The sequence below is a fragment of the Glycine soja genome, chromosome 13 (assembly GCF_004193775.1).
Source record: "Glycine soja cultivar W05 chromosome 13, ASM419377v2, whole genome shotgun sequence".
Lineage (NCBI taxonomy): Eukaryota > Viridiplantae > Streptophyta > Magnoliopsida > Fabales > Fabaceae > Glycine > Glycine soja.
Genome location: NC_041014.1, coordinates 24651931 through 24783170, shown reverse-complemented (window position 1 = coordinate 24783170; position 131240 = coordinate 24651931). Strand labels below are relative to the sequence as shown.

Below are 131240 nucleotides of genomic sequence, written 5' to 3'. Positions count from 1 at the left end.
TAAATTTTTTGAATTAGTTTAATTAATAAAAATATGTATACTTTTTTTCATGCATACAAGCATATCATATAAATATCATCCAAAAGAAAGGTTCTGAAGTCGTAAAGCATATAAATGTGTATGCTCCAAGGCACTACATCATTAAAATATCATGAATAAATTTCCACAAAACTCAAGGGTCTCATCAAGGAAATAAATACAACAAAGATACATGAAGATATATAAACCTTAAACGGGTCCCCACTAAGACAAAACATAAATAAATGACAAAGGGTCGGATCTCGTCTCTAAGCCTACCACTAAGTCCACAATAACCACGAGGAACATGCTCCTCAGAGACTATATCAAAAAAGTATGAATACACCAAAATAAGAAAATTACCAAACAAATTGAACATTTAACCAAAAACATTTAGTTTAAATAGTATTAATTTGAGCAATTTAATCAAGTATTAAATGAAAATTTTCTGTTAAATGTAATGACTCCAAATATCATTACATGAAATACTAAGGTTTTAACATGCAAATATTCTTTTTTAATCCTTTAAAAAAATTTAATTAGTTTAATTAATGAAAATATGTATACTTTTTTTCATGCATACAAGCATATCATATAAACATCATCCAAAAGAAAGGTCCTGACGTCGTAAAGCATATAAGTGCGTATGCTCCAAGACACTACATCATCAAAATATCATGAATAAATCTCTAAACAAAATTCAAAGGTCTCATCAAGGGAATAAATACAACAAAGATCCATGAAGATATATAAACCCTAAACGGGTCCCTACTAAGACAAAACATAAATAAATGACAAAGGGTCGGATCTCGCCTCTAAACCTACCACCAAGTCCACAATAACCACGAGGGACATGCTCCTCAGAGACTACATCATAATCTGTTTTTGTATCAAATGACACGATCATCACAATTCAACAGAAAATGCAAGGGTAAACTCATTTTAAAAGAAAACAACATATAAAAGAACTATAAGATCAAGATGTTAAAAAGAGATATACAAATCCTCCATTTTTTTCAATAGTCATGTACTACAACTTCTCAAGTAACACATCATTCTGAAGTTATAATTATCAATGCACATGTTTAATTATGATGTTATGGCATGCTAATTCTTTACTTTCAGAAGATTTCACCTTTTGAGCGATTAACCCAAATACATCCCTTAACATTATCGTACTCTATGATCTGACCATTTAGGGAGACTTGAATTAATCATGTGGAATAAGTGTGATTTTATCAAAAATGGATGAAGGTGGGTAGTGACATATCTTGGTAAGGCTTGCAAAGACCTTAACCTATCTCCATTTGGCGTTAACCACCACCACAACCTCTAGCATTAGATTAAGGGCCTTCTTAGCACCCCTAACTTACATGCTTACTCACATTTCATGTCATTCATCAATGCATGTTTGTTAAGATCATTCAAATTAATATCATATGTCATCACAAATTCATCCACCAATCACAACATCTCAAGAGGTTGTAACACCATAGATTCACCATTTTCATGTTCATCATACTCATGAATCCACCTATAATTCAATAAGCATAACAAAATATTTCAACAGCTTAAATTCTTGCAAACAACTCACAAAAAACTCATATGAATGTGAATCTCATGATCTCAACATAAAGTCAACTCTAGTAATAAAATAATATTATCTCAACCACATCTCATATTATCATAAATTCATTAAGATCTCAAAAGAGTTAATTTATGCAAGAAAAATAATCATTAATCACATCCACATCAAAACTAGTTGTTGGACTCAAAATAGCTCACCAGACTCAAAATGGTAGTTGAACTCAAAATTGATCATCAAACGCAAATGGTCATTGGACTCAAAACTGATCATCATACATAAAATGGTCATTGGATTTAAAACTGATCATCAGACTTAAAATGGTTATTGGACTAAAAAATGGTCATTGGACTCAAAATTGATCACTAGACTCAAAATGGTCACTGAACTCAAAACTTATCATCAGACTCAAAATGGTCACTGAACTCAAAATTGGTCACTGAATTCAAAATGGTCATTGAACTTAAAACTAATCATTGGACTCAAAATGGTCACTAGACGTTAGACGTGAAAATGGTCACTGGACACTGGACATGAAAAGGGTCACTAGACACGACACTGGACGTTGGGCACGAAAATGATCACTGGACGCGAATTCTGTAGAATTTCAAAATTTCTATAGAATTGCTTCTCATGGCTTCCAAATCATTTGAAAACAAACTCAAACTCTTTCTCATCAATTCCAAATACATAAACAACATCAAAACACTTCACAAATATGAACTTTTAATCAATATTCATCAAATAAATAACAACCCAAATTTCAAAACGCAAAATCTCAAATACTAAACTTCTATTTTTAACAACCTGATTCATTTTCCAACAACCTTGAAACCAATCCACAACAACTTAAGTATAAAAAAGGATAAAGCTTCTCTTGCCTACATAAATTCAAGATGATGGCTCTTTTAAGAAGAAAGCAAAAAGAAGTGAGTTTTTGGTCCAAGTGAAGAATTTTCCTTCAATCCCATAGCAACCACACTATACCAGCATCAACTTGACCCCAAAGCCAACCAAAGATAGAATCAAAACCCCTTAAAATCAAGTTTTTCCATGAGAGTTCATGATTGCTCTAGGGAAAACAAACATGATCTCAAAGAGAGGAAAAAATGGAGATTGTCTCACCTAGGATCAGTTAACAACCACTAAAGGGCGGAGTAAAAAGATTTCTTTCAGCACAATACCAAAGTTCAAAGTTCTCTAATGGTGGTTTCTTGGAGAAGAGAGAATTGTGAAGAAAAGTGTGTAGAGAGAGAGAGAGAGAAACATAAAGTTTTAGCAAAAACGAGAGGCTTAGAGAGATATAAGACTGAAAAGATTTTTCCTTCCTACACCTAATATATGCTAAACTCATACTTTTTTCACTAATCATAAAATCTCATCTTTCTTCAAGCCCAAACTCACCAAAAACTAACTAAACACATACAAATATAAGCAAAGTATCATCACATCCATCATTAATTAATTAATTATAAGCACTCAAATATAAATTTAATTAGTCTTACAATTTAATTAAATCACTTAAGCAGCAATAAATTTCGAAAACACGTTACATTAAATGTGTACTTTTTTCAAACACGTTAGATATGTACATGAGTACCATTTTTAAAATATCTTATATTTGTACGTAAAATGTATGATAAGTAGCATTAATGTCTCCATTAAATACGATTAAATTTAATTCCACATTATATATAATCTAGGGTTTATATGACTGTGCTCCACCAAGTCAGCATGGCATCACTTATATGCCATTCAATTCTACATCATATATGATTCAGTTACTTTGTTTAGTTTTTTTTTTTTACAAAATTTGTTTAGGTATATCACTTTAATGGTTTGCATAAATAGAATATATCACGATTTATTATTTAATCTCTGTTATTATGCTCATCACAATACAAACTAATTTTGCTTCCCGTTAACACAATGTATTTTGCCTCCAATATTTTTTCTCTTTCTCAATTCTACTCTCCAAATGATATTTTTTTTGCATGTTTGATTTCTTACATCAATGCATCATCCAATGAATTTAGTGAGAAATAGGAAATAAAGATTGACAACCAACACATTACTTTAACACACATCTAACAATTGATTATGAGATCACCGCTTTTTAACATAATTTCTTCATTTTGATAAATAATTTATTGACTTTGTAAAGCTTAATGTACTGTTTTTAAGTCTAATCAATTTTATATTCTGTTACAAATTGAATCATCATCATGCCAATGTTTTTTTTCTTACATGCATATTTTCCCACTTATGTTTTTATTTTCTCACTAATTTTTTTCTTGCCTTAGCATTTTTTTTCTCTTTCTACTCTTGTAGTATGAGAAAAATGGAATCACACTTCTGTCTTAATTATTTACAACTAGCTGTGACACTTTTTTTTTTTTGCAGGCAAGAGAATAAATTTTTTATAATAATACATCATTCAATAAATTTTACAATGAATGAAAAATAAAGATTGAGAACCAACACACTACTTTAATATTACACAACCACTTACTATTTATATTATATTTATTAATAATAAAATTTATTTAAAATTAATATCTTTTAAAACAATAAAAAATATATTAAAAATATTAACAACTACATCTATGATTCTATTAAATAAAAATCATACTATTTCATCAATTTTATTATTAAATATAAATACATTTAAAATTATTAATTACAGACAAGAAAAAATCAAGCACATGTTAACATAATATCTACGATAACAAAAAATATCACTGAATTTTAAATATTTTTACATTCATTTTGAATTTATACATTTTTATACAGGTATTACATAACTATTATTATTTGGACAAAATATAAAACATAACAAAATTTCAGTAGACTTAATATTTTATAACTAATCATATTTCTTAGTTTTAATATAATTTTATTTTACCAACAAGTTGTTGATCTAAGTGATCTTGGATTTGATTCTCTTAAGTAAAGTCTCAGGTTCAAGCTTTATAAGAAAAAAAGAGATATCACTAAAAATAATCAATCAGGTCTATAACTTAAGTAAACTCGTGCAAACACACAAATTTAAAATGTAGTTTATAATAATATTTGGGGTGCAACAGATGATTGGATCTTTAGTGTTAATTTTGTTGGAATTATGACTCTATTGTGATGCCTTAGCATATCCATCCTTTACTATTAAAAATAATTTCTTTTGAACAGTCAAATACACTATATTTGGGTCTTTAATTTATAAAAATAAATATTTATTATTAATTAGGAAGGCAAATATACATATGTTATGTGTCATGCTTCAAAAGAATATTGCAATTTGACATAGAGTTAATCACTTGCTAGCTTGAAGTATAGAGTCAGAGTATGTTTAGCCAACATTTTTTTTTTTGTTAAAAGTTACCATAAGTGAAGCTAAAAAACAAACAAACAAGAAGACCTTTAAAATTTAAGTTAAAGTTGTTTGATAATTTTTGTTATTTTTACTTTAAAATCTACTAAAAGTTGTTTGGTAAAATATCTACAATTTTTTTAATTTTATTAGAAATTAGCATATTTTATAATAATATAGGAGCCAATAAAATATTATTATTATTATTATTATTATTTTACTAACCTCCCTTATAGGGAAGCACAATGTAATCTTTTTTGACCAATTAAGAGAGATTAATGTAATGTATAATAAGAAGATGTTAATGTATATTTTTCAAAATTAAGGAGGTGAATAGATAAAAGTAAGAAAAATTGGTGTAATTTCAGAAAATTTTAAGAGTAATTAGTTCAATTTACTCTTATTATTATTATTGTTTGAAATATGTAGTAGACTTGGATACTCTTACGGGGTGTTCAGTATAACGAAGATTTTTAGTTTCCCAAGATATGAATTTAGGAAATTTTATTTTCCATGTTTAATTTTACTATTTAAAAATAACATCCCAGAAAATATTATTTACCAGAATGTTTTTAATAACTATGTTTTCTGGAAAAAAAATTCTTACAAGGAAATTGAGAATCTAACTTGTTATAATAAAAATGTCACGTAATTCTTCTATTAAATCATTTAATATTGTAAATAATTAAAAAAAATTATATATATTTATGGCCAACTAAATTTTAGTCTTTAAAAAAATAATAATTCTCAATATTGATGACTCCGATGAATCTAATTCTTATGCATGCATAGAATATTTTTTTTCTTGTACTAAATTTCTCCTTAGAGAAACTAACACGAGTTGTAAATTCTATTTCGTATCTCGAAAGTGGGAAAGTAAAATACCACATGTAGTGGCACTTTATTATACATGCAACATTTCATAACTGTTTTATGTGGATCGTACTGCATTTTTATGGTTTTTGTGGAGTAAAGTTTCACGACTAAAGATGCTTTAAGTTCAAGAAATTTAAGATTAGAAGTTGGCAATTGAAAAAGGATTTGAATTTGAGAATTGAGACAGAGAATTTTTTAATTCATTTTTAATTTTTTGGATGTATAAAAAAATTGGATGTTGGCATAACATGTTTTTTTTTTATCAGGATAAATACTCTTTTTTTTTAATTTGTTAGGTATTGATAATTTGATATATGAAAAAATAAAAAATTAAAATGTTATTTTTAAATTTATAAAAAATACGATAAATTAGTTATATCGTTGATTTTTATCCTTTAACTCGAATGGTTGTGTCTACTTGACACGTCCGGTGATACATACCAGCTAACGATTGTCACATGTTATCTAAGTATCAAAAAATTAATTTTTATATGTGGCTCTAAACTTAATAACTTTCTATCGTTTAGTCTATGAACTTAACTTAAACTTAACCAGATACTAACATTTTGATCTCTTAAAGCACTTTTAAATTTTCATTGAAGGGTTAGTTTATTTAATCTTATTTGTTGAAATAAACAACTTTCTTTTTCAATATGTTTGTCTAAATTTTTTATGTTTAAAAAATAATAATTTTCTACTTATTTTAAAAAGAAAAATCTATTTACTTCTTAAAAAAATGTTTTATATAAAAAGTGCTTATTTTAAAGTTGTTTTTGTTTAAGTTTTAACAAACTCACCTAAGTCTCATGGTGCATGAAATTATTAATATAGATATTATCATATTCTCTCACTTCTATTCTTTCTACAATTTTATCATTTAAATTATACTATAAATATAAAACTAATTTATGAGTGATTACATCAAAATAACAAGTGTTAAACATAAGACTTACTAACTAGACTCTACAAGATTCCAAATTAGATATTCTAGTCAAATTAAGTTATTATCATATATGTTATTAATATGTAATATGTGTAAAATGTTAGATTAATTAATTAATCTATTTTATGAAATAATATTAACGATGAAAAGACACTTAAAAAATAAACTTGACTCATTAGAATGATTAAGTATAAGAGGACATGGAAAAGAAAAATGTTAAAACCATTTTCTTACACACATTTTTGCAGTTTTCACATTATTGTTTAATGATTGAGTATTAAAGGACATGACTCATTATAAGTAAAAAATATATGACCTAAAAAATTAAGTATAAAATATAATTCATCTATTATATTTTCGTATGTTTATTTATTTTCAATTTGGTTATATTGTTGTTTGTCCTTGTTATAATATTATTTATTAAAATTTTAACTTAATAAAATATAATAAATAAATTAATAGTGATTTCAAATATAAAATATAATATTTTTTTATTTCTATATTTGACAATTATTTTTCATTGAATTTTTATCATCATAAATAATTGTTATCACTATAAATAAATATCATTTTATTATCCTTATTCTAACAGTTTATATGTAGTGTGACATTTAATTAAAAATTCAAAAGTATTTTTAGGGACAAAAATAATAATGTATAATGAAGCTTATTGATTAAAATGTCACTAAATAATTAAGTTCAAGGACTAAAATAATAATAAATTATTAAGTTCAAAGGCAAAATAAAAAAGTTAATTTTTTGACACATGACATTTATGTAACAATCGGTAGTGGTCACATCATCACTAAAAATATCACGTAAGTATAATGGTTTAAATCAACAATAAAATTAATTTATCACACTTTTTACCAATTCGAAGATAAAATTTTAATTTTTTATTTTTCAAAAAAATAACTATTCAACGATTAATAAATTTAAGAACGAAAACAAATATTTATCTTTTTTATGATTGCCTAAAGTTTATATGAATTCTCTTGAATTGATAGTGAAACTTATTAAATAGAAAATGAGACATATACTATTATTCCCTAAGATACGCATACATTTATTAACCCAAATAATAAATAATGTGTTAAAAAAGATGTATCGAAAGAATGTGTTGTTAATGTTTGTAACAAATGGATATAAGAACTAAATTGTTTTGCGTTTGATAGCTGAGGGATCAAATAAATAAAATCTCTTTAATAAACTGAAAAGTAAATTGTAACAAATATTTTATCATATAAAGTGATGATTTAAAAAGTATTTTTGGGAAAAAGTAATAGGTACATCAAACTGGAAAAGGGTCAGCAATATTTTTTTCCTAACAAAAGTGATTAGTTGTATAAGATACCTATCAATCGTACAGTTTGGAGGAATCTACCTACAGTTTTTTTTATTTTTTTTTTGTTGAACTTCTATGACACGCGGTTTTAATTTCTCCCTGATCATTGAATGGAGCGTTTACATAGCTATATCTTTCTATGGTTTCTTAAAAAAATTCTCTGATTTTACTATTCTTTTTCTTGGGTCACGGTAACAAATAATGAGGAAAAAAATCTATACATCCACAATATAAAATAATTTTACAGCCGGAATATAACTATTAAATTCGTACTGACATAATACAAGAATGAATTATTGTTAAGGAAATGATGGATATATCATGGACGAAAAGAAACAGGCATTTCCAAATATCTGGCATTATCTTTTTGTCAAAGAAAAAGTCATTTCCAAGCTTCTAAAGAAACATCCCAGTGGGACAAAGTAGACGCAGATATATCAAACTATTAATTAATATTATGCAGAGTGCTATTAGGCACTTGCGTAGCCTTGCTGACTTTGAAACCACCATGGATTCGTTGTCTTGAGAAACATGAGCAGAGATTACAATTAATATATAAATATACGTTCATGTTAACCAGATTATAAACTGGAAAGAACAAGAGGGGAGAGATCATCATGATACATCTAAATTATAGTGGTAATTATTGCTTCATATTAATCTACACATACATATAATATATAAATATATGTAAATTGTTGTTACTTTTGTATCATCAGGTAGAAATCTAGGAATTGGTAGACCCACCTCCCTTGATTGAAAGAGGAGAACCACAGAGAGAAGTATTCTCAGTGAGTTTGGGATTGAGAAACACCACAATCACTGTTATGTCATCATGGATGTGTCTCCTCATCCCTTGCTCAATCTTTTGGAGGTCAGAAAGTCTCATTTCACACTTCTTAGCTGCTTCTCTAAGTGCAGCTTTCACAAGTCTTCTAGCAATTCCCTGTTACATGATGAAACAAATACATGAGACACATCATCACTCATACCAACGAGAACTAAACAACAATAACCTTGAATGGATAGAAAGAATTAATTAATGGAAACTTACGTTAGGTGGGTTGTTGCTGACTATGTTAACAGCCTCTTGGTTGGTAAGATGCTCCCATAAGCCATCAGAAGCAAATATGAGAAATTGATCATCAGGGTGGAGTGTGTGGGATGATGTTGATGGCTCACAACTAAGAATTGGCCTGAAGAATGTTTCTGCTAGTCTATACTTGGCTGGTAGAGGATCCCTGTTGAATTCTGCTTTCTTCAGATATGCATCCCCTATGGATCGTGAAACCTGCCAAACCAAGTTGTGTTAACATCATATTCTAGTAATAAATTAAATGGTCCTAAGTTATTAGCACTTAGATATGTTTGTTCTTGCCTATGGACTATGGTCTTGTGTAGTGGCAGCAATAACTCTTCACAAATAATATAAAGTTCTTTTTGTTTTATTTGTTTAGAAACATTTGAACTTACAATTTTGAAATCTTCCTCAGTCACAAAAGGAAATATATTAGATCTACCAAATTTGTACCTGTATGAGGCCTTTCACACGCCAAACGTTTTGTCTCAAAACCACGATTTGTGAATCAAAGGGGTGCTTTGACCGAAGTTCATCTCTCACTGATTCTTGGTTAACATTGTGTTCTGTAGATAATTGTATAGCTTCTGTTTCCCTTGTTGCTCTCTCTAATCTTCCTAGCACCACCCGGGAGTCTCCAGAATTTGCAACATATATCATGCCATTGCAAATTACCCCCACCAAACAACAAGTGCCAGTGGATGCAATCTGTGGCTTACTCAGCCACTGTTTCTTCACAAGAGACAGAAAACTCTCCTCTGTTGCTGAGTAAGCCCTTTTGATAACATGTTCTGACACACCTTGATGTTCAGCTGCGAGCCCTGGATCACACATGAAATTGATTCAGTGAAGTAACAAACTGAAAACAAAGGGGTTGGTGGCCTAGTGCATGAGGCTCAGATATACATGGCAAGTTTTATTTTTGGCTGAAGGGTCACTTGGACTTTTTGTTACAAAGAATGCTTTTAATTGGAGAGTTTGAAATACATGATCCATTAATTTATCATAATAGACAAAGTGGCTTGGCTTCCTTAGTCTTGAATCCATTTGAAAATCTGCATAGAAGAACATCTAGAGAAACAATAATATTCTGAATGAAATTGAATCTAAATGTTCATAATGAAGATGAGAAGCATACTTTTGAGATTGCAGAAGAGATTGTCACTAACAAACTGTGAGGCCTCACTTCCACCATGGCCATCATAAACACCTATAAAGGTCCCTTGAGGACCCAAGTGATTAGAACCCAATGGTCCAGACTCTAGTTCACCTCGATCCTCTAATGAACTATTGGCCTGAACCACAGCCATTGAGAATTCCCCATAAAGATGGTTCCCCAAATCCTTGTACCATAGAAGTCCATCAACTCTCCCACTCCCATCTCCTTCATCACCATCAGCAATAGGCTTCCAACACGATCTAACCATCATTTGGCAATCCCTTATATTTTACAAAAAGCTTATGCTTCACAATCACATCAACAGCCCAAATGATCCACCAGTTGAACAAAGATCAAGTTGTTCTTGACTTTGCTTCTAGCACACGACCACAGTTGCTGAATTTATGTATATACAGCCTGCAGAAGCAGATACAATTGGATAAGAACAAAATTGAGATAAAGGCCAAAAAGGGTATGGGAAGAACTAAGTGAGAAATGTACCTTGGAAGGTGAAAACAAATAGTTTTTCATGCAAGTACAAAAAATATGGAGGCGTGTAGGTACTTTGTACCTTGATTCCTAGTTGAATGCGTTTGGACTTCAAAAGTGTGGCATGATTCAGAAACAGATATAGCTGTAAAAGCACATAAAGATTGTATATGGCAGAGTTGGTCTATGATCTCAGTGGCCAAAGAGAGCAATGGATAAGAGAAGGGTTTGGAGGTTTATGGCAGAAGATCTTAAGAGTAGTGTCAGACGACGAGATCTAAGATCAGGAGGGGAAGAGAGATTTAATAAACAGCATAGTATGACATTGCTGTTCTTGTCCTTTTATTTGTCCCTTATAATTAATGTTTATGTGGCCTAGTGGGTTTCTAAACGTCTTTATTTCATGGCTGAGATTTTCAGTTCTATCATCTTTTTCAGCAATAATCCTAAGTTTTTAGACAACTATCTTCCTATAACACTGCCACTTTCCAATCTTTTGGGTTAACGTTAACGTCATCCTTTTCCCCTGGTTTAATTTTCGTGATAATGAAAACTTTATTAGATTAGAGTTTATGACCGACAAGGTTTTGTGATCCTCTTAGCTCTTATCATGCACCTGAACTTCGAATTGTAAAATTTTTTAATCTAGTTTGTTAGGACCTTAAGTATTTTAAAGGAAGCCCTCTTAGTTTTTTTTTTTTTTATAAAAAAAGTGGTGATATTTAGACTTTGGATACTCCAAACTTAGAAACACTCCATCAATATATATTTCATTTTTATTATATATATTTTTCTTCTTATCATATCATATTATCAATCTTATATATCATTTATCTTTTCTCTTTTTATCTATCTTAAGATGTTTACATTCTTTGAAGTGTTCAAGAATCATTTTTCTTTTATTAAATGTTTGAAAAAGGCTTATTTAATGTTTGAATTTTAATTTTATTTTAAGGAAAACATAAAACTATTAATGTAAATATGTGCTTTATAAAAGCAGAAAGTGAAAAGTAATGGTTCTTTAACTCTATTCTATGATTTAAATTGTAGGCGCAAATGTCTGTTGTGTTATGGTCAAACAGATTTTTAAGTCAACAAAACATTATTCACGTTTGTTTGTTACATGACAAATTTAACTAGAAAAGGAAAAAAGAAACATATTTTAAGATCCATGCATCATAATGAGTTAAATTTTTATGTGCTTTCAATGTAAAAGATTTTCATATTATTAATCAATGAGAAATCATTTTATATATAACTTTCAAAAGATTTATTATAAAATTAACTTATAATATATAATAATATGTAATTAAATAACAACGAAGAAAAGTTTTGGATTGGATATACATTCTAATTAAATTCTATCATAATACCACAATCATTCCCCCAACTTCTTCTACTGAATAGCTCATTTTTATACGGATTTTCCTTACCCTTGTCTCATTGAACATTTATTGAGTCATAATCAAACATCAAGAATATTTTATAATTTAAAATATTACAAGTGGCTTCTTTAACGGGCATAAACCTACTTTGTTGTCAAGCATCGTTAGTTTTGTTATATGATTATACAATTGGCTTAAAAATGATATAAACTAACTTCAAGGGACAATCAAATTAATTAAACATATTTATTAATCTCCATTAGTTTTTATGTTTTATTCTCTTATGATAAATGTCAATGTTATTGGGGTTTTAACAGTAGATTCTATACTAAGGAAAAAAGAATAATGCATAAAGTTCTTGTCACTACTCACTACACCTTGTACATATTTCACTGCGTAAACATCAAAATAAATATTCAATTAAGTTATACCAAATACACATGTCAAATCGAATATGCATTTTATGCTTCAAAAACATTCGAATTCCGTTTTGAATAGTTTTTTTTAGTTTTGGTCCCTAATTTTTTTTATTCCATTTATGTCCTTAGGTTGGCTTTGTTAAGTGATCTTTGAAATATTTTAAGAATTTTCTTTTGATCCTTGAATTTTTTTATCACAACCGTTGTTACTATCAGATAATGGTATATCAAGTTATCAGGTACGGTGTAACAAAATAAACAACAGAGACAATAAAAAAAAATCAAGACCAAAAGTTAAGAATTTTTTTTATCAGAAATCAAACATAAAATTTGATTTTTTTTAAAAATGAAAACATATTTAAGCATTTTACAAAATAATATTTGCTAGTTTGCATCAATCTTGACACCAACATAATGTAGCATCAACCATGGCTACTTAAAGACTTTTGTTTTTGATTTTTTTTTATCTATTTCAACTTACAAAGACTTGACCGATGCTACATCTTATAAAAATTCCAACTCTCCCAATTGTTTCACCCTTTCACATCCAAAAATTAAAAATTCTAAAAAAAAAATTCATAAGGGAGGAGGGCAAGGAGTTTCGTTTTTCTCGAATCGACCAAAAAAGGTTGTCAACCTTGTTGTTGATGTTGTTGAAAGTAGGATTATAGCCCCGAGGGCTGATGAGGGTGAGGAGTATTGTTGGTGCAAAAGAGATAAGGCATAGACAATGAAAAGCTCCTCGTAGGCTTCTAGCAAGAAAACCACATGAACAAATAGAAGAATCTAGAGGTTACACAAGTATGAAAATGTATTGTTGATAATGATTTAAATGAACTAATTAGTACTAACTATATCTTTCATAATTAAATGAAATTTGACTAGTTGTAGATGAGGAAAAGAGAACTTCCACAATTCAATGTCATCTACATTGTTTCTTCTTTTTACCTATGTTCTTGGTTGATTGATGCTTAAGATTTTGGTGAATGCTCTCATCAAAGGGGAGCAACTGTGACAAAGAATGGATTTGCAATGATCAACTGTATTTGATGGTGCATATTGGTGGCATAGGAACTTAATAATAGGGACTATTACGTGATTATGTCATCACTTGATAGTAGAGACTAAAACTCTTAAGAGAAAAAAATATACAAACAAAAGATCATGTAAAAGTATTTAGAGTATAAACAAAAATTATAAAAAAAAGGAAAGAAATATTAAACTCAAATAAATTTTAAGGTCAGGTGCTTATGAATACATGCTTGATTATGAATTATCCTGAATAATAATTAGAGTTGAATCGGTTAAAAAAACTTAATATCTTAAATATTAAGGTTTTTTTAACATTAATCACTTGATAATAGAGACTAAAATTCTTTAAAACATAAAATATAAGAAAAAAAAACACTATAAAAATATTTAGACTATAAACAAAAATTATAAAAAAGGGGAAAAAATATTAAAACTAAATAAATTTTACGGTCAATGCTTATAAAGACATGATTGATTATGAATATTCGTGAATAATTGTTAGAGTTGAATCAGTTAAAAAAACCTTAATATCTCAAATAAAAATTAATTTCACATTTAAAATATGAAATAGAATTAACCTAGGAACCATTGCGCCAATGCCTGTTCTCAGTGTTCTGGTTTTGGTTTAATACTGTATAGTAGAGAATAAAGCTTGAAAAGTCTGACAGGTAAAGATCACGAGGTGGCTTCAATCCTTTCAGTCTTTTCAGACACAAAAACATATGCTACACGCACGCTCCAAAAATACCTTCTTGGAACTTGGAAGCATGCATGCGTTTTCTAGTAGTAGTATTTTATATTAGTGCATGAATGCTTGGTTTAAATACGGCAAGAATATCCTTAATAATAATTACAATAATCTCCTTAATTATAATTACAATAATCTTTTAATTAATTTATCTTTTTAAAAAAATATTTAACTGAGTTAATCATATTAAATCTATTGATTAATTATATTATTATTCCAAAATTATTTTATTATTATTTATTTATTTATTTATTAATATAATATTTAAAGAAAGAATAATTAAATAAGGGTATATAAAAAAATATCTAGAAATTACAAAAATTATTATAAAAAGGATAAAAAAAATATAAAAAGAATCTTATAATTAGGGATAAAAGAAATAAGGTGTATTTTTTGAACTTGCGAGTTGTGTGATTGTGTTTTTGGAAAGAAAAAAACTTAGTAGTATAGTATTATTTTTATATAAATTTCATTATCAAATAAAATTTACGCATCTAACAAAATGATGTATTACGCATTTAATTTAATATTTTTATTCTTAATTTATTCAATGGTATCCATATAAACTTATATAATATTGAATAATGTATTAAAATATAATATTAATAATATTTAAATTTTAAATCAAGCATTGAAATGATTGAATGACGTGATTTATTGATTTGATTGTGACTAAATAAATGGTAGTAGTTGATTGTGTTGAACTATTTATGTTGTGATTAAATAAAAGCTTCTAATTTCATTTTAAATATTTTAAATTTTATAAAATTAAAATTAAAATATAGTATTTTAAAATATTTTGATAGATAAAATTTAAGGAGACAGAATTTTTTTTACTTTTGTCTAGTGTGAGTATGAAAAATTTTCAAAGCTCAAAAATTACTCAAAAAAAAACTTATATTTAACTTACTTCTAAAAAATAAGTGAAGGCTCCGGCCTATGACTCAAATCTTATAAATATTATTGTTTATGATTGAAAAAGAGTGTAAAAACACTTCTATACTAGTCTATTATTATTATTATTATTATTAAAGTGATTTTATTTTACTATTCTAACAAAATCAATTCTTCTAATCTCATTTTTTAAAATATGATTCTTAAACATAAATATTTCGTTAATATTAATTCTTTCAAAATTCACATTTCCACCAAAATTTTAACTAAGGAAGTTGTTCATTAATTCTCTCAATATTAAGAATAATTTTTCGAACAGGTGAATAATGAGGAAAAATGGTACACACACAAACAGAAAATAAACTGACGGTGATAGGACGAAAAAAGAATGAAGATTATCTAGATGTTGAAAATTAACCAGTTATGTAAAACTATTGTATGTTTTTTGATGGAAATGAGTGGTGAGTTGAGTTTCACTTAACTTATTAATATTTAGTTTAATTTAAATTTGACATTATTTTTTTTATATTTTAACTCGACTTGATTTAAGTTTATGAATAATTTGGTTCACTTAATTAACTCAAATTACATGAATTAAATATCAAGAAAATTTAAATATATTTTAAGTTTTTAATTTATTAATAGATTTTAGATAAAATAATTATTTAATTTAAAAAAACAAAATTAAACTTATAATATTAACTTTGTAGAGCTATATGACAAAAAAAACATAATTACAATAAAAGTCTGTATAAATAAAAATTATATCATCTTAAAAATTATGAATCAAACGAGTTTGGTCAGTTCATATTGCCACCCTATGTGTAATTAACAAAATTGTCTGGGTTCGTTGACTTGAAAAGAAACGCGCGTTCATATGACTATTTGCCAAACACATTCTACGTATACATTAATTTCTTATTCAATTGTTAAAATTAAAGGAATTATGAGATGAATTGAAAAATAAAAAAATAAAAATTTAATTATGCTTAAATTATTTGTTTTAATAATTTTTGTATTTTTTTATAATAATTTTTAAAAGATAATATTTCCTCTCTTGTTTACATTGGGCACTCCTTGTGCTTGATTCAGGCACTTATTCAATGAAATATTTAGCTTTTTTTAAAAAAAAAATGTTTCCTAAAGATTTCAGTCATAGATCTTAACTGATTAATGCTATCGCCTATCTATCGCCATTAAAAGATACTTAAAAAAATCTCCATTAAAAGCTTATTAATATTTAAAGTTAGTGAATAAGTTAAAGAACATTTAATTAGTGAAAAATAAAATATTTAGTCTAAATACTCTTATTTAATATAAACTATAAATATGATTTATTGTTTATTGAAGTGTTTCTTAATTACATTGTAAGTACGATATTCTTCATTAATATCAAATCTAGTTATTTTAAATAGAGAAATATATGAAAAAAATTAATTAATAAGACTTCAGATTTATAAAATATTAATAATTTTAGAATAAGAAATACTAAAACATCAATAATGTTTTTTTTAAAAGCTAATATATAAGATGACTATTGTACATAAACTTTACGCATGCCTCCTTTTCTTATTGGGCTGTCATCATATGATATGTGGAGTAACTTATATGTATGCTTTTTTTTTCCCTCTGGGAGATATGCTTTGATTAGGAGCTAAGAACTCATTTATCAAAATATTTGAGATTTATTTAAAAAATTAATCTTTATCGATAAATATTTTTTTTATCACAAAGAGTTTGTGATCAAATTCCTAATTACATATTTAAAAAATAAAGATTTACCTGTCCATCATACCATAAATTAATATTCTAGTTCATTATTCTAATTTGCAACAATCCAATTACACTAGACACAATACAAGGTCAAAATCTTCAAAACAAAGTAAATTATGATACTAATCTTTGTTGGAGTTAGAAACCAAAATTTTCATTATTCGAAGCTCAAGCTCAAAAATAAAAATGAAAATTTATAAAGCTTGATAATGAGCTCTGAAAATAATTGGTAGGCCAACCCCCCTTCACAAGTCACAATATAAGAGACGCCGCCCCTAATGATAATCAGAACACGCGTCCCTGACTCACAGGTCATTTCCTATGTCTTCACGTATTACTGTAAAGTTATCATGTTTCTTTCATTTTCTCGATGTATTTGATGATTTATAGTTAAATATATTCTGGTGTCCTAATATTTACGCAAGTTGAATATTACATGTCCCACATGCACTAGCCACTAGTATATGACATTTATTGATTAAACATTTAATAAAATCTGAGGAAATTAGTAATGATTTTTTTAATAATAAAAAATCAAATTCATTTTTTAGACAACAAATATTTTATATTCCTTGTTTATTGAGGTAGTTGTACTCAAATTTAAAAATGTTAATTAAATTAAAATAATTTCACGTTAATTTATTCATATTTTCTATAATAATAAGTATTGATTAATTTATATTAAAGATATATATATATATATATTATGAAAAATAATAACAAAATATTATTTTATTTAAAATGAATTCTTACTAAACATACTACAAAACTTAACAATTTTATAACTCATTATATATATATATATATATATATATATATATATATATATATATATATATATATATGTGTGTGTATGTTTTCTCATAATTTTGATAATTAATTTTCTAAAATAAAGCATCCCACTTAACCCTCAATATTTCATCCTGAATATTTTTTTTATATACAATAGCAATAATAAAGATTGAGTCAAAGTTTTGATACATTCACCACTATAATATCCTCTCACTAGATCGATCCTAATGAATATTTTATCCCAAAATAAATACACTCAAAAGTGTTGGGAGGAAATTTTGTGGGTGCTCTATCATAATTACTAATTATTAATATGAAGTCTTGTTGTTATTTGCGGAATTTTCTTTGAACCATGGAAATGGAATGATACTTTTTCTTTTCTAAATTTTGTTAAAAAAAAAATAAACAGTGAAATTGGCCTGGTTAAAGAATTATAAAAAATATTAAATATATAAAATTATTTGTTAATTTTTATTCCATTCTCTTAGTATATGTTTAGACTAAAATTTATACTCACCCTATCTTAGTTTGAAAAATATAATTGAGTTTCATCTACAAAATACTAACATGTTTGAAAAAATTCATTACTAGGTTGTGTTTGAACATGATTTAAGTCTCAAAGACTCAAACCATTATTTGAGCAAAATTGAAAGAAATTACTTTTTCAATGGTATAAACCATGATTTATAAATTATTATATAGATGCACAATTATATAGATCCACTCGCCTTGTATTTTCTGCGAATTGCACTAATACTCATTCACTAATTTTTATTATTATTTTAGTTTCTGTTGTCAATTAATATTTTTTTGTTAACTGTGCTTTTAATTGCTTGTTAACTGGTCTAATGACACCAATTGTTTTACACAAATGAAAAATTAAAAAAAATAATTTACTCAAAAAAAAAAAATAACACAAGAATGCATTGCCAATATCCTTGATGTGTGATAACTTACTAATTACTTTATCGACTAATGTTGTTACTTGGCATTAAAGACAAATAAAAAAAAAGTTAAAGAAAAATATTAGGTGTAATTTGCATAAAACACAGTGGGAGTGAAGAGGATGGGGTGTGCATGGTTATAAGAGACAATAAATTATATTTTTTTTTAGGGTTACTAAATGGATAGATATCAAGTGTAATAAATAAAAATGAGGAGAGTTTCGTGTAATTTATTCTATAGGTAAGAAATGAATTAGGTGATGGAATTTTTGAAGCATATATCATTTTAATTCTTGAAATTATAAGTATGATTGAGTCGCTCTGATTTTGAATTTTACAAAACCTGCATTTTAATTCCTAACATTAGAAAATGCTATTTAACTTTGCTCCTTAGCAACAATGAAATACATTGTGATTAAAAAAAAGAATAAAGTGTAAATTTTGTAAAATTAAAGAGATGCAGAGTTTACTTGAAATTTTTTATCATGCTAATCAACCAGTGTTGGGATTCAAGTCACCTACTTTTGCTATTCTTTATTCTGGTTCTCTGATTAAAAAATGTCATCTTAATTAGAAAAAATAGCAATAAAGGGAAAAACTTTCTTCCTCACATGTTACTTTCTTAACTGGATTCCAATGCCTTAACGAAGAAAGCTCATATATGGTATTGATATGTCCCTTTGCTTCTCTCAACCGTGAAATGGCCATCTCAAAAGAGAATGACGAAGCCTCACCGCACCTTCTTTCTCTTTTTCACTTTCTGCGACAAATGGAACACGCTCCTTTTGACGCGTTACATTTTGACGGTGATGATCGAGATATATATAATAGAAGCAAACAACATCCATAGAGTTACAACATCAACACAACACATAATCAGTGTTGCTTATACATTTGACAATGACAACGGCATTTTTGTGAAATCCAAGAGGGAAACACACGGGACCAAAAGGATTTCCTATGCTTTCCAAATCACTTTAAGATGTAACATTCAAATTTTGATAGCTACACAAACGAAATAATTGTAGAAGCTCAACATTAGAAAATTAAAAGCATTGATATACAATTTTAATTTTACTTCTTTTCTACCATTTATTTTAATCTTTTTTCATTCGGTTTTATGAATTGGAAATGTATGTTATTGTTCATCAGCATCACTTAATTAACTGATTTTTTATTTTTTGCAATACTAGTTACCAATAAATTAATTCCTTAACCATGTTCTTTGATTGTACAAGACATTTAAAATCATGATGTTTCATTGTTTGATATCTGAAATTAGCTGATGTATATCAGAAAAGAGCAACAGATAACAAAATTGTCTAGTTACAGTGGTACTCTTGGTTGAGGATAAGCCTTGTCCTTCTCATAAACCACAAGCCCAAGTATAATAATGTTGATGCAAGTCACAGGAATCAAGGGGTGACCACATTAAAAGCCACCAAAAGTATATATGAAGAAAAAGCACAAGAAAAAGAATATGGACAGAAGAGTTGGACCCCAAAGGAGATGACAGCACATCCCCACGTCACATGCTTTCTGTGCTGAGTGAAACCACAATTCACAAGATTTTTACCACTCTGCTACCAATCTTATTAATTTGAGGACCTCTAGGTTTATGGTTTATGATGTTCCCGCCTATTTTCATGCTAAATCATAATCTCACAGCCTATAATACATAAATATAGCAATAATATAGCATTATTAGTATCTCGATGTTGGAGCTTAAATTGGGCCAACATGAATCATTTGCCTTGTTCTCATCGAACTTTGAAGCCTTTCTCTGGCATGCCTCAGTGCATCTAGAGCTTCAAGGACACTCATAATTGGTTTGGGATTATTGGTGGCTTGTGATTTAGCTGTCACGGTCACGGGAACTAATGCCAGAGAATTATCATAGAAATCAGCATGATCACTCTCATTCTCTGTCACTGATGATCTTGAGCTTAAGGTGGAAAGCCTGATAAAAACAGTCCCAAAATTCCAAATTAGGTGGCTTGCTCGAACAAATTCAATTGGAAGGACAAAAAGTACTCAACTAATAGGATTTTGCTCCAATATACCTTAAGTAGAAGATCAATTAAACTTATGACAGTTTACAGTTTCATAATTTGTTACCTACAGAATTTAATCACAAATCGTGATGAATGATAAGTTTAATGATTTTTATAATAATTATCCTAATAATCATATTAATTATTGTTTTTAATTGATTTATAATGTAAAAATCTTTAAACTAATCTTGCACAACAATGAAACTCCTATTTTGTCTAAATTGATTCCTCTAAAATGAATAGAATGCACTTTAGAAGATAATAAAGTGTAATAATCGCTAATTAGAAAATAAAGTGTACTAACAGCTAAGATTGTAATTAATATAGATATGTATTTTGTTATATATGTATTCGATTTTATTAAAATTCTCAACCGTTGATTAGAAAATCAACGGTTATGAAGGCACATTGTTTTTTTCAAGTGTATACCCCATACTAAAGAGAGCCAAACCCCTATTTTATCACTACTGTTAATTTTCTAATCGACCATTATAATTGTCCTAAGCAAAATCCCGTCTTAATGTCAGCATCAGCATGTTCAAATTTAGTACCTGATTTCATCATTCTTCAAATTCCCAGAGCTCGGATTCGGATTCTCTCTCAGAATTTGTGGGGAAGAATAATCTGGGTCTGAATTAGTACTGAAATTATCAGTATTCTGAGAATCACAATCTTTTGTACTGAATGGACTATTGTGGCTGTGGGTCTGAATGAGTGTAGAGGCTTCTGAAACATTGTCACAGTGATCTACATTTTCTGGCAAAGCTGGAATTTTTGCATCATGCGTTATTTCGTTTAATTCAGAATGTTTGAAAAGTGAACTAATTGAGGATGATCCACAAGAATTTTCACATTTCTCCGACGAATCAGAATGCTCCAATTGCCCTGTCTTGGAGGGCATGCAATTGAAAGATCCAACCTTCTTCTTTAAAAGTTTAAGCCTTCTTTCAGCTTTATCTCTTAATTTGATCTCTTCTCTAAGCAATTTTTCCAACTCAACAAACTGAACAATTTTTCAATTTTTTTTCCAGAAGTAGAAACACAAGATAAAGTTTGTCAGAGAAAAAGCCATACAAAAATGAACTGCAATGTCATTTTCTTTCCTTTACAGTTATGATCCAAACAGTGCAACATAAAAGTGAATGAAACAATTATTCAAGGTTGACACTGTTGTTAATTAGATCAAAGATGTTATGTTATGTTACCTTGTTCCCCATTGATTCTGCTTCCATCTTGGCCACCCTTGAAGCTTGTCTCTCAGCCAGTAATCTCCCTCTGAGGCACCCCACAGTGTTCAGATTCAGACCCTCATCTGCTTCCACTTTCTTGCTGCTAGAATTGACACATTGAACAATGTCATTCCATTTTTGTTGCCACTAAGTGCCCCATTTCACAATGCAATATGAATGAGATAGATAGAAAAAGAAAGGGGGGGGGGGGGGGGGGGGGGGGGGTGAGAGAGAACAAAAACACACCTCCATATGTGGTCCTTATCCGCACCTATCACTTGCATGTTATCTGCACTTTCACCACAGCAAGACCCCATCTCTATCAGACCCCAATAGAGTGTTGAGGTTACTGTCGAATGAACAGGGAAAAAGGCGAAGTGTGGTGGCTTTTTGCAAGATGAATCCTTGTTGTGCAATGTGCAGTGCAGGTTCAAAAACAAATGTACTTGTGCATTTTCAAAAAACAAACTAAAGGGGGAATGGAGTCTTGCTCACAACTCACACAAGGTGATTTTGATTTTGATTTTGAAGTCATTGTCTAAAGAGTTGTAAATGAATTAATAATTAAATTTCCACCTACAAGTACACTTCTCTGTGCTGTGGCACTTTATTGACGGTAAGTAATAGTTAAAGAAACAAACTGTAATTTTATTTTATTTTTCCAAGTAAAAGAGATTTTGTTCCGTATGCTTTTTTACAGTAAAAAAACAAATCTACTGCCTCTTACTTGAATCAACTAATATGAGTTGCTTCAGGTTGACGATGATTTTAAATTTAAGTTTTAAGTATATAATTGTATTAAATATTTAAAAGAATGAAGAATTTTATCGTATATGATATTTTTGTTGAAAAAAAAATTGTACCCGATATTTTTTTCTCTCAATATAAAACAAATTGAGTAAATTACATTCGCATTTTTTATATTGTATTAATATTTTTTTATTTTTTTACATTACTTTTACTCATTATCTGTATCATAACATCTTTGTTATACTTGTATCTCATGTGTTTTTCTCAAACTATACCTGATATTCTTTCCTTTTTTTTACATTACTTTTACCTTTTTTCTTTTAACATCAACTAATATCAATTGAAATATGTGAGTAGACAAAATTATCCTAATATCTTTATTAAATACTCAATAGTAAACTAACAATTGACCCTGAGAATGAACCTTTCTTAAGTCAATAAGTGTTTTTTCTTTAATATTTGACTTTTACTTCATTATTACCAATACTTGAAGAAGTGTAACTCTTGATTGAAACATTATATCAAACACCTAGTCATAAAAAATAAATACTTTTAAAAAAAAGAGTTAAAAACAAGTCCAACAAAAAATCAAAACACTAAAGTTGAACTTAAAGAAGAAGAAGAAAGGGTGTTAATACATGTCTACTAACAAGGTAGAGTTCATGTCCAACAAAAAGTTGGGTTCGTCCAATTAGAGAAAAAAGAAAAAGAATGAAAGTGTTAAATATATTTTCATATTGAAAATGATGTCATGTTTTTTATGGAGTTAAGAGAAAAAAGATAAGGATATTTTAGACATAAATTTTCATTAAAAATCATGTGATCCGCATGTGTTTATTTTTTGTTAAATTATTAAAATGTGTATAAGAAGAAAAAGATTTGGATGTAACTGAGTTAAACAATTAAGATATTTTTTTAAGGTGTAAAAAAGAAAGAATGTTGGGTGCAATTTAAAAAAAATATAAAAAGTATAAATTTGAGAAAAAAATATAAAAATATTTTAGATATAAATTTTCATGTATGTTTTCTGATAAATGATTAAATATGATTTAGAAAGAGAAAATCTGAGTTTAGTTTAAACTAAACAATTAAATAATTTTTTATAGGACAAAAAGAAAAGTGTCACATGCAAATTGAAAAACACGCGGGATGCGAGATGCATATATGTACAAATGTGTAAAATTTAACGGCAAAAATAGAATACATAAAAAATAAGCATTTGTAATTTTCAAGTTATGTCCTTTTAACATTTTTTTTTGTTAAATCTATTAAAAAATATATCAGGTAGCATAATTTCGTTTATCCTTTTCTTTTTTTAATAAAATTCAATTGCCCACTTTTTTGACTATTTGATTGGGACTATCCACCGATCGAAAATAAATTAATAGAGAAACATGCCTAAATCAGAGGCTTGCGTGAAGAAATTAACGTATTAATGTTTTAAATAGATGTTGCAATTGCCAAAAGGCCAAGTCCTTAAGTCATAAAATATTAAATATTAACAACGTGACTGATTAACTGTATTTTTATTAATTAAAATGTTTGAATCTGGTGTTCGGTCCGTTAAACCGTTTGACAACTTGTTTTCTTGATTTTAAAAGGAAACAAAATTCAAAAAAAAAATCCATAATGATAAAAGAAAATAATTCAAAACGCGTATTAAAAAGAAAGAAAAAAAAAACTATTGCCTTGGGCGGTTTGGTCTATGCTTGCTGCAGTAGGCACACAAGGAGAGTGTTTTCTGTGATACAGACACATATTGTTCTGCAGCATTTATTGGTTATTGTATGCTATCTGAAACAACCTTGTTAAATTTAAATTTTGAATTTGCATGAAAGGGGTGACTTTGCTTGTCCTTCTTTGATTCTTTCACAGGTTCACCATACCTGTTATTCCAGTAGTATCACGTGATGTTATTTAATTGTCTCTTCCTTCTCAACCATTCTAAGTGTAGTTCATATTTCATAATATCTCCTAGTACTATCTGGCCACCACTTCCCTCAAAATTTTAACAATATATAGTATTATTCAAATGATTTTTAAAATGAAAGGATAATTGGTATATAAAATTCTTAAATTAGCTAAACTGATGTAATATTATATATTTCTTGTTCATATAGTAACAAGCTTAAAAAAATCATAAGCAATGTCTGGTAGAGGTAGCCTGGTAGGTGGGAAAAAATAGATTTTGGTAAATTTTTAGAAACAATGCATTTCTCAATGTTAGTTTACATATATACATCCATTCATAATGGAGGAAGCCAGAGGTAGGACTAGAAAATTTTAAGTGGGTGCTAGATATATGCCTACTCATATATATGATAAAATTTAAAAGGAAATTTATTAATATATATTTCTTTCTTTTTTTCCTATTTGAGAGGCATGTTTTGTAGGGGAATTGACGGTGCTCTTGCACCCATTATATACGAAGCTACAATTTCAAAACAGTTCTACTCATAGAAGAGCTTTTTTGGGGTATTTTGTTATACTCTATTATATAAAAATGTGACACATGAACTGTGTAATTATTCAAGTAGATATATTAACTTTAAAACAGTATTGAATGTTTTAAAGCAAATATAATATTTTATAATATTATATAGTATTTTAAAATATCATATAATATAAAATAGATTAGTTTTAAAATATCACCAGTCAGTTAATGGTGAAGAATTGGAATAAATACATAAGATCTTACAGATTCAGTATTTATCATTATCATTGTACACTAAAAAAATAATATATCCTATAATATGTCCACTTTTGTATGGGGTTTTAAAAAATTCTACCACCTACTTTTATATCAATACTAAACTGATTTAAAATTATCAAAATGTTTAATTTTTTTTATCTTTGTATATATAGTACTTTTATTTTTGTAAAAAACAAAAAATTCTTTGTAATGTCTAAAGTCTAAACATTCCATTTTGAATCTTTATTGTCAAAACTTGGGAACGAAGGAAAGCCAGAGGAAAAAATTGACCTGCTTTATATATAGAACTCAAACTACATTAGGTGACTGAGATGTTCCATTGCCATTTTCATCATTAACCAAGTTTCATGTAACCTTCTTCTAAATTGTTGGAGCATAGCAAGGGTTAGTGAACAAAACATTGTACCAACAAATGTTAGTTTTTGGGATTTAATGGTGTATTTAGTTTACTTGTCTGGTTATTCTTAATTTTTTTTTTTATAAATGTTAATTTTATTAGAAATATCAGTTGAAGAAATTTAAATCCGACTTCTCCTCCCTCTCTTCCCCTTTCACCCTTCCTCAACCATTGATCAATCTTATATCTCTTACTCTTAATTCATTGACGGAAATCTTTGGGTTGAACAAATTTTTAATGTCTCTAAATATAATAGTGTACACTTTTAGTCTCATTTTAAAAAGTTGATTTTTACCCTCCATTTTCTAAAATGTGTCAATATAGACCTCAAACACTAATTTTGTTTGTATGACTTAACAATGATACAATTTGTAGTTGTTTATAACCCCAAATTCCGATTCATAATATAGTTAGAAAGTTAAAATTTATTGGCAGACCAAATATGGATGAGGTTGATTTTATGTTAAAACTTACTGAGGTTTAATTTGATATCAAATTTTAAGAATTTCATCTTAAAAAGAAACTAATTTTGTTATGTAATACTCTTTTTGTTCTTAAAATTCTAATTTTTGATGTATTAATTATTTTTTTCCTACATATCCTTAATTAATTATTCTTTCTCTAAACATTAATGATAAATAATTAAGTGAATAAAAAGATAAAACAATGATAATTTTGGAATACTAGTATAATTAATTGACATATTTAATTTAATTAATTAATTAACTATCTTTTTTAAGGACATAAATGAGTTGAAATATTCTTATAATTAAAGACAAAGGAAATATTCAATAACATATCAGGAAGAAATTTGAAGGACATAACTGACTAAATGTGTTGAAATTTAAATTGAATCATTCGAGTAATATTTAAATCTAATTGTTGACAGAAATATTGTTAAGGAGACTTTATTTATTTTTTAATTGAAATTCATATTTATTAGAATGTTTTTTCCCTAATGAATCCAAAGTTAAGAAAAAAAACACTAAACAGGCACGTAGGCCCAATAGTAATTATGATATCAACTTATGTATGCAGCCGGGAAAATGGTTATTATAAATAGTTCAATTCCATGCTTCCATGCTAATGTACAACAGAAGCATAATGACCAACTATTATGAGGTTTCGTATTTGGCTTGCTCTGCACTCAAAGAAATGTACAAGCTGCTGCAGCTCTTTACTTTACTTGATTTTGCACTATAGATAACATACTTCCACCTAACTACATTATAGTTATCCATTCCAAAGCATTAATGCAAAAAACTTTTAAGCATTCACCTTTATTTCACTGTAGGACCACTGCACCTTTATTCTAAGGGGTGCATCCTTTTGAATAGGCCACAGACTAAGGTGCGCCCCGTTGCTAATAATGTTGATGCCTTATCAACCCACATTTAAAGATCTAATTACTGTGAAAACAATTTAAAAAGTTTCTGGAGTAGCTAATTTAAACATAATAAAAAGGAACCACTCTTTTTCAACTAAAATTCATCAAAATCTAATTCCCTTATTAGCTTCTTGCTGATTTTTTTCAATAATTTGAATGAAGCAAAAAACAAATACATTTAACTGTTACTTAACAATACAATATTATTTTTTATAAAATAATATTAGTACGTACACATTATCTTAGGGAAAAAAATCCAAAATTTAGCTTTTAATTACTTCCTTTGTCCCAAAATAATAATCATCCTAGATTGTTATGGATAAATCAAGAAAAAATAATAAATAGATGAAAGAGAGTAATAATTTTACAAAAATTAATTTTATATCATCATTAATTCATTTATAAATTTTATTATCCACCATTAATATTATAAAAAAATAAATGAAAAAAAATTAATGTTATATTGATAATTATTATGGGACAATTGTTTTCTCTTGTACAACAACTATAATAAAATAAAAGGAAAAAAGTATTAAAAACATTAATTCTTCATAAAAAGAAATCCTTTTAGTGATTCTTGAAAACTACATTTCCCAATCACATTAATCATTCTATAAAGATGCTTTTATTTGAATTAGCTACATGACTAATACATGAATTTTTAACATATATATAAATATTGGTCTATTTAAGTACATATATATTTTTGGGCTTCTACCATGGCTATATCCAGGAAAAAAATATAAAATATATTATTATTACTGTTATTATTATTGTGTTGGATTACCACTATATTATACCAATATATTATTGGTAGGAGAAAAATTAGACTCAATTTTCTTAAATAAGGTTTTGTAGGTGTAAAAAAAAATTATTACTAATGTATACTTCATTAAGGTGATCAATTATATCTTTTTTAACAGAGATTAATTATCAATAAAATAAATAAATATATTGCACCAGTATCTTAGAAATTGTTGGCTTAGATAAGTTTAAGCTCACATCATTATAGTCTATTTAAAAATAACAAATTTTGGTTATAATTGTTGTTGAGGTTGTTCAAAAAATTGACAGGTTATTAATTTAAGACTTAAATGTAATTTTGATTACTCTAATTTGCTCAATCCATAATTTTGGTCCTTTCATTTTAAAATAAAAATATCCGAGGCTATGTATTTTTTTAAAAGTCCATGATTTTAGTTTCTTATTTTAAAATAGAGACATTCATCCTCCTATTTTATAAAATTTTCAATTTTAGTCAAATTTTCAATTTTATATACCTTTATTTTTTTTATTTTGATCTAGTTGAATTTTATTCCTAACATATTCATTTAAGGTATCATAAAAAATAATTTAATTAATTATTATGTAAAAAATAAAATAAATAAAACATAGATAAAATTGAAGATTGAACCAAAATTGTTAATTTTTTTAAAATATGTGATGAAAATTATGAATTTTCAAAGATAGAAGGATGAAATATCTCTATTTTAAAATATAGAGATTAAAATTATGATTTTTTTAAAATAAAAGAACTAAATATCTTTATTTTAAAATAAAGGGACCAAAATAACATTTAAGCTTTAATTCAATATATGATAGAATTAAAATAAACAAAAATCATTTATTTAATATACAAATTAATTGATAAGGTTATTAAAATATGAATATTAAAATCAAAATAAATCAAAACTTGTTTGCATTAATACGTACATTAAAAATTATATACGTATAGTTTCAACTAATTATGTTTTTAATTCTCGAAACAAAGACAGATTAAATGCAAGAATAAACATCTTCAAGTACATCAATATCGCCATTTATTTATTAGGTCCTGTCAAATTCATTAAAGAATATTAAATATATTTTATTAAATATTTTAACTATTTAAAAATTAAAACTTGATCATTTTAAAAAAAAAATTAATATAATAAAACTTTATTTTTCTTTTGCCACAACATTTTAATAAATACTTATCTTATTTGATTTTTAGTAAAATATATTTTTATTCTCATAAATATGATAGTGTTCGAAATTTATTTATGTAAAATTTTTAATATTTTTTTTCATCCTCATCAAATTGAAGTATTATTTTTTTGTCTAAATGTAAGTTCAAATTTTTCAAATGCAATGATAAATTTTTATATTAATTATACATATATAATTGATGTAAATGTAAAATTTTTATATAACAATTGATATAAAATATGTCAGCTGTACATATATACTTGTGTAAAAAAACATACACGTAGTTTAAAAAAATAACATATTTCAATTTACATACTAAAAATTTTACAAAAATAAATTTTGAATATTTTCACAGTTGAAATCGTGGCTAGAGTCTTCTCTCAGCAATAAATAGTGATGATGTTGCTGGAGTCGAACACGAACACGTGGTTGGTCATGAAACATAATTAAGTCATCACCAATCTATTGATAATTTGGCAAATGTCGTATACTTACTGGCAGAAGTTTACTATATTTTGCTTAAGACATCCACGCATAAAGAAATGAATTCCACGTCAAATAATTTCAGAAAGAAAGATAACTTAGGGGGTTTTCTTTTTGTTATTTTATTTTTTAAAAAATAATTTATATTTTATAATTATTGGTAAAAACGTATTAATTAAAATGAAAAGAAAAGAAAAACTAACGCAGTATACCCTAACATTCATTAACATCTGTCAAAAAAAATTCATAAACATTTCTTACTATTGGCGTTAGTGACACTTCTTTTATTATAATCAATGGTTATTAACACTGTTTAATTTATATTTGAGGTGTCCATTTAACTTATTTGAATAAAAAAAATAGTATTAGTAAGTTTTTGGTTTTTTAGTAGGAGATATTTTAATGTACACTAAAAACAACATTCTCTCCGTCTAATTATAATTGTCATGAAAAAATTATTCTAAAATAATTATTATTTTATAATTTTAATATAGCATTAATTATTTTTTTTACTTATATCTCATAATATTAATGGTGGATAATAAAATTTATAAATAAATTAATAATAATATAAGATTAATTCTGTAAAAAATTTATTCTTTTTAATTTATTTATTGTTTTTTTTAATTTGTATAAAATAATTTAGAATGAGATGAAAGAAATTGTAATTTCACAAAACCTGCTGCCGTAAACTTATTGGAAACATGAAGTTAAAGAAAGATGCTTTAAAAAGTTTGAAAGGAAACTAAAAGGAGACATATATACTTTTTTTGTTTTTTTGTTTTTTGTGAAAAATGGAGATAAGAGTTCTTAAAGAGAAAAAAAAATAATAAATATTACTTTTGATCTTTCATGTTGTAGTATTTTTTGTTTTATTATATTAAATTTTAAAAGTTTTATTTTTACTCATTATGTTTTTGAAAGTTTTATTTTATTCATTTTTTATTATATTAAATTTTGAAATAATTAATTTAAAATAATGAGACTAAAAAATGTCAATGTGTTTTTAAAACAAACTACATAATTTGTTTTTAAAATACATGTAATGATATTTTTTAGGCACCACTATTTCAAATTAATTATTTTAAAATTTAAAAGTTAATAAAACACTAATATTTTTAAAAAAAAATAAAAGAAATGATCAGAATAAAAATTTTAAAAATATAAAAGATTAAAATAAAATTTTTAAGACTTAGCATATTAAAATAAAAAAATATTCAAACATAAATAATCAAACGTGATATTTAGAAATAAAAATTATAAAGGAAAGTTGAACAATGAGATTGGTACTTTTGCATAGGAGCAAATTCAATTTAGTTTGGGGCTCTCTTGTTTGGTCTCATGGTGTAGTCGGGTAAAGATTGGGTATGAAGATATTTGGGTTGTTGCTTTGTGTACCAGTCATATTGCTTATGCATCGAACAATAAATTGGTATTTCGAAAATATCCATGTCTATTTTCTTCTTCCTTTTAGCTTTTTCTTTAACATTTTTATCGCATTCATTCGTTCATTGTGTTGGTTTCTTCTTATTTTTTTCATTTTCGTGAGAGAAGAGGTGCATTATGGTCGTTTCGATCGAGGTGAAAGTATTATGGAGGTACGTCGACAAGTGGTGGCACTAATATGACAAAGTCAATGGTGAAATCAAGAAATATTTTGCTAATGTTGAAAAAGCACAATGTCAATAGTTATATAACAATCAAACAAATATACGGTGCAAGAAGTGCATATCATTCTTCCATAAGAGGTAGTGATACTAAAATACAACACCTAATGATGTTTCTTCAACAAGATCAATATATTCACTGGCATAGATTAAAGGATGAAAATGTTGTACGTAATATCTTCTGGTGTCATCATGATGCAATGCATGTAATTTGGTATTTTTTATAGATAGTATCTACAAAACAAGCAGGTACAAACTCCCGTGATTTGACTTTGTTGGTGTGACACCAATGGGGAAAACATTTATTTTTCCTATTTGGAGGAAAAACATCTAAATAATGTGGTATGGACTCTAAAACGGTTTCGAGGTTTTTTTCTCATATATGATGCCCTCCCTAGAGTTATCGTTAAAGACAAAGACCTACTATTGATGAATGTAGTGAAAACTATATTTTATGAGTGTACTAACTTGTTGTGTAGGTTTTACATTGACAAGAATGTCAAGACAAAGTGTAAATCCTTGGTTGGTCAAAAAATGCATGGGATTATGTGATGGATGACTCGGGAACTTTGGTTGATTGTCCTTTTAAGAATTGGTTCGATGATTGTCTTAAGAAGTTTGAAATTGTTTGTTCACCTTGGACAATATTTGTTAACTGTGTCAACCAAACATGAATAATTCTCTACAAAGAAAAATTTAATAATTCAAACAATATTTCAATCAATTAATATTTAATAATTCATAAACAAAAAAGAATTTTTTTATACATATTTTAAAAAAATATTTTTATTACTTTTATATAATCAAATTAACTTCTTTATTAAAAAGCAACTTTAAAAAAAATATAACTATTTAAATAAAATAACAAAAAAATATGACTCCTTGCCTATTTTTGTTACAAAAAAACTAATATATAAGAAATATATTAATATATTTATAATTTAAAAAAACAATAACTATTTAAAAACAAAAATAAAAATAATATATTTATAAATAAATAAATAAAATTAAATATTTTAAAAAATAAAAATAATATATTTATAATTAAAAAATAAAAACATTAAATATTTAAAAACAAAAATCAAAATAATATATTTATAATTACAAAAAGCAATAACTATTTTAAAACAAAAATAAAAATAATATATTTATAAATAAAAAAACATTAACTATTTAAAAACAAAAATCAAAATTATATATTTATAATTAAAAAAACATTAATTATTTAAAAACAAAAATCAAAATAATATGTTTATAATTAAATAAAAAAAAGCATACGGATTGGATAATCTATATGCGTTATATGAATTCCAAATGCATACCAAACACCAATGACGCTGTCAAACGCTTACCTCAACGGCGGAAATAGCACGACAGTGGTGGACACGGCCTAAACGGTGCCCATGGAAGCAGTGGACTACGACGGCGTGGCGGAGAACATACCAAGAATGAAGACGAAGAAGCTAGCAACTTAAGGCATCATACGGACTGAATGAGGGAGCCTAGTTTTTAAAATTTAAGTGAAGGACATTTTTGCCATTTCACTTAAATTGCTGACTACACAAATAATGGGGCTGGGTGTACCTAGCAATACCCAGATGTTTGGGCCCAATTCCCATGGGCTTGGATGGGCTATTACAGGATCCTCAGCGTGATGCTTGTCGGCTGCAAATATGTCTTTCTTGGTATGGGATAGAGATTGGTGTGTGAACTTGATGAACCATGTGGTTTTCGTAAGTGGGCTCGATGCTATTGAAAATTTTGAGTAGAGGTATGTGTAGGGAACTGATAAAGTTTCTACTTTGTTGGAATCTGAATTTGTCACTACTGTTAAAGATAAATTTTTTTTATATAATATATAATTTCTAAAACAAAGGTAGCTTGATATATTGTAATAATATAAATTATGTTGGTTAAGACATTTTAGTTAGCTTTTAATTTTTTTACTATCAGAAAAGCTTGTTTGATTGTTTGATAAACAAGCTTGTAACTTCTAATTTTTTATTTTTTTATTTTATTTTCAATATATTTGTCATTGTTTTAATCAAACATTAAATTAATTATTTTTCATTGTTTTAATTAAACAGTAAATTAATTATTTGCATTTCCAATTATCCTTTTTCAAAATGTATAGGGGTGTTATCGTGAGTTTGTTGGAGTGCAAAAAGAAATGCCCGAAAAGGCAAATAAAGTTGCGAATAAAACCATGCTAAAGGCGAAAGAAGATACGCCATTGAGCCCGAGATTGCACAAGCCATCTATCTATTTATGGGCTAAATGGTAATTGTCCTATTCGCTCAACATTAAACCATTTCTTTTATTATATGGATTAGTGTATTGGACTTCTTCGGCAACTCTATTTCCCTCAGTCCATACCATTAAAAAAAAAAAAAAGCTTTTTCCATTCTTAATTTATTTTCCTTACCTTTTGTCAGTTATTTCCTATCCCACCTTTTCCATAAGGAGTAGAAGTGATGTTCAACAAAATACGAAAAAGTGTAATGTCCAAGAGAAGTGATGTGCATAACTTTTTCCTTTATCCCAGTTTGGCAAAGTAGCAAATGAAGAATTGGGAATAAATTTAACTGACGATTCTAAATCTAATACAGTCAAGAAAGGTTTTACCAGATAGCAAGATGGGTTTCTATACTTGGCTTGCCCAATTGATTAGAAAGAAAATAAAAATTGAACGATTCTCCCCTTCACTGTCTACCGTACATAGCCAAATAGTTACAGATAGAATGTTTGCCAAGCAAAAGGAGAAAGCCGAGCAAGATTGGTTTGTCAGTTTTAGCGACATCAAAATAATTGCACGAATTATGAGCCTATGAGGCTTGTAGCAACTTAGCAATTAATGCAGAGAAAACTGTTAGCAACATATTCCTCCTAAGATATATTTTATATCATTGGTTATAATTTATAAGAAATTACACAATCAAAAAAGAGAGAACTATTAAGTAACAAGTGAAATCTAAAAAAAAAAAATTATGATTTTCAATAAATTTAATTATAAAGATTATGTTAAAATAAATGTGTTAAAAAGAATATAACCAAGATTTCTATTGATGCAAATCAACTGGCAACAATGAGGAACACATTGTGAAAATGAAATCTATTGCAATTTTATTGGTTCTATTGACATATCACATATCTATCCGAGTCTTACACTGTCTATACATTGAGAACCTCACTTGTTGTACATTTTATCTATCCATCCACTCATTTGGCCACACAATCATACCCTTCGCCCTCTACCACAGGAGTCCCTCTCTTAATTCAAAAACATCAAATAATCAAAACAAAACCAACCAAGCACCACGTCATCTACTCATCACAAAAAAAAAAATTAAAAAAATCACAAGGCCAAGACTGTGGACCTCACTACCCTTCTTCAAATCGTTTGAGAAGTAACTACAGTAAGAAACAAAATAAATAACAGTACAACATTAACTGACATTTAAAGTAACGTTGTTTCTCTCCCGCTAAGGTACGAGATTAATCAATTAGAAAGATACTCTAACCATTTATAACCGCTAGATGTAAATCCAACGGTGGATATCATTGTTGGATGCAATGGTGGTTAAAGAAACATCATAACATATGTTTAAGACAAAAATAATTTTATCTACTAATCACAATCATTATTTTTGTATTCATTTTTATCCACTGCAACATTTTCAACTGACCTATGAATCTTTTGCAGTCATTTTAACCAAGACTTCCCACAGCCGTTGGATCTCTCCGAAGACATCATCGGACGGCAACCGAAACCTGCAGCAAGGACACGTGTTCCTTTTCCCCAGCCACGGCAAAATACACATCCAATGAAACAAGTGTTGACATGGCAACTCGCACACGTCCCTTCCTATTCCCATCTCCTCCTTGCATATCACGCACTCCCTCCCACTGTGCCTCACCTCCACCGACGGCAGCGCCACCATTATCGCCGCCGAAGCCGCCTCCTTCCCTCCGCCGCAATTCAGCGCACCCACAAGCCTCCAGCACCGCGACACCGTCTCAACGAAGGGAATCATAACCGTCCCAAGGGGTGCAAGAGAAACAGTTAACAACGAATCAGAGAACACTTTGCTCAAGTTTTTTCTCCATTCGGAGAACGGTGCCTCGAGGGCATGTGGGTTGTGGTTGTGCGTTTCGCAGAGGAGAAGGAGGAGCAGCGCGGCGTCGAGGTCGCGCTGCCGTGTGGTGGTGGACAGAGGCGGCGACGTGGCGGTGAGGAGGTGGAGGGAGGAGAGGAGGTGGCGGGCGATGAGGAGGGTCTTCTGGGGGAGTGTGAGAGTGTGGAGATGGTGAAGGGTTAAAGAGAAGAGCGTTGGGGAGGAGAGGAGGGAGGAGAGGCGGCGATGGTGGTGGTTGGTGGCGGAGATAATGGAGCGAGTGAGATCTGAGAATTGGGAAGGTGTGAGGGTGGAGAGTGCAGCCATGATGATGGTTGATGTTGTTTCTTCCATTGTGGGATCATGTGCCTTGGACTTTTGCTTTTTCTGAATATGAATGAAGAAGAATGTGGCTTTTTATGTACGTGTGTGTGTTACCGATTATTACTATAATAAATAGACAACTAGGTCTTGCACTCTTTACTTGTATTGACCAATGTGTCCTTTGTTTCTGTTCCTTTTTCTAACTTCTACCGTCATAAGACTACAATATGTCTTTTAGGTCGGTTGTCCGTTACATATTTCGAAAGATGGGATTGGATACGCTAGTCTTTGACCTTTAACTTCATCTTTCTGTATGTCGAAGACTGACTCACTAGCAATGATTTCGCAGACACTTGAGGAGGTAATGATTCTAATTTTAATTAGTATAACTGTATAATTGTCGTGTTATTATCAAATTAAAGTAAGTAATAAATAGATGTATCCGGCGAAGAAAATATATAGAGGGGATATTTTTTGGTAATAAATAAATAAAATCTATCTACCACTCATTCTCAGTCATTAATGCTTCAAAATATTCTGTTGTACATTACAATCATAGTCAAACATGTAATAAAATGGAAAGAAAATGAATAACAGTCTTTGACTTGTTCAGATTAAGGACTTGTCTTTTATAGTAGTACTAGATATTTTTCACAGCGGGTACATGTTCTAATGTAAAATTTGTAGTTAAAAATAATTTAAACATATTTTCATTGTGTTCAATAGTTCAAAATTTAATTTTAATTAACCACAAATTAATCAGCAAAGAGTGGAGGTAGGATAGATTGTAGATTACCTGATTTAGTTACTGAAGGCGGTAGAAAATCTGGAAGGTTTTATGTGGGATAAATAACAATGGTGTGACACTTGTGGACATGGTATACCAAATGAAGTGGCAGCGTTTGTCCACACGTTAGTGTCCAGAGCAAGCACGTTTTCTTACTCTAGTGCTTTTCATTATCTCTTCCAGATGTTTTCTCTCGACCGATTTTGCTAATGTCAACAATACAAGCAGAAGAGTAACTTCCTCCCTTGGCCCATGCCCGTGGCTCGTTCCTCTTGTCACTAAATCGAATACATCAAACAAAACAATAATGCATTTCCGCTGTAGAGGAATTAGGCATCTTCATTTTCTCATTCTTCGTATACATGCACAAATCCTAATTAGTGGAAACCTGGCAAACTGCTTTCGTGATGTGAATGTGAAAGGGATAATGTATTTCTAGGATCATGGGCATTTTGGACAAAATATTATAAGGCCTCGTAGCCATTGGCCCATTACCTATTGTTGAGAAAGATGGCATTATGGTGGCAAACCAAGCCATGATTAAAGGAAAGGATATTGAACAGATCTCGTATGCTTTATTAGCAAGAAAACTATTTTCGAGACAAGAATGTGGTAAAGATGTGAAAAGGAAAAGGTGCATGCAAGACAAGCCCCACTAAAAACGACTACAAATAAAACAATTATGCTTCCTGTGTTAAATTCCAACTGGCATCGCCAAAATCAATGTTCAATGCATTCCTAAGTCTCATCTCACCAATTTGGTGTTCTCCCAAAAAATCTTCTGGCTATTTTCAACAGAAAGTGTCCCTTTTTCTAGCTTTTCACAAAATATTAGGTCCCCATCTCATCGATCCAAGCCGTATCTACCTTAATGCCATAAATCTGAAAGAGAAAAAAGTATTCATCCTGATAATCGGGGATCCTATGCTCGCATAACATGATCACAATGTAGTTTTCCTTTTACAATAAATCAAACTACTTATAGAAGGGAAACTCGCAAGTTCCCATACGATATCTGGTTTCCAGCAAGCACCAAGCAGCAGATGTTAAAACCCCACAATACACGTTGCCCTTATTACATTCCCTTTTGCATCTCAACTTCACCGTGGGGCCGCCTGTGAGTTTTCCCCAAGACCCACTTCAGTAGTGTGTGTTTCCTTTGGCCTAAAAAACGTAGTTAACCACAAGGAAGCCCCTTTGCTATTAAAGTTATAACTGCCAGCCAGAATGCAACTTTTTCTGCTCAAATTCAGAGTTTACTCACAAGTCACAACCAACCTGGATGGAAATCAGAGTTGATTTATCAAACAATGCAATCTTAACTGAACTGACAAAGCAAGGGTAAGATGGCAGTCCTTCATTACCCAAAAGAAAAATAATCAAGTACTCCTTGGAGCCATGTGTTTCTTAGCCTAGACTAACTTGGGTGAAAAACAGTAACCAGCAGGCAATGCATAAATTTCTTCTATAGACACTCGAAAAAAAGGAGAGCCTGATTCTTGACCTTGTGCACCCAGTAAAGCTTCATATTTTTGCTGAGTATTGAGATACAGGTGATATCTAGTTTCTGCATCTCAGAAGTTGAGTGGTCTCTTTTTGCTCTGGCCATACCAGAGGCGAATGATCATTTCAGTGCAAGTTATCACATGTCAGTTATTAACTAAAAACATTCTCATAATCTAACTCTTCCTGTAATACACATCCTTCTTCCCTCATCAAACCAAGCAACCCTTCCAGCAATGCATAAATCTCATCAGATCTTCCATTTGACACATCCTTGGCAATGAAACTCAGTAGCCCTCCACTCGTTTCAATCCAGCTACTTCCACGGATCTTTTGTAACCCAATTACTTTCATTCTTTCCCTAACCTCACCAGCTTGTTCCCATTTCCCTGCATGTGCATATAAATTGGCCATAATGATGTAATTCCCAGTATTTTCAGGCTCAATCTCAAACAAATGATCACAAGCAAACTTGCCGATTTCAACATCACCAAAAACAGAAGCCCCGTGTAGTAGAGGACCCCAAACTTTAGCACTTGGTTCAATTGGCATTTCAGAAATGAATTGCACTGCTTCTGAGAGCTTACCAGCTCGACTAAGAACACCCACCATGCAAGCATAGTGCTCCACCAAAGGTTGAATGCCATATTTTGAGGGCATCGAATTGAAGATATTCCAAGCTTCATCAACCAATCCAGAGTGAGCACAAGCTGTCAATACAGAAGTTAATGTCACCGGGTCAGGTCGAATTCCCTTATCTAGCATCTGAGCATAGAGACCAAGTGCCAAACCAGCATCACCATGAGCAGCATAAGCAGATATAATTGATGTCCAAATTATCAAGCTCCTACTCTGTGATAGATCAAAAACCCACCGTGCCCCACAAATACACCCCAACTTTCCATAAGCATCAATAATAGAAGTTGACACATATACATTTTGCTCATAACCTCTCCTGATAGCATAACCATGCACCTCTTTCCCTCCTCGCAGGTTTGAGAAGTACGAAAACGAAGGAAGAATGCTAGCAAGTGTGACAGCATTGGGACTCAAACCAGAACCCTGCATTTGCCGTACCAAATCAAAAACCCCTTCAAACTGCTTATTCTGAACCATACCAGAAATCACAGCATTCCACATATTCAATCCAGGGTTCTTCACCCCTCGAAAAACACCCATGGCATCATCAACAAGCCCATAATCCATGTACCCCGAAATAATTGCCCCATAAGTAACCTCGTCCTTCTCACGCATTCCCTCAAACATCTCCCGCGCATAATCCAACCTACCACACTTAGCATACATAGCAACCACAGCATTGGAGAGCGAAACATCAATCTCAATTCCACTCTCCTTCACGAAACGGTGAAGCTCCATTCCAAACGCAAGGTCCATGGACTGTCCACACGCCTGCATCACGCTCACCGCCGTAACCACATTGGGTGCAACCGCGGAAACATTCAACATCTCCAAGTACAACCTCTTACACTCATCATATAACCTCCTCTGAGAATACCCACCAATCATCGCGTTCCACGTTACGATATCTCTCTCGGACATTCCGTCGAACACGTGCCGCGCAAGCCAAACCTCGTCGCACCTGCAGTAGCACGTGATCAACGCGTTGAGAACGAAAATATCAGAGTACAACCCGCGTCGAAGGATTAAACAGTGAACCTCTTTCGCCAATTCGGGGCTACAAAAAGACGAAGCTAAGGCTTTCAAGACGCAGGATATGGTGAAGTTATCGGGGGAGGCGTTGGGGGTTGTGGAGAAAGTGAACGACCCGAAGAGGTTGAGCGCGTGGCGGAACATGCTGTTGAAGGAGTAGCCGAGGAGCATGGCGTTCCACGTGAAGGTGTTTCTGTGGGGGGTCGTGTCGAACACCTTACGCGCGAAGTGCGCGTGGTTGGATTTGGAGTAGAAGAGGATGAGTTTCGAGGCGAGGAAGTTATCGGGTGTAACGGAGAGTAGGATGAGGCGAGCGTGGAGCTGCTTGCCCTGGCGGAGGAGGCGGTGGTCGGAGCAGTGCTGGAGGGCCGAGCCATAGGCGGCGAAGTCGACGCCGGGGGGGGAGAGCCTTCGTCGGAGGTTACCGGTTACTGTCGATTGTGTTTGAAATTGAAGGGTGGGTGCCACCAGGTTACGGATCCTCATTCATTTGTTTCGCGAGGCACTTTCGAAATTCGAATTTCTCCTAGTTTTTCTGTTCTATATTCAACAATTATAAAAATATTTTGGGCTGGGCTGAGGCCCAATTAAGTGTTTTCGTGGCCATACGATTTTGTACTGAGAAGCTCGTGATTCGGTTTTGCTTGATTCTTAAAGCTAATCAAGATCTAGTGAATAGCCGATAGCACCATTCACTCGACAACAATAAAAGTACACATTTTGTTATAAATATAAGAATGTTAATTATTGAAGGAGAACTTAACTAAGATTGTGTTAAATATTCAGATATAGAGAATTTTAATGTCTATAATAATTATATTTAATTTGAGAAGAATTATTTTTAGTAAAAGATACCTGTAATATGTTCCCCAAAAAAAATTATATTTAACTAAATAGGTGCATTTAGTTTTAATCCACATTTTAGGTTAAATAAGTTGACCAGTCGAAACAGACAAACTTGCTTAAGCCACTCTATCTAGGCATCTAGCCATCAAAATGCAACCCAAAATGTATTTGTGGTCAGATTACTCAAAAAGTTAATTAAAATAAAATAAAAATGATAAATTTATAACACTTTTTTATTTTTAATATATATATATATATATATATATATATATATTCTCAAGCTCGTTCTAAAAGGTGTGTTTGTTTTGAAGAAGAGAAATTTTATACTTTATTCTGGGAGATTTATATCTTTTACATTCTATTTTAATTCAAAAATTTATTTTTTATTTTTCTCGTCTAAACTAAATACACTCAAAGTGACGGGTTCTAAACAGAAGAATAAAATTAAAACCACTTAAACAAATTTATGCACGTACAAAATATCTAAACAACTAAAATAAAAATCAGGAATAAAGGACACTTAGCTGACTATTCAAATCATCCACCAAATGAATAATTAAATTTCTTTTTTAGTAAGGTATCTTCGTTACGAAATTAATTAGAAGATTATAGTTATGAGATTGGATGAAACCTTTCATGAATAATTGTAGAAAAAGAGCTAAAAAGAAATGAACTTTTTTCATAAGTTAACTTAACACAACATATCTATTTAACTTATAAAAAAAATTCTCAAATTTATTTTATCTTCTGGTTATATTTTTTTATAAGTGCCAACTGAAAATTTTATTCAAATTCAGTCTAATTCTTTAAATTTAGGTAATGTTTAAGCAAAGTTAACTAAAGCATCATATTGCGTCCTGGTCAATCATTTTGGAAGCATCCCAACATAATATACCACTAACTAATCAACCATATCATTTATGCTTGATTGCATAGAAGATGCCAAATCCTGCGGAGCATGTTGATTTGGCACGGGTAGTAACTCCACGAGATGACTCACATTCAGGGGAAGGTCGCTTCTGCATTTCACCAATATAACATTTGCATTTAGACCACCCTTTCCCTGGACACTTACTTTACTATGGAATCATTCCTCTCCAAAACAACGCCATTTCAGAACCACATATTCCACCCACATGTTCCTTTCACGGGAACGAATTTCTCATAGATGGTGGAGTTTCTGAAGGGCATGTTGTGTTTCTGGCCGTGGTCTTGCCCTTTATGGGGAAGCTGGGACTCGAGCGTGAGATGGTGTATGCCATGTTCAGAGCATTTCTTCAGCTTTCTATTATTGGGTTTGTGTTACAGTTCATATTCAACCAAGGCAATGTTGGCTGAATCATTTTAGCCTATCTTTTTATGGTCAGTCTTCTTTCTTATCTATATTTACTAAAATCTGGAGTTGACCGATATGAGAGTGGATATGGCTAAAATGAGCTCCACGATCTTGCACATTAGACTGAAAGTACCCTTTGTTAAGAGGACAAGAAGAGGAACCTGCAAAATAAAAGATTCTGACGCTTAAGTAAGTACGCGAGTTAGGTGAGAATGAGAAATGAAAAAAGTGAGATAGAACCCGGTACTTATAGAGTAGAGGGGGAGCTGCGAGTCCTTATTTGTAAGGGATATTATAGTGGTGTAATAACCCTTGCAGATAATTGCTAGCTTGTAGATAATAGCTAGTAGATAAAATTCGCTTTTAGATAATGTGTATATTATAGATTATTGGGTACCTGCCACTTGATAAAGAGGTTACAACATTATCATTAATATTCGAATAATGAAGTGTTTAGAGATAATCTGTCGGTTTGGGAGCCTGACTATTAAAGGCGAAATGTCTGTGCTCTTGTGTCAAGGCTGACGTGTGTATTGGAGTGCCACGTAGCATGTGATGAGTATTTTGTGCACCCTAGACAGTACATAAGCCCCCCAAGCTTTGGGCTAGCTTGCGAGAAAAAGAGATTGTCCGATGTCAAGGGTAGTAGCCTTGACAAGTGGGAGGGATGCGAGTTCATCGAGCCCCCAAGCATAAATAAGTGTTATTCGATGTCAAGAGTGGTTACCTTGACAAGTGCGAGAGTTATAGGTCTGTCAAGCCCCCCATCCTGGACAAGTGTTGTCCAAGCCGCTTCTATCAAGTTGTCCAGGGTGGACATGTTTTTTTATTGCAGGCAAAGTCAGACGTGTCAGGTAAGGGGGGTCCCTATTTTTGATAACTATACCCTTTTATGATTATTGGAGAATGCATTGAAGGCAAGCTTTTCTTTTCATCTTTTGCTGCAGGCGAGTGCAGTGCACATGCGTTACTCTTGGGTATGTGTCACTTGTGAATGAACACGTACTAGAGACACGGTATGTGGGTGAGTGGAGCTAAATTGTGGTGCGAAATTTTTGGGCATCATTTCAGCTCTCGCCAGTTACCAAAGAGTTGCGCCTCCACTTTAAATGGAGTGTACGTTCGGTTTTGGATCACCATCTCTTTTGAATTTTGCTTCCTCTTCTACAATCTCCTAGCATTTTGCTTGCGACCTTCACAATCTTTCTTTCTTCGATTGCCTCTCTTGTTTTAAGGTACATTCTCTTCTAGAATGTCTTTCATCTCTGACTCCACCATAGGTATGGGCGATGGCAACTCTAAGGGTTCAATTCAACAACCCATGGTGGACCGAAAGGTCATCCAAATTGGCGGCTCCTCGGAGGAGGAGACACGCCATGAAGCCTCTGATAGCGAGTCCTCTTCCTCAAAGACGTTGACAGTCTCGAGTCGTGTTGGTGGAGGAACTTCTCGCCTCCGTAGGAGGACACAACTTTCTACTGCTTTTCTGGACGGAGAACCGGTTCCAATTACCATGATTTTCCCCCTTTCTATTTCTGGGGAAGAGTTGTGTGTCATAGCCATAGAAGTTGCGTCCAAAAGTTGCGTCATAGCCACAGTGTTGGGTCGCCATTGACCTCTTCTGTTGTCACTGGCTATGAGTGGATGAGGGATGATATTTTAAAATATCGATCCTCTATTACCTCTGCGGCGAGTGTCGCTACTCTCGAGCGACAAGTGAAATTGGCCAATCTGGAGGATTCCTACAAGATAGTCATCCAGGCATGTGAGATTGACGATATCCCCTTTTTGAGGGTGATGTCGGGTAGTTCTCCCTTCTTTTTCATGTATAGATGTCTCTTTGAGGTTTTGGGTTTGATTCCACCCTTGAGCTCTTTTCAATGTGCTCTTCTTGAGTACTTAAATGTAGCCCCCTCTCAGCTTCACCCCAATAGTTGGGCTATGGTGAGGGCCTTCGAGGTCTTGTGCCCTTTCTTCAACATCCGGTCTAGTGTGTCGATATTTTTGTATTTTTTCAAATGAAATTGATGGGCAAGATAGGTTGTGTCTCCTTGAACAACGTGTCCAAGAAGTTGTTCGAGTTCAACTCGAATGTGTTTCGTCGCTTAAAGGACCATTTCTTCAAGGTCCTGGCTACTGATGTCGTGGTTGATGGGTTTGCACAACTGTTCAACCGGGACAGGGAACCCCATTTCCCGCTCTACTGGCACTTAGACCCTACCAAGTTTAAGTCCTTTGCTGAGGATTTGTTGACCCTAGTATAAAGGGTTGACAAGGCCATCTTGGAGTAACTGCCTGTCTCGCTGGATGCGTAGGCCATCCTGCCTCTTCCTTTAACAGACGATCTTCTCGCTACCTTGGACTATAAATTTTTTTTCCTTGCCTTCCTTTGTGCCTGAGGTAGGTTTTGGCATGACTTAACTTTGCTGCATTTTGTAGGTCGAACCTACGGGTGGGACTATGCCACCTTCTGTCGATCCTCCTTTTGGAGAAGGGGATCAACCTACTGTTAGGGTTGACCCTAATGATGATGAAGTTGTTGAGGTCTCCCCTAATGTACCTTTCTCTATTTTGGCTAAGAGGAAGCGTGATGACAACACTGGGGTGTCAGGCCGCAAGAAGTCGAGGTCCCTTTTTAGCCTCTAAGCTATGAGGCAGACTGCTGGGTTGATGCCTGGTTCAGGTCACCCCTCTAGTTCGCAAGGTCCACCTTTAGCTCCGCCAACCGTCTAGGCTCCTGCTCCTCCAACACATATTTCCCTGCCTGTTTAGGAGGTTTCTGCTTCTCCTACTGTTGTGGTTACTGCGCTGATCTCTTTGGTCGGTCTTGTTGTGGCTCCTCTGTCCACCATTGTTACGTCCTTGTTGAGTGTTGGTGTGACGATCACGAGTGCTCCAAAAATGCTGCATCTTTCTTCTTCAGCTCCATCGATTCTCCCCTCAATTGTGTTAACATCAGCATTGCCTTCCTCTTTTTCTCACCCTAACGTCTCCTTATGTCACATGTACACTTCTTGTAACAGTAATTCACTATGGGGTATGGTTTATAAACTGGAGCAGAAAACCCTGATTGGCTTTGTGTTTCCTTTTGATAAAAATCTTATTTAGTCAGTTGTGGTTCAAAATGCATCTGATTCAACGAAGGTCTTCCTCCAAAGAAGTTTAGTGATTCTGGAGGAAAATGGATAGCGGCACTAGGAAGCTTTGAGCAAGGTGACATTTTTAGAGGTCGAGGTTGCCAAGTGGAGGGTCGCTGCTCGAACTTTTTGGAGAGTGAAGCGTCTTAAGGTGGCTAACGCTACTATTGCCTTTACTGAGGTCGTGAAGTCGAACCATCAGCTATCATCCAAGGTTGACAATGTTCTTGCCAAGCTGTTGTGCATCAGATTGGATGGTGATGAGTTGTTTAAGTGCTGCAAGGGCTTGTAGAGGGAGAAAAATGACTTGATTGGCAAGGTGGAAAGCATTGCTGTTGAGAAGGACGAGTTCACCAAGGTGGTTGCTGAACTCGAGGCCCACTTGAAAGATTCTGAGTCTAGGTTGGAGGAGTTTGAGCTCAAGGCGTCCAAGGAGATGGAGGCCAACAAAGAGCTTGAAGAGGAGTTGTTGGTGTACAAGAAAGAGGATGTTGAGTAGCATGAAAATGGCTTTTATAAGGCCATCTGATAGGCCAAGTTCTTTGCCAAGGATCTTGACTTGGGTCTTTTTGACCCATTCAAGGAATTTTTGAAAAAAAAATCTCTCAAATTTTGGTTTAAGTCTCACTTAGAATGGAACTAACCTTACTAAATTCTTATAACAAGTTAATTGTAGCTCGATCAAGATCTATCCCAAAACTTCACTTTACATACGCCTAGCTAACATATTCCTAACTTTTACCAACACATAAAAGATGGTGAGATTTAACAGAGTTGTCAAAACAATCAAAAACTCGTAAGTCAACCTAATTCATCATATATTTTTAGTTCAATCTAAGCAAAAACCCAAATGGAATGAGTTTACTCATCTTGACATTTAACAACACAAATTTATGGCACAACACATCATGAGGGATTTAATATTATTAGGACTTAATTAAAAGCTTTTTTTAATGTAAAGAACTTAATTAACTATAAAAACCTAATAAAATTAAATAAAATGACATAGACATACAAATTAATTAATTAATTTTATTTCAATAAACTCTTAAAATTCTTACTTCACAATTAAATAGTGGAGTATATCCAAATTAAAAAAAGGACAAAATGTGTTTTTAATCCCTCAATTATTCATGATTTTTGTTTTTAATCCCTCAACTAAATGTTGATCGATCTTGATCTTCTTCAAATAATGACATCATAGTTAATTTGTGATTAATTTTTTTCTAACGATTTTTAACTATAAAAAATGACTTGATAAAAACATTAAAAATGTTATTAATTATTTTCATATGGAATGTCATCATTCAACAAAAAAATTGACAACAAAGATAAAAAAAATAAACAAACGAAAAAAATAATTTGATCAAGACCCATTTACATTTAATCAAACAAAAACCTTAAATAATTGAAATTAAAAATATATTTTACCTATTAAAAAAAAATACACATACACCTCATTATTTGAAATATCTTATTAACACCTCTTACTTTCTTCTATATTTTGATTCCTGTCATATAAAAAATCTTATCAAACTTATATATATTTGAAGTGTTCAATGGATAATAAAGATGTGTATGTAACAATTTTCTTAAAAGAAAACCCGGGTGAAAAGTTGAGTGGCGTCCCGATAAAAAAAAGACCCAGCTATGAACTGATTGGGGTAAAGGTAAACGGTTACGACTGGATTAGGGGACGCGAAGAGGAGGAGGTGTTGAGCTTTGAATAAGGTGAAGTCAACGGCAGCCATTACCTCATTTTCTTCCGATTGCGTTGGCAGGTGCGTAATGCGCACATTGCGTACACCAGACGGGATGTCAACCAATCACACGCGACTCTGTCAGTCTCGCACACTCAAAACCTTCCTTCCCCGAACAACAACCACCGTTTTCTTGCATTCCACTTCTCACCATGTCCTTGATGCCCAATTCTAGGGTTCCTCTTCTCCTCTTCATCTCTTCCATATTCTTCACCTCTTTTCCAGGTTAAATTTCTCTCCCGAACTAACCGCTTCTCTTTTTCTTCATCAATTCCTGATTTCTCAATTTGCGTGATTCTGTGGAATCTCTGTCTATTTGTGTGAACGGGTTGTGTAAGTAAGTAACTAACTGTGGTTGTTTGCATTTGCGCAGGGTTGACGTTTGGTGCAATTGTGTCGCTGAGATCAATTGAGATTTTTAAAACGCACGAGTGGCTGAAAGCCACTACAACGGTGTATTTCCTATGCAAAGGGGAGAACGAGACGGTGCTTCCAGATGTCAAGAAACCCCACGCCATTTATGCTTTCAATGGTCAAGAATCTTGGCAGGTTTCTTACACACTCTTTTGCTCTCCTTTTTGGCTTTCCATTAACTGCTTTTATTTTCATGTCTTAATTCTCCTTTTTATTATTTTTATTTGTTTTATATCCATCATGAATTTATTAGAAGTAAATCAAGTGATGCATATCTCTACACTCTTAAATTTGGCTAACTCTTACTATCTGTGTTTGAGTGAGTTGTTGCAAAATTGATTTTGGTGAATATTGATTTAGAAGTGAAAATGATTTAATGTTTTCATTTTAGAAACAAGTTAGTAGTAAAACTCACTATAATTTTTTTTTATCTAACACAAAAGTTAATTAAACTCAAAATTAATTTTAGACCTACAATCAATTCCTTTGGAACAAAAATATGAACATTTATTTGAAATTACGTCAGTTGATATTTTAATGTGTTTTTGAATGATCCAATGTGAATCTAGGCACATTATGAGATTGGGATGTGATGTGATACACTGGAAGTTTGGATCCCATGCCTCTTTGACCAAGGAATTATTAATTTTCAACACTTGACTACAGAATAAGTCTCTAATTACATACTAATTGTTTGGTTCTGGTTGAAGGGGACTGTGTTTGTGATCTTGAGTCCTGGAAATGGAAATTTTGGATGCAGCAATGCAAATGTAGGGTCATTTTGATTTTGACTACCATTCTTGGAATAATTTTTGAACTTTGAGTGATTGCTTTGCTTGGCAACCTGAATATGTTAATGCTTGAGGCTAATATTGAGATTTTGTATTGTGCTTGTTCCAGCCTTTAAGCAGCTTTTCAAGTAAAAAATGCAAGCGGTGTGGATTCTATGAGGAGGACAGCATTACTTCGGATGATGCATTTGACGAATGGGAGTTTTGTCCTTCTGACTTTGCTGCACCCAACGGTGAATATATTCGGTTCAAGGAAAAGGAATTCAATGCTACTTTCCTGTGCCCTGAGTGCTTATCTCTTGCTGGTGGTGAGTACCTGCAACCTTTTTCTTTGAAGATTCTTTATTACCATAATCATGCCATTTGACAACATATGTCAACTAGTTATTTGAAAAAACGTAGTTGTGACCAAGGATATGGCATTGCAAAAGTTGTATATTTATCTAAAATATTTAATTTCAATTTGTATGAATGATTCTTTTGATATTTATTTATAGTGCTCATTGTTTACCAATGAATCATTTATGTCAACAAAAGAGCAAGTAACCTCAATTTGCTGTTGTATTGGATTTGTTCACCATGGATAACTTGGGTATTTAAATTAAAATAAAAGATCTTAAATTTAGTAAACTTTTAATTCAGATTATGAAGAAACAAACAATAAACTAAATTATTCTGTCCCTCTTTTGTGTTCTGCATTTATTATGCAAACATCTCCTCTATTGTTAAAAGCTGTCCAAAATGCTAAAAATAATTCCAGAAAATGTGAGCATATTTTTTTAGTCAAATTTCATTTCTATCCTTATTCGGCATTATATGTTGAGAGAAAACCAGAAAACTGCATGCATTTGATGTATAGCTGAACTGAAGGTACGTCTTGGTACCCAACCATTTGAATTGAAGATTTTGTTACACTAAATGCATTTTCCCCCCTTTTGTTCCACATGTAAAGCTAGATAAACAAGAGTTGGAATAGCACTTGACGAAACACTTCTATGAGCTAACTAGTAACTACTGATAACAAATCTAGTCGGCCTAACACCTTTTAGATTTAACTATAGCAATTTTTATTGTAAAAAAATGTTTTTTTGTCAATTTTTTAATAAACACAAAATATAACAGAATAGAGAATAGTTTACTCGGTCACTTTATTATTATTATTATTATTATTTTGTCATAACCAACTAGATGGAGGAATGTTGCATCACATAGGGTTCTGAATCTTGGTTTGCAATCTTGTATGCTTAACTATTTTCCTCTTAATATCGAATCTTTATTTACCTGTCAACCTGTGGAATTACTGGGAATGCCAGTATTTAGTTTGTTCCACTTTGTAAAGCGAGGATAGAAGTATGAAATATCCTCAACCTCCCCCCTCCCAACCTTTTATTTATGTAGAGAGCACTTGAATTTTATTTTCTGGGTATGCTTGCATTGATACTCATTTACTTGCTTATCTTTCTGGTATTCTATATATTAACAAAATTAATTGTATTCATGTTCTGTAGTTGATGAGCATGATGACGGAAAAGGAATGCATATAGCTGTTGTCGTTTTGCTGAGTATTTTGGTTTCAGTTACACTGATTCTTGGAGTGGTGGGTGCATATAAGTTCTGGCGAAAGAAGTTAAGGGAACAGGACCAGGCTCGGCTTTTGAAGTTATTTGAAGATGATGATGACATTGGGGATGAGCTGGGCCTTGGTAGTGCAATTTGATATAACGATAGTGAAGAAAATACCTCCTTCACAGTATAGGTCAACCTCAAAATTTTGTTTATGAAAAAGAATGAGAAATTATTTTCTTCTGGTTTAACATGCGACTATGCCGATTATAGGAAATATTCATCAAAGCGGGAAGAAAGGTGTGCCAATGTTCATATACACCTGTACATGAAATAGAGCTACGTTGTACTTCATATTTTAGGTTTGCTCGGCAATTTAGTAGAAACAGAACAGAAAAAGAAATAAATGGTGTACTTCATCTTTAAGTTATGCTCAGCAATTTTGTAAAAACAAAAAAGTAAAATAAATAAATGTCATGAATGATCATTATTTTTAGAGCATCTACAATGGAGTCCCATCCTATGTGTTACAGCTCTAACACTATAATGAAATTTTAGATATGTTTTATGGTATATTTGCTACTCTTGCGGCCAATATTTTTTATTTGGCAAAAATCTTACAGAGCGCAAAGGCAAAATGAATAGCCAAAAAGAAGGGTAAGAATAAGGTTTATAACCGACATCTATTTGACCTTCCATTCTTATCTCTGAACTCCTAATGTAATGGACCAGAAATTCTCCTGCCAGAATCAGTATTAGATTCCACCGTTCAAATCCCCTTCTTTGAAAAGTTATTATACTTTTTCAGTCTCCTAATGTGGGACTCTTAACACCTTTTTCTCCATATTATCAGCTAAAAAAAATTCATTCTTTGCTGCATTACATAGTGAACATATATTGCAATCCTTGAGACTTCTTCCATTGCTGCAAACGTAAATGAAAATCAAGATGCATGCGATAACAAAGTCCAACGTAGATTTGTATTTGAATGCAAGACAAAAGTAAATAATTTTTCTCGCTTTTGAGTCTTTGAAAGTAGAGAACGATGCTATAATTTTTTTAACCAAAAATAAATAAATACTATGCGTAATGCTCTTTCTTTAGGTTGGCAAATTACTGAATCTGAGACACAAGATATTCCATGCAAAAAGGTGGGTGATCATTGAATAGGTACTATGCATGTAAGTATAGATAATACAGACGTTTTATAAACATGTACCAAAAAAAGAAAAATCAAAAAATTGTCATGGTAAAGAAATATAGCATCCATGATGTATCGATCCTAGGGTAGGGCCTATTCTATAAGCAATAGAATGATCAAATTAGCCCATTCAAATAAGTTGAAACGTCTATTTTATTAACCATCCATCTAAGCTCATATTTCCAAGTGCACAGAATTTAGCAATCACAACCGCAGATGATGCTTTGAATTGTGAACCAGCTGCTACTGCTTCTGTGTGACCAGAGGAGAAGCAAAAAACCTGGCATGGGAGAGCTTGACCATGATAATCAAAGCAAGCATTTCATGAACATAGTTATCTAGGAGGAACATGTGAAAGTAATATTCAATTTTGAATGGAAGTTTCTGTTTGTGCCAGTCTAAAAACACTAACATAGTAGCTGTGCTTCGATAAGAGTAGAGATCCATAGCACAGTGCTTGAAAAGCATAAGCACATGCATTGTGTGGAGAATTCCTCCCATCCCAGACAATATGTAAGGCAGTGAAAAACCAGCTGTTACAAATATTCCATTTAGTATATAATCCACTTTCAGTCAAAATTTCGGCATCTTAAAATTACAGGGAACAACTTCTGTTTGTACTCAGTAAGTTTTATACAAAGAAGTTGCTTCCATGGATCAAGATTCTCAACTTCTTATTAAATGAACTCTAGTCGTTACATCTTTTTAATATGGAAGCCACTAAATATGGAGGATTCAAGCAGGATGAAAGAAATAGAGAAGTGCTTCGAGTGTTTATTGTAATAAAAAGTTATCACTCAAGCTTAAAGGAAAGTTTTCAACATAACCATAACACCAGTGATGTCCTATGGAACTAGATGTTGGTCAGCAAAAAACCAAGAGAACAAATTCAATGTAGTAGAGATGAGAGTGCTGGCATTACATGAGTGGACATACTGGAAAAGATAGGATTACAAATGAATGCATTGAGTAAAAAGTTAGGGTAGCATCTGTTGTAAAAAAGATGGTAGATTCTTGCCTTAGAGGGTTGAGCATGTGTGAGGATGATCTTATAAGCCTTAGTAAGGAGAGTAGATCAGATGGAGGATAGCCTAGTCACTAGAGGCAGAGGGAGACTAAGAAAAACCATAAGCAAAAGAATTAAAAAAGATTTAGAGATACAATGGAACATTATGGCATTGTCTGATTCATGTAGTCAACTCCACCTAGTGGGAAAAGGCTTGGTTGTTGTTGTTTTATCAGTCACTGAATAGAGTTGGTTTTACTAATTAGGGTCCTTCAGTTATCCCAAAATAAGATATATGGCAATAAATAATCAATAATTTCCAAAAAAGAGCGTACAATAATAACCCGCAAATCCATAGCTATTTTTTCCCAGTGTTGCTAGGTTCTAGTTCTACTTTGAGCACTTGCATTAGATCAAGAAATCATATTTCAGAAGTTATAAGCAAGAAAACTCCCACCAGCATAATAATTAATCAAGGTAAAGACAAGAAAACAACCTTGAGCAATTAAGAATCCAAATCCCACAAAATCTAACTAGAAGAGTTCCTTATTGAGCTGTTGAAATTATGAAGCTCCTTTGAATTGGGACCATAAATAGACTTAATTGTGTCCCTGCAGAAACTGCAAGAAAGAAAGAAGATTGGATAAGAAATAAGCCCACTTCTGAGGGTGCCTTTGATTCAAGAAAAAATAGTTTCAAGGAAAATGTTATGCTTATTAGTTTTTGCTTGTTTTTGTACAATAATCAGTGGATAACTTGCATAAAAGTCAACACAAAAATATGGGGCAAGGCAACAAAATTTGAAATGTGACTTCTGTTTTAGCAAAATTCAGCATGTACATATGCTAGCCTGACAGTTTTATGAACTCTTCTCCATTGTGAGGAGTGATGATTAATTGATACATCATAAGTTCAAACATCGACCAAAGTCACTCCAATGGAAGATGTGGTCTTCTTTAACCCAAAACCTTAAGGCTCAGGTTTATGGGTCTTCTCCTCACTTATATGGTGTTCAACCTTTCCACTTCTACCCGATGTGGGACTTCACCTCATACTTGTAACCCAACAACACATACTACAATTTTCATGAACCCACTATGCCACTAGCTTCATTTCGAAAGCCTCTTACCCATATTTAGTGCCCAACCAAATAAAGGCAAAGTCGCAAAGGTTAACAAATGTTAACTTTATTGTATATATGGGGTTATAAGGTTGGCTAGGTGGTGAATGGAGAGAGAGGGGGGAAGAGGTCATGGGTTTGAATCCCCCACACTAACAAAAACTAACAACTAATTTGGCCGATAAAAAAAAACCTTTATTGTATATATGGAATTAGCTTTTCTTTCTTACCATAATTTTCATTTCATTAACTCTGCATTAAAAAAACCAGAGATACGACGGAACCACCTCATAAACGTAACCAACCCCAACAGAACTTCATTAGCAAACCTTGACACAAAGTTGCACCTATTGCCATCTTGAAGTAAAAACCTCAGAATTATTCCAATCTCACAAAATTCAGGAGATTGTTACCCCACTATAATGCTTTAGGCCACTAGCATATCAATATTCGGAAATGGGAATATGCAGAAAAAATATCTAGAGAGCTCATGAGACGAGTTAATCCTCATCTTCCCGAATGGCCAAGATTATTTTACTTAAATTTAGTTTTAACTAGTCATTTATGCTTGGTTATGGTCAAGATTAAATTATCTGACAAGATTATGTTCTCACTCAATACGTTCTTTTTATATAAATAACACCAAGCAAAACAATTTTTTAGGAGAACATTTTCATCTGAATAAAATTTCCCTATTCCTGAAAAACATAATTAAAAAGTAAGTGAGAAAGGTGAACCTGCAGGCCTCCTTGTGAAAATTCTTCTCTTTAACTCCAAACAAAGATTTAAATACCTCTGGCTCTACACGGCAAAAATATGGACGCTCTGAAAAAGAACAAAGAAATGAAAAGTTAAACTTTTAAAACCAAACATTTCCACTGACGAAATTCAAACATCATTATATCAAAATTGAGAGAGTATAATAGTCAAACCAGGGTAAATGGAGCATTTCCGAGTACTCTTCTCATAATGAATACACCATCCATCAGGACCTATCAAGCTTTTGTACAACTGAAATTCCCAACCAACAAAAGCAACACAAATAAACAATTTCATACTATAAACGACATGTCCATAGTTCAATTTCACAAAGTATATCACGTGTAGCAAAAAAAAACGTTTTTTTTTGGAATGCAAAAGGTGGAAGTGGAAAATGGACCTGAACGTCAGAAGGGTCGTCGAAAATTTCTTCGGGAGAGGGAAAAGATGGACCCTTTTGAAGCTTACAGCAGGAACCACAACCCTCCACGCAGTGCCACTTTGTTTCCTTCTTATCGCTGCCGAAGCCGAGGCTTTGCTTTTTCTCAGTCTTCACCATCGCTGTCAGCCGTGGACGACGCGCCGCCGAAGTAACGGAAAGAGATAACGGCGGTGACAGAGTGGTGAGGGCGGGAGACATGATAAGGCGCTTATTGGGGACGCGTGTGAGTTGGAACATGTTTATTTTTATCTTATTAATTCAAAATTTTGATTCTCTAATTTATTTAAATATATAAATTCAATTTAATTGAAACTCAGTAATATATGAGATAAAATAAAATAAATTTATTGACGTAATATATTAATTATTAACAATATATAAAATGAAATATATATATATATATATATATATATATATATATATATATATATATATATATATATAACTTAAAGTGAAACATATTTTACAATATCATAAAATAGGTCATTTAAGTACCGTATAAGTAATTCTATATTGTAATTTAACTGATCAAATATCTTAAAGTTAAGGTTGAGATTAAACTTTACTTATTTTTCTATCAAATTTTAACTTTTCTTTTTAATGAATCTTACTATCAAATTTTAACTTTTCTTTTTAATGAATCTTAATGTGTTTATACGTAAGAATAATTTATTTAATAAAAAAATTATATTCAATTTTTTGTGTGTAAAATTCTTTGAATTAATAGTCCCATACTTAAGGCGAAATTAATCTTTAAAGTAATAGCTTAAAAGATACTTGTTCTAACACCTTATCTTTTTGAGGTTTCAATTTTAATTTGGGCTTAAATTCTTTTAGCTCACTCTCTTTAAATAACATTTTGAATCTGGGATTAGGAATCTTAACCTTGATTAGCATATGGGAGAGAGCAAAAGCGGAGGATATGCTTCTTCTTTGATTCTTTTACCCAATTTGGTTTTTTTCCTTATCCTGGGCTTAATCCTTGACGACCATTGATGCTTAATTGAATTAGTTTTATGTTCTTTTAGTTTTTTCTCTCTTGATTTATCTTTTATTGATTTTGTCTATACAAAGTGTTTGACCACCATTTTTCATAAGCTTACATATTTAAGGAAGAACTGAGAAGTGAGCCCATTCGTCAGAACCTAAGAAAGGACTTAACAATTAAATCACAAAAGTGAGTTTAATCATTTAAGGATTCAATCAATTAACACAAACTTGATAGATTTAATGGAATATAATTGTCCCTAAAGTATATATCAATTCAATTAGATAAATACTCCTTCTATTTCAGAATATATGATGTTTTAGAGAAAAAAAATATTCCAAAATATATGTCATTTTACAAAATTAATATTATATTAAATATTAATTTAAGGATATCCTTAATAAATGCTTAGGAAGAATAGTGTATAGGAAAAAATAAATAAATCATTAATTAGAGAGATAAATGATATATTAAGAAGTTATGTAATAAATTAATTACATTTTTTAATCCTTTATACTTATGTAAAAACTTAAATGTCATATATTCTAAAACCGAAAGAGTACAACTTTGTATATTGAAAAGAAACAAAGGTTAATTCACAAAGACAATAAGAACATTAAAATAAAGAGATTAAGTCAATTTAAAATTATTTGCTTGCATTAGTTTCAATTTGCTTTTGAATTTCTTTCCTCAAAATCAAGTTTATTCCCTTTATTTAATTTACAGTGAAGTATATACAAATTTGATTTTGGATAAAAATTAGTTTTAAGTGAAGTAATTCATGTTTGGTTTTTTAAAATAATTGTTTAATAAAATTTAATGTGAATTTCTTAATCCAGCATTAAAGTTATATTTTTGTATTTTAAATTTAACATATTTTTGAGAGAAAAAATCAATTAAAACCATTTAAAATAATAATAATAATAAGTAAATCATATTTTAAATTTTTGAAGTCTGCATTTCATACTCCCAATTGTAGATACGAATCGTACAATACAGGCAACAAATTGCGAGACGATGACTTTGAAATGGTCCAAAGTTAAGACTTTCTTGCTGGGCGATATCATATCTCTTCCACCTAATTCCATTATAATGCCTTTAGAGAGGATACTTTAACATCTTTCTCAGCCTTTTAACTAAGATTAGGACAAAGAGAGGTTAGTTTAATGATATATCTTCTTTTACTATTTCATTACGTGTTTATCATATCTTTTTTTGACGACCACGTCACATCTACTACTTATAATCTAAAACAAAAAAAAAATTGCAATATTATAATTTAGTTGCATAATTGCATTAATCGTTTACAATGTCATTTAATTGGGAAACAATAACTAAAAATCTAATACCAAAAAACAAGCTAGCGCACAAAAAAGATTAATGACTTTGTTGATTATCTTAATAGGACGCTTAAGGAATCCTGTTGGTTAGTTGAAACCATTGTAAACGTTTATACTAGTATTCAGTAATTTATTGAGTTTAAAATGTGTGCAATGTAAATATTTTTTCTCTCTTAATCAATATTTATAAATCACATTAGAAATTATTTTCAAAATATATAACAACGTGATTACATGACAATGTAATTTTTTTTTTTTACAAGTACCTGCAATGCTTTAAAGACATTGATTAAGTTTTCAACATTTTTTTTATTATTGAAGTCTCTAACAAGTGTCTTAAAATATTATTTTTTCCATCCAATCTAAAAATTATTTTTCAATTTTTAGATGTATTAATTTTTTTTATTATATATATTCTTATTTAATTATTCTTTCAATAAACATTAATGAAACACAATTAAATAAATAAAAAAGATGAAAAAATTATAATTTTAGAATAATAATACAATTGAAAAATTTAATATGATTAATTAAATTAATTACTTAAAAATGTGTATTAATTAAAAGATTCTTATAACGATGGACAGAAGTAATTAATTAGAAAGATTTTCTTTTTTCTTATTTTTTGTTTTGAATATCACTTTCGCTATGTTTACCATATATATGTCATCCAATATAAATGTTGGCAATAACGCTTTTTGGTTTAAATATCATCACTTTTACTATTTTTTATTAATTATAATTATCAATTTTATTAAAAAAATTAATCAATCATCCTTAATAAATTATTTGCTTTATATTTTTTTATCCATATTATTCAAACAGACACTTTATTTAAGAAGATGAAATTGGTAGCTATTCTTCTGTTTAGCATATGTCATCCACATCCAGTATAAAATGCTGCCATTAACGCTCTCTTAAATTCACATAAACGCTCACGCAATACAGTGATACCTGTAGCCTTCTGAGAGAAAACTAATCCCACGTGGAGTTCTTTGTTCTTGTGCTTCTCCACTTTATTTCTTTCTGATATACTTCCATAAATAAGTCCAGACCACTAAAAATAAATGTTTTCTTCTTTTCGAGAGCCCTAGTCCAGACAACAAATAAATGTTGTCTTCTTAGTGAATAAAGCTCATTCAGTTTTTTTTTTTAAATAAGAAAATGTTAATAATCTAATATCAGTCTATTAAGGATAAACAATAGAATAATTATTAAAAAAATCTTATATTTTTAGTATAACAAATACTATATTTTAACGAAGTTTATATTTTTTCATCATTAACATCAATTTTTAAGCATTGGTGTGCACTTGAGAGTGAGAAGTTTAAAAAAAAGTGCATTTTTTTCATTTTTAAATCAAAGGAGTAATTAATGATTATATATATATATATATAGACACACACACAATGAAAATTTAATACATTTCATTTTTAAAAATCATTAATACAAAATAATTATTAATAATGAAAAAATTATTTTATCTTTCTTTTTCTTTCTAAATCTCAGTTTCAAATATATTCATAAAAGATGAAGGGGCTTTATTCTCTATCAAATTACATTTTCTATCCTAAATCGAAAGAAAGAACCATGCATACTCAATCAATTAAATAATAACACAAGTAGACCAATGATGTCACATCATGAAATGCTGACAGTGAAGCAACAAAGCAAGGTTAAAAAATGGGAAAGAAAACCATGATTATTCCATGCAGCCCCCTGTAATTTTGGCACATTATTACACCACCGAACACGATCCATCTTATACATCTCGAAAAACCCAATTTTTAATATGCTGGAAGATAATTAATTTTCTTTAGGCCATCTAACCTTTGCCTAACAGCACAAACTCTCACACATATTCAATTAATACCCTTCACAAAAACATAGTCATTGCAAATCATCACACATGATAACGTGCCAAAATTAACCCACTATAAATCAACCCCTCTTCCCCACACCCTTCACCCTTGTCTTGCAATCCAATTCAAGCCTTTTACTCTTTCCTTTTCCTTTTCATTTCTACAATAACAATTTATAATATAGTTGCATGCATACCCCTAGAGAGGAATTGAATTGAAGAAGAAGATGAGCTCTGTGTGCATATCGAAGTGTGTAAACGACGCACGTGTGCCGGTACGTGCGACGTACGTGAACCTCTACAAGTGGCCGGAATCGGACGCGGAGTTTGTGAGGAGAAGGGGTGGAGGTTCGCACGTGTGTGGCGGGCACCCGAGGGTGGTGGATAGCATCTCGTGCAGGCAGATGTACCTAAGAAGCTACAAGTTTTCGAGGAAAGAGAGTGTGCCGGAGAAAACCCAGAAATGTTTCGGGAGGGTTAAGGAGAGAGTGAAGAAGCAGGGAAGCTCTCAACATAATCATGGCGTTAGGAGAAGGAAGTGTTTGGTTTGGAGGAAAATGAGGGAAATTTCATGCGCTGCTTTGTTTAGGATTTTTCATAGGTTCTTGTCTTGCGGCGCTAGTGTAGATGTTGTACATGCAAAATCTTGATCACTTTGATGATTCTCTTTTTTGTTAATTTAAGGTTTCTAAATGAATTGAACTACCAGATTCGTTTTGTTTATGATTGAGAGAGAAGAGGCTCTTCTTTTTGTGTTATTATATATTTTCGGTTTTTTTTTTTTTTTGAGTTGGTTCTATGTGGATGTAAGGAACTTCAGACTAGGTTAATGTTTATGGTTATTTATTATGTCTCTTTCTATCTTTCTGTAAATTAATTTTTTTTTTCGTTTGCATGATGTACAAGATTTTGTTAATTTTACTCCCTTTTATTCTTTTCATTCAATCGTGTATTACAGACCCTATAATTTTTAGCATATATGCCCTGCCATGGCCCATACTAGGGTGAAGCTACCATGTTAATTACAGCTTTTGAAAGTCATGATGAAGTTGAACTAATGAACTTGGTCTTTTTAATTAGTTCCTTGGTTTCTCTTGCATCCGTTTTTCTTTTCTGCAAAGTAATAAATAACACACTACGAAGATAAGGCCTAGGAAGTGCTTCGGCTTTCCCCACGTTACAAAAAGGAAACATGGGTCCGTCATTTTCATTTTTCTACGTGCTCTTCCATTTTGGTAGCCAGCAATGCATGATTGTACAAGATTCCAAGTCAATTACCCAACCTCTTTTTTACTATTTTTATTATAGATAGAAATTTACGGATAATTTTAAAATAGTGAGTAAAATTCATGGAGTAGAGAGTAAGAACTATGTTATTTCATAAATTTTAATGAATTTCAATTAATGATAAATAATGCAATTTATTTTTTTATAAAAAATGTATTGCTATTGTGTTTTAGTTTTTTTTTGGAGTCACTGTGACCTTAATGTGATTGTCGATTGGTTTATTGATAATTAATTCTTGTAAAAAAATCTGAATGATTACTTTTAATAAGATATTTTCATCTTAATCACATGTTTTTTTATCTTTAAGTTTCAAATATAATAATTTACTTAAAAAATTCGAATAAGGGTCGTTTGAACCAATGACACATGTCCGTATATATTGCATTTGTAACAGGTCATGTTTCATTTACCTAGCTATCGCTGATATTTACATGTGTTTTAATTTTAAAACAATGCATGATTTGGAAGGGAAACATGTCTAACGAGAAAGTGAACTAATTAATTGTGGATCATGAATGAATGCATATATATAATCCATCGATGAGAAATGCAACTAATAAGGGTATCTTTGGCCGGAAAAATGGTAAGCTTGTGTTTTTGAAAGTTTTTGAGTTTTAACTAATGTATGAGATATAATCATATCTTCCACCTAACCCCACCCATTGGCTTTCCTGAAAACTTGAAATTTACTCCTGGTTCTGGCCGGTGGGGGTCTAATCAGTGTGCTTCCTTAAGCTCACTGTTCACTTATGGCCTTATGGGGCTAACTAATGTATATCACTAAAGTGCTTAACAACATCATGATTCATGACCATTCATCGTCATCACGATCACTTTCCACCAAGTTCACTTCACATTGACACGCAACATGTACATATTTTAAAAAATGTTGCCAAATTATTTATAATGTTTATTAATTTTTAAAACATTTTGAAATTTTCATTTGATTTACATTTGCAGTATAAGGAAAAAATTTATAGCAAGCCTAATTTTAAAATTCATAATCAGTTTAGTAATTTTCATTGCAGACCTAACATTTAGCTAATAATTAACCACAAAACATTTTTTTTATCGACACATATTAATGATTAGTTTCTTAATTCTTATTGGTGAAAGAAATTCAAATCCAAGATGTCTTTTTTCTTCTTTTTTTAACTATCAAGTTAATCTTATAATTTTACTGAACAACAATATGTAATATAATATGCTATGTTAAGTAATGTTATGTTATTCCTTAGTCATATGCTCAATTTATTTTTCCTCCCCTTTTATCGTTGTTTGCATAGCATAAAAGGTTAGAAATTATAGTCGAGTTTGGCTTGGTTGATATAAATTTCTATGTCAACTTCTTCCCATCAGAAATTATATTAATTGTTCCAAATGACTGTCGGCACTATGGTAGAGTGTGGCCATGAGGACTATTGAAGAAGAGTTTTCCAATCTCTTGGGTGCTACAAGTTTCGATTGAAAGTCCTCCTCGATCAACTCAAGAATAGACAATCTCGTGTTCCTTGCTAGAACCACCCTGGTCTTAGAGTGACCAGCAATGGATGAAGACGCAGCAAAGGTGTGGAAAATCTGTGGGACTGAGGCTAGTTATGGGTGTAGTTATATGTACGATGAATATGCATGCAATATCAAAACAAGTAAATAGTTAAAATGATCCTCAAAATTTGAAATTAGATATATTAGCTTCTGAAGATTAAAAAATTCCTTTGAAGTTCTTGATAGTACAATGTATCAAATTAATTCTCACACTAATTAGTTTTTGTGTTTTGGACCAACACCATCTTAGACCAACATCAATTTGTCACTTAAGAGTGTGTTTGAATTAGAGAATTTAAAATTTTAAAAAATTTTAAATTTTAAGAATTTTAAATACTTCAATTGAAATTTTTTTATTTTCAAAATTTTGTGTTTGAATAAAGAAAATTAAACGTGTGAGGGTGAAAGAAAATGAATGCAAAGAGAAGAGAATATATGATTGGTGTGCTTCCAAAGAGAAGAATATTGATGCAGCATGGGGAGTCGTAGGAGAACCGAGACACGACGACGTATACCACCACACCCAACCATAACATTCAATCAACGACATAAGATATGACTCAGACCCTCTGCGTCGACGAGCACCTCCGCTGCGTGATAGGCAGCGACAACTCCCCAGAATGGCGGGTATTGAGTTTTGTTTTTACAGCAAGCTATTAGCTAGCATAGTTGTTTTTTGTTGTTCTATAACTGACTTAGTAGTTTGTTAGTTTTCTGTTACTTGTACAACTGGTTTAGTAGTTTGTTAGCTTAGCCAGTTAGCTTTACATATCTAGTACCTTTGTATTTTTGTTAGAGTTGAATAATGAGAATTTATGAGCACAATGTTCTCTCTCTTCCAAACTTATTCTTTTCAAAGTAGGTACAATTTTACGTGTTCCCCTACAGCCGCACCTGATCGACGCTCCATGAGTTCAAACAGTATTTTTTGAAGAAGAAGATCATGACGCAAGTTCGAGAACGAGATTTCGAAAACTTTTAGGTAGAAGAGAGGATGATTATAAAGGAAATACGCGAATATTTTGAAAGGTTCTTTTATCAAAAAGAAAATTTCAATTTCTCATTTTTTAGAAGGAAATTAAAATTTCACATTTTTAGTTGTTTAAAATTCTATTTTAAAATTTTAAAAATTGAAATTCTTCATAAAAAAACATACAAGCAATGAATTTTAGATTAAAGAAATTCAAATTCTCTGATAAATTACTTTTCTCAATTAAAATTCTCTATCCAAACATGAAATGAAAGAAAAGAAGTACAAAGTGAGATGTTTTTTAGGTTATTTGATAGGAAAGAAAGTTAAAAAAAGAGAAATAAATTATATATTAAATGACATAGACATTCCAAATAAAAAATATACCAAAAATGTATTTTTTTTTTTATTTTGATATGTTGAGTGTGCATAATAACTGATGTAAATATCTAAATCTTATTTAAACAAGTAGTTAGTAAAATGGATCAATGTGAACTCCGTTTAAGTGGAGACAGCACTGGTTTAGTTGGAAGTTGGCTTTGGTGGATTTTTTGGGCGACATGAATGGGATGGGTTTGTAGTGTCATCAACAAGACTTGTTGCTTTGGAAAAATGGGTCAACAAGATTATACTCAACCAAAGAAGCTTAGAACATCTTTAATGAGACATCTTGAGCTAAATTCTTCATCTCAAGATTTCCTCTTCACCAGATCTCACATTAGAGAGACCTTAAGATCTCTACACTAGAGGTTGGATTCTTGTAGAAGAATCCTGAAATTTTTTTTAAAAAAAAAAACAATTTTTTATTATATCTCTCCCTAAGCGATTGAGGAGGGAACCAACAAATGGAAAGAAAATGGATGAACAAAACAAAAGGAACAACAATGAATTATATGCAAAATAATTCGTCCCTTTGCACAAATTTTTTTTAAAGTTCTCAAACTTTTCCTCTAATGTCACTAACCAATTCTACTAGGTTTCGTATGCCTCCCAATAGTTCTAGTGATTCACAAACTCCTTCCAATAATGAAGTTGAAACACAATTTTCTACTCAAGTTGAGCTAGAAAATATCACACTAAAGGAAAGAGGAGAAAATTCTACAAAAAAAAATGACGAGTTTACATTTCAATTGAAGATGATACACTTCTCATTGATTCATGACTTAATATCTCAATGGATCCAATAATCAATGATGATCAAGCAAGAGACTATTTTTTGTTAAGAGTAACAAAAAATTACAAGAACTTTCATGATAATATACGAAAGAAAACATTGAATCAAGTAAAATCTTGATGGCAAAAAATTAATGTTGGTGTTCAAAAGTTTAATGATCATTACAAGCAAACTATTGATTTGAAGAGATTGAGTTACACGAAAAATGATGTCATGATTCATGCATATGTCATTTGGAAGAAAAATAAGGAAAGCAATTTTACTTTAGCATGTGTGACAGCTGCTAAAAGATAAGCTTAAAAGATAAGCTTAAATGGTTACAACAATGCACAAAAATTTGTTCAAAAAAGAACAAAGCTTTCTGCTTCCAAGAATTACTCGTCATCAGTCCAGAGACACCGATACACCATCACGAATTCCCAGTCAATGGAACAAAAGGTAGCCAAGAAGAAGCCAGAAATCCACCATAAACTGCTCCAAGATCCCAAAATAAGATGCATTATTAAAGATGCTCTTATAATGCCTTGGCTCCGGTCAATGAACCTGTTGACTCCTCTTTTTTTTTTGTAAACAATTATGGAAATTGAAACAGCGCGTTAAATGTTTACACTTTACAGGTTAACTTTTTTTGTTTAATGAATTTAAATGTGAGAATGCATATACACAACATAGATACTAAATTTTAAATGTGAAATATAAAGATAAATACTTTAATACTTAAACCTATAAATATTCGGTACTAATGTCTTGATGACCTAAAAAAACCCAACCTATTATCACAGCTCATCAAGATGCCGATTGCAAGGACTTGCAAATTGCAATGCTCCACATATAAAATGTTCAACAATCTTTAATTTAAAAATCAATATATTAAGATATGGAAGGTTTTCGTAATGCACATGTCAAAAATTAAGTCACGACTACAAGGCATACTTATATATTATGTTATAATATTTTTTTTCATAATAACTCAATTTATAGTATATTTTAATTGAATAAATAACATTTAAAGTAATAGTTTTATAGTTATATCTAGCTCACACTTGAGATAAATTATAAAGTAATGAAAAGAATCAGGTAAATAAGATAAACTTATTCTATCTTAACTCATCAAATGATGGATGAAAATAAAATATAATAACAGATTATCCTATTGTATCTTATTCCTTGACACCAAATGACCCTAAAACAACTTCTCATTTAATTGATTTCTCTTCTAATTTAGAAGTGACACCAAAATTTATGGTTTATAATAAATTCCAGCATGTTAGAGTGTTGCTAACACTCTTGTTCAAGGATACAACCAAACTATTTATTCTGAACCCACTAATCAGTCCAAAACTCTAGAGTCAGATCCATGCATTGCAAAATCTGTAAACCCATAATTTTCCACTTATTGAACTGCAAACCAGCTTTGGTCCATATAGTATTCATATAGTATTCAGGCTAGCACCAACTAAATATGAATAAAACCCATTTAAACAATTTTTGCAAGGCTGATATGTTTTATAACTTGTGCAGCAAGTGTGCTAGAACTATTCCCCACCTGGTACAACATATAGCAACTTAAACCTCAGATTGGTTAAGATCCTCTCCAGTGACATATTCACTGGATGAGATCTTAACCATTAAAATTATTAAATTTACTTTATTAAAAATACTACAAACTAATATTCAAAAATAATAGATCGATGAGATGCATTCAATTGACACTTGTGTTAAAATTCAACAGGTGAACCCTTCCCAGTTCCTAACCACGGATATATTACCAGCAGTTAGACAACTTATTTTAGCTCAAATATGAAATACTCCTAGTGCATATAGAAAGTCCCATTATCAAGCCTACATTTGCAAAAACTTTAAAAAAATCGAATATACAAAACATCAGCATCATGTCAATCAAATGATGGCAATAACTGAATTGATTACCAAAAGCATATGGATGCATACAGTACAATGGATCTCAACGCCTTAAAAATTCATACACTTTTGGGTTTGCATCAACAAATTTCTAGAACTATACTCAGTTTCTGCTGAGCATTCATTCACCAAAGACTATACAATTCATACTGTTGAAGAAATACTATGAATACCAGAACAAGTATAAAAAAAGCCAACCTGGCCAACTTTTACAATGTCCTGTCCAGATTTTTTCCCAAACAAGGATAAGTTCACGCATGAGATATGAACAAACATAAAAGTGATTAGTTTGAAATTGAGGTTTCAAGCGGGAACTCTTCATAAACTATCCATTTTATATGACTCTGCACAATTTATTTTTTAAACGCTTAAATCAACAACATTTCTAGCAGATCTTTCACAAAAAATGAACAAGTATAAACCAGGAGCAAATAAAACATACATACATTAAACAAGTGAATAGTTAGAAGATATAGTTAGCCACAAAACCCCCCACTTGCCCATCATGAATCAATCCTTGCTATGCTTCAAGGTACTCTATTAGTATAAGAAAAATGGATCCAGGCAGCACTCTTGTTCAATTGCATGCTCACTTGCTCTAAACATCAATTCTCCAAGTCATCAATGAATGAAACCATATTGCACTGATAAGAAAACATCAAAGACCTTGTAAATTAAAACTAAAAATCAATCAACAATATGAATTATGACAGGAAGGCTTTTTGCCAGAGAACACAGAAAGCAAAACTGCAAGACATACATCCTATTTAACATAAACTAATATGTAATTGCTCACAGCAAGCAAGATTGCGATCGTGATTTGCAAAAAGAAGTTGATGAACTAAGAATTGCATTCATTAAGACCATACAATACAATCAAAAATCATGTAAAATTCAGTTAAAAGAAGAATGATCAGAGTAACAAAATAACCCAGTAACAACTGAGTGTGTACGGTACAGTACAGCTCCTCTAGTGAAAGTGACATTTTGAGTGAGAACAAGATCAAATTTTTTCTATCCCGCACAATACATTTATCAGAATTGCAAAACAAAAACACAAAAACTAAACATACACACAGTATTCCAGTATTGACACATCTCTAACAGTAGATGCAGTAGCTAGCAAGGTGATTGAAGAACCTGATATTTAGTTATATAGCCAGATTGCTTCAAAGCTCAAATTCTTCATCCCTAAGCGCAATCTCGGCAGCCTCTTCTTCCTCTTCGTCGAGCACAAAATACTCATTCTTCTCCACAGGCCTAAACATATAGAACATGACAACATAAAACGCGAGACTAGCAGCCTCCTCGGCGAGATTACTAACCCACTGGTATTTGTAAGCGGCAATGGTCTTCAACGCAAAGACCACAATGCGGGTGAAATACAAGTACCCAATGACAACAATGTAGAACTGCCTGAAGAGGGTCAACTTGGCCAGGTTCCTAGCTGCCTTCCCGTCGGTCTTGGAGGTCTCCCTGAGCGACCTGATGGACCACACAATAGGGAAAATGATGGCGCAGCAGCAGATAATGTCGACAAGCAGGAAGACCTGGTTCCAAGTAACCCAATCCTTGATGAAGGGCCCGGTTTCGCCGATGACGACGGAGGCAACGTTGGCGAGGACCTGGAGAGGGATTACGATCATGAGGACCTTCTTCTCGCGCTCCTGGAGGAAGGGTTTGAGGAAGGACCAGCCAGTGCCGACCAGGACGATGACGGTGAAGAGGAGGACGACGCGGATGAACTGGAAGATGTAGAAGAGGACGTCCCAGCCGTGCGGGGTGCCGGTGACCTTTACGTAGTGCTTGTCCTCGGCGGCGCAGAGGAGGTTGAGGGCCTTCATGAGGAGGAGCGCCGCCATGAGGAGGTGGATCCGGTGGAGTGAGAGCTTGTTGGAGTAGCAGATGTAAATCCACAGGGCAAGGAAGGCGAAGTAGGCGACGGAGAAGAGAGAGAAGAGAGTGGGGAGATGGGTTTTGCCGGCGGAGAGGTAGTCGCGGGAGTGTTCGGAATCGGCGTCGAGGTTGTAGAGCTCGGTGTGGACGAGCATGGAGACGGAGGTTTCGGGGGCGCAGTTGGCGAAGAAGATGGAGTATTCGTTGGGGATTGTGACGGGGTAGGTGTGGTTGGCGGTGGCCGCGGGAGGGGGAGAGAGTTCGCGGAAGGTGAAGAGGTGCATGGTGTAGCGGGAGTCGAGGACGCAGAAGCTAGGGTTTTGCTGGATCTCGGTCAGGACTTGGAGGAGGGACTCTTCGCTCAGAAGAAAAAACCCTAATCGTGAAGGATCAGGCTGGGACCCACCTGAGGCTACCACGGAGACGGAGGAGACCGCGATCGACACGTGGCCGGAGTGGGTGAAGCCGAATTTCTCCAGCAGGATCATGGGGCGGGTGTCGGAGGTTATGCTGAGGGTTTTGATCTCTGCGGTTGATGGGGAAATGAAGAAGAGGAGGAGGACGAGGGCGGCGGCGGCGGTGGTGGAGGCGGATTTGCCCATTTTGGAGCGGTGAATTGTTGGGAAAGGAGAGGATCGGTGAGCTGAGGGTTCAACCGTTGAAGAAAACGAGTGTTGTTGGAGTGTGGTGGAAGGCAAATACGGTCGCAGTGGCGATGATTGCGATGTGGAAGATTTGCCGTTTCTTAAACGACGTCGTGCTTACTAAGTCCTCCTTTCCTCGCACTGCCTTGGCGGAGTTACCGAATTTTGTTACGCGGAAAGGAATGTTGGAGGGGCCAATATTTTGCATTGGGCCTTGGCCCAGTATAGCCCAAATTCTTGCTCCGGCTGTACAGTACGGTCAATAGTATACTCGAAATTTTGCAATTATTTTTTTTCTGTAATATTTTATGAGAAAAAATGTTATGTATTGAAATCATACAAAATTTTATAAAATCATTTAATCACGATCTACTCATTGACTTTTAAAATAATTTAAATGATTGAATAACAGCATAAAATTATTTTTTATTTTAAATGATAATAACTTTGATTATTACCGTAATGATATCAAACACATAATTAATTTTACACATTATAATCTTAACCATTAGAATAGTAACTATTTTATAATTTTACAATAACTAATATTAATCATTATTATTATAACAATCAATTTTAGAAAGAATCAACTTTAAAATATACATGTATATACGTAAGAAATTTCAAGAGAGAAAATCAGGACTTGGTTAGTCCCATCTAGATCTATCTGAATTTATGAGGTAAAATTAAACATATTTACACATATAGTTAACCATATATATGATGGTCGAGAATGGCATGAGACTATTAATCAAGACAAAATTAATTATTATAGTAAGATATTTCAGTAACCTCTTAAACCTATTTTATTAATCACATATCAATAATATTAGGGTCGGTTAAGGTATATTTTTATAATATGAATGTGTTAGTAAATTATAATTAAATATTATTTTAAAATATATTAATGATATAACTTGTTAATACAATCCTATTAAAAAATTAAATGTGTATACACTAACAAATTCCATCAATAATTATATATAATTACACTCATAATTCGATGGATCAAACATTTCCTATACTCCACATAATACAGTAGATTACTAGATTTGCGAACAAAAGGTTAAGCATGATTGCATGAAGGAACAGTAGAATGTGAAGGGCAAACAATTAATAAAGTAAGTGTAGTAAGAGATTAAGAAAAGAAAAAACATAACAAAAACAGAAACAACTAGCGCGACAGATACTTGAAGCACAGATGAAGTTCTATGGGAGGGGGAAGAACGTGCTCTTGGTAATTATCCCGCTTCAAGTTCTGGTCAATGTCATTTTGGTTGTTCTTCACAAGATCACAAGACACTATGTAAAGGATTTGGTTAATTGAAGCCTAGTTAAGAAATATAAGTTTAGTGTAACGGTGAAGGGAAAAAAAATCATGATTCGAATTCTCCCATTAGTAAAAACTAATAATACTAATAATTAATTAAAAAAAATATTGAAGCCAGCAAATATGTTATTTTTTAAAAATCTATGTAACTTTTTTTCATTGTTTGTCGTTATATTTTTATTTTTAGTTTTAGTTTTTATAAAATTATTGTTTCTATTTTTTATCCCTGTAATTTTTCTCTCATTTGTAGTTCCCATCATGATTTTCTTTCTTCGTTTATGTATTTAATTTTTCATTTTTTATATAGTCCTTACAAATTTATCTGTTTTCATTTTTATTCATTCTATTGCAACACTAACATGACATTGATGACCTGATACATTTTACTAACGTTACATTATTGACTAAAAGTAAAAGATTTAAAATTTAAAGTGATGATTTAAAAATAAAATAAAATTAAAGAGATATTGTAACATTCTGTTTTTTCATAAAATAAATAAAAATAATTTCATTTAAAAATTAAAAGAATTTTTAAAAATTAAATAAATGAGAGAAAATGATTTATGTTAATTAAAATAAAAAATTTATAATATTAAAAATAAATAGAATAAAATGATGTTTTAGAAATTAAATAGATATTTTAATTAGTTATTTATTTAATGAAAGAATAAAATAGAGTTCTTTTTTATAAAATTATAAAATAAACAAAAATAGAGTAAATGATAACATCAGGGTACCCTAGCTATAACTAAAGTATATTTTTTTTCTCAAATTCGTTTTCTTTTATTCATTTTTCAAAATTTTCTTTTTTTTTCTTGCATACACCCAAACTCGTCCCAGTAAAATTATAATTATGGATTCGCTAACCGTTGGATCATCATGCAATTTAGATACCACCTTTGGAACTCATTTTTCACATTTACAACATTAGGATTTGTGAAATAATGTTTACAGAGAGAGAGAGAGAGAAATGTTCATCGCATGGAGACAATGAAATTGGGGCTTCATCCCTTCCCATTTTCTCTAACACTTGAAAATCCTAACATAATAATTCGAGGAAAAGCTTGAGGAATTTTAGGGAACCACTAGAGACATTTAGGGGTGGGTAAACGGGCTCAGGTCCATGGACTGGCCGCGGGGCCCGCAGTCCGCGCGGGTTACGGACCAATTTTTTTAAACGGTCCATAGTTATGTCATATTTTTGGGCCCGCCCCGCTTAATCCGCGGACTATGCGGTTTTGGCCCACGAGGTCCGCGAGTTGCCCGCAGCCCGTATTAAATTTGATTTATGTGACTTTGACCCAATTATATTAGGTTTGATTTTCTCTTTTTCACTTTAAACTTTAAATATATTAGATAAGATAAAGATTTAAAGATAAAAATAAAAGATTTAAATTAAAAGATGATAAAGATAAAAAGAATAAGATAAGATAAATAAAAGATTAAGATAAAAAAGATAAGTGATAACATGCTAAAAATCTTCCTTTTGATATTTTCTCAACCTTTTTCTCTTTTAATTTATCTTTTTCATATCTGCAAGTCATAAATAATAAAAATATCAATTCTTATCATTTAAACCAAAAATAATTGTTAAATAAATATTTTTAAAGATATTTCAATATATTTTTATTATAAAAAATAGCTCACATCACATATGGACAAAGCTCAAGCTACTTCAAATATGAAATCATTTATTGCTAGAGATATTTAAATTTCATATTTTAGATTTATTGCTTGGATTTTCTTTTGTTAAGATATTATTTATTTTATTAATGTAATTGACTAATTATTGAGATTTTATTTTAATTTGTATTGAACTTAATTTCATTGTATTGTATTTTTATTAAAATTGAAATTCTTTTAAAATTAGGCCCGCAGACCGGCCCATTTGACCCGCGGGGTCCACGGGGTGGGGGCGGATCAATTTATTTGGTCCGTGTAAGAAACGGGGCGGACTGGCCCGATCCGCTGCCAATGCGGGCTTATGCAGGCGGACCTTACACGGGGTGGACTGGCCCGCTTACCCACCCCTAGAGACATTGTTATCACTGTCGCACTACACATGTGAGCCCGCTTAGAGATAAGGAATGAATTTATTGTAATTGGGATTAGAATGAACATGTGTAGGAATCCTTAGAGGATCAAATTGATATTTATTTTAGAATGTTTATTATATTGTAATTATGTCTTTACAATTATAATCACGAGATTATTATGTTTGACTGACCAATTGATGTCCTGATGCAAATTGATTGATAAAATTCAGTAATTTTGGTATTTTCGTGTTTTTGAACCTATGATTTTGATTCTTTTGATTTTGATATAATGATTATGTGAAATTATTTGAGAGGTTTCACTTCTCATGTTGTGAGAAGCATTTCTATATAATTTATTTGTATTTTGGACAATATTTACTAGATTAGCGTGAGAATTAAATTGTTGGAAATATTATTTTTGTCATGTTTTGGTCTCATAAACTTATTAAGTGTTGATGATTATAACACATATATATGTATATAAATTGTTAAAATAAATTAGGAATTAATAGTTCAAATAATAAAATTAAACTGAAGGAAATTAATATATTTAGATTCAATGATAAATACTTTTAATGTGTCTTTAGTTTAATTATTTATTAACTTTTTTAGTTCAAACTAATATAGTTCGATTTAATATATACATGTTTTGTGCCATGTAAATATTAATATTTATGGGATGTGTATATGATTTATGAGGTGTGATAACATGTTGCGTTGGGATTATAACATTGTGACTGAGATTGAGTGTATGTAATAAATTAAGTATGTGTTGAATTGTAAGATACATGTATATTGAAATTTTGTATGTATTGAGTTATGAGTTATGAACTGCACAATCACATAACTATAAGATCCTTTAAGGGCAACGAGTTAAAACGCGATGAATTTTATGATGGGCTCCACTATGGGAACCTGATGGCTCCACTATAGGAACCTGACAAGTTGAATCATTTTGAGGCGCAACAAGTTAAAATGATTTTGAAAACAATTGAGTAATTGTGTGTATTGCATAGTTCAAACTCCAGTGACACATATATGATTTTAAATGACTATTTTAAATGAGATGATCAGTCATATGAACATACCATATTAATGTTATTACTGTGTGATATGTATATGATGCATGAGGCATGATAACGTGATGTCTTAGGATTATGAAAGTGTGATAAACTGTGTAAGTGACAAGTTGTGTGTGTTAAATTATGAGATCACATGTGTATTGAGATATTGTGTGCACTGAGTTATGAATTAGGTATCGTATAATCACATGATCGTAAGACCCTTTAAGAGCGACGAGTTTGTTAAAATGTTTTATGAGTTGAACTTGAATCAAAAGGGAGTAGCCCTGGCAGACTTTTTCAAAGTCTAGGCCTTGAGGGTAAATACACCCGGTTTGAGTGCTCCTTTGAGCTTGTGCCGATCCCACATGGTTAGAGCATTCTTGCAAAACAAAACGTGATCCTTACTGGTCTTCATATGATTTTACCAAGTGAGAGTGACCTGACTTACCAATGTATAGTTTATCTTATCATGTACTCCTAGAAGTCCAACAAAGTTTTTCACTGACATGGTACCACATTGCATATAGGATCAAGTCCTAGTGTATCTGTTGCATAACGTCTGTGTAATGATCATTGTGATTTGTTACATGATAGTGGGTAATGAATTGTGTGAGTGTGAGATGTTGTGTTGTTCTGAACACATGTTTAATGTGAAGGTGTGAAATGTGATTTTGTGATTAAATCACTAGGACAAGTAATGTTACGCAATGAGTGGTAAAATGATGTGAATTGTGCTAAGTTGAATTTGTTATATTTATATGTGTGTGTATGTTTCCATTTATCTTTACCTGTTTATGAATTTGATAACTCACTTCCTGTGAGTTGTTTGTGTTTAAATCATATGATCTCAAACCTTGTGTTAGTGGAAACAAATGGTTAGGTGGATGACTTTAAAGAATCTCTTGTTAAAGGACATTGAGACACAATGCTTTGATAGGATGTGATATTGGAGCATGAGTTTCTGCATTAATTGCATGAAGTTCTAGACATGCAGTTTTTATTATTTTTGTTTCACATGCTGAGTCTTTAGTTCAAAGTTTTGGACGACCTTGTTTTGAGTAAAAAATGTTTTCATACCCTTAATTGATAAATTTTTTATTTGGTGATTAACGCAAATGTGAACTTTCTACCCACGTGAATTCCTTTATGTTTATTGAATAAAATTATTTTATGTAATTCTACATTTTCATGTATTTTATTATATAAATATGTATATCAAAGTAACACGTGTTACAATTTATTTTTAAAAAAAATACTAAATTACAATGATGGAAAACTTAATTAAGTTTTTTTCGTTGATAAAATCAAACAGAAAAAAAAGGAATACATTTCCTTTCTTTCTATGCCTTGAATAAATACTTTTTATATTATTATTTATGAATATTTAAAAATAAATTTGTTGATTTTTAAGAATTATTTAAAAAAATATCAAGAATAGTGTAAATTGTTTTACACTAATAACACATGTCTATTAAACATATGGAAATTAATATTCTTTTCATTTTTTTATATTAAATGAAACTGGAGATAGATTAAAAATAAAGAAACTAAAATTTACAATGAAAGATTAAATAGAAAGAATTTTTAATTAACATGTATTATTCTTGTAAATTTTTTTATATCATCCACTACTAAAAATAAACCTTTATACAATTTTTAAAATAGTTGTTATATGAATTAATAAACAAAATTATTATATATAATGAATTAATGATGAATGATGTTGTAAAAAATAGTATTTATTATTTGTTATACATAAAAATATCATGTCATACTTCTAGATTGGTCGTATTAATAGTTCGGCCAACGGAGAGACCATACAATGTGGAAAACTTAATATAGAAGAAAACAAGAAATCTTCCTAATTATCATCATAATTTCTTGTGGATGGCAAAATTGGCATATGCATATGGAGACAGAGAACATGGCACACGTTAAATAATTTATAATTCCAAGCTGTTTTCTCATCTGTTTTTTTCTTCTTCTTCCCTGAACCGTCACCTAACGCATCACGTGGTCAACGCGTGCGTATTTAAAAATTGTCAAAAGTCCCAAACAAGCCATAAAAAATAGTAATATTCCGAAAGAGAAATGAGAATAAACAACCTTCCCAGCGGATTCATGAATGGATTAGTGATGGGTGTTTATGAACCGTCTTGTTGCATTAGTTTGTCTCAACATGAAGATACTATGGATTCGCTGTATTTTGTAAACAAGTTGACAATATGTTTTAATTGAATTTTATATTTTATATTTAAATTTCTGTTTTTAATTATATATTATTAATAAAAATTTACTTGATATAGAGGATATTATATTTATATTGATTATTTATTCTAAAATATATATGGTGATATATATTTTAATTTTAGTTTTTAACCGTAACAGATATCAACTGAATCTGAAGAAAATTATGAGAAGCTTTATAGAATTATTATAAGGCCATGTCATTAGAAATTGATTCTTATGATCGAAGTTATATACTTTATATATTGGTGAAGAAGGGTATATATTATAGTTACAAATTGAACTAACCTAAACTCATTTAAGAAGACTTGAGTTGAGTTTGAGTTTAAATAATTGATATTATCAAAATTTTGAGTAGAATAAAAGTTAGGATAAAATTATTAAAGTTTGCCATCTAATTACTCCCAAAATTAATAAAAAAATAAGCTAATGTAATTTAAGAGTTTATGATTATATATTTTTTTTCTTCCCATTAGTATGGAATATTTAGTAATTATTAATGAATAATTTTTACTGAAAAATTAAATTGATCATTTTTAATGAAATTTTCTTTAAATCACATTTTATTATTTACAAGACTTGAATTTTAGATCTATTTATTAGATTCAAGACTAGTTTCACTTGAACTAGTAATATGTTGGTAGATTGTTTTTGTTTTATTAATACACCTTGATTTAAAATGAATTTTAATAAGTTTAAATCTAAACAAAGAAAAAAGTTTAGCATTATATTTAAATTTGATGTCTTAATGAACAAGTTCTTAGTCGACCTAAAAAATAATGAAGAAAATATCAAAATTTCATATAATATTAGAAAGATAATCTCACATTAAATCATTTTTAATCACGTTAAAAACATCCAAAACTCTCTATCATTCATTCTTAATCATCTATTGACAGAATAGTTATAACAAAGATTATAATTTCTGGCCCATTAATATCCTAAGACATCATAGAAATTCCTACAAGGTAGATGGTAAAATTTGTAATTAGGTTAGAGTTGCTTGGAAGGCTTGTAAGAACACTTATATACGTATATATTTTTTAAAAATTTATATCTTTAATAATCTTATATTAATAATAACCCTTGCTAAATTAATTAATAACATTTTACATAACATGAAAATATTTTTACATTAATATTATTTATTTTAAAATGTACATTATAAAATAAATGTTAATTCTAATTTTGTATTTCTTCAATATATAATTCAATTATGTAGTACAAAAATATTAAAGAATTCTTTAATTTTAATTAATGGAATTATATTAAAGTTTAAATAATCATATAATATTTTTTAATCAATGCTGTGTTAACAAGTCAAACAAACCATGGAACAAAACACTGGGTGGTCGGTGTTGTGGTTCGTCCATGCTGAAGCACGAAAACCAACGAAAATGACCAAAAAGCCCCGCGCACGATTCGTTATTATACATTATCCGCCAAGTTAATTCCCGTAATATGACTGCAAAAATGGAGTAATTGAGGATTTATCGTCGTGGGAAGTAACTATTTAATGCGTGGAGTGAAAAGGGTTGGTTCTGAAGCCGGGATTTTTCTGGTATCCAAATCCTTCAGAAGTTCAAACCTCGAAGCCTCCACTAAAAAAATTGACAACGACCTTGGAGAAGGGAGGTGGAGGATTCAGAACATCAAATGGTTAAAGCAACAATTTAAGAACAACATTACATAAAAGAAAGGGAAGAAAAACCGGAATCGCCATCAAGTTTTTGAGTCCCCAAATTGCTTTTTATAATTTTTTTTTATGAATCTGTAAGTACCCTCTTTCTATATTGATTTTCTGTTTTCAACTTTGGATTTTCAGTCCTCCCCTTTTATTTTTCTCCATATGGGTTGGAAAAGTCTTTTTTTTTTGTTTTTGTTTTTTGTACATTAAATTGGTCATTGTGTATTTATGTTTTTGTTAAATTTGTTTTTTTTTTAAATAAATTATATTTGTGTTTGCCATGCAGTGGTATTTTTGATCAGGAACCATAATCCGTGGAAAGAGACAAAAGTTGGAGGAATTATTTATACATGGCGTTTGGGTTGTTATGTTTGGAAGCAAGGCTTAAATTTTGAGGTCTGTTTTTTTTTTTTTTTTTGGGCTCTCTTTCTGTAGAAGAAAAAAAAAATGAATGTTGTAGGCAAAGTTGGAAGCTTGATAACTCAAGGTGTGTACTCAGTTGCTACCCCTTTTCACCCATTTGGTGGGGCTGTTGATGTGATTGTTGTTCAGCAACAAGATGGGACATTTCGAAGCACGCCTTGGTATGTTCGGTTTGGTAAATTTCAGGGTGTTCTCAAAGGTGCGGAGAAGTTTGTTAGGATAAATGTTAATGGTGTTGAGGCCAATTTTCATATGTATCTTGACAATTCGGGGGAGGCTTATTTTTTGAAGGAGGTGGATGATGATAAAGGAGTTGATTCGATTGAGGCTGTTCAAGATTCTATTGACAAAAAGAATGGCTATTTGATTAATGTTCATAGACTTGATCATAGCATCTCGGATTCTGGGGTGCTTCGGTTGAAAGATGAGAGTGATTCCTTGGTTGTGTCTCAACTTCAAAGGGCAGAATCCGACATTGATAGGAGATTTTATGAATTCCCGGATGATCGATCTTCTTTAGAAGATTCAGTTGAGTTGTCAGAATATGAGTCTAATTCATATGAGAGCCTAGAGGGAGACAATTTTGGGGAGTCACAGGGTTCACATCCAGAGATGGTCTTGGTGAGTGTTGACGGTCATATATTGACTGCCCCTATCTCAGAATCAGAGCAGGCTGAGGAGAATGTGCAGTTAAAAACTCCTCAATTTCATCTGGGACCGGGTGAAGAGACTGACTTACGTGAAGGCAACGGAGAGTTTAGTACTGGTGAAAATGCTTGGGCTGCTGGTTATATTAATCAGTTGGGTGCTCAAACAACTAATGTCCAACCCAGACGTTGCGACACTAATGGTGATGATAATACTTCTAAGCTTTTGCTTAAACTTTGTCAAGGAGAGGAAGCACATATCTGTGAAGCACAGGATACCTTGGAGATTAAAAATCAAGATCATATAAAAACTGATTCAAAAGGGGCTGCATCAGGTATCAAGAGGGAGAATGTTTTCAAAAGCTATTTGGAGCTACAAGATTTTGGTCAGCAGGCTGGAAATGCTGATTTACAAGATATAGGTTCTTCATTGGAGATTCAAAATTCAGCAGAGGAATCTAATGCAAGTTGTCCTGTAGTTGATGAAAATGAACAAGAGAGCATTGCAATATCTAAAAACGGTGATGAGTTATCACCTCATAGTGGTTCTACTTCTTCTAATGGCCATAGATCTCTGAAATCAGAGTTGGAAATTCAAGAGGTTGAGAAAAATGCATCTGGAAAAATTGAAACTGCTTCTGGCTCTCATTCTGTTACTACTGATACTGAACAGAATGATGAACATGTTGACAAGTCAGTATCAAATGATGAGTTAGATGAGAGTCAACAAACCCCGGCACTCAAAGATGTTAGGGCTACAAGTGAGGTGGTGGAGCCTCAAACAGAAACTTCAAATAAAGGGGATCAAAGCCATTTGGGTTTGGGTAAGACCAGTGCTGCAAATGATTTGCACTTGGATTCTGCAATTATTTATTCAATATTAATAAGCTGTTTATTTACTTTCATTTATCTTATAATTTGCAGGATTTGAGATGTCCCTTTGTGGTCATGAACTTAAGGTGGGCATGGGTTCAATAGCGGCTGCTGAAGTGTTTGAAGCACATCGCATATCTGTAGTTGACTTCACAAGTTCTGCTCCATCAATAATTAAAAATCAAAATCTTGTTATCAAGTTTAAAGAGAGGTACATGACATGGGAAAAGGCTGCTCCTCTTGTTCTTGGAATGGCTGTTTATGGTTTAGATTTACCTGTTGAGTCCAAAGATACAATTCCTGTGGAACAGGATCATGCATTGAAGTCCAGGGATGATGATCTGGGATCATCTTCGTCTGGACGCAGATGGAGACTTTGGCCTATTCCTTTTCGGAAGGTCAAAACATTTGAGCATACTAATAGCAACTCATCAAATGAGGAGGTATTTCTAGATTCTGAGTCTGGATCTCTGATAGAACCAACTCCAACATCCAGTACCCAGGGATCTTCTCATAAGCAATTTCTAAGAACAAATGTTCCCACTACTGAGCAGATAGCATCCTTAAATCTCAAAGAGGGTCAAAATTTGGTAACCTTCAGTTTCTCCACAAGGGTTCTTGGAACACAACAGGTTTTGACATTCATTGACTGTCTAAGTTCCTGTATTAAGTTATATACAATGGTTGACTTTTGTTTGAGAGAAATTTTAATTGCATAACAGGTTGATGCTCATATTTATTTATGGAAGTGGAATGCAAGAATTGTAATTTCAGACGTTGATGGAACTATTACCAAGTAAGGCTACTTCACCATTGGTGTTTTTCTTTACAATTCTGTTCTCCATTTAAGTGGATGTATATTTTAGATGAAATCCCTGTATGTGTCTCCATAATGCAAATTTTGGTAATCGCTGATGCTATTGAGACTGTTACAAAGTGCAAGACAATAGAGAAGAGGGTCTGGATGTAGTTATTCATCGTCTTGGAGTGGATGACTTTTAGACAGAGTGGATGAACCAAAACATCCGTCATTAGCTTGTGCACATCCTATTAAAATTCCATTGCTGATCCTTTGACTAAATATTGTGCAAATTTGTAGTTTTTATTTTTTTTTCATTGTCTGGCCATGATGGTTGTGTTAGGAACTGCATCAGATAGGAAAAGGTATATAGAGAAAGAATGAAACCATCTTTATTGATGACTCCTTTTCGGAACAATGACTTAAAACAGTAGATAAAATCTGAATGGTAGTTAGTTAGTTACAGATATCTGGGCTTTTAGAGCCTGCCTAACTTCTTACAACTTCCTCCAAAAGTGACTCCTTCCCCTGCCTTCATTCTATTTATATTAGCATAACTACCTCAATTCTTAGCTAACTCTCCAGTTTACAAAGCATCATTAAGAGAGGTGTCTGCACAATAATTGGGCCTAACTCTATTTCTCCTGTGGTATAGCTTCTTAATGGGAGGTCTAACAGATTGCACAATTCTGGGGGTTTTCTTTTAGAAATTTTTTCCCATACCAAATTTGTCTCTGTTATTTATAGATTAGGGATGTGAAAAAAAAGTTAATTTAAACCAAGCATGTATCGTCCTTGATTGCTGACTTTTAGGCGGCTCTCACACTATGACACTTTACACAGTGATATTTCACTCAACATCCTTGTTGGTAAGAACTCTTCACCGGTCAGAACTCTCTGTAGGTAGCTCTTTTTGATACCTCGACAGCCAACTCTGACATTGCCCGACTACTCTCAAGATCATTGACTGTGTCCACAAACCAATACGAGACTTTTCAGCGTGCTTTGTTCTCGCTCACATGTTTTTTTGGAAAACTTCTGAAAAGGTCACCCATCCTATAACTACTTCAAGTCATCCACGCTTAATTGTGGGGTTCTTAAATGATGTGTTACCGAAAAGTAGATGCATTTTGTTGGTATAGGTAGTAGCTATTAATTCCTTTAAATTATTCTCAATTGTACAGTCTCATTTTTACAGTTTCTAGATCCCTCTCATTCTGGTGTGATTCGTTCGGAGTGTTACAAAATACATTTAAAAATTAACAAATACTGTTAACAGTTTTAAGCCTAACTGGTTTAATACTTAACAAATGGTTTGGTTATCCATTTCTAAAAACTGGTTTTGGTTTTACACCAATTAGTTTTTAACTAAAACCGGTTATAAATCCATTTTTCTTTTAAGAATTCATTTTTAAAAGTAATTTTAAATCAGTTTGGGCCATTTTTAAAATAAGTTTCAGTTTTAAAACTGGTTTTCAAGTCAGTTTTGAATTAAAAATCAGTTTTGATCCAAACCCAGTTTTGTTCGTACATCGCTTTAATAACTGGTTTTTTAGTTTTGAAAAAATAAAGTGGTTTGGTTCAGAATTCAATCTAAATATTTGGTTTTAAATTGGATTTGTTTTGGTTTTATATACTAAACCAAACCCTAGACACCCCTATAATGTAGATGCGTGACAAATAGATGTTAAGCATGATTGCATTTGCTGATATGATTAGATAAACATGTCTGAATGGAAGTTCTGCTAAAATAATCTATGGAGGGAGTAGAAGACAGAGTTGCATTATGGTTTGAGAACCATGATAAAAACTTTGTTTTTTTTTTCTTTCCTTTTAGGTCTGATGTTTTGGGGCAGTTCATGCCTTTAGTTGGCAAAGATTGGACACAATCTGGAGTGGCAAGGCTTTTCTGTGCTATTAAGGTATGTATATTTTTTAAAATTTGTACAGATATAGCATATGTTCATTTCAATTGGAATGGGATTGTGATGGCAAAAATTTAGTGAGGTTTGTTTGATAGATCTTATGTAAAAATATATGCACCCATAAATTTAAACGGGTTTAGAAGGAACTAAACCTTGTTCCTTTGAGCTTCGGCTTGAGATTGCTCTACAAATGAGCCTGGAGCTTGCTCAAGTCATTTTTGCTCAATCAACAAGCATAGTAGATAGTAAGGCTAATGACTAGTGAGACATGGCTCTTTTCCAGCCATTTAACTGAGATGGTACAATGTCCATAGTCTACTTTCATTACCATACAACATTAACTGCTTTCTTTTACTTTTATTTTCTTTCCTGTTTCACTTTGCATTTCATCAATATTGTTATTAAGAATTTAAGATTACATGCCTATGAATGTTTAGTTTATCTACTTTTGGTATCAACAACTTTTAATATATTATCGCATGATTCAAATGAAAAATTATTGAATGGATTAAGTGTCCAAGACTTACTCAAGGAGTAGCCCTCACCTTAGTTATTATTATTTTTCAATTTAGGACTAGGATCCCGTACATTATAGGAGAAAGAAAAAAGAAGATAAATTGAATAAAACTTTATAAGTTTAAAAATCCACTTATCTACCTAAACTTTTGAGAAACTCTTTCATCTACTCTAAAATTATAGGTGCATAAGTTAATTTTAGCTTATGGGAAAAGTTTGAATCATTTTACCTTTGTATTTCTTTCTCCTATAAGTGATATTTGATATGTTTATACAAATTGGCCCCAGATTTAAGCTTATATTTCTTTCCATTAGAATGAAAATGCAAATAAATTTTGATGGCTAATTTGTTATCAGCAGAACTTTACTATCTATCTATTGTAAAATGCAGTCTAGCATGCATGATGTTATGGTGAAGCCTATTGTTCCAATGATTTATATCTCAAGAAGATTAATGTCTAAATACTATATCTGGATTTATGTCAGGAAAATGGATACCAACTACTTTTTCTGAGTGCGCGTGCAATTGTCCAGGCATATCTAACCAGAAACTTCTTGCTTAACCTGAAACAGGTATTTAAACAACCAAGTTTTTTTATCCAGGACAATTTATCTCCAATATTAAAATTATTCTGTGCTTTTGAAGTATTTGTATCAAGGAATCAACCTATGAGTATTTTTTTATCCAATGTTAAGGTTGCGTGGCATCAACTACCTTACTAGTCTTGTGGAGGAGTATCAATCATGATTTAATATCCACAAGACATTACTTTTCTTAACTGCATATTTGGCTGTTTGATTAAGATATCATTTCATGGTAACTACCGGCAAAGATGGCATTAAGGTACCATGGGGTTTAAAAACTTTGAAACTGGAGGTGCTAAAAATTGCATGTTTGAAGGAAGGCATTAACATTAGAAAAAGAAGAAAGCAGTAAAATATTTGCCCATTTTAAATTAATTTTCTATATAGGTTGAGTTAATCGTGGAAAGGTAACATTCATATTCAAACAAACAGTAAAATCTTTTTAGTGATAAAGCAGGATCATAGATGGCTAACTGTTTGGGTTTTTACACTTCTCAGAATTTAAAATTAATTACCTTGAAAATTTCATTAAAGCACTAAAGGTAAGCTCCTGATCTGAACCAGAAGGGTGCAATTCTGACCTAATATCAAGAGGGGCTTACTCCTCTGTGGCCTTGCTTCAGTACCAAGTGTCCATGCCTGTGTGTGTTAGGGAGAGGAAAGAGACAGTAAAGATTTTCGTATTGTTTTCTTTTTATTGGTATATTTGTTTTGTTTGTCCTGAAATAGAATTGCATCGTTCTTGACAATGAAGGGATCATGTAATAATACTTTAGCTACATAAACATTGCGTGCTTGCAGGATGGAAAAACCTTACCAAATGGACCTGTGGTTATCTCACCTGATGGATTATTTCCCTCACTTTACCGTGAAGGTGGGGCACCTCTAACCTGAGATTAGTTGTAATGGATACTGCAATGTTGTCTATGTAGTTGATTGTTAGAATAAAGATTTCACTTTCTGCTAATGCACCCACGCTTTTTGTTTGATGGTTCTGTCCTTCCAATGTCACGCATACTGCTGTGAATATCATGTAATTTGTAGTGTTTGTTTGGGAAATACCTAAAATTAACTCCTCCCACCGTGACACATTTTAATGTAAAATCTATGACTGATTAATTTGGACACACATTTCAATTATGATTAACAGTTCAGAATCAATATATCAAAATCAAGTCTACCCAATTTTAAAATAAACGAGCTCGTAGTTCTTTCCTCACCCAAAAATCTACTATATTTATTCATTTAGTTGTTATACTCTGATAAACTGAAGTGACTGCTTATATCTTGAGCTTGTGCTTATCTATTTATTCATAATCATTCCCAAATTCCTTTTGCTTTATCATTTGTGAAAACTATTGACAGCCTGCTATTCATTTTTTAATTCAAGGAGTTTAATTATTTATGTAACTGATCTGTGTTTGCACCCTTTGTAATCTTTATTATTATGACTTGTCCTTTATTCCCTGGAGGTGGATTTCTGATGTCTCTGACTTGTTGTTTTGTGTGTTTGGCCCCTTTACTGATGGAAGTGATAAGAAGGGCACCTCACGAGTTCAAGATTGCTTGTTTAGAGGTAACTGCCACAACACAAAACCATGTCACTGTGATATATAACAGGGAATGTTATTGGAAGGCTTCATCTTACCGACATTATAATACATATGGCCTAAATTATTGTTATGCAGGATATCAAAAGACTTTTCCCATCTGACTATAATCCATTCTACGCTGGATTTGGCAATAGAGATACAGATGAACTTAGTTACAGAAAGATTGGAGTCCCGAAGGGCAAAATATTTATTATCAACCCTAAGGTGTTCATCCTGGACACATATTTCTGACAATTAGTATTTATTTATTTATTTTTTCTTTGTGACCAACTAAATGCCTAGGAAAACTAACAGGGTGAGGTAGCTATTAGTCACCGTATTGGTGCAAAGTCGTATACGTCATTACATACCCTCGTCAATGACATGTTTCCTCCAACTTCTTTGGTCGAGCAGGTGACTTATCATCTCCTAGCACCAGTTAGTACAATGGAATATGAACTTCACAACCAACAAAAATTGACTTTTAATTTCTGAAATATTTCAGGAGGACTACAACTCATGGAATTATTGGAAAACACCATTGCCAGATATTGATTAGTTCATTGCTTAAGATACTTAGTTCCTTTTTGATAAGGATCCGTTGGTATGGAAGTTGAAACCCTCAAAGATGTTAACCGAAAAACCAGAAATTCCTCCTACGTGACCCTTTCATGACCATAATTGATTGAAGTATCCTTCTATACAGGTTTCATTGATGGGGATGACCATGCCATTGCTTTCCTTCTTTTTGATCTGCATTAAATCCCGATTTCATTATAATCCTCCTATCAACAGAATTGTATAACATTTAGCTTACTTGTTATATTGTACTACACCTTGTATATTTTTCAATTTTCATTGGGGATGATTAGGGAATAATGGCATAGATGCTTACCAAGGCAACTTTTTCTCTAACTCAAATTTTGGGTTGGGTGGATACAGTGCATGAGTACTAAATTTGCATTTCATGCCATGATATGCAACGCTTAAGTCTTAACCCCGTATTGATATTCTTCTTTAGTTTGTCCATCATGCCTAAAAGCATTAGGAAACCAATTAGACCCTATTGGAGTAAGGAGGTAGAACAGGCATGCAACATGAAAGCCAAGGTTGTAAACTCTCTTGTTTGACATTTTATACATTGGCTTGAATTGTAGATTGTGAAAAACTTATTTGTTGCCCTCAATATTGTAATCTCAGAATGGACTACTCAATTGGCTTAATGATTTGTTTGGCTTCAATTTTGTATTTTCCCGTGACTTTTCTGCCCCCATTTTCCTTTCCTTTTTAAATTAGGTTCTCCTCTCCATCTTTTTTGTTTTTCTGGATTGATAGAAAATTTAATAGCAAAGATTTACTCTTTTTCAAAACTAATTTTTTTATTACGAGTTTGCTTCAAAATTAAACTTTTGATCCAACTTTTTTTTCTGGTCTTAAAAGCTACTGTAAAACTTAAAATAAGGATTTTAAAAATAAACTCGAAGTTTTTATTTTTAATTTTAATTTTTATAGTTTTAGCTAAAATTATCCTCTTAAACTAAAAGTTTTATTTTACATCATATAGTTCAAGATGAGAGAAAGAGGGAGATTAGAGTATGTAACTTTTTTTTAAAAGCTATCTTTTAATTTATAAAAATTAAGTTTTTTAATTCTTGAGTTTTTCTCTAATTGTGTTTAGTTCAATTTCTCTTTGTAAGAAGAAAAACTAAAAAAAAAAAGATGTTTCCAAACTATGCTACTAGTGTTTCAGAAACTAAATACCAACATATATTTTTTTCAATGTAATATGTTACAAAAATTGAATTATGGAATACTAAATTGAGTTCTAAAATTTAGTTTCTGAAAGATATAAGTATTTAAAAAATACATTTCGAAATTTAGTTTTGAAGCAATTTTACTTTTGCGAATTTTCTTAACCTTTAAATACTTTTACGCAGTATTTCAGGAATTATAATGATACTGTTGAAAGAATAATACTTAAAAATAATTCAATAAATTTACCGAGATGAAATTGTTCAATAGTGAAAAAATCAATAAAAATCAATACTGAAAAAGAGCCAACACAAATATCGAATCATCCTAAAACACATTAATGCCAATAAGATTATAAGTTATTAAATATATTTTCAAGTCAAATAATACACAAAAAAATAATAGAAACCAAAAATCATAAAAATAAGAGACTTAGAATTAAAGGACATTTTATGAGAAGAAATATCTTATATGAAAATAAGATGATTAAATCTGGACTATATAATCATATATGAAGAGTTAAAATTTAATATTAAAAAATTACATATTTTTTAAGGGATCATATGACATTAAATTTTGACCATTCATATTTAATTATATGGTCTAGATTTACTCTTAGCACTCATAAAAATATTTTCTTCTCATGATATTTTCTTTAAAACTAAATTACAAATAAAATCTCACTTTTGTATATATAGTTGTAATATATATATATATATATATATATATATATATAGAGAGAGAGAGAGAGAGAGAGAGAGAGAGAGATTTTTTTTCTGATAATAGTCTTGCTTGAGTAAAATTGTTTCTCATAAAAAATAATCTATCATATTTAAATTTTTGAATACTTCAAATTTTGTTATATTTGCAATTGTAATTCAGCTGTCAATTACATTACTCAAAGAAAGAATACAAAAAAATAAAAAATACTCAAAGAACATTAATGTCAATACAAGAATCATGCATTTATGAGAATTGGTTATAGAAGTTAAAAAAATATAATATTGAGAAAAAAAACTTATTTCATGAATAGTTTTAACAATAAATGATTTGAGTTGTTTTTTTTAAATTCTAATATAAAGACAAGCAATGCAATGGCAATATACAACAAATAAGGATAATGACTAAACTACGTGGTGTTATGGTTGCCAAAACATGTATATTGTCATAGTTGTATTGTCTAATGATATCTAAAATGATTGAGAACTTATGGTTGAATAATATGTGATATATATGATGACAACATTCAAGATATATTTCTTTTGAACTCAATTATAAATGTTTTTTTTGTTTACTTAAATATATAAGTAAAATTTAACTATTTTTTTTTTATCTTATTTAATTCAATGATATCATTTCAAGAATATCTTTTAATTAATTGAGATTTCATTTTTTTTTTATCATGGTATTGATACGAAATATTCAGCACGGAAAGCAATGATTAATTCTCATTGGAGACTATGAGCGCACATAATGTGATATTTTCCTTCCAACATGGAGATTCTATTTTCAATGTTTTTTTTTTATATTTTTGATATTAAGTTTCAATTAATGATATTTTAGAAGTTTTTTTTAAATGTGATTAATAGAATTAAATGATATTCTAACTTTCTTAATTAACACACAAGTTAATTAATTTTACTAATATATGAGCCTATAAGAAGTAATTTATTATAAAGAAATGAGTTTAATTGTTACACATTGTGGGTGTATATTTTCTACACTGTTAACCTATCATAGTTCATGATATGTGTGTGATTTTGTTTAAGGTAGTTATGATTAGATTCAAACTTTTTAATTATCATCCATAAGTGTGCTACAATACTCTAAGAGGATTACCTTTAGTGTGGGCATTTGGCAGGGGAAAAAATTATAGTTACAAGAATATCTTAGTTGGAAATCCTACATGTTTGTGAAGAATATAAGTAATGTACGACTGTAGACAAAACGAAAATATATAAATATTAGGATTAATTAAGTTTTTATTCTTCAAAAGAAGTTTTAAACTTTTGGTTTTTAAATTATTTTTTTTAAAAAAATTTGGTTTGTAAATTTTTTTTTATTATAAATAGTTCATAGCGTTAATAATTTTTTGTTAAGTGTTTACTTAAATGATAACGAATATCACTAAAAATTATTAATGAGAATAATGAGTTAAAAAATGACTCTTATCTTTTCCTTTTATATTTTAGTATCATAATATTTTAATTATTTATTTAAATATAATAAAATTTATGTGTCATGTTTGTGACATACACATAGTATTCAATATATCGTGTTTCATAATATTTCATTACTTAATAAAAGATATAATTATTTTTAATAACGATAAATTCTTTAGTAACCAAATATTTTTTAAAAATAATTTAGAGAACAACAATTTTAATCCCCGTTGAAGAATAAAACTTAATTAACCCGAAAATAATGAAAGACAGGGCAAGGAGAAGGAGCAACAATAATAATGGATTTAGAGAAAACACTAAAGCGAAACTGAAGGCAGAGGAATCGAACTTGATGTCACCAAAAGCAATGAACGTTGAGGTGACTTCTTCCGGCAAATTTACTGTAGGGGGCCACTTTTAAAAAATATTTACGGATTGGGGTCCCTTTTCAAAGAAATTGCAGGGGGGGTCTGATTTGTGGTGGATGCCGCCAGCGACATCAGCGAGATAGCTGGTGCCGCCAGTAGCATTAGCGGGACAAAATAAAACAAAATTAATTTATATATTTTTTCCTAGCTAATGTCGCTAATGGCTTAAGCGGGATCGCAACCCGCCAATGTAAGTGGCGGAACACATGCTGAACAAGCATGCCGCTAATACAAATGGCGGTACATGCACAATGTTTTTATTATTGCTGCAGATAATATAATTTAAGCACTCACTCACTCAAGTCTACACAGGAATGCTGATAAAAACACGTGCTTCACTTCACGAGACTGCTTCAAAGTAGCAGCCATTCATTTTATTACTAGCAAATTTAATCAGATTTAGATCATATAAAATACTAATAGTAAAATAAGTAATAATATTTATTCCTGTTTATGTCTAGAAGAATTATTAATAAATCTTACTATTTGTTTAGATAGATAGGCCAAAATAAACAAGGAATAAATGAGAAAGTTTATCCCTAACATTGCATATTTAAGAGAGTTTTAACTTACGAAGTTCACGTAATCAGTGTTTTAAAGGAAATAATTAAGAAATTAATGAATAAAAGTTTCGACTAAAAGTTACATTAAAATTTATTAAAAAAATAAGACAAGAATACGATAATAATAGATAATAAATATTCTTCATTTAAATTGATTGACTTTTGACATTTAAAAAATCATATTAACTGTGTATTCAATTTTTAATAAAACATTAAAATTTTTATTTTAAATTTTTAGGTTTGTCTCCTAATATATACTTATTATTATAATCTTCGAATATTTAATAACATATTTAAAGAAATTGAAAAAAATAAAGATATTTTAGTAAAATAATATTATTAATTAATCATTTAGTTTATATAAAAAAAAACCTTGACAAATGACGGTCTTTTGTTTACATGCAACAAAATTTGTAGTATATTAACAATGGAATCCTTTTTTTTGTGAGTGTGTGCTTAAATAATAAATTTGTACCGTCATTTGTATTGGCGGCATGCTTCTTCAGCATGTGTCCCGCCATTTGCATTGGCGGGTTGCGGTCCCGCTTAAGTGATTGGCGGCATCAGCTAGGAAAAAATATATAAATTAATTTTATTTTATTTTGTCCCGCCAAAGCTACTGGCGGCACCAGCTATCTCGCTGATGCTGCTGGCGGCATCCACCACAAATCAGACCCCCCCTGCAATTTCTTTAAAAAGGAACCCCAATCCGTAAATACTTTTTAAAAGTGGTCCCCTACAGTAAATTTGCCGACTTCTTCCTCCTTTCGCCATTGCATTATTTCTCACACGTGCCACAAAAATCATCACCCTCACCTCCCATTCTTTTCATTTTGTTTGTCAGCATAAAAAAAACAGACAAACACACAGATACACTTTCTTTTCCCATTTTTCATCTATACACCATTACAAAGAAAAACAGAGCAAGAGAATTTATATATTTTTTATTAAGCAAAAAAAAAAAAAAGTTGGTGAAGAGCGAAGAAGAATGTCATGGGTAAGGTCAGCGGTGAACAAAGCGGTGGAAGGTGGGCAAAGCAATTTCGGACGTGCCGTTCGTACCTACGCCGACTCCGTCGTGCTCCATGCAAGCAACGCCGTCGCCGGCGGTGCCAGAATCATCCAAGATCGCATTGTAACAACGATCAGCCTTACCCCTTTTATAAAAAAATACATTTTTCCTTTACCCTTTTCGTTTTTAATTCTGGGTTCGGGATAAAGTTTTCACCTTGGCTATGGTACCTTGCAGTGTAAGAAATCTCTAGATTGGGCCTTAAAAGATCATGCTTTGAAGTTGTTATTTTAATTTTGTTTTTTGAGAGCGTTATTTCTCGAATAAATAATGCATCTAATCACAAATCGACCACATGTAAGGAAAGTTTATTGATTTTTATAATGACTATCTTAAAAAGTTGAAGTAAGGATGATTTTTGATTGGTTGAGAATGTACAAACTTTTACAGGGAAAGTACATGCCTATTATACTCTTTCTTTCTTGAATGTGGTTTCTGTAATATGAATGGTTTTATTGAACAGGTGGCTCGGAATATGCAAAGTTTTAAGCACACTGTAAAACGGTTAGAAGAAGTTTCTGTTTCGTGTAGAGGGATAGAGAGAGTTCAGTTGCTAAGAAGATGGCTAGTTGCACTTAGGGAAGTTGAGAGACTTACTGTTACCTGCAATGGAACCAAGGCTAAAGATCAAGACAACGAGTTTCTTCATGATGAATCCAAGGATTCACCTACACCACAACCCACTTTGGTTTGTGAAACCTATGCTGTTTTCATTATTTCTGTTAAAAGTTTGTTTTATTTTTGCCTTTCCGAAAGCTAGCTCACATATTTGCATTTACCAATAGAATGCTTTTGTAACTTTTGTTATTCATCTACTATTTACTTCTTAGTAATTCATGCTCATAGTATATAACTGGTGGACAGATTTACTATGTAGACCCTGCTGCTCCGGATGAACTGAAAAATTTCCGCGATGTCTTTCTTTCCAGTCAAGCTCTTGAGGGCATAACGATGTCAATGGTGAGTTGAAGCAATGCTATCTATAACTGCCACAGTACCAATTTTCTCTAGCGGTTTTCCATGTTCCTATGGGTTAGGTTTGACCGTGTATGCTTGTAAAAATTCACAATCAAATTAAGAGCGTGCTTGTATTTCCCAAATGAAAATGAAAATATATATTTCTTAATTTTAATCGAATGCCATTGCAGGAAAAATTCTGGATATATCTCAATCTTTAAACTACTAGTATTTTATTGCTGAAAAAAAAGTATTGTGTTGTGACTTTTGATATGATTCTTTATAAATAGTCTATTTTCAATGATATTTTATATACAGAGGCTGAGCTTTATATTTGCTGATTTATGGAACTTAACCGCAGGTTACCTCTTTTGTGTGACTCAGATTCTTGATGCACCAAATGAGGAAGAAGTTTCACTACTTTCAGAGATATATGGGTAATTTTGTCTCTGTGTTTTTAAATTTTCTTTCCTTAAACTGAATATATCTGCAGACAAATATTGGTTGAAAACTCTTCGAATGTGGGTTTGGACCTAACTCAATCCCAACTTAGGGTGAGGGTTGCCTTCCACTTATATACTCTATCTTGGCACTATCTCTAGCCATTGTGAGACTTGAGTTTTTTTCAATACACCTTCTCACACCCAGCACTTTTGGGCTTAATGCGTGGATAACACGGTGGGTGGCTTGTTTAGTGGATCTTGGATAAGCTTTGACACCATCTTAGAAAGTTACTGGTTGGCAGATTAGAAATGGCTTGCTTAAAAAACTGCTTCTAATTTGGTATGTTTATACTTATGCAGACTCTGTATTAAAGGAGGAAAGGAAGAACATACTGCCTTGTTATCCAGTGTACAGGATTTGGCAAAAGCATTTTCTGGATATGAAGTTGAAGTGCTGGTAATGATGTTAGTATAATGGTATTAATGGATGTATGACAATGTATTTATGTGTTGGTGTGTTTGTAAAACCTAGAACACTAACCCTTATCTATGCTAATCATAATCCTTGCTAACTAGCGAGACTAATCATGATACGATAAGTAAAATGTGGTAAAGAATCCTAAGAGATAATGAGGAAATAGCAAAAGTAATCTTAGAGGATAGTCTAAGATATGATATTTTCATATATTCTAACTAGATGCTTTGATTTGCCAGTTCATGTTTGTAATGTATTTGGTGCTCCTTGTCAACTTTTCTCAGACACCAGACTTTATATGCTAATAAACAATGGGCCCTAATGGCATCTCTAACTCACTTAAGATTAAAGGCAGATGGCTTACACAGCTCTAAATCAGCGTCAGTTGTGTATATAAATTATACACCTTACCTTGTGGCAGAATGTGTCAGGGGCCAAGAGGAGAGGTTCATGCTCCCCCTAGAGATTTATTTCCCCCCCAACCAAATTTTTTTCCCTTTGGTATTGTTAGATATATGTTAAGATAAGGCTTCTTGTTGTTAGTTTTAACTGTATTTAGGCTACAGATTCTCACTATTTTCCTTAATCTTGACTCTACCAACATATATAGTGATAGTTTTGTACTATATGGGGTAATAAAGAACCCAAATGACAGAGATTGGAGGCCACACGCCCAACCAGTTAATCATATATACAGTTTTGGGGAACATTTCTTCAGCTTTTGACAAGCAAATACACTCTTTTAAGACCTTGTTTATGTACATGTTTCAACTTTTGTTGTCCTAATCATCCACATCTGAAGGATTTCTTTTAATTGGTAAATCAGATTTAAAGAGTTTAGTATACATTTAGACCCTTTTTGGTAAGCCCCAAAAAAAAACATTAGTAACTTAGTTGCCCCTGCATTGTTTTTGGTAAAGTTCTGCCCTGACATTAATCTTGCCATTACATACAATATGATTGCTGATTTTTCTGTTTCAATTTGAGGAGGTTACTAGTGTGATTTTATAGCAGGTTACTTTAAATGTAGTATTCCTATCTGGCTTTTCAATCTAACATCTAGTCAATTTTGTTGCCTAAAAAGTTTTCTCCCACTATATCTTGATTTATTGTTTGTAATTTGTGCTCTAGCTACAATATCTGACTTAGTAAAAGTATTGAGCTTTTACACATTTTAGAAGAATGCTACTGGAGTTATATGCACTTATTTGGTACCTACACATATTTCCAATTCAGCATTTTTTTTAACAGGCAAAGCGAGAAGAGCTACTTCAATATGTCCAAAATGCAATTTCAGGGCTGAAAGTAAATGCTGATCTAATCAGGTTGTTGCAAAAACATATCTTTATTGATGTTTGTTTCTTTGTTTGTTTGGTTGTTTATTTCCAGCTGATATCTTATTTGAACTTAGTTGATGTATGTTTGGGTTATAGCATACCAGTACTTACAACCATTGTTCACCTCTGCATGCAGGGTTATGGAATGTGCTTCTTTATAATTGCTTGTTCTGTTCATGTTTGATCAATTAGAGCATCACTTATTATTTATATTACACTAATAATAGAGTTTACCGTGATGTACTGTATTTGGTTTCAATTTGTCAGAGATACACTGTTTACTTAGTTATAAATAGCACATTTAAGGCTCCTCATTCTTTTATTTACATAATTAGTATTTGTATGCCCTTATGTGCTTAATGAGCCATAACCAAGTAAACAAGTTCTCCCTGAATATATTTTGGCATTTAATGTTTAATTAAGCATGTACAGAAGTCTAAATTCTGGAATAAATTATTGGGTTCTAAAACTTTCAACCAATGCCGTGTATGTTAAAATATTTTCCCTACTTCCATAGACATTGCATAATCTTGATCTATAATGCTTCAGACCATGGCTAAGACTTGAGTATTATTCTTTTCTCCTATGTTATACATTCTCCTCTCTCAGAATAGAAGTTGAAGCATGCAACCTGAAGGAAAAAATTGAGAATATGAAGGCAGACAGCCAAGATGGAAATTTTGTAAATTCACCTAAAGCAACTGCAGCAATAGAGGTCAGCTTGCATTTCTTATATCCTGCGGTACAATGGCGCAACTGCATGCCCATCCACTTGCACACGGAAACTCATATTGTTGTCGTGTATATGGTGTAATATTTTATTGGTGAAACATGAGGATATTTTATATTAACGTGTTTCTAGGTTGGTCCGTTATAAGCTTTAAAGCTTTCCTGGTAATATTTGTGTTTCACCGGAGACATAATTTTGCATCTTGAATTCTTTTGGACAAAGTCTTGTCGTGTGCTATATCTTGAGTATGGTTTTGGTCCTTAATAATTTGGATAGAAGTTTCAGTTTCTGTATGTGTGGTTTATATAAATGTGAATTTAGTTTTTCACCTTAACCTTTTCATTGTCTCATTAACATATTAATTTTTGTGCTTGGTTTCTTGTTAATGCTGTTATTCCTTCACTATGCAAGGAAATTTAGTGAAACATGTGTGTTCAAGCTTGTTCTGGATTTTTTGTCTAGGAAGGCAGTGGGTATAGTTGAACCTTCCAATCAAACAACTGAAACAACTATGAGTCTATGGGTGTGTGGATGCATGTCTAAAAGGATGCTCTTGTCCTACTTTGATTTTAGTTTACACATGCTGTTTACTTTTTCTCCAAGTTGTTTCCATCCAATCCTTTGTTAACTGAAAAATATCTTGTTATAATAAGAATTCAAATATAATAGAGGTTTTATCAAATGCAAGGGCACAAAAATGATTGTTAGAATATCACTTTATCCCTAACCAATTTCTCATGGACTTTACTTTTCTTTGAAAAGAAAATTATAAGGTCTATTTTATGGAATAAAATTAGAGTGTTTAATGTAATAATGATGTCAATAGTGACGGTTTTTACAAGCTCATTCTTCATGTTTGCTAATGTTTTTTGGCTTATGTTATGGCGAAGTTAAGGGGTAAACGGTTATATTAAAAATATTAGTTTCATAGGTTCTAGTGATTTGGAATTTCTGTTTGCTAACACATGGATACAAGATTACTGTTTCTTTCTAGTGATGCCATAACTAATAATCCTTATATATCTACCTAAAAGTTTTTGCTTTTAGATTAATGCCTTAGATTTTAAAACTATACATGAGCTTCATATACGGCTTATGAGGATATTTTAGGCACCATTTATTAGGTTCAAGATTGTGTATTTATATGTAAATGTATTTGTTAGTGGTAATTGAGCATTTTGGTTTAATTTCAGGCTCTTGATGAAGCTATGGTAACAATTCAAATGTGTTCTACATTGGAGGAACTCTTACTGAAAAAGAAATACTTTAGCTATGGTGATTCTCCACAACTTCATGCTGATAAGGTCTTGCACAGTGATTTTCTGTAGTTTTTGTTTAATGCATATATTTTACTCCCGAAGCATCATATTTCTGCAAGTTATTGTTTCTTCAAGCTTCATTTAAAAGAATGTATATAACATTCAAAATTGATACTGTATTATGTGAAATTGTTCATTCTATTCATTAAATAAGGGGCTTTGAAATCCAATAGTGATTGGTTTCTGTAGTGATGAGCTTTGACCCTAGGCAAACTTCAGCTACAATGCTAGGGGTCTGAATCTTGTAATCACCACGCTGAGAAGGGATTAATCTCACACCAATGCCTGTGGGATACATACGTTTGTGATAATTTTTCTGTATCAGGCTTGTCTAAGATCTATTACTTTCCAGAAACTCCCATAATATGTAATTTAACTTTTATCAATTCTTTACTATAAGCTTTGAGAATTTTAAAATCTGAATACAATATCGTTTTCTGAACTATGTATTGTATTGTTCATTATTAATACTCATCAGCGTCTGCAAGCAAGCATAATCTTTTTATTCCTAGTGCAGAGATGCTTAGGTTCCTGCATTTGGTGTCACACTTTATTCTGGTTGATGATGTATGATTGAATCACTTGCAGGTTGACAAATTGAAAGTTTTATCAGAGTCTCTTGCAAATTCTAGCACAAAAGCTGAGACTCGCATTACAGAAAACAGGTGCCAGAAACAGTTATTATGAGTTTATTATAAATAAATAAAAAAGAAAAAGAAAAGCTTCTTTCTTTTATGTGTTGTGCTTGTGCAGCACCTGTGCCTTTGTTAAGTATCATGCAAAGGTACTGAACATACTTTCAGCTCTTTTTGATGCATATGGCTTTTGTAAATGTGTAACATGTTGATGCGTGATGCATGTCATTGCTATTTGGCTAGTTGAAAGTTAACACCAAACAGATGAAAAATGTTGACCTTGACTGATTTTTTTAAGAACTTTTTCTCTTAAATTCTGTTGCATATTTTGTTCTCAACCAGATCTCAAAAAGAAGAAGCACTTCATTTTCGGGTAACTAAATCCAACGAGGTTAGCCAAGTTGAAAAGGTACATTCTCCTCAAAAGCAGCCAATAGTTTTATCTTATTGTAGATATAATTAAGACCACATGAAAACTCTCACTAAAGGAACTGGTCAATCTAAATAGTAGAGTCCTCTAAATAGATTCTTCTTTTGGCAATAAAGGTTGGCTTAACTGTTAAGATTGAACAGCACTGCCAAAATTTTTTTTGAATTCAATCTTAGTGTTGAACAATGCTGACAAAAAAATCTTGAATTCAATTCCTGTTGGTCATCATTCATTGGTAGGTTATATGTAAGAGTCATTATAAATCCTCTAGAGACTTGTGGCATGCCCTTATATTGGAAATGGACAACTTCTTCTTCCCTTATAGTTTTTAGTTGTATGAGCATGAAATCATGAAATTATGAAGCTCGAAAATAGAGAGAATTACAGGTATATAGAACCTTCTTTCGTGCGATCTCGCGGAAGAACCTTCTTCTGTGTCATTTGGCAGAAGAAGTTCTTCCACAGGAATCCACGGAAGAAGGTTCTTCTGCAGTTCAAAATCGCGTTTTTTAAACAAGGGCAGTTTTGTCTTATCACATAATTGCTGGGTGCACCTAGCAACTCCCAAATTCAAAGGGGAAAATGAGCCCGGTGTGGTAGAAGGAGAAAAAGAAACCAATGAAGACACCAATCTTTGTAAAGACATTGAGAGTATTGATGTTGGACCAACAAACTTTTTAAGGCCTGATTCTCCTACTTTGGATGGAGGAAGTGGCCTAAAAGAAGTTTCTATGTGGAATACTTATGCCAAAGTGGCGAATACTAAAGGTTCAACTTGAAGCTCAATGTATAAGAGCCCGAGAAGTTGTGAAGTAATGATGGAAGCTGCAAGTACATGTGAATTGGCTAAAAACATCGGAATCGGTTTTGGGAAGGAAGAAAATGGAATGTTGTCCAAAATGGTTATTTTAGATGGAAGAGACAAATCTGAACTTGAGAAGCTAGGAAGAAGGATGGGTGATCAATGAAGATAGTTTACCTATAATATTAGACGTTTAGGGGAGGGAATTAAATGGGGAGTAGTAAAGAATTTGGTGGTGAAGGAGCAAGAGGATATGCTATACTTATAGAAAACTATAGTATGTTTGGATAGAGCAATTTAACAAGGGAATTCATTTTTTTAAGGAATTTAAAATGATTCATGATAAAATAGCTTGTTTGGATAGAATATTTGAAAGAGATTTAATTTTTGATATTTTTATGAATCATTTTGATTGACTAAAACAGTGAGATTTCAAATTCTCTCAAAAAATATAGAATTTGAAATTCTTTTTTCGGAGATGCTCATTCTAACTCACGTTCTTGCTCGCGACTCTTTCTCGCTCAACACTCACAACTACGGGTGACCAAAGTTTTTACGGCCAATATCGACATAAGTTGTTTTTCATTGACGTTGGCCGATGTTTTTTTGGTTAGAATTTTTTTGTATGATGTCAACCAAAGTTATTTTTTGTTGATATCGGCTAACATTTTTTTTAGATGATGTTAGTTAGGATTATTTTCTCACTGACGTCAGTCATGGGAAATTTTTGCTAACGTCGGCCAAGGATTTTTTTGGTCGTTGTCATCCAGGTTTTCTCAGTTGATATTGACTAATAATTTTTTTGGCCGACGTTAGCTAGATTTTTTCTACTGACATCGGTCATAACTAACTTTTGAGTAGACACCTGTTAGGGTTTTTTAGTTGACGTCAGCTAGGTTTTTCCAGCCAACATCAGCCAAAGCTATTTTTTAGCCAATATCAGTTAGGGTTATTTTTTAGCCGATGTTAGCTAGGGTGTTTTAGCTGATGTCAACTAGATTTTCTTAGCCGATGTCGGTTAGGATTTTTTTGCTAACATCGACTAGGGTTTTCTGGCTGACATTAGCCAAAGCTATTTCTTAACCACATTAGCTAGGTTTTTTGGTTGATGTTGGCTAAGATTTTTTCTGCTAACACTAGTTAGGTATTTTTGATTGACATCGGGCATAACTATTTTTAGTCGACATCGACTAGGTTCTTACAATCGACATCCACTAGAGTTTTTTCGGTCGACATCTGTCAGAGCTATTTTTTAGCCAACTTCGACTAGGGATTTTTCGGTCAATGTTGAAAAGACCCTAGCCAGTGTTGGCCAAACGAACCCTAGTCGACGTTGGTAAAAAAATCTAGCCAACATCGGCTGAAAAATAGACTCAAACAACGTTAGCAAAAAATAGTTCCGACTGACGTCAATTAACAAATATTTCTGGCATACTTTGACAAAAAAATTCTATTTGATGTCGACTGAAAAATAACCTTGGTTGATGTCAGTTTAAAAACATCACTGGTTGTGGTCAGACAAAACAACCCTAGTTAAAATTATCAATATTTTGTATTTATAAATTATTAAAAATTGAAAATATTTTTTAATTAATATTTCAAAATTAGATTGTGTTTATTTTCTATAAAGTTTAATATTAAAATTTCATCTATTTAAAATATAAAATTAAAATTTTTCATATGGAGAAAATTGAATTGTCCTATCCAAACAAAGAATTCAAAAGGGAAGAAATTTGAATTGATTTATCTAAACAAAACACATTTGAAAAATGAAGAAAATTAAAATCAAATTCCTTGAAAATTTGAAATTCCTGATCCAAACACAAGGAGAAGGAAATGGTGGACAAAATTGTGTATCAGGCTTTATGGGGGATTCCGAGGTGAAAGGGAAAACTAATCCAATAGTGAATAGTGTTGGAGGCATCTTGTCCGTATGGAGTGAATCATCTTTTGTGTTAGAGAAGAAGGTTATTGGCAACAGATTTATTTTACTAGAAGGAACTTGGAAAGGCAATGGCAAAAAAATCACTATTGTAAATATATACTCCTCTTGCGATGCAAATTTGAAAAGAAACTTATGGGGTCAGATTAAACAGCTAAGAAGTGCAAGTCAGAACAAATAACGGTGCATAATCGACGATTTCAACTGTGTAAGGAAACAGTTAGAACGAGTGGGGGCTAGCCAAAGAGAGCAAGGATGGGGGATCATGACAAAATTTAATGATTGGATAGCGGACCTAGAAATTGAGGATGTGCCTAGTGTAGGTCGTAAATACACTTGATATTGGCCAAACGGGACAACTAAAAGTCGGCTGGATAGGGTTCTTGTGTCTGCTAAATGGTTTTCTAAATGGAGTGGAAGTACACAATTCATATTGGATAGGAATTACTTAGAACATTGTCCAATTCTGCTGAAATCAGTCATTGCTTACTGGGGTTCAAAGTCTTTCAAGACTCTAGACTGCTGGTTTCAAGATAAATCTTTTAGGAAGACAGTTCGGGAATGTTGGAGATAGAGCTCAGTACAAGGGTGGGGAGGCTTTGTATTAAAAGAAAAATTGAAGTTGTTGAAACGAAGATTAAAAGTGTGGAACAAAGAGCAATTTGGGGATATTCAGTAGAAGTTAAAGAGGGTAGAGCAAAAACTCAATGAGATGGAAAAGAAAGGGGAGGATAAGGACTTGACTGAGGAAGGAGTTACAAGAGGAAGTTTGGGTGGCAGTGCACTCAATACAATCCATTATGAGGCAAAAAGCAAGAATAAAGTGGTTAAAAAGGGTGATTGCAACTTTAGATACTACCACATGACTGTCAATTGGAAATGACACAAAAACATGTTGAAGGGGATTTTTATTGACGGTTGTTAGGTAGAGGAGACAAATAGAGTAAGAGAGGAAGTCAAACAATTCTTTTTGAGAAGGTTTGAAGGATCAACATTTAAGAGACCAGGACTGGATGGTGTAGAATTCAAGACCATTAATCACAAGGCAAATGCAAAATTGGTGGCCAAATTTGAGGAGGATGAGGTAAGGGCAACAGTGTGGGAATGTGGGAGCTCCAAAAGCCCAAGACCTAATGGACTATATTTTAAGTTCATTAAGGAATTCTGGGACATAATGAAAATGAATGCCTTGCATTTCTTGGACAAATTTCATGCAAATGGATGCTTTCCGAAAGATAGTAATGCATACTTCTTGGCTTTGATTTCAAAGGTACAAGTTCCACAAAATATAAACGAGTACAAACCTATTTCTTTGATAGGTTGTATCTACAAGATTGTGGCGAAAATCCTAACTAGAAAACTCAAGAAAGTCATGGCTACCACATTGATGAACGACAGAGTGCCTTTATAGAGGGGAGACATCTCTTGCACAACGTGATGATTGCTAATGAGGCTTTTGATGAAGCAAAAAGGGGAATGAAAAGTTGTTTAGTCTTCAAAGTCGACTATGAAAAAACATACGATTTTGTATCTTGGGATTTCCTCCTCTACATGTTGAGACGGATGAGTTTCTACGAGAAATGGGTGATGTGGATTGATTGGTGTATGAAGTCTTCTTCTGTCTCAGTCTTGGTGAATGGATGTCCCACTGATGAGTTCTTTCCTTAAAGAGGACTCGGGCAGGGAGACCCATTAGCCCTTTTCTTATTCAACATTGTTGTTGAAGGTCTGATGGGTCTAATGAGGGAGGCCCAAAAGAAAAGTTTGTTCAAAGGTTTCCTGGTAGGCAGCGATGAGGTGGTAATCAGCATTTTTCAATATGCTGATGACACAATATTTTTTGGTGAAGCAACCATGTCCAACGTGAAGGCAATCAAAGCAATGTTAAGGAGCTTTGAGTTGGTGGAGTTAAGGTTGAAAATAAATTTCGCTAAGAACAATTTTGGGGCATTTAGGAGATTAGATCGATGGGTTAAGTCTGCTGCGAGATACCTTAATTGTAGACTCTTGTCATTGCCTTTTTCTTACTAAGGGAATCCCCATAGGGGAAAACCAAGGTGTAGTGAGATATGGGGTATGATTATCTCTAAGTGTGAGAGAAAACTTTTAAAGTGGAAATAAAGAAACTTATCTTTTGGGAGAAGGATGACTTTGATAAAGTCAATCCTTAACTTAATACCTATTTTTTTTCCTTTTTTGGGGTCCTTAAGAAGGTGGTGGATAAGTTGGTGTGGCTATAACGATCATTTCTTTGGGGTGAAGGAGAGGATCAGAAGAAGTTGACGTGGGTGAAGTGGGAGACAATATGTCTTCCTAAGGAGAAAGGTGGTCTAGAGGTGCGTGATCTTGCATCTTTTAACCGAGCATTACTCGGTAAGTGGCGCTGGAACCTGTTTCATCATATTAGCGAGTTATGGGCAAAGGTTTTGGAGTTGAAGTATGGGGGATGGAGAAACTTAGATGAGGTAAGGAGGAACCACAAGGAATCGATATGGTGGTAGGATTTGTGTTTTGTGTGCGGTTCGAAGGAGGAAGGTGGGTGGCTCAATGAAGGTGTGAAGTGGAATATAGGATGTGGGTCGCGGGTAAAATTTTGGAAAGATAGGTGGAGGGAGGAGGGGTTATCTTTGATGGAGAAGTACCCGAGATTATATCATATATCTCAATAGCAACATCACACTATTTAACATATGGGCTTTGAGGTGGGGGAATCATGGGAATGAAATTTTGTGTGGTGAAAAATAATGTTGGAAGGAGAGATGGAACTAGCAGCTAGTATTATAGAGGATATTGAGGAGTTGAGGGTTCGGCCTAATCAACAAGACATATGGATTTGGAAGGGGGATGTGAGTGGGTTGTACTCAGTGGGAAGTGGATATCATTTGCTTAATGAAGTTGTGGCGAATGAGAACGAAGACGAGGCATTCATACTAATTTGGAAAATGAAAATTCCAAGCAAGGTAGCACACTTTGTTTGGAGGCTGGTTAGGGATAGACTACCAAAAAGAGAAAACCTAAGGAGAAGGGATGTACAACTAGATGACTACCACTGCCTGTTTTGTTCGAGTCATGAGGAGGAAACGTCCCACATATTTTTTGGCTGCCAAAGAATAATGCCTTTATGGTGGGAGAGCCTTGCATGGACAGAGGTTGTAACTGTGTTCCCTGCATCACCTAAGGAACACTTTCTACAACATTCATATTGTAATTCATCAGGTATTGTCCAAAACAAATGGTGGATTTGGTGGGTTGCCCTCTCATGGTGCATTTGGAATCATAGAAACAAAATTGTATTCTCAAATGAGGATTTTAATGGACAAAAATTGATCGAGGATGCAATTTTCTTCTGCTGGATGTGGCTTAGATATTTAGATAAGGATTTTGAGTTGTCGTTCCACTTTTGGTCCAGTAATATTAAATCTATATTCTTGTATAGGGGAGAGATTAGACCATATATACTTTTTGTAATGGGTATTCCAATGCGCTCAGAGATGGGGGTTATGGTATTCTAATATCTCAAGCATATTTCAATACCATAATCTTACATAGACAACATGTACATTGGAATGTACAAATATTAGTACTACTTGTACTGATTTTATATATATAATATATACATATTTTTTCCAATAAAAAAAAAGTTGTATGAGCTTGAATGATGATGTCTCCAAAGAAATAAATAGTTTATTTTGAAGGAATCAATTTACTTCTGAATCATACTTATTTTTTAAATAGATATGCAATGACTAGAGTATATTTTGCAGGAATTAGCTGTGGAGATTGGAGAACTTGAGAAGCAAAAAGATGAGCTTGAAGATAGACTGAAAAAGGTCCTTTTTTTTTCCTCCAGACTCCCCTTGAATACTTGAATTATGGCACTTAAAAACATTTAATTGAACTCAGGAATTGCATCTTTTTTATTTTGTTGCATCCGCTCGATATATAACCATATAAAGTTTACTGTGTATGTGTATACATGATTGTATTAATTAGCAGTCGGTGCCTTCCTCCTATCCTCAGTCTTTAGTATGATCTTCATGGATCTATTTCTATTATCCTTTGCTGGCATTACATAAGCCTGAAATATTATTACAGGTCAACAACTTGTTGACATCTGCACGAGTACGCCTCCACAATGCAAAAGAAGAAAGAGAGCAATTTGATGAGGCAAGCAATGAAATTATTGCACTTTTAAAAACAAAGGTACAAAATTTTATTTCATGCCTTAGGGTCATGTCTTCATGAGAAAAAAAATTGTTTAGAGGGCTATATTAGAATTAATAATATGATGTAAATCATTTTATTATTTGTCATATTTTGTTATGAAGTTTTCTAATATTAGGAAGATGAGATGGTGCGGGCCATTACTTCTTATACGGTAGAAGCCAATGTTGTTGATACATGGATCAAATTTCTAGAGAGCACATGGGTTTTTCAAGCTTCACATACAAAGAGAAAAGAGGAGCAGGTCAAGTATGTCTTATAGTTTAATGCCAATGGGAAAACAAATATGATCAAATAAATATCAAAATATTACAATCTTCAAAGTTATGCAAACCAATTTGTGGCATAGTAGTTCCTCTTATGTTCCTTAAAGTATATGTTTTAAAATATTAATATTAATATTTTCTATTTTTTCATTACACATAAAAGAGCTGAACTAGAGAGCTATGGAGATCATTTTGTGAATTTGGTGGTTCATCTTCTGTATTCTTACAAGGTAACAAATCATTCTAGATTGATCATTATCTTTATTATATTGGATTTTCCTTATCTTCTTATCACCAACTTGCTTATGTATGATAGGAAAATTTGGGTTTATCTCTTACTCAAATAAGAATACTTGTGGAGAATTTAAGATCCAGTCAAGGGTATGGTGTCCTGCCTCTCTGAATTATCTATTTTGTAAAATACCATGCCTCTAACTGTTGATTTATATCAGGTTAGGAATATCATCAGCAACAGACAATGAAGGTTTGAAATTAGTGAATCCAAGAAAAAATCTTGAAGAAGAATATTTGGATATCGAATCCAGGGTATTTTTCTTTTCAATGTTTAATTTATACCATTATGTGAAGTGAAAATCTGCCATGCCTCTCAGAAGTATGATAATTTTATTTGAGAGATGACGTAATAGGGTAAAAGTAAATCACATTGTAGTGCAAGATTTGGTGATCTTAAACAAATGCTTACTTCATATTCTACTTGTTAGTTTTTAGCCACTCTGAATATAGTGGACACCATGAAGAAGCAATTTCACATTCAACAGGAAGGCATTTTCAGGTATGTTGTTTTGTGTTCTTTGTTTCTTCCCTGGTCACTCTATCTATCATTGTTTGTTTTTCTAATGCAAGTGATGTTTCCCTATACATTTACAATTTTGATACAGAAAAGACATTGACATAGTCACAGAACTGTTTGATGCCATCGAGAAAATAAAAGGCGAATTTGAATCTATTGAGAGGCCAAAACTGGAACTTGAGAGTCCAACTGTAAGGTCAGAAACACCATCAAGTCAAATAACCTTCATAACTCCTTCGCATCCCTCAATGGCTAATAAGCACAAGCAAGATGGAGTGATTAACTCTCCCTCAGTGACTGGAAGATCACAAATAGAAATAGAACTTGATAAATTAAGCGAAGATGACTCAGCAGAAGAGATATGTGAGTGGGAGTTTGATGCTTTTGACAAAGATCATCACTCCAGGAGTTGAATAACAAGAATATAGACCAAAACCACTGATGTATTGTAAAAAGAATGAAATTAAAAGGCATCACATTGCAGTTTCTTTGGAAGGTTGTGATTTTGGCTTACTCCATTACTCAGATAACTAAGTTGTTCAATCAATGGATGTACATGAAACAACTTTGGTCCACTGATAATTGTATTTGTACCATATTCATCCTTGACGAAATGTAGATAGATATATTCGACCATGTACTTTCCTAGATAAGCCTTGTTTGTGTAACATTTTTGTGACTAAGAAAATTTGTTTTTATGACATAATTGACTTGAGTGACAAGTTGTTTTGTACCTAGCCCTTCATGGTTTTGAGGATTTGGGGTCATGTACATTGTACAATACAATATATGACTCCAATTATCTGCATTTACCCAGTCCACTAGTCCATTCAAGTGAAATTTCTAATTGTAATAAAACCAGTGATAAAAAAATATAGATTTAAGTTTAATTACTCATTTAATTCATTTATCTGCACAATTTTTATGTTTTAATTACTACACATACATTTTTTAATCTGTTTTAGTCTCTACAATTTTTGACGGCAAGGATTATGATGGGAACCGGCCCAAGGAGAATAAACCTTTTTGAGGTTTATGTTCATAGGGCCAAGAGGGCAAATGGGTCTAATTAAGAGTAGACTATTTGCGAAGGGAATAAGTTAGTTAGAGAAGAGAGTTGCTTAGAGGGAATTCTATTATAAGGATAAGGGGTAATGATTGTGGGGATATGGATGAATTTGGAAATGAAAATAGGAGCCTAGAGAATTTTCTCTGACTTGGGGGAGCACTTGCTATCATATCTTTCTTCATTTTCTCTGCTTGTTTTTTCTTATTTTGCAGCCCTCCTTAGATATAAAACATATCATTGGTGCTTTCATTGAGAGGTTTGTTCACCTCAATGTATGCAAACAAGGATGATGACTCATTTGGACAACGTTGAATCCAAACTCTCCAACCTCAAATCGGTTCTTAAATCGCACAACTTAATGTTCAAGGAACACTCCATTCAGCTGAACTCCCTCCTCACCAGCGTTAACGAGCTCTCGAAGACCGTTTCCTCACTAAGTAAGGAGATGAGAAATGGTTTCCAAGACAACCCGATACCCCCAAATCCTATGTCATCTTTTGATGATGCTTCACAGCTGTTGTCGAAACAGGTTGAGCTTCCCTCTTTCATCGACAAAGATCCTGTCGAATGGCTAGTGAAGGCGAAACTCTATTTCTCTATTTAGGGAACTCCACCTGAGATGTGAATCTAACTCACCCATATCTACATGGCAGGGATGACATGGCACTAGTTTAGATTCCTCCTCAATTCTCAACCTTAGTTGACTTGGTCTTCCTTCAAATAATCCTTGTTAGAACATTATGGTGAACACTAATTCAGAAATCCATTCATGCAAGTGAAGCCTCTTCATCAAACTGGCACTCTCGACGAATATGTCAGAGCTTTTGAAGTGTTGATGGTCTAAGTTCCTCCAATGTCGTTTAAAGACTAGTACATGGGTTTCTTCCTTAGGGGCCTCTGAGACAACATCCATATGGAAGTGTTGATGTTTGAACCACCAAATTATCACCATATGATCTCCTAACATGTCTCATCGAGCAGACACTAGATCACTCTCATCATTCAAAGAGTACTTTAGGTTGGCGAACTAGTTCTTCCATGGTTCGCCAAAATTTGATCTCCAATTCTCAGGGCACTTCTAAACCCCAGCCAATTGGGGCTGTAGGATTGGCCCAGTCTATCAGGAGTTCAATTGGGCATGGTGAAAGAGGGCATAAAAGTGGATTTGCTTATTTTGGGCTACCTCAACAATGTAAAGGTACTCAAAATCCCCCTTATCGTGAGCTTATTGAGCGTAGAACTAAGGGACTATGTTTCAAGTGTGGAGGGAACTATGGCCTAAGCATCTTTGATTACTGATTTGGGAAAGAGAGGACTCTCCCAACGAGACACCATTGGACCAGGATGAATCGACAAAGGTAGATGAATGTGATATTTGGTCTTAGGGGTGGATTGGTTATAAACTTATGGTCACATGACTTGAGAAAAAAAATTGGTAGTTTTGAGGATAATGGTCAGAAGATTACCTTGAAAAGGTATCATATTTAGGATAGTTTTTTTTCCAGCGATGAAAAGAGTCTTGCAAGAGGTAGCTATTGATAGGGGTGAACTTACTCATGTGGATGGGAATGAGACCTCCAAGGTGACTAATGGGCCCCATTTCCATGAGCTTCAAGTTTGATTTGTAGAATCTACTGGACCAACATGATGAAGTTTTCACAGAGAGCATGACACTTCCTCCCTGCCGCACCCATGATCACGCAATCACCTTGCAACCCAACTCAATATTGTCCATATCAATACGCCCACCACCACAAAGATTAAATTGAAAAACAAGTTCAAGAGATGTTTTTGGATGGAGTAATCCATCATTTCGTAAGTTCATTCTCAAGTCCACTTATATTGGTAAAAAAGAAAGATAATTCTTGGAGAATGTGTGTAGACTATAGAGCTTTGAACAAGGTAATGGTGTTAGACAAATACCTAATCCCAACCATTCATGAGCTTTTGGATGATCTCCATGACTCCCGATTCTTCTCAAAGATTGACCTCAAATCGGGCTTCCACCAAATCCAGGTTAAAGAAAATGATATCCCTAAGGCTGCATTTCGTACACATGAGGATCACTATGAGACCTCGTCATGTCGTTTAGGCTAATGAATGCTTAATCCATCTTCTAATCCACTATGAACTCTGTGTTCCACCCATTCTGCACAAGTATGTGTTGGTATTTTTTTATGATATTCTTATATATAGTCCTACATGGTAGGAGCACATTTCCCATTTGCAATCTGTTTTGTCCCTATTGATTCAACATTTTTCTGTGGCCAATCAGAAGAAATGTTCATTCGATCTTACTTTAGTGAAGTATCTTGGTCATATAATCTCTACTCAATGAGTCAACATGGACCCCTCTAAGGTTTAAGTTGTTCTTAAATGGCCACGACCCCAAACTACGAAGGATGTCAAGGGATTCTTGGGCCTTATGGGCTATTACCGTTGATTCATCAGGTACCATGGTAAAATAAATCAACCTTTGATAGGGCTTACTAGAAGGAAGGGTTCTTTTGGAATGAGGAGCAACAACTTGCTTTTTATCAGCTCAAGCAATGTTTGTTTACCTTTCTGGTATTGGTTTTGCTAGATTTCTCCAAGGATTTTTTTTATTGAGTGTAATGCTTCCGGAAGGGGAATTGGCATTGTTCTTATACAGAATTGACAACCTATAGCTTATTGTTAGTCATCATTTATGACTAACTTTTGTATAGAAAAGTTTTATAAAATATTTATCTTTTCCCTAATTTATGGTTCTTTTTGTAGGTTTGTACATATTTTTAGGTTTAGTTTAATTTTGTTCAGTAGAAATGCCCAACATTGTGAATTTAATGTGTTTCAACTTCAATTTCAGGTAAAAATGATGAAGATTATGAAGGCTTGCAGTTGGTGTCTCGCTAAGCGAGGCTTGTACGCTTAGCGAGAATCACGCGCTAAGCGAGACACTCAACCCGCTTAGCGAGTTGGGAGAATCTAGAGGAGAAATTGAGAAGCATCTACGCGCTCAGTTTGTCATCAGCTCGCTCAGTGAGACGTTTGTCTCTTCCCGCGCTAAGCGCGCCCAGCTCACTCAGCAGATATTCACTAACTCGCGCTAAGTCCGAAAATGGCGCTAAGCGAGCCTTCGAGGACAGAAAGCCCTTTTTAAGACTGAAGTTGGAAAAATCAAGGGGGTGCCTGAATTGGGACGGAGAAAGCAGAACAGAAGCGCAAAACAAAGCAAGGACGCCAAAAATCTCAGCTTTCAAGAGGATCTTAGGTTTAGGAGTAATTTCTAGGTTCCCAGAGGTGGAGGAGACATCCCTACCACTGTGTAATATGTTATTTTCTTCTTAAACCCTCATCTTGTAGTTGAAAAGTGTTGTCTCGTGATGGAAGGCTAGGTATATCTGTTGGAAAATTCTGTTGAAACTTGATGAAAATTATTGATTATCTATTTAAAGTTGTTTTTATGTGTTCATTGTTTCTATTTGCACTTAATTATTGCATGTTTCTGGTCTGATCACCCATTTGTGTGTAAAGTTAGGATTTTTAACATTGGAAAATATATTAATCCTTAGAACTGAATAGAGCAGGGCTAGATAACTACATTGCTAGACATAGAGTGTAGGGTTTTAGTTTTTGATATGCTGTGATTATAATGTTATTCGGTTAGGCTAAGTTCGACGAGACATCTGAGAACAATGTTTAATTAGAATTAGTCCATTCACGCGAGGAATCAATGTTTGATATTTTAGTCTTCAGCATAGAACACATAAATAATCTTAATTAGAGAAAAAAAAATTTAATTACATCAAACGTTCAGTAGAAGGACCCAATGTTTTAATCATTTGTTTTCTCTCTCATTTTAATAAGCGTATTTGTAGTTATTTTAGATTTACAACATATACATCTTTGGTTTAATTCTGTTTACATGGCTTTATATCAATGTTTGCTTGCTGAATGAAACTTCACCAAATGAAACAAGTTCCCTGAGTTTGATACTCGGTTTCTTACCGTTTTATTATTACTTTAACGACTCGGTACACTTTCCGATAAAGTTCGGGGTTGTGAAGGGCTTGAACACTTATTTTAGTAAAGCATTGGCAGATGGGATTCTCTCTAAGTCAGTATACGAAAAGGAGGTCATGGCTTTGGCTCTTTGTGTCCAATATTGGAGACATTACCTTTTAGGGTGAAACTTCAAGGATTACACGAATCATAAGAGTCTCCGTCATTTACTTCAACAACGCATCACCACTACAAACCAACAATGTTGGTTATCCAAATTAATGGGATACCAATTTGAGGTCTAGTGAGTCCAAAGGCATTTATGTTTGAAAGACTGATCAAGATCCTTAATTATTTTGATTAGATGCAAATAAATACAAAGAGAATATGTTACATGATCTGCGTTTGAGGTTTTTCAGACGATAAGCAAATAAGATCATGATTTGACATTGCATATTTATATGATATTTAATACATCATTTATTACTCGGTGTTTGAGATTCTATCTGCAAAAACATTCTTCTGGGATCTGTTGAATCTTATGAAGAAAAAATTAAGTTAAGATCTGATATACCATCAAAAGACGAGCTCTACTATGCAGGAGCTACTCTGACACAAAGATGTGACCATATACTATAATATTTTGTACATGTAAGCCTCAAAGGAAGAGCTCTCGACATGAAGAAAGGACGTGCATCAAATGCACCCAACGATCTCTTTTTATCAGATGAAGATCAAAGTAAGATCTACCTGTTATAAGACAACGAATATCTAAAGTCAGAGGCCTGTATAAACCAGAAGTTTTTGAAGATTGATAGAGTTTTATCTTCTATGCATAATTTCTTCTACCCTTCTTCTTCAACAAGAATTTCTGAATATTTTCTTGTAAGATTAGCAAAGCTTTCAAAACACCTTGAGAGAAAAAGACTAGGTGCTTAGATTGTTTAAGCGCCTATAAGGTGATTGTGTGTTAGTCTTTGATCCATCTTTCATCACAAATCTTGTTTGATTTGTTTAGAGCCAATAATGGCTTGGTCGAAGAAAGAATAATGGATGTTGATCAAACATGAGATAGAGTTTGATTTGTGTAAGAGCCAGAAGTGGTTGTGACACAATACTTGTAATCCGTGAAAAGTTAGTGAAACTTGATGATTTACGAAGAAATGGGGGTAGCCTCAGTGATAGAGACAAACCAATATAAATCTTTGTCTCTATTTATTATTTTTTCTTTTTCGTTTGTTAATTGATGTTGGGACTAAATTATGTTTTAACAATTATAAGACAAACTGCGTCTTTGAAAATTCATTTTTCTCATCGTCTGAAGTGTGTTCTTGTGATAAAAGGTGACTTGCCTTCTTATAAAGTTACCTATACAAATGAAAAATCCTATTGTTTTTAAAAGATTTGAACAATTACTTAAATCACAATTCAACCCCTCCAATTCTTGTTTGTGATATTTGCCTTTACAAGGTCATTTACAAGCCTAGACCTGAGAACAAAGTAGCAGATGCCCTGTCTTGACAATCTGTTCCTATTGAATTTCAAGCAATCTCAGTCAGCTCCTATTGGATGGATTTTCCAAAAATTAGGGAGGAAATCCATAACGACTCATTTCTGAATCACCTCATGGAAACATTGCAAACAGACCCGACCACACTTCTAGACTATCTACTACGTGATGGTTTAGTTTTCTTCAAAGGTCGCCTCATGTTAGGTTCTTCCTCAGTTTTGATACCCACCTTGCTTGCGGAATTTCACGAATCAATTCTAGGAGGACATTCTGGGTATACCAAAACTTATTAGCGCTTTGCTGCTACTGTTTTCCGGAAAGGGATGAAAAACACAATCATGGAATATGTCCGTCACTATGATGCGTGTTAATGGAACAAATATCATGCTATATCTCTTGCGAGTTTACTTCAGCCCATTCTTATCCCCTAAAGTGGTTTGGGAAGATATTTCTATGGATTTCATCATTGATTTGCCTTGTTCTCACGGGTTTGAAGTCATCCTAGTGGTTATTGACAGGCCCTCCAAATATGCACATTTTCTGCTTTTGAAGCACCCCTTTACAGCCAAGACGATAGTTGAGGTTTTATCAAGGACATAGCTAGGTTGCATAGGTTTCCAAAATCCATTATTAGCAATCGCGCATGAGTACGTCATACCATCCTTGAACAAATGGTCAAACTGAGGTGGTGAACAGATGCTTGGAGACATTTCTGCGTTGTTTCTCTTCTGAACAACCAACAAGGTGGTCCTTATGGTTATCATGGGCAGAGTTCTGGTATAATACATCCTCTCAATCAGCTATGGGAAAATCTCATTTTGAGATTGTTTATGGCTGACAACCTCCTTTGATGTTGTGATATTTGGTAGGATAAACCCAAGTAGAATATGTGGCCTCCGTGCTTCTTGACCGGGATGAAGCTCTCCGACAGTTGAAGTTTCATTTGCATAGGGCGCAACAATCTATGAAGAAAGTTGTTGATGCTCGTCATCACCAAGTTACTTATAAGGAAGGCGACTAGGTATATGTTAAACTCCGTCCTCATCCTTAGCAATCTGTGGTTTGCAAGATCAATCCCAAGTTATCCCCATGTTACTTTGGTCATTTTTAGATTGTATCACGTATGGGAAAAGTGGCATACAAACTGCAATTAGCCCCCTTTTGCCTGCATTCACCCTGTTTTCCATATTTCATAACTTAAACGGACCTTGAAGAGTGGTGTGGTGATTGCTAACTTGCCCCCTAGCATGGAGGTGAGAGATTTAGACCCCCTTACTCTAGAGGCCATTTTGGATACTCGTGACAATCATTGCAATGGAGCTCTTTTTCCTGAATGGCTCATCCTGTGGAAGTCCCAGCCAGTCGAAGAAGCTACCTGGGAGTCCGCTACTGCCATTCAGACTAAGTACCCTTCTTTCTACCTTAAGGACAAGGCAAATTTTAGAGAGGGTGGTAATGATGGGATCCAACCCAAGGAGAAGTAACCTTTTTAGGTTTATGTCCATAGGCCCAAGAGGTTAAATGGGTCTAATTAGGAGTAGACTTTTTGTGAAGGGAATAAGTTGGTTTGAAAAGAGAGTTGCTAAGAGAATTCTGTTATAAGGATAAGGGGTAATGATTGTGGGGATACGGATGAATTTGAAAATGAAAATAGTAGTAGTCTAGAGAATTTTCTCTAACTTGGAGTTGCATTTGCTCTCATATCTTTCTGTGTTTTCTTTGCTTGTTTTCCTTATTTTGCAACCTCCTCGGATACAAAACGTATCAGATTAATATGTATGGAAAATGTATGTGTTCGGACTAAAACAAGTAATTTGTAGGTGTAGAAATTGAAACATAAAGATTGTGCCATATACAAATCAAATGAGTAATTAAATCTAAAATATATATTCAATTTTATGTAATATGCTAAATATTAAACTAATATACTCATAAAGTAATATGCATTTATAATTAAATAATTCAACCACATATTTAAGTTCAACAATAGACATAATTTCTCTATTGGCTTTCAAGGAGTTTAAATTGATTTGACTGGTTTCAATTACTTTCTTCTTTTACTGATAAGATTTGGTTTTCACTTAAATGATTGTTGATTTAAAGTGTATGGGGACATTTGTTGTAGTAGAATGGTACTAGAATTTCTTTCCCTTTTTTCCCCTCCTTCCAGCAGACATCAGTGGTAGTGGTACTATTGTTTACTTACCCTCAAACGAATAACTTCCATGCATTTCTGGTCATCATGAAAGCCAATTATGAAAAGTAAAATAGCCTTTTGAAGGAAAAAGGTGAAAGGAAAAAGATAAGGTTGATACCATTTGGGCTCACTTGGAAGGGAGGGTGTAAGATAGGAAGAAGGAGAGCCTTTATCTCTGCAATGACACTCTCCATTAAATCCGGCTACTGCCAATCTTGTTATGTGGCCCATTATTTCTCTCTCACAATTAGCCAATGACCTTTAAAATAAAAGGGCCGTTCTTGAAAAAGTGATCATGTGACGTAGTTTGATGAGAAGCACGTGATGTGGCACTGACATTTTTCTAGTCCTTTAGTGATGATAAAGAAAAGGGTCTGAAATCAAGCAGGCTTTTCTTTTTCCCTTCCCTCAAATTTGCCATAAACTGCACTTGGTATTTCACCTTCATGTTATATAATATGCATTTTGCTTTTGTATAATGCTTGAACTCTCATTTTTAATTGAGAAATTCTTACATTACCACATCAGTAACAAACTAACAATCATATGATGTCATGAGTTTTTAACTTTTTATTGTTTTTGTGGGCCTTCTTTTCAGAATCCATCATATGGTTCATATCAGATGAGTGTCTCAGCATTGGGGAAAAAAAATATTTACTCTTAAACCAGAAAAGAAGCAACACTCTTTCTTTATGAGAGTTTTACTTAAACTCAACTTGGGTTGGGGAATCTGCTTGAGACTGGGAACTCGGCAAAGGGAGACAAAAACAACTGCCCTCAAGCATTAGTGGCTTTTTTAACCTCTCAATCTCGAAACCAACGCTAGCTAGCCCTTCTGGTTGTGATTGTAAACTTATAGTTATTCACCACTTCGTTTGTCCTATGGTATAGGCTATAGGATCCTATTTGTCACTTACCAATTCATTTTTGTATTTGTTTATAGGTCAAGCCTCAAAGTTTGAGTCCCCAAATCAGTAATATAATATAACAACAAGCAAAGAGCCAAAGATGAAAGATTAAAAATAGCTTACTTGCATTACATTTTGACCTGGTCAAATGAGCACATCACTTACCACAACCGTGAATTATTGCCCATGAGCCAATTGAGAATGAGAGATGGAAGGGGCCTTCCAAAAGGACGAATAATGTAGAATTGGTCAGTTATAGATGAGGCATAAAAGGTAAAGGAGAAAAACAAAATTCACTTCCCAAATTTCTTGCACCTTATCGAATGAGCAAATTGCAAGACACTTGTCTTCTTCATAGAAAATAAACATTCCTAAAGGAATCCGTGGGTTAATGAAGAAAAAAAACTGAGAAGAGTTTTACTTTTAATATTTAATATAAAAGTTTTTACATTATGAATCAATAAGAAATCATGATAAATATGACTTTTGAATTAATTATTATAAAAATTAGTAAATTTATTATATGTGATACTTCATAATTGAATGATAATGTAAAATCTTTTTAGTGTCATTTCAAACCTGAGATAAATTGTGTTTCGTTTGCTTAAGTCAATATTTATATTAACCATTTCAAAGTTTCAATCATTATTTACGAGTAAAACACTAAAGTGTCCTAATTAACAAATGAAATACATTACAGCCTCTCATACCCGTATTTGCAGGCCAGTACCCTTAATCATGTATAAGTGGATAAGGATATATGTAGACTAGACAGGGATGTAGATTCATTTCATTGAGACCTCCCTAGTAAATGTATCATGTACCTGCTTCCTCACTAGGTTCAATCTAGTATGTGAATCATTCGATTCATACTTTGTTTATCATGGAACTAATTGGAAGGTTTAGTGCGTTACATTGAAACTCTCAATAAAAACAAGGCCAGTGTCAACATCTTCCTTTGAGTTGCAGATTCTCGGCTTGTACCTTGACGTATCGAACTAAAATGGAATAGGACAATACAAGAATGAAAGTGTTCATCTAACACATGGCTTTGGACCAATTATGTTAACCACTAATTACGGAAGATTCATTATAGGGACTGAATTTGAATCTCATGTGCCGCTTAAGTAGAACTTGCCTTAACCATTTCCACTCAAAGTAATTGTTATTACTCAATAAACCAAATCTAAATCTATCATGGGAAGGGTATGAATTACATCATGGATTGAACTTGTAAACAAAGGAGAATAGGGAAAAAGGGAAAAGAAAAAGAATAATGAAAGCAAACTAGGTACTTTCAAGGATCATCATTGCTCTCTTTATTACTACTTTGAGTCTTTGACAGATACTGGTGGGGATAGCTGCATCTATCTCTACGGTGCATTCATAGGACCTTGGAGGTAAATAAATAATGGGAAAAAGAGAGAGAAAAAAAGAAAAAAGTATCAATGGGAGTTTTTTTTTACTTATTATTCAAAATATATATATATATATATATGATAAATTTATTAAATTTCATAAAAATTACTTAAAAAGTTAAACTTTAGGATCTGATTCCTAGAGTAAAAAGAAATAAAATAAATATAAATTAAGATAAAAAAAACTTAAATTAAAGTATACTATATAAAAGTGAGACTCATATTATTTTATTTTTTTTTTCTTTTTCCACTCAAATCCTAAAGATCCTTAATGACTCTATATTGATATGGTGTATAATAATTTTATATTATCATTCAATCATATATTATATATAATAACTTATAATTAAATGATAGTGAAAATAAAAAATTTTATATTATCATTGCTCAGTTTATATATATGATAAGTTTATTAAATTTTAAAAATTAATTAAAAGTTAAACTTTAGTATCTGATTGCTAGAGTAAAAAGAAATAAAAAAAAATAAATTGAGATAAAAAAATTAAATTAAAGTATACTATAAAAATGAAACTCATATTATTTTATTATTTTTTTCCACTTTTAAAGATCCTTAATGACTCTATATTGATAATAATTTTATATTATGATTCAACCATATATTATATATAATAACTTATACTTAAATAATAGTGAAAATAAAACTTTTTATATTATCATTGCTCAGTTTTTTAGTAGGACAATATATAAAACGTTTTATACAGTTAAACATAAGAAGTTAAAAAATAAATAAAAATGAACCCCTTCACACATGTCTACTCAGTCAACTAACATTATCTCTCCATGTCACAGGACCACAAATTTGAACCCCATTCAAACTTTTTCGAATATTTCGGATTTTTCACAGTTATGCATGTTCTTCTAAGAGCCAATAACTTTTTATACACTTGGATACACTAAAATGAAGAATAAATAAATTAGCAAGCCAATGACTGCTCAGTAGGGGAGGGGGGAATTCAAAAGATAAAATAATACCTCCATGCTTGAAAAGCAGCATACATACTTATATAAAAGTATCATTTCTTTTACATTAACGTAGAGGTATTTATTTCGAAAAGTGGAAGAGTAAAGTGAAGACAAAAGGGATAAGATTAATATCCAATAATTAAATTAACAAAATCTTTTTTTGTATTACGAAGTTTGGCAGCATCACACCTCTTTTTAAAGAATACCCTGCTCTCTTTTCCTTGCGGAAGCTCAATTTCCCATAGGCATCTATCTCCATACTCTGACAGACACACAAAATTTGAGAGAAAAAAAACCATCATCACAAGAGAGTCACATGAGAATTGAAATGGCCACAAAACAAGTTACTTCTATGGTTCATGTAGATGATGACTACATTGACATGGAACTATGTTCCTCCCCAAACTTCTTCTCTTATTCCCTTAGCTCTCCACCATCCAACAGAGAGTTTGAATTCCAAATGAGTGAAAAAGAGTCATCAACTTCTCCAGCTGATGATCTCTTCTACAAGGGAAAACTCCTTCCTCTTCACCTTCCCCCTCGTTTGCAAATGGTTCAAAAGCTCGTAGAAAACTCCACCAATGCCAACTTTGAGTACATCAAATCAGATTCAGCTTTGGAACACAGAACCTTTCCCTTCACCACTGACCTTAGAGTGCCTTCAACAAATGCCAACACCCCTTTTGAATCCAACATCTCTCCTTCAGAATCACGCCGTGTGAGCAGTGATGTGAGCCCAAATGAATACCAACTGGGGTGGTTTTCTGACATGAACAAGTACAACCTTATTGGTGATCTTCCTAAGAAGTCTTGGCCCAAGAAACTGAAACAGATGAAGCAGTTCTGGCTTGGTCAGAGACTCAAGGCCTCAAGGGCTTACCTGAAAACTTTATTCAACAAATCTGGTTGCTCAGACAAGTTCTGCGCCAGTGCTGCAGCAAGCAACAACATTGGAGCGGAGAAGAAGTCATCAAGGTGCAAAGAGTGTCAGAACAAGTACATGAAGGTTGCAAGGAGAAACCCTTTTGAGAGTTTCTATGATGGCAAGCACCAGGTAACTTGTTCTATCATGAAGAGCATCAAAAGAGAGATGCTTGAAGTTGAAGATGATTTCTGTGACCACAGGAGGTCTTTCTCTGGGGTTGGTCAGCGACATTGTTCCACAAAGGCTTCATCTTTGTCCACATCTTCATCCGGGTCCTCTTCTTCGTCTTCATCTTTTTCTTTCAGCTCAGCTGGGTACTATGATTTGCAACTTTTCAAGAGGAGCATCAGCGCGAATTATGAGTTGGAAAGTTCAATTGAGGGAGCCATTGCTCATTGCAAACAGTCTCTGCAGCAGTGTGGTTCAAAGAATGGTTCGGATGATAGCAGGATTTGTTCTTAATTTGCTACCAAAATGCAATTGGTGGGAATTAGTGAATGGCCACACTAGCCAACACCATAGTGTGTGTGGGTGTGTAGAGGGGTGATAGTGTTGACTGTTGAAAAAACCTTGTAAGAGAAGAAAGAGGCATTTTTAGTTGAAATGCTGTAGCATTTTGATGGAGTTTACTGTTTAAATTAATAGCTTGGGTTTTCCAGCATTAATTTGTTAAAAAAATAAGATAAGATTCTTCTGCTCTAGCTCTCTTTCTTGAACTGCTGTACATGTTGCATACTTTCCCAGGTGTAGAAGTAGAACTGAATCCCTTAGCAGATTCATTATTATTAGCTCAGAGGAGTAATTCGTTTAAACGAAAGTGACTTTCAAATTTTCAAGAGATCCACGCTTATGACTAATGAACAAGAGGATTCACCATGGCAAAATTGCTCCAATAGGTATTTGCAAGAGTCTTGTCATTTTTAGAAAGAAAATACTAATCGTCCCATATTTTCAGAATTCTCTCAATAATCCTGCGTATCGCGTACTGTATACTGAACTTGCCTTATCACATTTTGGGTTCTTTTTAAAAGAAGTCTTATTATAACAATTTTAAAAGCCACAAATTGTGTGCGTATACGAGCCACTTACTCGTACTACGTACCTGGTATCTATGCCTTCCCATTTTGGGATGGTAGAAGGATAGAAAACCTAGAGTAAAAAATAATAAATGTGATGAAAAAGGAAATGAGGTGTAAATGAGATATAAGAATAAGTATTCATATTTTTATAATAATCCTTTTCAGAAATAGGTCCAAACCTCTTGATTAACCTCTTTATGGTTTGTATTATGGACTTATGGTCAATTTTATGGATTTGGGCTTTTAACATACAAAAAGAAAACCATCACTCATAAAACCTACTTATGTGCTGTTAATTGACCTTTTTTTTTTGTTTTATTTTAATTCACCGTTGTAAAAAAGTAAGTCTTTTTCCAGAGTCTCTCATTCTGAAACTGATCCTTCTTCCCAAGGTAGATTCCCATTAACTGCTTAAGATTGTCTGTCATTATTCTCTCAGTGTTCAACAGATATCAGATAGACTATATAGTACTTTACAAAAGTGATGAATGGCATATTTTATGCTCCCACCTTTCCTTTATTTTTTAGTTTTCTCTATAAAGAAGAAAAAGTAAAAAGTTATTTGAAAATTGGAATAACCTCCATAACAATATAATAAAATAAATGAGATGTCAATGAAAACTGACCTTGTCACTAACAAAAAAAATAAAATATTACAGCCAAAAACTGACCTGGTCACTGAGTAAAAAAGAAAAGATTGCAGCCATTCTTTTTGTACAGCAAGATAAGCTCAAAGAGATAAAGGGATGGAATAGCACTCTCAATTTTAAAATGTGGAAATCATGGTAGGTTTCTCTATAAAGAAGAATAAGTGTAAAGTTATTTGGAATAACCTCCATAATATAATAAAATAATGAGATGTCAATGAAAACTGACCTTGTAACTAACCAAAAAGCAAATATTACAATCAGAAACATCCATTTAATTTTGTAGAGCAAGATCGATCAAAGAGAGAATAGTGAAAATCTTATTTTTAAAATGTGGAAATCATGGTGCATTTGGTACCTGAAAGCTGTTGTTTGGCCACTATATACTTTATTGAGAACAGTCATGATTACTAATAGTGAATTCCCAGCAAAGCAGCATGGTTGACTGTAGATTAAATTAGCTCAACTAGTGATATGAATCCTCATCAACTACCTAGTGCAATTATGCATCCTTATTGCAATTACCGAAGTATATCAGTAACTGAAAATGATTATGATCACAAAATATATATATGTGGCCAGCATCAATTTTAAAAGGACCAAAATAATAATAATAGTTACAATTTCATTCTGTAATGTAATGGTCCCACCCTCAGCTAGCCCGCGTGGTGCATGTATTCTTAAAACTCATCATCGTATGTATATGTGGTTTTAGTTTGGCTACATTAAAATCTGTATTCTATAAATGATATAAAAAACAAAACCTAGTGTACAGCTTTACTGGCAGACAATTGAACCTCTCTAGGCGTGCAGTTCCCTCTTTCAACTTGATTTTGACTAAACATTAAAATACGCGTACATAGTCTCAGAGGTTGAATCACATGCGAAAGAACTGAAGTTGCAAATATACGTGAATGCTGTGGCGCACCAATTATACAAACACATAGAACAAGCACAAAGAACAAGCAATTCTTTTCCCCACCACCAATGGCTTAATTGTCCTAATCAAACGATAAAGGTAGCAAAGGTAGGTGCTTTCTCTATTCTGTCCATATCTCTAACTTGTTTTTTTTTTTTTACTTGACAAATGTCAATGTATATATTAAGATGTTTGGAAACATGTTCCTAGCGCAAATTATTGTGTTAAGAGGCCATAAGACGTGGAAGCTATAATTGATAACTTTCATTGAGACCTGAAAAATCACATCAAATGTTTCTTCGATGAATGTGTAACTTAACACGTACTGTGTGTTTGAATGAGAGTTGGAGAATTAATTTTAGATTAATTTTTATGTATTTGGTTTCATGTTACATAAGATTTTAAAATTAATTATTGATAATTAATTATAAATTGAAATAACCTTAAATAACTTTGTGTTAATTAGAAAATTTATACCGAATTTTTCTCTTGACTTTATTTTATAATGAAAACATCTAAACATAAATTATATCACTTTAAAATCAATTTTAATCTAAATTAATTTTATTTAAAATTAATTTCATCAATGCTCATTTAAACACACTAATTCTCCAGGTTTAAATTCTAACGATTACAGCGCAAGCCTAAGAATGACTTATTTAGTGTGCGTTTGTTTTTCAGTCTACACGTTTCTATGCCCATAATGTCAATCCATGTCTCTACTGTCATTAGCATCTTCAACAGACATTTAAGGCTTGAGAACGATAAAACAAACACACCCTTATATTACAGCTAGCATGTTTGGTTTGGCTGTGAATCTCCAAAATAGGAAAAATTGAAAATGATATGACTTTTTCTTCATTAATACTACGGAAACAAAATCGATTTACGCTACCCACCACCACCCCTGAACACACACCTAATACACAACACAATTAATCACTCACTATTACTGATTTGGATTCCAGACATGAAGTGGAGTACTAAGTCCTAACATAGAAATCTCATGAAAGGTAAATTCTTATTCAAGAAACTGAGATAAACCAATTAAATTCAGTAGTACATCCTCAAATATTCAAATGCAAGTTGCTCCTACATGTGCATGGGGGGTGATCATGGGATGGTTTGATCGTTTTGTGAAAGATTTATGAATGACAGTCCATCGAATGGAGACCGGGTGTCTAGGGCACATGCAAAGACACATTGATATAGAATGTATGCAGAAGAGTGAGCATATCTAGAGTACCCCTTGAATGAGACCTGCACCCTAGCTAGCTAGGGATAGAGGTGATAGATGTGAATGTTTATGGGGGCCTGGTATAGGGGTATTCCGATTTGCAGCCCTTATCATGGACCATTCTAGATGACTTGTTATAGTCTTTTCTAGTAAGGGGTTAATCTATTTTGGACTATTGTAGTATTTACTAAATAAGTTAGTTTAAGAATTTCTTAAAACTTATTTCTATAATTAAAATGTTTAATTTTAGGTTGCTTAAAATATCTTTAAGTTTAAAAAACATATTTAAATAAATCTAAATAATATAATATAAAAGAAATAAATTATTGTATTAAATTTTTATTATAATGTTTTGAAATTATACTTATTGATGTATTTATGGGTTTACTACTTTACTATTTTTTTATTCATAAAATTTTTCAAATTTTTTATTTTAGTCCTTAATATAAATTTTGATTAGTTAATTTTTTTTACCTTTTTCTTTGTTATTATATTTTTAGTTGTTGTAGTGAAATAATAGTATTAATTGATGACGTAATAATAACTTTAATAGTTTATTGTTGTCAATGAGTCTAATGGAATATATACATGTTTTTAATCTCTCATGTTTAGAATAATTGATGATATGAGAAAGAATGGTGTTTTGTTTAAAACACATTTCAGAAGAAGTATCAGTATATTGTTTGTACTTTTAACTAAATATCAGTTAATTTTTCCCAACCACAATTAAGATAATTAGATGATAGAACCTGATGAAAAAAGTAAAAGTTCACTTATCTAATTAAAATTATAAAAAAAAAAATCACGTACCTATATGTTTTGGCAGCTTTTTGGTTTTTTTTTTTATTAAAAAAAAAACATTGGCTAAATAGCTTGTTGGAAACTATCGATGCTTACTTTTGTTTTAGTCATGATTAAATCCATCTTTTGCTTAATTTACCTAGTAAAGGGCTTTTGTATTTTGTAACTCAGTGAGTCCAATAATTCAGTTGTTGAGTCCAATAGATTTGCTACATTGTCTAATAACTATTTTTTTTGGTACAATAGCTAACTGAATAGTATTTTAACATGATATTAAGAGTGCCATTGATTTTTACAAGTCCTCTATGTTTTAGTTTTTTCCCATTAAGTTTTAAAAGAAACTTTTTCATTTTTATGTTTTCAAATGATATCGTTTTGATCCATTTCAACGGTTCGTAACAAGCATTACTGTCCGTTGACATGCTCTGTAACTGGCTTAGGTGGCATGTGCATTAGGTCCACTTGTTCTACTGGAGTGGAATTAAATTTAAATTATTTTTTTATTTGTTGGGAATCTAAACATTGCATTTTGATCACAGTAGGAGGCAAAAACTACCTTGAATCAATAAATTATTTCTTAACATATTTTATATAAATAATTTAGAAAATGACCTAAATTTACAAAGAAAACTGAGGATACTCTCTCGACAGTGTGAAAAGAAAGATGAAACAACCAAGGAATCAGGCCATGGTGAGAGTGAGAGAGTCACATCACATTTCAATACCATATTTCAATCATGTGTCCAAAATAGAAATAACATACTATTTATCTTCCTTGACGATCTGCGTGCATAAGATACATCATATTTCTTGTCAACCGCTCGTTAGTAATGACTAATGATCAGTAACCCTTGTTATCAATTATGAACATGATCAAGTATACATGGCAATGGGGTGGGTCGGGTATGGGTATTGTTTCCCTAATCCCTTATCCCGACTTCTCAACATATCTCCATGTCCGTACCCGATACGCGACGGATTTGAGTTTATTGTCTCATCCCCGTACCCGTCGGGTACCCGTTGGGTATCGGGTATCCCCAACCCCGTTTCACACACCATTTAGAAAAAAAAATTGTAAAAAAATATTAAAATTTGATTTTAGAAAAAAATAAATTGGTTGTTAAACATTTATTTTTAACTACTTATATATCAATAAATTTATTATAACGCGTGTGTCTACATAAATAGTTAAGAAAATAATATTAAATTATGTAAAAATTCTAAAATAAAATTAACTAGTAATAAAAATTATATGCCTTTTGATTAAATTATGCAAAAATTCTAAAGATTTTAAGTGGCGGGACGGGTTCGGGTTCGAGGTCGGGACGGGTCTAGTAATCCCATACCCGTACCCGTACCCGACTTTTGGTTATCGGAGAAAACCCGAACCCATACCCGATCAACTCGGGTATTACCCGTCAAAGTTGGGATGGATTCGGACGGGTACGGGTTTTCTTGCCATGTCTATGATCAAGGTTATAAAAGTATGGATTCTTTATAACATTTTTATGGTATTATTTTGTATTTCCTTTTATTAATATTTTTTTTTATCTTTTATGTGTATAAATTATTGTCAAAGTTTTTTTATTTCCCACAAATTAAATAAATATTATATTCCAAAAACAAATTATTTTAAGACACAATTAAATACTAAATATAAGCATCTTTTTAATATAAATTAAAATATTAATTTTTCAACTAAAAAAAATCTTAATTCTTCATTTTTATCAAACTCTAGCCACGTTATTGTTGTATGTTAGAATTTTTCTTGGTTGGCTTTCTATTGATTGATGTATTTGGTTTTATTAAAATATGGATTGAATGTATGACCTAATATTTTTTTTCTTGAGTCTAATGTTTAATTAAGTTATCCAATTTTGAATTTGGGCTTTGGAAATTACCATGTGATTTTACATTTATTAGTCAAGCCTAATAGATAAGAGTGTTGAGTTTTTGTGTAGGAACTAATGAGCCTAATATTCACAATGATTGGATATTAGGTTACTTGTCTATTTAAAAAAGGATAAGATACTCAATTCATGTTTTATTTGACAACTCATTGTTTCATCCAATAGTTAGTACGTAAAAGAGGGAAGATTAATTAAAAGATCTTGTTCCTGCATGTATACCCTTGTATGTTTGCTTTTGCTAGATCATAGTATACATCATATTTTAAATCATAGTATAAATCCTATTATTTCTTATATTATAAATTTTTTCGTACCTTTGATTATTAGGGATAAAAAAAAACATTGGCCTTCAGTTAGATATTTTTTAGCTTTATTATACAAATAACATTTTTCTACTATGAATGCTATCTTAATTTCCACATATACCAAAGAAGTCTCGAGAGAATTTTCAACAAGCAAATAAGGACACGACAGCAACAACAATGGGTTAGGGCTTTCAATTCCTTTCATCCTTCAGGTCCAGTAGCTATGCAGATTTTGGGTTTTATCGGAAGTGCAAATATACAAGAAACAAGGAGATTTGTGATAAAGACAAAGCAGCGGAATTAAAAATAAAATAAAATATCAACGCCTAAATATTATTATTTTTGGGATTTTTTTATATAGAAGATGTAATTAAAAATTATATAGTTATGAATATTAGTAATTTAATATTAAGGATCAAACTATATACTGAGCTACAGTCTCATGTTTTCTTTACGTTTTAAAGTTTAAATTAAATATTATAATACTGCGATACCCTAGCTAGTGTTAGCTATGAAACCAATTCAAGAAAACGTTATCGTAGGATCAAAATGTCTTTGCATGACAAATGGAAATGATATTTGCATATACATATATTTTTTTACAAATTTTCTAACGCCACCTTGCAGAATATATATACATATATAGGACACTCGGACTCAATCATGTATGAGACTTAAGATAAATTTTAAGAGAATTTTTTACTTTAAATGAAAAAGGTATGTGCTGTATATTCTTACTAACATATATAACTTTTTTTGCATTATAAAAATTAACAACAAATACTTTTTGTTGGTAAGTCTAAAATTTGAGTTAATTATTTTATTCTTGAACTGGTTGATATATATATATATATATATATATATATATATATATATATATAGACATTGCAAAAATCATATATCCTATATACATTTTTTATACTAACGACAAGTTTTTCTTTAAGCTTAACGGCTTAACTTGAAGGAAAAACTTCAAAAAAAATATAAGGAAAAAATTGTGGGTTAGACGTGGCAGCTCGTCCTATTATTGTTGGATATTTCATGCATCAACGTAGTTTTCTTTAGATATTTTGTATTGAAATTCTTCCTTTTCAGCATAACTTTTCGAGACATGTTCCCTTCACAAATTTAAAGTCAATCTCTTACTCTCAAAATAAGAAGCACACTCCACACTCCACATAGGCTTCTATCCCTTTAATAATGATATCGGGTTTCTTTTTTTCCCTTCAAATATGCAATAAAGTGTTTAGGTTGCATTCTTGATAGCTTCTTGACGGAGGCCGGATCGGAGTGTACTACGTTGTAAAAGTGTTTATATAATTTTTAAGGTGAAGGAGATACGGAAATATAATTTTCTTGTGTATAAAAAATATAAGCATTTGCTAAAAAAGAATATAAAGCAGATTTTACAAAATGATGATTCACTTTTCAGTTCATGATTTATGAATAAAATTATACATTTTGTTTAAAAAAATGATAAACTTATACATTAACAATGGGTATAGAAATATATTATAATACTAAAACAACAAGTGTGTATATATATGTCCTTTAAAAGTATAAGAGAATTTTAGCAATTAGTATTGTTGGGCAAAGTGTTCTACAGTGGATCACGTGACTAATGTCTGGTAGAGACAAGCGAGAGTTGCAAAGGGGACGAGGCGTCGGTAAATACAATATAATACTATTATCTCAGACTGTTTTTTTTTCTATTTTTTACAAGGAGATTTATGAAATTTTTATTTATTACTTAACTAATTCTGATCTCCTACTAAATTGGCTCATTTGAGGAGTAAAGCAATAACTTTAGTTACAACTTGTGAAATCAAATATCAAACCTAATTTTTTATTAAAGAACAAAAGTGTCAAATTATTTACTTGTATATGCAATTCTTGAGCTGATAAATATCTATAGAATGAATATCATTTTCACTTTGGCCCAAAAGTATGTGAATATATATAGATATTTTTATCAAGTTAAAAGATATTTTGAAAACTATAATTTATATATTTTATAATGATTAATTAACACAAATAATTGTTTAAATAAATATACTTTTAAAAATTTATAAAATAAAATATTAAGAATATAGATATATATGCATTCACAATACAAAGTACATATATTATTTTACAATCGTATGTATTAAATTTATTTATTTTAATAATTATTATATTAAAAATCATATTAAACATAATTTTTAATTAATTGACAGTTTAAAAATTCAGACTTTTTTCCCAAGTCGCAAGTCCAACGAGCGCAAAGATGTTTTACTACCTACTTCCCCTTATGTTTAGTCATGGGCATTGGAAGCACATAGATATTCGGATTCCTCCCAATATATATATATATATATATATAAGGATCAGTTCATTGAAAGAGTAATTCTTTTAAGTTTTTCATTCTCATCATTTATTTTCATGAAATTAATTTAATGATTATAATTAATAACTAATCTTAATCATTAAATTTTAAAAAAATGATTAGAATAAAAAGTAATTTGATTTCTCCTCATTCTCGTGTGTATATATATGTTATTTATTTATTTAAGTTGGTAAATATTTATAGAATGAATATTATAATATTGAAATACCTACTCTTACTTGGAATTATATATAAATCGGAAATTTCCTCTCCATAACCATATCCTCGTATGCTAGAATTTTCATTATCCACGTGATCTTCAACACAAGTGTCTGAAAATATCACTCTTGAAAAGTTTTCTTTCTCATCATATATTCTTTCAAAGCAAAGTACATATAGTAGATAAGATTAGCTTGGCTGTGTGCCAAGACCAGAAGTGGAGAACGTGACTAATGTCTGCATGGATTCGAGTAAGTCAACATCGATGTGTTCTTTTTCTTTTGATATTTTGGACTGAAATTTTCTCACCTCTTCCCACTATCGTGGGGTTGCATGTCTTCAGTAATACGATCCCCCTCAAAACCAAAGTCAACACCAAGAAAAATACATTTCTTCTTGTCCCACCACTTACCTTTTTAACCTGCAAATTGTCCCCGCCTAATAATGTGCATGTTACGGTTTTGGAAAGAAAAAGTGCATGAACTTGTTCTCATTAATTGTAAATATCTTTTGAACAAATTCTCTCAATGAGTACAATTATAATTATAGATTATTTTAAATGGAAATAAATTCATTTCAATGAATTAAGAATCTGTTTGGTTTCATAGTTTTAGAAAGTAAAAGTATGTTAATAACTAATAGATTTGATAAATTTTGTTTTAAAAGTAAGTTTTCAACATTGTTTTAATCGGATTCACCAATTCGACCAGGAATTGATGTATTAACTTAGGGGTGGAAATAAGTCAGATTGGTCTACAGGGGTCTACGACCTGGCCTATTTAATTAAAAGGTTAAGCTCAGACTTTTTTAAAAGTCTATTAAATTAAATAGACCAGACTTAGGCTTATTAAAAAATCTTATAAGCTTGATAGACCGGCCTATATATATATATATATATATATATATATATATATATATATATATATATATATATATATATACTTATATTATTTTTTTGGATATAATTAAATTTTTTTGAAACTATCAGACTTTGATTATACACATTACTGTTCCATAACTTCTATTCTTATAATCAAGTAAGACTTTAATTACAATTTAGGTGTGAGTCATGTGTCCCTTTATATTTGTCATTATTTTTTTTATTGATTTTCCTTTTTTTTTTAACTTTCCTATTACATTCCTACTTCAGAGCAAAGGGATATTAAATTATTTAATGTGAATAAGACTTTTAAAAAAGCTATCAGGACAGACTAGACTTTTTAAAAAGGTCAGGCCGAGCCAAAATAAAAGTCTTTGATAGGCTATAGGCCAGACTCAGGTCTAAAAAATTTATCATAGACTAGACTCAGACCTTTCAAGATTTGGTATGGCCTATTCCCACCCCTACATTAACTCTAGAAAGCTCATCTTAAAATTGATAAAAAAAACTGAAAAGAATTGGTCTAAAACTAGTGATAACAGAGAAAAAAGCCGATGCAAAAAATCAATTTGAGCTACAATAATTTGAGCTACAATTTTTTTAAGAAATGTTCTTTTCTTTTATCAATTTTTTAATATTTTTTATTTTTATTTTATTTAAATTATTTTAAGATAAATAAAAATACATATTTAAGGATTAAACATAAATATTCATAACTTTTTTAATTACTTTTATGTTTTAATTTATTATAAAATACAATTTATTCATTTATATTAATTTATAAAAAAATATCTTTACTTCTACTAATTCAATAGTGATTTAATCGCATTTCACTGAATAATGCATCAATCAATGTTTTTACCAATCTGGTTTTTTGAACTAATTTTAAATCATATCCAACGCCAATAATATTAGTGGTAGTCGATCTCAATTAATCATCTATTCCAAGATCAGGTTTTGAAACATAATTTTTATATAAAAAAAAGAAACATAATTTTTTAAAAAAGAATGTAAATGATTTTAAAACAAATTTTCCCCAAAATATTAGTAATAAAACATGCCTTTTTTTTTTACGAAAAGGATATTTCACATAAACTATTATATGTGTTTTTGCATAAAATATCTTCACCGATTTTTTTCCATAAGAGATATTGACAAAAACAGAACTATTATTTGTAATTTGGCATCATTTTCGACTAATTCCATTCCAACTAGCGATCGACAACCGACAAGATACAAGTTAAGATCCTCTCTCTTACTATTCTAATTATTATGGATGTTATATAGCTATTAATTTATCATCAAATTAAATTTTAAAATTGAATTATCAATTAATAAATTAAATGTTTATCTAAAAATTTTTAGTGTTCTTTTTTACAACGACAACAAGTTTAGTTAAACTTAAAACTTCATTCATACTGTTAAAACTTCTCAGGGCGCCGATCGTTAATTAGTTGTCTGTTTAGTTTAGTATTATAATATAGAGTTGGATAAAATTAATTTTTAAAATGTTAAAACAAAAATTATATTAAAATAAGAATGAAAATTAATTTTAATTTTAACAGTAAAAATATGAGCCTAAATTTTTTTTCTTTTTATGACTTCACACTTTGATATCAAATTATATAATATTTTTTTAATTCAAACACTTTTTAATCCAAATCGATGTCAAATAACATTTATTATTCCCTGAATTAATATAAAACAATGTTTCACTTTCAAACTAAACTATGTGATGTGTATGTTGCCATAACGTCATTTGACAATCAAATAAAAATGCTTTCTTTCCTTATTTTCACCTAAGTACTTCTTTGCAGAAAATAAAAACTAAAACATTAAAATACTATTCATTATTTTTATATAAATCTTTGAATATATAAAGTAAAATGTAAAAATCAGGTAACATTTAATAATTGTTAATAAAAATATTTTCTCAAATTAAATAAGTTCTTGTTTGTTCTGCAGGGACTTGTGTGCACCGAAATGACTATAAGGTTGGACTGTCCAAATAATAATGTATATATGAGAAGAATAGAAAAACAAAGAGAAGACGTTACAGAGTATTATATAAAGGATAACTTCCATTTCCTTGTCGTTAACATAGAATTCAATTCTTGGTTTGACCATCTGATAGTATGCTTGAGGTGAGCGTTTATCTTCTCCAAACCCACGTTTAAAAATCACTAACATGACTTTAAAGAAAAAAAATAAAAGAACTTGTTTAGTTGTTGTAAATAAATTGAAATCAAATTAAATGTTGCTCCTAAAAGCATGTTTAATTATAAGTGAAAAATAAAATAAAAAAATATAGTTTAATTTTTGTACTTGTTGAAAATTAAATTTTACCTTTGTAATGGATTTGTTTTGCTTCATTGCTCATGTACCTAACTATTTATAATAGTGTGTTTGAATACTTCTTAATTAGAATCAACTTTGACCCCAAAATCAAAATCATGCTGAAAAATTTAAAAGTTAAAACAATTACTTGTTGTTTTAGCCTTCAAATTAATTTTGCTAGAATTAATAATTAATCTGAACACACACTTAATGATATTAATGAAAGGTAGTTTATATTTGGTTTATCCCCGTTTCCAAATGTGCAACAAGGAAATTGATAGAATTAAACGTTTACAAAGGAACAAAAAATAACGATTAAAAAAAATCTTTCCAATAAGGGTACTGCAAATATTATTAACAAACTAAAATAGAAAAATTTATTATGAAATTTATATGAGAGCACAAAAATTATAGACAACATAATTTTTCACCTCTCAATAAAAATATTTCTATTTTAAATTTCTTAACTAGTGTCCTTGGCGTTTCTAAAAAAAATCAGCAAATATATTGTGATTTTTTCACACAAATAATACCAAAAAAAAATAATTACTTAAATAATACAATCTAAAAATTATTTACACAGATAATATAAAACATTATTCATGATAAGAAATTCATCCCCTTTAAATTGATTTCTCATCTTTTTTTTACACATTATGAAATCCTGAACCGATTTCATAATGTTCCTTTTTTTTTTTTTTCTAACGAACGAATTTCATAAGGTTTTTTTTAAACACAGGTAAGAATGTGAACTTTTTTTGTTATTTATTTTAGTTATTTTTTAAAAAAAATTCTATTTTTTCTTGCAGTTTTTTAAAACTGCTTTTTGTTTTATTTTTTTTATTTTACTAATTTATATATATATATATTAATTTATAAAAAATATAATTTATATAGAATAACATTTAGGAAAAATGTATATATTTAAATACTCAATATAAATATAATTTAATTAAATATTTTATAAACAAATACATATATTTAACTGATCTAATTATTTTGCCTAAACAAAGAAAATAAATAAAACATGTTCAACTTTAATAGTTTATATTGATGATTGATATAAAACTATGAGTACTTAAATATGAATTAATCTACAATAGTATTTTTAAAAAATTAATTAATCCTTAAATGAAACTAGAAAATTTTACTGATATGTCATCTCTTTTAATATTTATTTTTCCAAATCTTTAGTAAACTCCTTTTATAATATAATTAGTTAATTATTAGTTAATATATCATATTAAATAGTAAAACTTTAATGTAATCTGGAATTACTGTTATTATTAAAAAAATATTACTATTAAACTTAAATAATAATTCATAAAATAAAATAAGATTACGCATAAAATTCCTAAAACATATATAATCAGTATCATAAAAAAATAAATATAAATAATAAAATCATTGATGAAACACACTTCATGACATGTTATACGCAAGAACTACATACTTCTTGACAAAATGTCAATTCTCATTCAAAAACACTTAAATCAAATATCATCAACATATAGATATATCATACAAAATTATTGGTAACTTAAAATATAAAAATATTATCTTGACAACATTTTGTATT

The 131240-nt window shown here is 31.7% G+C and overlaps 11 protein-coding genes across 19 annotated transcripts; 5 read left to right on the top strand and 6 right to left on the bottom strand.

Moving 5' to 3' along the window:
- Positions 1 to 8569: 8569 nt before the first annotated feature.
- LOC114381117 (probable protein phosphatase 2C 38) lies at positions 8570 to 11308 on the bottom strand. 2 transcript variants are annotated; one of them, XM_028340297.1, is made up of 5 exons: positions 10943 to 11308; positions 10351 to 10788; positions 9666 to 10033; positions 9189 to 9425; positions 8570 to 9080 (listed from the first exon to the last, which is right to left on the bottom strand). In XM_028340297.1, the coding sequence occupies exons 2-5, from the start codon at positions 10640 to 10642 to the stop codon at positions 8862 to 8864; spliced, it is 1116 nt and encodes a 371-aa protein (XP_028196098.1). In that variant the 5' UTR covers positions 10643 to 10788; positions 10943 to 11308; the 3' UTR covers positions 8570 to 8861. The 2 variants fall into 2 exon arrangements, with proteins under 2 accessions (XP_028196098.1, XP_028196097.1); XM_028340296.1 differs by having other exon boundaries at positions 10873 to 11307.
- Positions 11309 to 20111: 8803 nt separating this feature from the next.
- Positions 20112 to 22687, bottom strand: LOC114381344. Of its 2 annotated transcripts, none has more exons than XM_028340575.1 (4): positions 22377 to 22687; positions 22107 to 22233; positions 21453 to 21904; positions 20112 to 20807 (listed from the first exon to the last, which is right to left on the bottom strand). In XM_028340575.1, the coding sequence occupies exons 1-4, from the start codon at positions 22445 to 22447 to the stop codon at positions 20573 to 20575; spliced, it is 885 nt and encodes a 294-aa protein (XP_028196376.1). In that variant the 5' UTR covers positions 22448 to 22687; the 3' UTR covers positions 20112 to 20572. The 2 variants fall into 2 exon arrangements, with proteins under 2 accessions (XP_028196376.1, XP_028196377.1); XM_028340576.1 differs by having other exon boundaries at positions 22107 to 22230; positions 22377 to 22684.
- An 11908-nt stretch (positions 22688 to 34595) lies between these two features.
- LOC114382470 (E3 ubiquitin-protein ligase SGR9, amyloplastic-like) lies at positions 34596 to 36243 on the bottom strand. The gene has a single exon (XM_028341916.1). The coding sequence runs from the start codon at positions 35962 to 35964 to the stop codon at positions 35182 to 35184; it is 783 nt and encodes a 260-aa protein (XP_028197717.1). The 5' UTR covers positions 35965 to 36243; the 3' UTR covers positions 34596 to 35181.
- Positions 36244 to 37290: 1047 nt separating this feature from the next.
- On the bottom strand, positions 37291 to 40607 carry LOC114382469 (pentatricopeptide repeat-containing protein At2g37310). The gene has a single exon (XM_028341915.1). It carries the CDS (start codon positions 40379 to 40381, stop codon positions 38378 to 38380), a length of 2004 nt encoding a protein of 667 aa, XP_028197716.1. The 5' UTR covers positions 40382 to 40607; the 3' UTR covers positions 37291 to 38377.
- A 6171-nt stretch (positions 40608 to 46778) lies between these two features.
- LOC114382268 lies at positions 46779 to 50243 on the top strand. The gene is made up of 4 exons (XM_028341562.1): positions 46779 to 47199; positions 47348 to 47523; positions 48289 to 48487; positions 49688 to 50243. The coding sequence occupies exons 1-4, from the start codon at positions 47127 to 47129 to the stop codon at positions 49894 to 49896; spliced, it is 657 nt and encodes a 218-aa protein (XP_028197363.1). The 5' UTR covers positions 46779 to 47126; the 3' UTR covers positions 49897 to 50243.
- LOC114382269 lies at positions 50183 to 54505 on the bottom strand. 5 transcript variants are annotated; one of them, XR_003660230.1, is made up of 6 exons: positions 54229 to 54505; positions 54002 to 54080; positions 53807 to 53894; positions 52446 to 52569; positions 51356 to 51476; positions 50880 to 51237 (listed from the first exon to the last, which is right to left on the bottom strand). XR_003660230.1 is itself a non-coding variant. In XM_028341565.1 (5 exons), exons 1-4 carry the CDS (start codon positions 54466 to 54468, stop codon positions 52479 to 52481), a joined length of 498 nt encoding a protein of 165 aa, XP_028197366.1. In that variant the 5' UTR covers positions 54469 to 54505; the 3' UTR covers positions 50183 to 50666; positions 52446 to 52478. The 5 variants fall into 5 exon arrangements, 4 of the variants coding, with proteins under 4 accessions (XP_028197366.1, XP_028197367.1, XP_028197364.1 ...); XM_028341565.1 differs by lacking the exons at positions 50880 to 51237; positions 51356 to 51476 and adding an exon at positions 50183 to 50666; XM_028341566.1 differs by lacking the exon at positions 51356 to 51476.
- Positions 54506 to 58331: 3826 nt separating this feature from the next.
- LOC114381493 lies at positions 58332 to 59312 on the top strand. The gene has a single exon (XM_028340764.1). It carries the CDS (start codon positions 58687 to 58689, stop codon positions 59107 to 59109), a length of 423 nt encoding a protein of 140 aa, XP_028196565.1. The 5' UTR covers positions 58332 to 58686; the 3' UTR covers positions 59110 to 59312.
- A 4222-nt stretch (positions 59313 to 63534) lies between these two features.
- LOC114381271 (protein GPR107-like) lies at positions 63535 to 68052 on the bottom strand. Of its 3 annotated transcripts, none has more exons than XM_028340492.1 (2): positions 66496 to 68052; positions 63535 to 63990 (listed from the first exon to the last, which is right to left on the bottom strand). In XM_028340492.1, exon 1 carries the CDS (start codon positions 67851 to 67853, stop codon positions 66525 to 66527), a length of 1329 nt encoding a protein of 442 aa, XP_028196293.1. In that variant the 5' UTR covers positions 67854 to 68052; the 3' UTR covers positions 63535 to 63990; positions 66496 to 66524. The 3 variants fall into 3 exon arrangements, with proteins under 3 accessions (XP_028196293.1, XP_028196295.1, XP_028196294.1); XM_028340494.1 differs by having other exon boundaries at positions 63535 to 63906; XM_028340493.1 differs by lacking the exon at positions 63535 to 63990 and adding an exon at positions 65538 to 65999.
- Positions 68053 to 75927: 7875 nt separating this feature from the next.
- On the top strand, positions 75928 to 84867 carry LOC114381200 (phosphatidate phosphatase PAH1-like). The gene is made up of 11 exons (XM_028340398.1): positions 75928 to 76345; positions 76546 to 78153; positions 78254 to 78834; positions 78925 to 78998; positions 80839 to 80923; positions 81929 to 82015; positions 82829 to 82901; positions 83560 to 83603; positions 83716 to 83844; positions 83935 to 84033; positions 84125 to 84867. The coding sequence occupies exons 2-11, from the start codon at positions 76707 to 76709 to the stop codon at positions 84176 to 84178; spliced, it is 2673 nt and encodes an 890-aa protein (XP_028196199.1). The 5' UTR covers positions 75928 to 76345; positions 76546 to 76706; the 3' UTR covers positions 84179 to 84867.
- Positions 84868 to 89289: 4422 nt separating this feature from the next.
- LOC114381837 lies at positions 89290 to 104670 on the top strand. The gene is made up of 18 exons (XM_028341062.1): positions 89290 to 89659; positions 90060 to 90284; positions 90461 to 90556; positions 90938 to 90990; positions 91357 to 91453; positions 92723 to 92796; positions 93418 to 93523; positions 94732 to 94842; positions 95446 to 95522; positions 95835 to 95901; positions 102431 to 102496; positions 102762 to 102869; positions 103009 to 103139; positions 103320 to 103386; positions 103473 to 103537; positions 103609 to 103702; positions 103879 to 103949; positions 104056 to 104670. The coding sequence occupies exons 1-18, from the start codon at positions 89513 to 89515 to the stop codon at positions 104378 to 104380; spliced, it is 1980 nt and encodes a 659-aa protein (XP_028196863.1). The 5' UTR covers positions 89290 to 89512; the 3' UTR covers positions 104381 to 104670.
- An 11596-nt stretch (positions 104671 to 116266) lies between these two features.
- LOC114381836 (probable membrane-associated kinase regulator 4) lies at positions 116267 to 117750 on the top strand. Its single transcript, XM_028341060.1, has one exon. It carries the CDS (start codon positions 116354 to 116356, stop codon positions 117422 to 117424), a length of 1071 nt encoding a protein of 356 aa, XP_028196861.1. The 5' UTR covers positions 116267 to 116353; the 3' UTR covers positions 117425 to 117750.
- The last annotated feature ends 13490 nt before the right edge of the window (positions 117751 to 131240 follow it).

Bases quoted from the DNA above. Each gene is read 5' to 3' on its own strand.
- LOC114381117 (XM_028340297.1), bottom strand. From the start codon at position 10,642: ATGATGGTTAGATCGTGTTGGAAGCCTATTGCTGATGGTGATGAAGGA. The intron at 9,426-9,665 runs GTACAAATTTGG...TTGGTTTGGCAG, and splicing joins GTGTGAAAGGCCTCATACAG to GTTTCACGATCCATAGGGGA. The intron at 9,081-9,188 runs GTAAGTTTCCAT...ATCATGTAACAG, and splicing joins TCAGCAACAACCCACCTAAC to GGAATTGCTAGAAGACTTGT.
- LOC114381344 (XM_028340575.1), bottom strand. From the start codon at position 22,447: ATGGGGTCTTGCTGTGGTGAAAGTGCAGATAACATGCAAGTGATAGGT. The intron at 22,234-22,376 runs GTGTGTTTTTGT...TGTCAATTCTAG, and splicing joins GATAAGGACCACATATGGAG to CAGCAAGAAAGTGGAAGCAG. The intron at 21,905-22,106 runs GTAACATAACAT...AAAATTGTTCAG, and splicing joins CAGAATCAATGGGGAACAAG to TTTGTTGAGTTGGAAAAATT.
- LOC114382470 (XM_028341916.1), bottom strand. From the start codon at position 35,964: ATGGAAGAAACAACATCAACCATCATCATGGCTGCACTCTCCACCCTC.
- LOC114382469 (XM_028341915.1), bottom strand. From the start codon at position 40,381: ATGAGGATCCGTAACCTGGTGGCACCCACCCTTCAATTTCAAACACAA.
- LOC114382268 (XM_028341562.1), top strand. From the start codon at position 47,127: ATGTCCTTGATGCCCAATTCTAGGGTTCCTCTTCTCCTCTTCATCTCT. The intron at 47,200-47,347 runs GTTAAATTTCTC...GCATTTGCGCAG, and splicing joins ATTCTTCACCTCTTTTCCAG to GGTTGACGTTTGGTGCAATT. The intron at 48,488-49,687 runs GTGAGTACCTGC...CATGTTCTGTAG, and splicing joins GTGCTTATCTCTTGCTGGTG to TTGATGAGCATGATGACGGA.
- LOC114382269 (XM_028341565.1), bottom strand. From the start codon at position 54,468: ATGTCTCCCGCCCTCACCACTCTGTCACCGCCGTTATCTCTTTCCGTT. The intron at 54,081-54,228 runs GTCCATTTTCCA...TGGGAATTTCAG, and splicing joins ACGACCCTTCTGACGTTCAG to TTGTACAAAAGCTTGATAGG. The intron at 53,895-54,001 runs GTTTGACTATTA...GTTCTTTTTCAG, and splicing joins GAAATGCTCCATTTACCCTG to AGCGTCCATATTTTTGCCGT.
- LOC114381493 (XM_028340764.1), top strand. From the start codon at position 58,687: ATGAGCTCTGTGTGCATATCGAAGTGTGTAAACGACGCACGTGTGCCG.
- LOC114381271 (XM_028340492.1), bottom strand. From the start codon at position 67,853: ATGGGCAAATCCGCCTCCACCACCGCCGCCGCCGCCCTCGTCCTCCTC.
- LOC114381200 (XM_028340398.1), top strand. From the start codon at position 76,707: ATGAATGTTGTAGGCAAAGTTGGAAGCTTGATAACTCAAGGTGTGTAC. The intron at 78,154-78,253 runs GTAAGACCAGTG...TATAATTTGCAG, and splicing joins TCAAAGCCATTTGGGTTTGG to GATTTGAGATGTCCCTTTGT. The intron at 82,902-83,559 runs GTGGGGCACCTC...TACTGATGGAAG, and splicing joins TCCCTCACTTTACCGTGAAG to TGATAAGAAGGGCACCTCAC.
- LOC114381837 (XM_028341062.1), top strand. From the start codon at position 89,513: ATGTCATGGGTAAGGTCAGCGGTGAACAAAGCGGTGGAAGGTGGGCAA. The intron at 90,557-90,937 runs GTGAGTTGAAGC...TGTGTGACTCAG, and splicing joins AGGGCATAACGATGTCAATG to ATTCTTGATGCACCAAATGA. The intron at 102,497-102,761 runs GTCCTTTTTTTT...ATATTATTACAG, and splicing joins TTGAAGATAGACTGAAAAAG to GTCAACAACTTGTTGACATC.
- LOC114381836 (XM_028341060.1), top strand. From the start codon at position 116,354: ATGAGAATTGAAATGGCCACAAAACAAGTTACTTCTATGGTTCATGTA.